The sequence below is a fragment of the Equus quagga genome, unplaced genomic scaffold (assembly GCF_021613505.1).
Source record: "Equus quagga isolate Etosha38 unplaced genomic scaffold, UCLA_HA_Equagga_1.0 153_RagTag, whole genome shotgun sequence".
NCBI classification, from domain to species: Eukaryota; Metazoa; Chordata; class Mammalia; order Perissodactyla; family Equidae; genus Equus; species Equus quagga.
The window spans coordinates 2,296,563-2,417,237 of record NW_025796915.1 but is presented as its reverse complement, the minus strand read 5'-3'; the positions used below and the strand labels follow the sequence as shown (position 1 = coordinate 2,417,237).

The window sequence follows — 120,675 nt, the reverse complement described above, 5'->3', positions numbered from 1 at the left end:
GCAGGTGCAGGGCCCAGGGATCACCTCCATTTAGTAAGTCCTTTTTGAGATGCTGCTGAGTACATGTGGTCCCCATGCTTGTGGAGCTCACAGTCTGTCTGTGAGGCATGCACAATCATCTTTACAAAATCCGGTTCTTTAGAATACAACATGACTGAGACAGTAGGCTGTTGGTGGGCAGACAGATGCTGGAGCAGCTCACTAGGGAATCTCTGGAAGGCTTCCCAGAGGTGGTGAAATTTTAGCTGGAAGAATGAGACTGCCAACCGGAGACGAGAGAAAGCATTCTCAGCAGGGGAACTGATAGATATATGGAAACTCAGTGGCATCAAAGGACCTGGCACTGGGGAACTGTGGCCATTGCCTAGGGTTGGTGGGACGGAGAGGAGGGGAATTAGGAAGAAGTGTGTCTGGGGCTAGGATGGATCCCAGGCTATGGGTTTTGTGTGCCATTCTCTGAGCATCAGGGCACTGCCAACATATTTTAACCAGGACATAGAAGCTTTTCTGGAAGGGTGGTCTGGAGCCAGGAGACATTCTGGCCATGGGCACCCTGGGACACTGCCACTGGAACTGGGGCCTAGACCCTGGGCGCTCAGCCTTTTTCTCTTGCCGTGATACACATCCTATGGGCACAGCCTGGTTTTGGCAAAACCAAAAGAAATGGGCAGAGAGGTAAAGCACTGGATGGATTTGTGACTTCCTCCTCTATCCACAACAACACCCACCTCACCTGTCTGCAACCCTCTGAGGTAGGCAAGCGGGGACCCCTCTCTGCCATTTTGAAGTGCTAGAAAATGAAGGTGACATTGGGACAGTCTTGAGCCTCTCTCACTGATTTCGTAAAATCTTTTGAAAGAAATGACCAACCCTTTAGGACTTTAATTACTGGTAACCGGTAGTTGGTATCACACTTCAACTTGCTGTGACACACCAGGGGCTGCCACGTGGATATTCAGTCGGCCTAGTCTAGGAGGGCGCTGAGAGAGGAGGAGAAGCAGCGTCCAGAGATGTTTAGATGGAAATGGTATGTAGTGACTGGATGGGCTGCCGAGGGAGAAGAGGCAGCTGACTAAGGCTCCTGATAGAGATGGGGAATCTAGGAAGAGCAAGGCACCTGGCCACTGCAATTCCATCCCATTTCAAATTCACAGAAGAAAATATAAAAGAATATCTCAAAGACATTGAAAAAAGGGAGAATTTCTCCAACTTGACCCTCCAAAAAAGTTCATCAAAAGATACCGTGAAGTAAAAAGACAAAGTGGGAGGAGATACTTGGACCACACAAATAGCAAAGGAAAAGTCAGAATGTATTCTTTTAATCCTTATTGTTAAGATAAAGGCAAAAAGGATTGGGGAGAGGGGGCAAAGTTAGGAAGAGGTGTTTTGCAGAAGAGGAAATACAAATGGCTGGACCTCATTAGTGATCAAGGAAATGCACAAAAAGCCATTCACACCAGCATCATCGGAATGGCACAAACTCTAGTCTTACAATACCAGGACGTGGTGAGGATGGGGACCAGTGGGAACTCTCACAGACTGCTGGGGGAGTGTAAATTAGTCTGACCACTTGGGAAAACACTTCAGCACTATCCAGGAGAGTGGAACGTGCACATGCCGTAGGGCCCAGCAATTCTGCTCCTAGGTTTGTACCCCAGACCAGCTCTGAACATGTGCCCCACGAGATGGGACAGCACTGATGCTAATAACTTGGCTGTGAAACTGGCATGTGCCAGGTGCCTTTTAAGGTCTTTGCATGAATTAAGTCATTTGATCCTCTGCAGATTTATGAGATGGACTATCACTATCCCCATTTTACAGACGAGGAAACTGAGGCACAGAGAGGTGGAGTAACTAGCCTGAGGTCCCATTGCTAGTGAGAAGAGCAGCAGGGGTTCTAATTCCATGGCTGCAGAGCCGCGAGTCTGTGCCCTAACCCCGTGCTAAGCACTCCATACACAATATCTCATTTAACACTCCACCCACAGACCTATGAGGCAGTGACTTTGTTCATTAGTCAGATGGAGAAACTGAAGAGCAGAAACGTGCTGGAGGTCACAGATCTAGTGGATGGCAGGGCTGGGAATGGACTCCAACGGAGCTGCCCTACCCTCTCCTGCATGTGCCCGCATGTGCCTCCCGTCAGTGAGAGGCAGGGGCGACTCTGCACGGTGACGAGAGGGTGGAGGGGGTATTGGCAGTCCCCTCTCTTTGCTCCGCCTCGCTGCGCACAGCCGGGGGTCTCCTGAGGCCCTCAGGGGCTGCAAGCACCCGCAAGAGCAGCTTTCCCGGCTACGCCGCAACTCCCCCACCTCATTGGTCAAGGCGGGTCACGTGCCCTCCGCATAGCCAATGGGGGCGAGGGGGCGGGACGACTAGGAAGGACCTCGGACTGCGCGGCGCGACGAGGGTAAGTTGTGGGCAGACTGCGCCGCCGCTCGCGGGCGCGCGGCCGCGGTCCCTGTGACACGGAGTGCAGGTCGTTGCCCGGAAGGAAAGGGGAGCTGTGGCTTGGGCTTATGAAAGAGAAGGTCCGGAATCACCATTGGAGGGAAGGGGAAAAGGAACCGACCAGAATAGCAGGACTGGGAAGAGTGGGGCCCTGCTGCGCTTGTTACACACCTCGCAGCAGCTGGGACGCAGGGACAGATGAGAAGGCCGGGGACGGGGGGGACGCGCTCTGTGCCAGGGAAACAAACAGGAGCCGGGTCCGAGAGGGTACGTGGCGGGCAGACGCCCGGCCTAAGGGAGAGCCTTGCATCAGGGCAGCGGTCTGGTTTTGGAGGCACTGGGGATGTTTCCCGGGCAAGGGACCCAAACCACTCGGGCCACGTAAGCAGAAAGGAGAGGGATTTATTCTCGGACCCCAGGGTGTATGGAGGAGCCCAAGGGCAGCGGGACCTGGGGCTGGCCTCAGGAAGTGTCTGGAACCCCAAAGCGCTGCCCGTGGAAGTTATTCCTCTCCTGAAGACCAGCTCACCCTGCTGCCCAGGCCACAAAGCAAGGTGAGATGACCATCCCAAAGGCCAAGTTTATGTCTTCTCCATGCAAGAGATCCCCCCGGGCTGAACCACACTCTCTCCATCCCATTTCCACTCTCTGGGACTGGTTGGCTCCGTTGGTTCTCACTGAACTCCAGGTTTTTCCACAGTGAAAAACAGGGCAGTTGACAGTTCCCATGTTCTGTGTGTCCAGTCGTCAACTGTGGAGAAACTACTCTTTTGTCCCAAGTCCAGTGATCCTAGGAAGGGGCCCATGGGTCCCGCTGGGCTCAGTCCCCAGTGCTGGATCAATCAGTTGAGAAGGCAGCAGCCCCCACAGCAGCCATGTGGCTGGCAGGAAGGGCAGAGAACACTCTGCAGAAGGCGATGCTGGGGCAACAATCCCAGAGATGGTCTGACCCTCCACCCTGCCACAGAGTCCCCCTCCCCAAAACTCTGCTGCAGTTAAAGCAGTAGATGGAGAGAGTGTTCACTGACAGAGTTGAGGAGGATTCTGGGGACCCGAGGCCCAGCTGACAGAGCTCTGTAGAGGAAAGGTGGGGACAGAAGTGCAGAAAAAGAAAAATGGCCAGTTGACCTCCAGGGGGATGTCAACCCTAAAACAGTCTTGCCTCTGGCCACTGAAGATGGTCATGCTGTCAAGCTCAGAAAAGGTAGTGTGAAATGAGAAACCACCTTTTTGGGACAGGTTAGAGGACCAGGGGACTTAGCTGCTGTGTGGCCCAGGGCAAGTTACTGCCCTTCCCTGGGCAGTTTCCCTGTCTGGGACATGGGGACTGTACAGAGGTCTGAGGCACAAGTGAATGAGAACTCACTTTGAAAAGTCTAAAGCCCAATGCCCAAGGCCTTCACCAGTAAGACAGAGGGTCCCTGGTTGTCACTCTGCTGGCACTGCAGCATGAATGGGCCAACCAAACCCCACAAGGACCCCAGCACTTCCACTGGCCACTCCCTGCCCAGCTCTACTCCTAGCTACAGGGTCCCCCTGGGAAAGAGACAGGTGGCCTCGTCTACTGAGAGTCAGGACATGGTATTCAGGCCAGGGACAAGGGAGGCCTCTCTGCAGCCACCTTCAACGGGCCCCATTCCTCAGGCCTGACTGAGACCCTGGCCTTGGGGGCTAATGGCATAGCAGAGGAGCCTCCCTTCTCCCCAAGGAGTCCTTGCTCACCCTTGATTCCCTGAGGCCTGTCAGTCCAGACCTTCTGTGCCAGGACCACCCAGGTCACTGGGGGTGGGCAAGGGGCTGACCTCAATCTCTTGTGCTGCAGGGGGCACTGTGAATCTTCCCTGCTGGCTCTGGGCCTCAGTCTCCATGCCACCTTTCTCCCCCAGCCTGGGCACTGCCCCTGGCCACGGACTTTTCTCAGATGCTCCTCTTCTTTGTGGTTCCAGGGCTGTGGCTGAGGTCCGGGGGTCGATGAGGCAAAGGCTGACCCCATGGAGGGTAGAGAGGCAGGTCAGTTACCAGGTATGGGGTAGCTACAGCTTTGTCCAGGGAAGGGGGGCCCGGCTGAGGAGTCCACTCAGAACCAGCAAAGGCCCAAGCTGGAAGGACCCTTCAAACCTCTGTTTCCCCTCCAATTGCAGGCGGAGAGATGAAGGCAGCGAGAGGAACTGAGCAGAGATGGACTGGGCCTGGGTCCCACAGGGAGGCAGGGTCACTCCTCCCGCCCTTCTAAAGAGTCCCTAACTGCTGCCTTCAGGGGTTGAGAGGTGGCTGGAGACTCCTGTCCTCCCGATGCCAGCACTGGAGCCCTTGATGCTTGGAGCTGCCCCAGCTCCTGCTGCCTGAGGACACAGTTCTCAGCCTGAAGGTCAGCAGTCTTGGAGTCTCCCCAGCATATCTGACCCCCTTCCCTAGGGGTCCCCAGAGAACAGGTGAGGCAAAAGACAGGAGCCCCACCCCATCAAGCTCCTGCATGCAGGGTCATAAAGATGAGGATCTCTGTCAGAGTGGAACAGTATGCAAGCCTAGACCAGGAGCGCTCCAGGCAGTGGAGCGTGCTACATCGTCTGTCACTGGAGGCTGCATATCACATCACAGTGTTTCCTGAATTTAGTAAGAAGTGCAAATAATGCCTTGTTTTGTTTTTTTAAAGATTGGCCCTGAGCTAGCATCTGTTGCCAATCTTTTTTCTTGTTCTTGTTCTTGTTCTTCTTCTCCCCAAAGCCCCCCAGTACACAGTTGTAAGTCCTTCTAGTTGTGGCATGTGGGACGCTGCCTCAGCGTGGCATGACAAGTGGTGCCATGTCCGCGCCCAGGATCTGAACCAGCGAAACCTTGGGCTGCTGAAGCAGAGCGTGCAAACTTAACCACTCGGCCATGGGACCAGCCCCTCAAATAACGCCTTGTTGATGGAACACTGGATAGCTTTGTGACTAGAGCCCTCTCTGCAGATGGTCTTGGGCACACCTCCATGGTTTTATGACTTTAGCACTGACTCACACTATCTGGACCCCAGGTACAGGGAGACTCAGGAGGACAGGAAACAAGCATTGTGCCACGTGTGCTGTCTCATGGAATCCTCACTTCATCCTGTGAGGTAGTACTGTTAGTGTCCCCACTTTCCAGATGAAGAAACTGAGGCTTAGAGATGGCAGACTTACGCTCACTGGGCTGGTCGGGGTGGAGCTGACTTGAGCACAAGACTTCTTGGCTCTGAAGGCCACTCTCCTTCCGTCCATGATCCTGGCCAAGGAGCCCAGATGTCCTGACTCCCTGGGCCCCCCAGAGCCCACCTAGCCACGTCCCTTCCTGCTTCTTCCCCTCTTCAGAGGGGAGAGGGCAAACCAGGAGATAATCAGCCTCCAGGACCAGCAGTCCCTCCCCAGAGAGTGAGAGGACTTTCTCCACAGCATGTCCCCAAATGCCCCCTCCCACAGGCCCCAGGTCCTCAGGGAAAGGGGAAGAGCTCTGGGGTCTGGTGAGCATCTCTGCGAGGGAACAGGGGTTTCTCCCTCAGAGCCCCTCAGACCTGGGTGCCCCCTTGCCCCACGTCCCTCGCTTTTCCACCAGCTCATGCTCCAGAGTCCTCAGCTGCTGCTCCAGGCTCAGCTTCTCAGCAAGGCTCTCTGCCACCTTGGAGGGAGGAGAGAGAGGCAGTGAGCATGCTCCAGGCCAAGCCCTCCCAGGGGTAGGAGTGAGGGCGGCTCAAGGGCTTGGGAGGGACTTGATTGCGTGAGTCTGGGGAAGGGAGGTCAATGGCCACAGTGGGCACCAAGGATTGGGCATGAGGAAGACTTGGGGTCCCTCCCTAAGCATGCAGTCCTGGCAGAGGCACGGAGCTGGGGCAGTGCTGAGCACCTGGTTCTGCGCACCCTCCAGGGCCAGCTGCTGAGCCTCCAGCTCTGAGTCCCAAGCTTTCAGCATATCCCAGACTTTCTTGAGCTCGGCCTGCATCTGGGCTAGCTCTGAGCCCACTTCCTCCAGGGAAGTCTGGGAATGGGGGCAGGGTGGGGGGCATTGGTTCCTGTCGTGATCTGGTGCTTCCCCACGGACATCAGCTCGCCCTGTCTCAGCGCTCCATTCTCACGGGGCCAGCCTGAGACCATGCCTTGACCCTTCAAAGAAAAGACATAATGGCTATCCTGTGTTGGCAGAGGCTGATGGAACAGCACTGAGGGGAGGGAGCACGACGGCCTCATTCTTCCCCTCCAAACTGTACAGGGGACTCCAAATTTCCCTGAATCTAAAAGTCTTGATGGGTGAGACTCCCTCAGTGCTCCCTGTGTAAGTAGTACCACTCAGCCTGAGGCTCCCTGAGGGCAGGCCCAAGTCTCCAGACACCCTCCCTCTCCAGACCCTTCCCTTTGTCCCTCTGCAATGGGTCCTTGTGCACCAGGCTGTGCCCTCAGTGCCTTGGCCCCCATGAACTTGCTTTGTGTTGATTGGTGAGCCCACCCTGCCAAGGAGTGAGTCACTGGTCCCCTCTCACGGCCACCCCGAGACAGTGCTAGGGCAGGGCAGCCTGGAGGTCCACCTGGGATGGGTCTAGGCTCAGGTCTTGGCCCTGGGTGAAGATGTCCCAACAAACCAGGTGCCATCCCCTCCCCCCCTCCCAGGTTCAGCTGCACCTTCACCTCTCCGGGTGGCCTCAGTCTCAGCTCCTCTGGTTCCTGGTCACAAGGGCCCAGTGTAGTCTGAGAGTGTCCAGTCCACACAGCAAAGGGAGACAGAACCCTCTGCCTGGAAGGCCCCACCTCCAGCCCTGTCCCCCACTTGATCTGAGGGAGGGCAGCCCGGACCACCCCAGCGCAGCTCTCACCTTCTGGGGGGTGCTGATTAGCTCTGCCCCCGCCTGCCCCTGAGATCTCCCCTCCACCCCTGGTGGGGCCCCCCCAGGACACTCCTCTGGCTCCACTGCAGGCCTTGACTCTGGCAGCTCCTGAGGCCTGGTGGGGACAGCAGGACTGTGTCCCCTTATCCTCATCCCATTCTGAGCATCAGCCCAACCAAGGCCAGTGGGCCAGTAGGCTGGGACACAGGCCCAGTTCTAAAGAGCTGGAGAGAGTGTGACCAAGGGACAGTGACCCAATGGGTAAACTGAACAGGGTCATAGGATCACTGAGGGTCAGAACCCCTCCCAGAGTACACCACTCCCAGAGTACAGATGGGGACCTGAGCCCAGAGACAGCAAAGGGCTTGCCCAAGGCCACCAGCCACAATCCCATCTCTGTGTTCTTGGAAACTGCTGCTTGAGAGGCCCGGGGAGGATTCCACGGCGGCCTCCCTGACAGGCTGTGGGGCTAGAGGCTGAGGGAAGCAGGCTTGGCTGATGCCCACTCAATAAATGCCAGTCTGGTCCCCAGAGAGAAGCCAAGCTGGGCCCAGAACTCCACAGGGGCTGGGGGCTGGGGGCGGAAGTGGAGCCCACCTTTCACGTGCAGACTCTGGGAGCTCGTGCCTGGGTGCTCTGCTGGGGGCTGCGCCTCTGGGAAGAGGGCAGGTGGTCAGGACTCAGAAGCACCTCGGCTGCTTGCCTTCCTTCTAGGTTGGCTTGATTGTCTAGTTGCTCATGTCCCAGTCCTGGGGTGTGGGCAGGCCTGGCCACACTTATCTGAGGGCACCTGACCCTCACCCCGAGCAGCTGATGCTGCAGCTTCCAGTGCCAGCTGCCCCCAAAGCCCTGCTCCTGCCCCCAGGGATCCAGTTCAACCTGGAGTACAGGCTCTTGTGCATTTGTGGACAGATGGGCAGCTCAGCCCAAGAGGCCCCACTCCTGGACCTGAGCCCCCAGGTATGGCAGGGGCTAGGGCAGAGTTGGGACCCATTATACACACAGGGAAGCTGAGGCCCCGTGAGGGGAAGGGGCTGGTGACTGTGACTGACTGAGCCCAGGCCTCCTGCTTTTTTGCACTAGGTCCTGACTTCAGGTTTGAGGAAGACTCTAGGGTCATTGGGAATTGGGGACCTTGACCCTAGGTAGGCCCCACCTCACCCCACCCCAGGCAGCCCCCAGCTCCTCCCCACCTCCCACCTCTGGATCCCAGCTGCCATCTGGTCGTCTTCCTTCTCCAGAGCCTGCATCTTGCTCCTGTTGCTGGCCAGGGAGAGGCAGTGAAGGAGCAGACTGCATCCCCATCTGAGGGGACCCCCACCTCATCCTCTGTGCCTGCAGACACCCTCACACAGGCTTGTGGGTTTGGGCAGGGCTTGGCCCACAGGGAGGAGCCCAATCTCCAGCCTGGACCCCAGCCTGCCTCTCACCCAGATGCAGACAAGGGGTCTGGGGGCTCACTGAGTGGCACACACCACTACTCACAGCGGCCCCTCTCTTGGACGCTGCAGCCTCTCTGCCGCTCTATCAGGGTCCTAAAAATGAGACAGGGAGGGGCCGGCCTGGTGGTGCAGCGGTTTAGTTCGCGTGTTCTGCTTGGGCAGCCTGAGGTTCGCCAGTTTGGATCCCAGGTGCAGACATGGCACCACTTGTCAAGCCATGCAGAGGCAGGCGTCCCACATTCACATATAAAGTAGAGGAAGATGGGCACAGATGTTAGCTCAGGGCCAGTCTTCCTCAGCAAAACAGAGGAGGATTGGCGGCAGATGTTAGCTCAGGGCTAATCTTCCTCAAAAAAACACAAAAACAAAAAAACGAGACAAGGAACAGCTGCGCCCCTGAGATCCCAAGTCACACCCAACCCCCCCAACAGGAAGGTAGAAGGAAGCAAATTAGGATGTTATGGGTTGAACTGTGCCACCCCCCCCCCCCCAAAAAAGACATGTTTCTGTTCTAACCACCAGTAACGCAGACTGTGACTTTATTTGGAGACAGAGGTAATCAGTAATCAGGTTCAAATGGGCTCATCAGAGTGGGCCCTAATCCAGTCTAACTGGTGTCTTAGAAAGGGAGATCTGGACACAGGAACCTGCAGAGAGGGAGAGTGCTGTGTGCACATGAAGGCAGAGATGGGGGTGACACATCCACAAGCCAAGGAATGTCAAAGACTGCCGACAACCACCAGAAGCCAAAGAGAGGTAGGAACAGAGTCTCCCCCACAACCCTCGGAAGGAACCAGCCCTGCCAACAGCTTCATCTCAGACTTCCAGCCTTCAGACTGTGAGACAGGAAGTTCCTGTCATTGAAGCCGCCCACCTTGTGGTGCTTCATTATGGCAGCCCTAGCAAACTACCACAGAGGGTGAATGGGATCCAAAGGAACCCTGACTTAGAAGGGGACTTTGGCCTCAAAGCGGCCATGCCTGCGGCAGCTAACATTTTATGCCTGCATGCCATGTGTTGAGCACTGCACTGAGCCTTTTACATGCTCGTTGAATTTAACCCTCACAGCCAGCTGATGGAGGAGAACTGTTATTGTTCTCACTTTTTGTTTCTTTTTACAGATGAGGCCCAGAGAGGTGGAGTGACCTGCGTAAGGTCACACAGCTAGTATAACGTGGAGCCAGGAGTATTTAGGCTCCTCAGCCCACAATCTTAACTACTAATGTGGGGACAGTAAAGACCACAGAATCCTAGGATTGAAGAGGAAGACAGACTGAGGGAGAGACCCAGAGGGGGTCCGGGTGGAAGGAGCTTGAGGTTGAGGATGGGACTGAAGATGAAGACTGCTGGGGGCCGTGGAAGCCCCTTCCACCCCCTGCCAGCCAGATGTAGATGCAGCGTCTGGCCCGCATCTAGCTGCTGCTGTGTCTCCTGAGAGCCTCTGCCCTGCTGTAAGTTTGGCCCATCAGCCACTCCCCGCAGGACCCTGCTCATGACCCAGAGCTGAATTCTAGGTCACCCTGGACAAGCCCAGGGCCTGGGGCACCCACTTGCTCACAGAAGGCAGGCCTCCCTGGGGACTGGAGAGAGAGGGGAAATGGCTTGACATCCCTGAGGGGCAAGGGCCCTTGAAAGAAGGCCCTGCAGTTGGGGCCCAAATTGGCACTAGTTTATGGGTCATTTGCATGTTCTTGCTTAGGGCTCACCTGGCGCCACCTCCTTCCCAGAGCCTGAGTCTGCTCTGAAGGCCCAGCACATAGTCCACTGCAGACCCCCAAACTGACTGGCGTGCACACCCCATAAAGAATAGAGTCCCTCCAGGCCCTGAGAAGACAACCTCCAAGCCCCAGGGGTCAGGGCTGAGAAAGAGAAAAAAACCCAAGATCTTTTTCCGTACAAATGTACAGTTGCAGACTATCATTGCAAATTTGCTTCCTTAAGGAACTGACAGCTCTCTCAGAGCACAGTTCTGGACCCCTGGTTCAGACCAACTCCACCTTTCATGAGGCCCGAGGCCAGCTAAGTGCGGCTGCTGAGGCCTCCTTTCCCGCTCCTTCCCTCCAGGTCCACAGAGCAGCTCCACAGGACCTCACAACTCCACATCCCTGGGGCTCCCAGCCACCTCCTTGGCGTCTGTATCTGTTTCTCTGTGTCTCCGGGTGTGCACATCTGGGAGCCCGTGCATGTGTCTCTGGGTGAGTGTCTGATGAGTATTTTGTGGGGGGGGGGGGGTATCCGTCTGTCTGTCTGTCTGCCTGCCTGTGCACACATACATTTGCTCAGGAGACTAAAGGAGGACACTGGCCAGGAGGAGGCAGTCACCAAGCTGGAGTTGGAGTTGGTGGACAGGACATGGGATACCAGAGCCCTTGCTCTGGCCCCTGTCCCGCATTTCAAGTAACCCCTCACCCCCTCCACTTCTTACTGGGTCAGGGACTATTTACAAGAGCCCCACCTCCACGTCTCTCCTCTCTGGGCCTTTGCACATGCTCCTCCCTTTTGCTGAGATGCCCTTCATTCCTTCACTCCTGGAAGATGCCTGTTCCTCCTTCGGTGAGGGTTCAGAAGCTCAGAAACACCCTTTCTGGGGAGAACTTTCCTCTCTGCTGCCCCTGCTCTCAGCTCCCATGTGTCTCTACCCTCATCAGGCATGTTAAATTGTAATTGCCTGCTCAATGACCGTGTGACCCAAACCATAAGCTTTTGGGGATGAAGAGCAGTCTGATACGACTTTGGTTGTCCTGTGCACAGGCCAGACATGTAGCAGATGCTCAGTGACTGCATGCTGAATGAGTGAATGAGTGGCTGATGGAGGAGAATGAGGAAGAGGTAGAAGGGAAGAAAGGGTAGGATAAAGCTAGGGGGCATCCTAAGAAGGGGGAAGAGACTAATTGGCTTGCAGTAGGAAAGACAGGGCTGTGGGGAAGAGAATGGAGGAGATTGTGGGGATGGAGAGGAAAGGGGTGGACAGAGAGCACCCACCGGGGGAGGCCAGGCCTCATTCTGCCTCTGGAGTCCCTGCAGTTCCTCTTTAAATTGCAGCCAACTGCCACCTGGTGCCAGCGTGCCTTCCAGTACTCACCCACCTTCTCGTGAAGCCTGGGATGTGATTCTTCCTCCTGTAGCTCTTTCCTGAGGAACACTGGTACCTCCTAGACCAGGAGTGTGCTAGGAGAAATGGGGCAATCTGGATGTAGCATGGCCCCTAGATCGCCCCCACGCCATTTTCAATGATTTCTTTCCAAGTGGCATGGATGTCCTCACTATGTCGTCTTTTTTTTAAAAAAGATTTTATTTTTCCTTCTTCTCCCCAAAGCCCCCAGGTACATAGTTGTATATTTTTAGTTGTGGGTCCCTCCATTTGTGGCATGTGGGATGCCACCTCAGCATGGCCTGATGAGCGGTGCCATGTCTGCGCCCAGGATCTGAACTGGCGAAACCCTGGGCCACCGAAGCAGAGCGTGCGCACTTAACCACTTGGCCACGGGGCCGGCTCCCCTCACTATGTCTTGTTGACTGGGATGGGACTGGGGCAGAGACATCTCCTTCATGGCTCCCTGCACACATGAAACCCCCTGTCCTGGGCACTTCCACTCCCAAACATCTTGACTTGAGCCCAGCAGCTAAGGTTATCTCACCTCCCCCAAGCCTGGCCTTGGGCTTGCAGAGGGGCTCAGCCACGTGGAGGGGAGACAGGACTTGTTGCAGCTGAAAGATTTCCCACACGCGCCCATAAAAGAGCCAGAATGTGACAGCCAGGCGTGTTGATACCTGGGGAAGGGAGTGGAAGTGGCTTTGGCCATGTGATTCAGAGTTTGGGTCTCTGGGCTGTTCCAGCTGGTGGCAGAGGCTGGCCCACCTCCTGCCCACAGGGCCCTCTCACCCAGTGTGAGAGCAGGACCCCAGCCCAGCCTGGCTTGGACACTCTGGGGGGTGGGCTGGAGCAGCCACTTGCCAGGTGTCCCCGCCAGGGGCCACTCCCAGCACTGCAGCCGCACTGACTTCTCCCCCAGCAGCCTGGCCCACTCTGCCTCCAGGGTCTGCAAGTGGCCCTCCAGCACCGTCTGCTCTCCTTGCAGCTGCGGCGGCAGCTCCAAGCAGACCCCTAGTCGCTGGTGGTTCTGGCCCAGCTCTTCCGAGAGTCTTTTATTCACCTGTGAAGACCCTACTCCACACGGAGTCATGGCTTAGTCTCCTTCAGGCCTGTGGGCCTCATCTGGCTGGGATCTGTCTGCACAAGCTAGCTCCCAGGCCTTTACCGATGCAGTCTCCTCCTCCCAGAGCTTCTGATCTCCTCGTCCTCTGGGGCTCAACCCTTCCAGGAGGCCTTCTCCGATTACCCCAGCCCACAGAGGCTTCTCTAAACTCCAGGCTTCAATCTGGAGCAAACGATTTAAGGCTAGCCAGTACCTGGCTGCACACCACCAGAGGGTGCTGTTTTAGTGGACCACGGTGTGAATGTGCTCCCTGGAGTTGTGTGGAGGCCCTGCTCCAATCTGTCCCTCCTGGTCATTGTCTTTTCCATGGTACCCCTAGAGCCCCTCCCCCAAATTCAGAATCCCCCAAAGACAGAGCCCAGGCTCCCCTGCTTCTCTGTCCCCTGGCACATGTGGGCACAGCCTGGCTCAGTTGCAGCCCTGCGTTCCCTGCGGGGCTGACCCTGTCATCTGTGTTGACCTACCTGGGTGAGCATCAGCAACCGCTCCTGCAGGAAGGTTGTGTCCTGAGCCTAGGTAAGGGTCTCAGCTGCTCCCATTGAGACTCCATCTGGGCCCTGACGTACCTGGGCCCCATCCCCATCCGAGCTCTGCTCCTGGCCCTGCGTGCCTGGCGCCAGCATCTCCTGCAGATATACTCAGTCCAGGATCCTGGGCTCTCCTCTCAGCCTCCAGACCATGCTGTTATGACCCTGTAGAAGCTCTTCCCTACCCTCTGGGCTCTGTTTTCCCATCTGAACTAGGAGGAGAGTTAGCTAGATGATCTCAGGGTCTTCTCAAATGTGCATGTGTGGGTGGGGGTCCCTCTCTGGCTGAACAGAAGCCTCTGTACAGTACCTGACACAGTAGCCTCCTTCCCCAGCTACTGCTCCAAGAGTGAAGACCAGAGAATGCAGTATGGGACAGGGCCAAAGGTGCGGCAGGGTCAGTGGTCAGGGCCCTGCCATGCACCCGCTTAGAGGGGGCTCTGGGGTCATTCCTACCCCAGAGGGCCCCAGGCTGGGGTCTGGGCCAAGGGGCTGTCGGCTCATCTAGTCCAAACACCACTGGGCCTTTTCCACTTCTGTCTACAGTAGCAGGATCCTGGGGACAGAAGGGTCTATCTGCCTGTCCTCTGTCACTCTGCCCCTCCCCATCTCCCGGCACCCTCACTTGTCTTCTATGTCTTGGCCTCCTCCACTCCTGTCCCTGAGATCCCCGCAGCTGGTGCCTCTCCTGCTCCAGGTGGGCCAGGGAGCATTCCACCTGCTGTGGGTAGGGCTGAAGGCAGCATGGAGCCCCTGCAGAGGGCTGGCCCTGCCTACTCTCCACCCGCTTTAAGGCATGGCAGTGTCTGCGGCCTCTGATAAAGCAGGCTGACTCCACAGGGCCCTGCCTGCTCCACCAGCTGTGATAAACCCAGCCAGGGGCCCAGCTGACGGCCCAGCATGGACCTGTGCCCTGGCTTGTACACAAGGGACTGTGTCCCACGGCTCTGAGAGGCTGCCCAGCTATTATCACTCAGGCACCAGATGTGCAACCCTCCACCCCCAGCTGGACCTGAAACACTTCCCTTCTCCACCCCAGCTGCTGATGGCTTTGGAGCTCCAGCAACAAGACCTTGGACGCTGTCATGGAATGCCAGAAAGTGGGCAGGCATGAGGAGACAGGCTGTCAACTGGGTCCCCTGGGTCCCCTGAGGCCTGGTAGGGAGGAGTGGCTTTAGGAGGGTCAGCTGTGGGCTGAGATCCCCAGGTCACTAAAGGCTTAAGTATCTAGGCCATCACACTGTGAGAGTGGCGCTGTCCACACTCTCACATGGGGCAGGGATGCTCCCCTAGAAGTCTCAGTTTGCATAGCCCCCTCGTTCTCCCTGGGGAGTGCAACTTTCACCAGAGGCCACTGGGCTTCTGAGGAAACTCTTCTGTCCACTGAGCTAAAACCAGCCATCTCCCTCCAACTCTCTCTGGGGTGGGGGGCAGGGCCCCACAGGGCCCTTTGCCTTCATCCAGTGCCCCCAGTCACACGACGCAATGCCCTGCACGCCTCCAAGGGGTGCCATTCACAGAGAGGACACTGTTCAGCACAGCAGCCCTGTTGGGATCTCGATTACCCTCTGTTTCCTTTGGGTGTCCCAGACCCTGACAAGCCTTCTTTCTGAGAACATGACACCAGATGTGGTTCAGCCTGGTAAGGGGACTTTGCTAGCTCAAGGGACCTCCCAGGGGTTGCGGACAAGCAAGGAAGGTCAAGGAGAGAGGACGGGAGCCTCATTTTCTGCTTCAGAGCCAGTAGTTCACACTGGGCCCTGCCAAGTCCCAGCTCGCGTTCTCGCCTCTGCAGCACCTGTGCTTGCTCTGACAGGGTGTCCAGTGCCGCCGGAGGGTGGCCAGCCAGGTCGGCCCACTGCCATCTGCTGTCTGCCAGCCACACCCACAGGTCCTTCTCTCACTGCCTCCTGTCCTGCTCAGGGACCCTGTCTGAGCACCTACCAGGAAGACAGGAGCTGTGCTTCAGCCCGGCCCCAGGGGCTGCTGTGCCCACATTCCCCACGCTCACCTGGCAGGCCTTTCAGGGGGGCTCGGTGGGCAGGCACAGTCCAGTGGCCAGAAGTGACAGTGAGGACAACAGGCGGGGCCAGGCATCAGGTCCATGGGGCTCTGCCTCAGTAGGTCCTGAGAGCAGGGCAGATGGCAGCCCCTGGAGCTGGCACAGTCCTGCTCTCCCAGAGCACCAGCCTCTGAGGCCCCTCCTGAGATGTGGCAACCGAGGCCCTGGGGCTGCGCATGCACTTAAACCCTTCAACCCCAACTGCATGGCCCAGGATTTTCCCTGGTGGTTGAGATTTCAAACCAACACCAGCCTCAACCCCACTAAACAGTTCTCAGTTCCAGCAGGTTCCAGGAGCTGGGTGCTGACTATAGTCCGGCCACTTGCTGAACAACCAAGCTTCTCCCGTTTGGGGAGGTGGGACTGAAGCTCAGAAGGGGAGATCGATTGCCCCAGGTCATACAGGGAGTCCACCGTGAACTGGGCCCATGCTCCCCCACCCCTGCTGCTCCCCTTCCCAGTGTGGGAGTCTGGAAATGGCAGGGGTCAGGGGAACATTTGGGGGACACCGTAGTTCAGCTCTGATGTAGGAGTCAGAGCCCTCAAATCAAGTCACCGCTGGGTACTTCTCTGGCTTCCAGAACCTCAGCTGTAAGTTGGGAGCCCCGACCGCCATGCCCCACCAGCTTGGTAAGGGAACTCACGGTGTAGATAGGGGCTGCTCAGCTGGTGTTACCTCTTACCCCACTCCTCCTTACCCCCTCCCACTTCACCTCCCGGGTATAGGTGTCAGGATTCTACCATTGTCTCCCTACCCACAGCCTGGGACACCAGGCACCTGCCCGAGCAATGTGTGGACACAGGAAGAGGGCATCCCCTGAGGAGAAGGTGTACTGGGCTGAGCTCCCCCTGACCCTCTAACTGACTTGCCCACTGCTCACATTCTCAGACCTGCCCCCTGCTCCCCACTCAGGATGGCGGCCCCCCGCCGACAGGCCCTCTCCCCTCTAGACACCTTAACTCTCTCCTCTCCCCTGACTCCAGGCCAATTCCTGTAGTCCCCTCTTGAGCTGTCTTCCATTTCACCACCATACAAGGCCTCTCCGAAATGGACCATGAGAACTGGCCCCTACGCCAACCTCCCATGCCCTGGCGCAGCATGCACAACTCCTGGCTGGGTGCTCTGTCTTCCCATTTAGAAATGGGGCCTCTGCACGGCACTGCCAGCCCTCACTGAGAACTCGAGCTCTGCTGGCTTGGTTTTGGAGGGGCTCATGGCCTGCTGGAGTGGGGAGTGGCACAGGGCAGACTGTTGAGTTTGCGCAGCCACCACAGAGGAAAGCACAGCTACAGAGTGCTGTGTGAGGACAGGGAAGGGGAGTCTGACGCTCCCTTGGGGCCCCCAGGAAGGCTTTCTAGGGGTGACCCTGGGGCTTAGGCGGGAAGGTGAATTAACTGCCCCAGAGAAGGCACAATGGATGTAGCAGGAAGGAGAGAGCAAGGGCAGCAGGAAGAGGAGGGATCAGGGAAGCTGGGGCCTGGAGGGGGCAGTGAGCTGAGCCAGAGGGGTAGAGGGGAGATCAAGAAGGGCAAGTGGCTGGTGGCAGGGCACAGGGCAGGGGTGTGCCCTGGTGCCTGGGAATCACGCTGCAGTTCTCAGCCCACACAGAAGAGACTCGGTGGGCACAATGGTTGAGGCCTGGGAAATAGTTTGGGCCTGAGGGGCAGAGGATTGTGGAGCAGGCCTCCTCCAGAGCCCACCCCCTGCGCCCCCCAGGCTCCGGTGCCAAGGTGTCAGCCGTCCAGCACTGGAGAAATGAGGGGGTGAAGGGGGAGTTAGCCAAACTTCACCTCAGGGTAGATCTTTTTCCAAGGGCCTATCTGAATCTCTGCCTCTCTTTCTTCAAGGTGTGAGTTCTTTTAGGAATAAAGAGACAAAAGAATGAAGCTCTGATGGAAGAATCTCGGGCAGGACAGCTGCTGGGCTGCAGGTTTTGGAGAGGAGTTGGGAGAGGGCTCCTACACCACTTCAGAAAAAGAGAGTTGCTTCGTTTCTGGGAGGCAGGGACTCCTGGGTTCTCGATGGCGGGAGGGCTAGTGGGAAGCTGGGTCCAACGGAGCCCCTCAGAGCCCGGTCCCCAGCCCTGGGGACAGGAGCCTCTCTGAGCTCCTCTGCCCTCAGCTGCCGACACGGTCCTGGCTTCCAGGAGCCATGGAAACCGCAGGCAACACCAAACGGTGGGAGGAGGACACACGAGCGTCCTCCCGCCCCTCCGAGTGCATGAAACCCTGAGAGGGACCCCTGCTAGCGTGGCCGCGGCCGAGGACCAAGCACTGGAGCCGGGCAAGCAGGGCGACTCGGAAGCGCCGGCCCGAAGCGGGACCCGAGGGGGCGGAATCGGGGCAGCACAACCGGGCTTTCGGTCGCGCGCTGCGCCCTGGAAGCGGCTCCTGAATTTCTATATTGGGGGGCGGGTGCATCGGGTGGGAAGGGGACCAGGAGCCGGGCAGGAGTGGGCGTTAGCGGAGCAAGGATCCGTTTTTACTTAGCTTCGGTTGTTTCCTTCGGGCAGGGCTCACGGAGATTTGGGGGGTACTAGGCACCCGCTCAAGCCACGCCTTCGGATCCCAGTTTGAGGGGAGCCAGAAGCTAACGACTAGAAAGCCCGCCGGCCCTCGGGAGCGGGGGCTGCGCCCGGACCGCGCCGCCCGGGCGGGGAGACGCCGCCCCGCGTCGGGGTCGCGCCTGCCCTACGGGGGTAGGGCGGGGGCTGGCGGACGGCCCCCGCGGCGCAGGGGACAGCTGCCGGCCCGACGGAGTCGCCCCGGGGGCAGGGCCCCACCCTCCTGCTCCGGCCCCTGCGTGGCGTGGGGGCAATTAGGGGCAGCTCCCGCCCGCGTCGCTGAGGGGACGTCCGCGAGCCGTGAGGTCTCCCAAAGGACTCGGCCTCTGTTTCCTCATCCGGAAAACAGGGGCCTCGTTATCCCGCCCTCACCGACGCGGGACCGGAGGTGGGAGGGGCTTTGAGGACCCCACGCTCGCGGCCTCGGCAGAGGAGTCGTCGAGTGCCTCCGAGAGATGGCGAGGGGGGCCTGACGGCGGCAGGGCTCGGGCTTTATGAACTGAGAACCGACGCTGGCCCTTTTCCTGCTGTGCTCAAGGAGAGGGAGCCCCCTGTACCCCAGACCCCGTCCCTCGAGGCCCTGCCGACGGGGCTCTCGGGCGTCTTCCCAGACACTGCTCTGCGTGCATATGGAAGCTTGGGCGTGCCGCCATGGCTTTCCCCCCCCCCCCCCACACACACACACAAAGAGAATAAGGTCTCATTTGCTTCTTTCACGTAACCGAGTCGTGACCGCCTTCCCGAGCCTCGGGCACAGACCTCCATAGTCTTTAGCGCCCTCCGGGGCCCCGGCACCGGGCGAGCGTTCAAAGTCCTCCCGGTTCTCACCGAGGAGACAGCGAAAACAATGCCCTCCTCCCCGCGCGCAGCAAGGGTTGGCGGGCACAGGCGGGGTCGGGGCGGCAGAGCGGGCCAGCCCCCGGTCGGGCCGGGGCTCCACCTTCCGGCTCCTAGCGCCCGCCGGCGGAGGACAGCGCCCCTGTCGCGTCCTTGGGGCCTACGTGCGTCGCAACACGGCGCGGGGCGGGCCGCGGCCTGGGACGTCCCCTGGGCTCTCCCGGAACCAGTCTGCACAGCTGCCGCACCGACCGGGGCGGAGAAGACGGGTCCTCCAGAGCCTTCGAGTCGGGGGCTAGAGCGGCCAAGCCACTGAGCTGGGTCGAGCCCGCGCTGGCGACGGCTGCGTCATGTGGGGGGCGGGGCCGCCACGGGCGGAGGCCGGAGCCGGAAGCGGAAGAGGCTCTCGGAGCGGGGAGTGGGGCCTAGCTGCAGCCGGAGCCTGGGAGACGGTGAGTTCGGGCCCGGGCCCGCGAGGGCGGCGGTGGCGGGGGGTGAGTCGGCGGTGCGGGCGCGCTGGGTGCGGTTCCCTGGGCTCTCGGTTCGGTGTCGACCTGTTCTCGTTCTTTCTCCTTGTCGGCCTAGCTCAGACCGCGGCCCCGACCTCTCACCCCTGACCCGCCGCTTCTCCCCCGGAGCGCGGTCACCGCACACCCCGACCTCTCGATCCCGTGGTGTCGGAGTCCGAGCCTGAGCGGCCTCTGAGGTCCCTGCAGGGATCCAGTTTCAGCCCTGCACCTGCCCGCGGAATGGGGTCGGGGTCCTACCCGGGATAGCCTGGAGGAGCATTCAGGCCCCCCCAGCCTCCTTCGAGGCTTGTTCCGCAGACGACTCCTTTCCGCGCGGCCTGGAGTTTGATTCTGGCCCAGGCTAGCCTTCTCCCTGCCCCCCAGGTCTCCCCTTGCTGCCACTGGCGGCGGTTATGGGGGACGGGGCTCTGAGACCCGACGCTCCGGGAAAGGACGCGAGCGAGGGCCCCGGGCTCCCTGCGTGTTTTGCTGTGATTGTGGAGCCGCTCCAGCCCGGGGGAGGGGCCTGGCCAAGCTGACTGTACAAATGCCCTGGCTGCTCCCCGGCTCGGGAGTCTCTGTGCTTTAGTTCCGGGTGCGGGTGGCTTGGTGTGAAGCTGGGGTGGGAATTGCCTGAGCCAGGCCCCCGTCGAGGCGGAGTTGGCTGCCTTCCAGCTTCCCTCCTCCGTGCCCTTGAAAAGGAGGAGCGTTTCACCCGGTGGTGGCAGCATGCAAGGTGGCAGGTTTGAGGTTGCAGTGGTGGGGCAGCGTCAGCCAAAAATAACCGTGGGGCGCTGGGGTGGCTGGCATCCGGGAGGGCAGCCGCTGACCTGGCTGGCTACTCTTCTTGTCTGCCCAGTTCTCTGGCCAGGAACAGCAAATGAGAAGCCAGCTAGGCCTGTGCTCAGAGAAAAGCTGGCATTCTCGGCCTGGTTTCCTTGACATTATCTTTTTCTTCATTTTGCAGAGCAGAGCTCTCTGGAGCATAATTGTGGCTTTTAGCATTTTTAAATAACCCGTTTGCTGTGGTCTCAGAGAATCAGAGATAATTGAAGAGAAGTGAGCCTTAGAGCCCTGGCTGGGAAGATAATCAGGGGCATCTAGTATTTCCAGTATTTCACCTGTCTAGGATATGTTAAAGGAGAGGTTATCTCCTCTATGATTGCTTTATGTGTGGTACTTTATAGCTCTCATATTTGTCTTCTTTGCCAAGTTGGCTGGGAGGTGTTGTTATCTCCATTTTCCAGGTATGGTAACCAAGGCCTAGAGTGACTCGTATAAGGTCACGAGCTCAGGAAGTGGCATTACTGGGATTTAGTTAAGGATTTTCTACCTAGAGCTCTCCTTGCACACTTTGGAAGGGACTTTGGGACTTTTTTACTGTTCCTTCAGTATTTCTTGTGGGCCCAGACCTGTGCTAGGCATTTGACCTAAAGGCATGTGTGACACATGTACTTAAAGGAGTGACATAATTTAATCTTTGCAGAACCCTGTAAGAAATTACTATTCTCTTGTCGCAAGAGGAAGCTGGAGGTCAGAGTAGTTTAATAACTTGCCTGAAGGCACACAGCTAGGAAGTGGCAGTGCCAGGATTCAGATTGACATCTATCTGACTGAAGCTGTTTTCTTTCTACTAATGTGAACATGTGTGAACATAAGATCGTTTAGGTCCCAGAAGGGAGTCTTTGGCCTAGTGTGGACTAGACTGTGTTCTCCAGCTCTGGTGCTTTGTCTGCACAGTGAGGATGGGCAGGGCTTCTGCCTTGGCCACCAGAGCATTTTCCATGTCACTTAGTGAGATGTGAGATAGCGCCTTTGTTCCATAGCTTGGGCACCTGACCTAGGGTCATCACAGAAAAACAGTGAAACATTAGTCAGCTGAACATCAAAACAGAAGAGCAGTCTAAGCTCTTGAGGAGCTCTCGGTGATTCTACATAGTATTTATCTCCAGGGATCATGGGGGCTTGGACTTCCAAGTGGACGGGGAAGACACCTGCTGATGGGGAGATTGAGGGCATCTCAGGATCAGGATCTTGGAGAAGGAAGATCAAGGAGAAGTTTGATCAAGGAGATCAGGATCAAGGAAAAGCTCCCAGGGCTTTGGTCAGATAGGCCTCACTGTCCTGCTCATGCAAGGGGAGCCATTGTGCTCTGCCCCTGACAAACCCTTCTCATGAGATGGGGTAGCCTCTCTGGGTTTGTCCAAAATGTGCTTGGTCAGGCGAGCCCAGGACTGACTACCACTGGAGGTTGTCAGAGAGGCTGGCCACGATCTCTGGCTTAGCCTTCCCCTGGAGGCAATGTCAGGGTTTTCGGTGTGGGTGGAACAGGGAGCTGGCCTCACATAGCCATCTTTCTCAGCTGGTGGCCGATACACCCTGGCAATTTCCTGTGGCGGGTAGAAGTCCCTGTTGAATGGGGATAGTGAGGTGAAGCCCTTTCGGCCTGCCTCCCTAGCACACAAGCCTGCCAGACAGCCAGCCGTCTGGCTACTCCTGAGATGGGCGCAGGAGAGGGTACACTAGTGATACTGTTGGATAGAGGTAACGCACTGCCTGGCGTGGTGCTGCAGAGGTCTGAGGATGCTAAATAGGCATTGGGCAAGATACTTGGACGCTCTGAGGACTCTGGCATCTTTACTGGTGCTAAGACTGTATAGACCAGCAAAAGCTGGACAGACCCCCATGTCTGCTTGGACAGACCCTCAGGTGGGCTAGGGAAGGTTTGTGAGACCCTGTGTACGTCTTTCTCCAAGGGCTGATCATCTTGTTTCTGCCTGTGGCTCTTCACACTGAGTTGTGGTCCTTGTTCTATTATGTGGGGTCCAGTTCAGGGCCTCAGCCAGGCAACTTGGCTTCTCAGACTTGAGGGCTTCCCCTCTTGTTCCTGTGTTTTGGCTTCCTGCCAACAGCCCTTTGGCCTCTGGCTTGACACAGCAGTTACTTCATAGGCCCCTGCAGACAGGCAGGAGGGAATTGAGTGCAGGAGCCTCCCATTTCTCCTTGACCTTGGTCTCCTGTGATGGTGCTCAACAACTCCCCCCCCCCCCCCCCCCGCCGCCTGTTCCACCCCCGCACCTGTCTTGGCTCGCCCAGTTCCCTGAGTGCTCAGGCCACCAGGCCAATGATGCTGTGTTGGGGAGGCAGCTGTTTGTTTGTTCACTGGCAGAGAAGGGTGTTACCCATTGTCTGCTGTTTGACCAGTGTGACCTCCGAGTTCTTCCTCACTTCATAAACCCCTGGGAGGGGCTACCCCTAAACAGAACAATGGGCCTCTTCTTCAGGAGCGCCTAGGCTGCCTGAGCAGCCCTGTGGCTGGAGGTGGCTGGCTGTGTGTTTAGCAGGGCTTTCTATTTCTCGTGGCCTAGATGCATCACTGTAAGCGATACCGCTCCCCTGAGCCAGACCCGTACCTGAGCTACCGATGGAAGAGGAGGAGGTCTTACAGTCGGGAGCATGAAGGCAGACTGCGATACCCATCTCGAAGAGAGCCTCCACCCCGGAGATCTCGGTCCAGAAGGTGAGAGGGAACTAGGTCAGAAGGAAGGGCTCCTTCAGGTGACTGCCGCTTCTGTGGCTGCACCTCGATCACTGCCTTGTCCTCTTCGGGTTTCTTCCTGATCTCACCTGCAATCCCTGGCCTCAGCATTCACTGCTATCCTTGCTGCCCCTTCTTTCTCCATCCTTGAATTGTTTTTCTCCCAACACATTTCCCTGTTTTCTAGGCCAGCATCTCCCTTGCTAACCTCTGAGCCTTCCTCGGTGGGCATTTGGAACGTAACCTCAGCCCTTTCCAGGGGTTGGTCCATGGTTCTATCTCAGCCCCTGGACCAAAATTACAGTCTCAGCAGGCCACAGGGAGCTCCGGGGCGTTGGAACCCTCAGAGGCCCTCAGCCGTGCTTACCTTCCCTTCGTCTTCACTGTGCTCTGCCTTCTGTGGCACTAGAGGGATGCTGTCAGTAGCTGAAGTTCTTGACGTTGGACTTCCCACGTACACTCCCCCCTCCCCCACATCCCCCAGCCTGAGGGCCTCTGCTCCAGCAGGCTACCCTTGTGAGCCCCTTGCACAAGGGGCTCCACTGCACACCCCTTGCCTGGTAGCAGAAACCTGGCTAGTGGGAGGAAGGGCCCCATCTGACCAGTGTCCCCATCCCCCTCTTGGCAGCCATGACCGCCTACCCTACCAGCGGAGATACCGGGAGCGCCGTGACAGCGACACATACCGGTGTGAAGAGCGGAGCCCATCCTTTGGAGACGACTGCTATGGGTCTTCACGTTCCCATCATCGTCGGCGGTCACGGGAGAGGGAGCCATACCGGACCCGCAAGCATGCCCACCACTGCCACAAACGCCGCACCAGGTCTTGTAGCAGCGCCTCCTCGGTGAGTGGTGGCCAGAGTGCGCTGGCTGGGGCTTAAAGGCCTCATCTCTTTCTAGCCTTCTCTCAGGCTGGCTGGTCTGGGTGAGTACTGCCAGCCCTGCGCACGCGCATTTGGTGTGCGTGCATGTGTGTGTGTATGTGTTGTCTAGTCCAGGTGCAGGGCTGAACAGCGCGCCCGGCTCCTCTATCTTCTGGCCCATTGGCAGTGGCAGCGATAGGGGCTCTGGCTCCGTCCGGCGCTGACTGGCCCCTGGCCTCTCTGTGTCTCCGCACTGCTTCAGGCACAGGCCACATGGTGCAGGTGGCTGTGGACACTTCGTAAGGATCCTAATAGGGTTGCTGGTATGTGGTCTGGAGCTGTATGGCCTGGTCCTTCCCACCCACAGATTGCCTCCACATGGAGCTGAGTGCTCTGACTGGTGTGGATGGCACCCACCTACCTCTGCAGTCTCATCTCCACACCCCTCCCCAAAGGTCTGGAGGCTGGAGTGCCCACGGGTACGGGATGGTCTACTTGTCAGTGAGCTCTGACTGGGAGCTTCCCTTCTGACCTCCTGCCAGGCCCTCTTCAGCCTAGCTTCTTCACATGAGGGGCAATCAAGGCAAGGGGAACGAGCTGCCTGTGTGACGGGCATGTGAAGAAATGACAGAAAGGTCCACAGCCCCAGGCTTTATCCAGTTGCAGGCCACGTGCCAAGAGCAGGGCCTGGCAGTGTTCCTAGCCTGGAAGGTTGTGTAGATCTCTGCTGAGACCAGGAGCCCACACTGCACTCAGATCCCTGTGAAGGAAAGCCACTTGTGTATCCCTGAGGTTGTCTGTCTTCTCTTCTCCTCCCCATCCCTCTTTCCTCCTTCATTCCCTCCCGCCGGCCATGAGGAGTAGTGGCGGAACCAGTGGAGGAGGCCAGGCATCTTCTCTGCCCAGCTCTCCTGTGACTTCTTTGAGTGGCCATGGGTTGAGGGTTGACTGTGCAAGTGCCCAGCAGGGCCTGGTGGCCTCTCTGCACACTGCCACCCACTGCCACCAGATGGCAGTGCAGGTCTGTGGCTCTGTTTCTTCTCTTTTTGGTGCCTTCTCTTGTCATGAGGCTCGGGATGGGCCTGGCCTGTGAGTAGCATGGGTGCCAAGGCCAGGGCAGGAGCTGGCTCAGGGCCTGTGCGGGCCATCATGGTAGAGGGCCTGGAGGTCAGCTGGCCCAGAGGGACCCAGGCTCCTTCCCTGCTCGTGGCTGGTGGCACAAGGGCTGCTGATGGAAGGCTGTTTCGGATGGTGATATTAAGTCTGGCCAAGGATGCCGTCTGGGGGGCAGGTAGCAGCTTGGCTCTGAGTGGCAGCTGTCGGGCACGTTCAGGATTGTACATGCGAACAGAGGCAGGCAAGGACAGGCAGGGCATTCTGCAGCTGAAGCCAGAGTGTCCTCTGACCATTCTGGATGATCGGACCCAGTCTGGGCCAGCTACCTTCTTGCGCCGTTCATGAATCACTGCGTCTTCGCTCTGTTTGAAGCCGTCATGGGAGGGTCCGGGAGGGGAGATTCAGTGGAGGAGGGAGTCAGGGCTGTGGCTCTCCGCACGGCCCCGGCCCCTCAGCAGCAGAGGCTGGTCATCTTTCTGAGCGTTTGCCACGCCCTTCTCTTAGATAATGTCCGAGTTTTCTTTACATACCTGTAGCTGTTTTTACTTTTCTGTTTTTGAAGTCAGTTTGTGTCTTGACGTGTCCCTTGCAATATCCCTATCGTTATATATGCTGTGTGCCTTATGAAATGCTGGGATCTGGAAAATCCAACCAACCAACCCACCGGCTCCTCACCGTCTCCACCTCTGCCTTTGACTGACACCTCAATCTGTCAATCGGAACCGCCTACCATGCGATTGGTCGGATGGCGTTTCGGGGGGCGGTGCATGCAGAGAAGCCAACAGAGCAGTAAGCGCAGCAGCCGGAGTGTGGAAGATGACAAGGAGGGCCACCTGGTGTGCCGGATCGGCGATTGGCTCCAAGAGCGATGTACAGCCACCTTTCGTAAAACTTTACCTCTCTACTTTCTACCCCCCTTGTTAGATGAGACCTCTCCTGCCCGGAGGGGCCTCTAGTGCGCGTGGCGCCTTAGCGGGGCCACCAGTAATTGCCTGAATGACACAGACGCTAGCAACTTCTGTTTTTAAGAGTGTAGCAGTGAGAGAGCAACCTTTTTTGTTTTTGAGAATTTGAATGCTGTGAACTTGCAGGAGCTGCCGACCCTCTGCCCTCCAGACCCTCACGCCCTGCTTCTTTTCTCTCCTAGATGAGATCGTGGGGAACCTGGGTGAAGGCACCTTTGGCAAGGTGGTAGAATGCTTGGACCATGCTAGGTGAGCCATCTTCTTGGGAAGAGCTAGCGAGAGCTTCTTGAATGTGGTGGCAATTAGAGCTTAACTTTTTTCTTTTTGATGGGTAGCACCAAAGGAGGGTTCTGATCTGCACATGTTGGGGTTTTCCTGATCCCCTGAGATAGGAGGGAGTTCCAGGGGTTCCATAGGCACGTGGCATCCCTGCCCACAAATTGCTCATCAGTGAATGGTGGTACCCCAGGTTCCGTGCGTCCCCAGGGCTGTGTTGGTGGATATCAGAACAGGGCCAAGGCCCTGGCTCCTCTGTGGTCTGGCTCTGCTTCCTGTGATCTCTTTTAGGGTCTGGACTTCGGAGGGGGTTGAGAGTACTGCTGAGCCCAGCCCAAGCATGAGCCCCCACCCTCTTGGAGGTCTGCCTGAGAGGCTGTGCAGGTCCCAGTTGAAAGAAACAGGACCCTGAGCTTTCTCACCAAGCAGGCCGCTGCCTTCTGCAGTTTGGCTAGGGTTTAGTGTGGGCCCTTTTGAGTGTGCTCAAGTAGAGCAAGGTAGACCTATGCATGTTAGGGTGCTGCTGGGGGCACCTTGGTCCCTTGCAGGCTGAACAGTGAAATGCTTTTGTCCCCTTGCCATTCTTCAAGCCTGGAATCATTGCCTCTTCCACCTTAGGCTGGGAGACTACCTTCTTGGAGCCCATTGCCTCCTTGTCTTAATGGCCTTCTCATTGGTTCAGTGCTTTAGCTATAAAGTGTTTGTGTCCTTCCTGTTTCATTTGAGCCATGTGCCGCCCATACGTGACCCTTTCACTATTTTAGAGATGGAAGAAACATGCTCAGAGTTTGGCCATATGCCCAAGCTGTTGAATGGCAGAGCTGGGTACTGCAGTACTGCCGTGTTCCCACTGTCAGAGGGCTGCTCAGAAGGGACACTTAAACCCAGCAGTCCAGCCAGCCCTGCAGCCCCAAGTTAAGGTGGTGATGGTGATTGAGAGGAAGCCTCCCTGGGCTTTCAGTTCCCATTTAAACACCTCTCAGACCCAGTGTAGCCCAAGAGGTTAGGGTTGGGACCAGTAGGCATAGGGACACGTAGACTGTACTGTGACCAGAGAGATGTGGCAGATCTGAGAGCTGTGACACATGGGGGCATCTAAGCTCTCTGAGCTGTGCCCCTGGAGGGAAAGTGAGCCTCTGAAGTCACTAAGGGACAGGCACAGGGCTCAGGAGACTTTTAGGGGGTCCAAAGGGAGTTGACCAGCGGGGTTATTGTGAGGAGGCAGAATTTAGCTCAGCAAAAGGAAGGGCCTTATCCTCAGAGCTACCCAACCCTGCCGTGGAAGTGATGAGCTCCCTGTGTTGAGGGTCAGAGTGCCATTGAGGGATGCTGTTCTGGGAGGAGGCTAGAGTGGGTAGCCTTTCCTCTGAGGTCCTTTCCTGCCCTGAAAACATGGGAAAATGGGATAGGGAGAGAAAAGCAGGACATTCTCTAGAAGATGCTTCTGCTCAGGGGCCTGTGAGCCTTGCCTTAGGCACCCAGGCCAGCCTCAGAGGCCACACCCTTGCAGGCCAGGACTGTGTCATTCCAATTTCCCACCAGGCATCTGAACTCTGGCTGCCCCTTCCTGACAGCCACTGGGCCTGGTATCCAAACCTCAGCAGGTTTCCTTCTTGGCTGTCATCCTGCAAGTGGCCTCAGGGGTGGGAAGTGCAGAGCAGGAATTGTTAAAATTCTCTTTGGACACTGAACAAGGGTTCCTGGCACTCAGTGGTCTCTGATATATGCCATGGCTGGTAGGTACGTGGGGCTGGAGGGGGTGTGGTAAAGGGAGTGGCTGTGAGCCTCCCAGTGAGAGGACCCTCCTGCTGGCACCCTTACCCTCTTGCCAGGCCTTCACTCCATCCTGGAACGCCCACCCCAGGGGGAGCCCTTTCCCCAGACTGCACCTGTGCTTGGGAAGGTCAAGAGGGGCCACAAGAGGGTTCTGGGTGGGATGGCCTGGCCAGGGACAGGGCTGACTGGCCTACAGGTTGGATTACTGAGTGAGCTCTAGGGCTGGTGCTGGTCAGCAGGATAGCCCTCTATTTCTCTGCCCACTCTCCCCTGGGAGCTGGCAGTGGCTGAGATCATAAAAGCCTAAGGATGGCATGGATGCCAAGACTGTTAACTCACAGATGCCAGGGGAGCTTGCTGTGAGGAGTTTGGAGGTCTGGTGTTGCATGGAACAGGCTAGGCATTAAGCATCTGCTCTCTTCAGGGCAGGCCCTGTTCCTGGAGTCCTGAGTGGTAGTTGCAGGGAGTTGCTGAGTTGGGGTGGAGGGTGGGGGAAGGGCTGGGCAGCTTCTCATGAGAACCTTTGCTTCCTTCCCTGGTCCCAGAGGGAAGTCTCAGGTTGCCCTGAAGATCATCCGCAACGTGGGCAAGTACCGGGAGGCCGCCCGGCTAGAAATCAATGTTCTCAAAAAAATCAAGGAGAAAGACAAAGAAAACAAGTTGTGAGTTTTGGCAAGGAATGGGAGGGGAATTTTCAGTGGAGACAGTGTCCACTCCAGTCCCAACTGCCTGGACCCCCCAGGCTGAGCAGTGTCCTCTCACCTGGTTGGCACCATGCCTCCTCCTTACACCCCGATCCAGGGGTTTGGCGAGTGAGTCTTGGTGGAAGGAGCCTTTGGACTTCAAGCCAGGCTCTACTTCACCTGCTCTGTGTTCTGAGGCAGGCCTCCCTGGGTTATGGGGGGCACTAGCCAAGATATAAACTTGAAGCTGTTTGGGGCTCTTGCGTGGTCAGAGACATCCAAAGGAGAGCCGCCTTTGGCACACAGACACTGAGCGTTTCCTCTCCTGTAAGCACTGTGCTGAGCCCCGCAGACCCTCAGGAAGCTCAGCTGAGGGAGTTGGAAAAAGCAAGACTAGTCCTGTGGAGTGTACTGGCATTATTCCATCTGTTCTGAGGTGCCAGGACCATGACATATCATAAATAGGTGAGGCAGCAGACCTCAGACCAGAATGACCTCCGTCTCCCCACAGCAGGAAGTTCAGTTGCTCTGGGTAACAGCTGGTGGGGAGATGTGCTCTTCTTCTCTTAACTGATTCTCTTTCTTCACATATACCTGCATTCTGGTGTGTGACCCAGTGGCCTGGGAGGGAGTGGGGACTGGCTTCATCTGAGGGAGGGGGTGGGGTAGCCAGCCCCCACAGCATGGAGCCTGAGTCCCACCCATCCTTCTCCCCCAGCCTGTGCGTCTTGATGTCTGACTGGTTCAACTTCCATGGTCACATGTGCATCGCCTTTGAGCTCCTGGGCAAGAACACCTTTGAATTCCTGAAGGAGAATAACTTCCAGCCTTACCCCCTACCACACGTCCGGCATATGGCCTACCAGCTCTGCCACGCCCTTAGATGTAAGTGTCCACCCTTATCTGGAGCATGGGGCGGCCACATACCTGCAGCAAAGACACCTGGTAGTCTCACTCTCCCCCATTCACTCTAGCACATTGCCTAACATTCTCCTGGGCCTGAGAGACACAAGGGCCCCTTTGGCTGAAAGGCCTTCAGGTAGGAATCTGTAATAGAGAGGCTACAGTGCCCTTCAGTGGCCTCCTGAGCCACCCTCTGCCCCCAGGCACTCAGGAAGAAAAAAAAGGAAAGAGCTGCTCTAGACTTAGCCCCGCTACCAACCGCATTCCCGCCTTCCTGCATAGGAGGAAAAGGTTGAAGGTCCTGCCCACACGGACACCCTCTGTCTAATCATCACTTCGCATCTGTCTGCCAGCCTTTAAGAGCATATTTGATGGTGCCTGTGCTCAGTACTGCAGGATCTGCAGTGGTTGGAGCAGGACAGAAGGGTTCGTTGGAGAGGACGTAGATATACCTAGAGCTGGACTGTGCAGGGTGTGCATAGATGGTCTGGGAAGAGCATTCAAGCAAGGTGGGCAGCTGAGTGACAGCCCCAGAGCCTGGCATGTGCTGAACCTCACTGGTGAAGAGAAGGCCCATGTTGGGGAGAGGTGGGCTACACTGTTGTGAAGGTCTTGAGTGCAAGATGGGAGCCTGGGGCCTGAAAGTGATAAATGGCAAGGCACCACCATCAGTGGGACAGGGGCTGGAGGGGAAAACTTCCTGCTCAGGGCTAAGGACGAGGAAAGGCAGGGCCAGCTTCACAGGTTGTGCTTCACAGGTGGCCCTGTGCTTGGTTTAATGCTCTGTTGCCACTATCTTGACATTCTTAATCATTTTTCAATAAGGAGCCCTGCAGATTATGTAGCTGGTGCTGGGGAGAGGGAACCACCCCAGAGCTGATGCTGCAGCTTTGGTGAGAGACCAGTTCAGGCGGCCTGGGCCCTGCAGAGGAGAGGCGGAGGGTTTTTGGAATGGAGAAAGTCTCCTCCACCCTCTCTTCTAAAGTATCAGAATTGTCCAAGGCCGCAAGCACAGGCAGAGTACAGTCTGCTCCCTTGGCCCCCTGCTGAGGTTAGGGGTGTGAGGGGCTCTGGTAGGCTGTCTTTGGAGGAGGGATCTGGCCTACAGCTGGAAAGAGGGCCAGCGAGGAAGCCCAGGTGCTCAGTGTCTGCTTCCCTCCTCTCTCCCACTTCCCCAGTTCTACACGAGAACCAACTGACCCACACAGACTTGAAGCCAGAGAACATCCTCTTTGTGAATTCTGAGTTTGAAACCCTCTACAATGAGCACAAGGTATTGGTGGGGGAGAGGGTGAGGCCCTCTCCAGGGGTGGGTTACCCTCTGGGACAGACTCCTGACCTGGCTGACTTGCATTTCAGAGCTGTGAGGAAAAGTCAGTGAAGAACACCAGCATCCGAGTGGCTGACTTTGGCAGTGCCACCTTTGACCATGAGCATCACACGACCATTGTGGCTACCCGTCACTATCGCCCGCCTGAGGTGATCCTTGGTGAGTGACTGTATAGCCCTTAGCCCCCATAAAGTGTGCAATTGGGAGGGTATGAATAGAAGCAGTGACGAGCCTGTGTGCCACCCAGGGTCAGTGTCATGAGTCACTGTGGTGGTTGACTTGGCCTTACTGAGAAAGGGACTTCTACTAGGATTTGGGCAAGAGTCCTACCAGCCAGTATGGCAGCTGCTCTGTGACCTCTAGGCTGGGAGCACAGGACTGGATCTCATAGCCTCTCCCAATCTTGGCTTTCAGAGCTTGGCTGGGCACAGCCCTGTGACGTCTGGAGCATTGGCTGCATTCTCTTCGAGTACTACCGGGGCTTCACACTCTTCCAGGTAAGGTCTGCCACGTGGCTCCACTACTCTGAGCACTGCTACTCTGACAGGCTGCAGGGGCCTCGTGCGGGAAACCCTTCCACCCTTACCAGTTGTGAGATTTAGACTCCTGAGGGTTGCAGATGCTCTGGGGAAGGAAGAGGTGAGGGTAGCTGGAGCACTCAGGGAGTCTTGCGCTGGGTCATCAAGGATGGAAGATTGGGGTGGGAGGAGTGCGCATCGTCGGCATGGAGATGGGCTGAGGCGGGGCATGTTCTAGGGAGAGTGAGGGGAGCTATGCAGTCATGGATGAGTCTACCTGAAGGGCCAGGGAGTGTGACCCGGACCTGAGAGAACAGGCTGGCCGACTGCCACCAGGTCAGAGAGGCTGGCACTGCTGTTCCATTGGTGGGTTTGCATCTCCTGGGGTCAGGAGGGCACTTGCCCATCTGTTTTGCCCCTCACTCTCCCTAAGGCGGCTGAGACTGGTACTGACCCCCACTTGCTCTATCCCTGACCTTCCATAGACGCACGAAAACCGAGAGCATTTGGTGATGATGGAGAAGATCCTAGGGCCCATCCCATCACACATGATTCACCGTACCAGGTAAGGAGCCCTGGTAGCTCCCTCAGGGCTGGCCTAGGGAACTTTCCCCTCTTGGCTGTAGGTTAACAAGCTACTTGATAGTCTTTGCAGGACATCCCAGGGATCCTGCCAGCTCACAGCAGCCTTCCCTGTACATGCCTGTGGGGGATCTGGCAAACCAGTTGCCCAGAATTTCCTGCCCTGCTAGGTCAGGCCAGGACCCCCTGCCTGGCTTTGCTGCCATTCCCTAGGCTGCCGCTGTCTTCTCCACCCCAACCCAAGACTTGTCCCTCTCCCTTCATTTTCAGGAAGCAGAAGTATTTCTACAAAGGGGGCCTGGTTTGGGATGAGAACAGCTCTGACGGCCGGTATGTGAAGGAGAACTGCAAACCTCTGAAGGTCAGTTTCTGGCTTCCCCCAGCTCAACTCATGCTCAGGCATTGGGCAGACATACAGCAGAGAGACAGGCTAGGCAGCTAAAGGCTGCCTCCTTGCTCTGGCTATATGGGCGGCTGCTGGGTGCTGGCAACGCGGCTTGCAGACTGCCCCAGAGGGGCCCTTAGCCCTACCCCTTCCCCACAGGGTGGCTATGAATATAATTAGGGAACACCAGAAGAGCCAGATGTCAGCCACCCTGCTGCTTCGGCACCCTCCCCACCCCTCAATTTTGGGAAGAACTAGGCAGGACTGAGGTGAGGGGGAGGGAAGACCTAGACATGGCCAGGAAACCTCTGTCAACTGCATTTGATGCTCAGACAAATGAATTTCGCAGAGGTGATTTCTGTCTGCCTATCAGGACTTTGCATGTGGGGGCAGAGGCACCAAGTCAGGAAGACATCTAGGAGCCTGACCAGTTCAGAGCAAAATGCTTATATACACAGGCATGAAAGGAAAGGAGCTGCTCGTTGTCCAGGAGGGCAGAAGCAGTCCTTCAGGGAGGCATCACTGCCTCCTAAACCCAGTAAGGCTTCCTAGAGGCAAGGGGACCTGCTATGCCTTCCCATGGCCCTGCCATCACACTGAGGCACCTTGTGTCCCTGAGCAGAGTTACATGCTCCAAGACTCCCTGGAGCACGTGCAGCTGTTTGACCTGATGAGGAGGATGTTAGAATTTGACCCTGCCCAGCGCATCACACTGGCGGAGGCCCTGCTGCATCCCTTCTTTGCTGGCCTGACCCCTGAGGAGCGGTCCTTCCACACCAGCCGAAACCCAAGCAGATGACAGGTGCAGTCTGCTGCATGAGGAGATGGGGAGCGGGACTGGGCTGCCCAGCCCCATTTTCTCCAACCTCTACCGCCAGGCCCCAGGGCCAGAGCCACCCAATGAACAGTGCAATGTGAAGGAAGGCGGGAGCCTGCAGGGGAGGAGACGTGATGCCCGGCAGCCAGAAAGCACAGATTTGACCCAAGCTATTTATATGTTGTAAAGTTATAATAAAGTGTTTCTTACTGTTTGTAACCCCTGGTACCAGTGTGTCCATCTCCAGGCTCCTTGCCTTCTCCCTTCCCTACCTTATGAATAAAGTCTTTCTTAGCAGTTCAGCTTGTGGAGAGCTAAGTGTGAACTGGGCCAGGCACAGAAGGGCTAGCCAGTGAAGACCAGAAGCTGGGGTGTCCTTCTGGGCCCAGGAGAAGAGCAGTTTATAGCCCTGAGACAGGGCCGCCCTGAGGCAGCAGGCCTGCTGGACAGTCCTAGAAAGTACCTGAGCCTTGACCTGCACCTGCTCCCCAGCTGGCCTCTGTACCTCTCTACTCCAAGGAATTTAAGGGAAATGACCCACTGTAGTTAGCCAAGCAACAGCTAGTTTTACCTATCTTTCCAGCCCTGTCACTGGCTGGGACTTCAGGCTGTACATGCACAACCACCATGGTTTACTGAAGGCTGTCAAGCATGAGACAATCAAAGTGGGCTCCTAGGGCTGGGGTGGCAGTACCTCACTGCAGCCTGCAGAACAATTCACCACAGAGCAAAGGACTCCATCATTCAGCTTTATTTTAGTGCTGGTTTTTGGTTCCCCAAGAGCTGCATGAGTGATAGGCTTGACCACCTGATTGGGGCCCCTTGGGGACGGGGCACTGTGCGCAGGATGCCTCTGAAAAAGAGTTGGAGAGAGAGGAATCATGCTTATCTTTGATACCACTGGGGAAGGCCCAGGCCAAGAGCAAGGAGAGGCTCCAGTGCCACCTGGGGAGAGGAGTGAGAGGCTTGGGCACAAACTCCCAGTGGCCTCTCAACAAGGCCTTTACCCTCAGGGCCACTGTGACTTACTGGGGCAAGCAGAGTCTTCTGAGCCAGGGTTCTTCTAGCTCATTTTCCATTGTACCCAATCAGGGGACCCAACTGCATTAACAGGAAGCCAGAACCTTTTTAATGGTTGCTTACTCAAATGCCTGTAATCCAGCACTGCTCCTCAGATTATGGCCCTGCCTCTAAAGTGGGGGCCCCATCTTGAGAGCTGCTTGGCCCTGAGAGTGAGCAGAGGCTCAGGGAGGATACACAACACAGGGTCACAGTCTCTGGCCTCCTCCCACTGCTGGAGACAATTTAACATTTGAGGGAGGATGAGAGGAAAGGAGGGACCAGCCCTCTCTGCCCTGCCTCATCTGCTCCTGGCTATGCTCCTATAAGAAAAGTGTTAACTAGCCTGAAACTCACGGGACTAGGGCCTACCCTGTGTCCACAATCCTTGGTGAGCCCTCCCACTCACCCCCTTAACCACAGTAGGTGGGCACAGAGCAGAAGCCTGAAGTCCTGAAAAAGGCTTCAAAGCACAAGCCTTTTGCAAAGGCCCCTGCTAGGGACTCCAGGGCATGGCTCCTGTTCCACCAGCCTCCAGGGCCTAGGCCTCTGAAGGTCTGGGGGCTTAGTTGCCTTAGGATCCGAGCAGCAGTGTGTTCCTATGGCTGAGCCCCAACCAGCTAGCTCATCTACAACTAGCCTCATTTTGGCATCTTTGAGATAGGGAGTGGACAGCCACAAAGGGTTCAAAGCCCAGACACTGTCAGAGCTGGGGTGGAGCCCAAACAGGGGAGGGACATGCACCCTGCTCTGGGATGACAGCTGCAGAGGACCGTTTCAGGGGCAAGGCAGAGGGGGCAGAAGAGAGTAGGGATATGTACGTGCAGGCAAGAAGGTGGAGGGAGTGATGGCCTAGGACAGAAGCACCAGGGAGCCTCTTCTGGCTCAGCACCAGGCTCCCCCAGGGGCCTCCCCAATACTGAACATTAAAGCTGTACCCGGAGGGGTCTGGCCCCAGACTAGGCAAAGGCTCAGCCCCCAACTAGAGAGGGTACGGTGTGGGGGGGCACTGCTGGCAAGATGGGCACTGTGGTTCTACAGTAATGTAACCTTACACCTGTGCTGAAGACAACAGAAAGAAGAGTATAAAATCCCAATACAGTAAAACCATCCTCATGGCACCCCCTTCCCTGCCTCTCAGAGCGATGGAATGGAAAGGAGGAAGGACCCTTGAAAAAAATCCCAGCATAAAACTTGCATTAGCTCAGGAGAAAAGGTCAAAAGCCCCCCAGTCAACCTGTGGGGCTCAGGGAAGGCCGCCTCACAGTCCTCAAAATGAATGGAGCGGGCAAGTCTCCCCTCTAGTGGACAGCTGCGGTGCAGCCGGTTCTACGTGCTCAGAGGAAGGGCTGCCAGCTGGGGGAGCAGGGGAGACAAAGACACAAGCTCTGAAAAGAGCAAGTACAGGGCCCTAGACAGGATCTGCCCCACCCCACAAGGTGCTTGCCCAGGCCCAGCTGCTGTAAACCTCAAACAGTCTGAGAGCTGCCTATATCTGTAAACAAAGCCCCACCTGGCCACAGAGGGGGCCGAGCATAAGAGATGCCTGGAGCCACTGCACACTCAGCCTGCCACCTACCTGCACACCCAGTGAGAAAGCCTTCCCTGGCTAAGGGCAGGTGACAGGTCAGTTTTAAATATGATCTGTCCTCTCACAGAAGAAACAAATCCAAAAGAAAAAATTTAACATCAAAGTCCATGAAGCTTCACATCCTTAAGGCGTTTGTTGTCAAGTTCAGTGTCAGGAGCAGCAGGGGACTGCAGTGTCCAGCCTGCCCAGAGCCCCTCTAGGCAGAGTGCAGTGGGATGACAAACTTGCAGCCAAAGGGCGAGTGGTAGTTGATGCCCACCTCCTGGAATACCTGCTGGGGAATGCCAATGTCGCACAAATAGATGCGGCCTGCATGCTCTCCCAGCGGCAGAGGCAGGCCCAGAGCCAGTGACCACTTGGCATCGATGCCCTGTTCGACTTCATGCACAGGAGGGTCTATGCTGAGCACTGGTGCCCGGTTCTGGTTGGCCCAGGCCACGGCTGCCTTGTACCAGGGCTGATCCCGCAGGAAGGCATTCTCGGGGCAATCCATGCAGTTGATCACCAGGTCCACAGGGCTAGTGGGCAGATCTGCAGGTGGAAAGAGTGCCATCTGAAAATCCCTATGAGCAGAGAGCAGCCCAGGCTAGAACTAGAGCCCAGGTAGCCCCAAGTGTGTCTTGTTCAGACACGAACCCAATGCTTCTCCACATGCCAGCCTTCTGAAGGCTGGGCCAGGACTCAAGCCCCGGGATTTCCAAAGCCTGGCTGGGCTGGGTGCTAGAGACCAAGGGCATGTCAGCCCAAGGGACCACTGTCCTCATGGAGCTCCCAGGCTGAAGCATTGTCCTGCTGAGTGTGCAGAGCTTCTCAGGGCACAAGGCCCTCACATCCTCTACATATCCAGTTAACTTCCTGGGTACATTATGAGCTCTGAGAAGGCAGGGTCCACTGCCAAGTCAGCCCTCAGAGGGAGGCCCTGCCCAGGGCCCAGCAGAAATGGGTTGCCATTTGCTGACTGGCCCAAGAAGTGTGAGCAAGCAAGAACATGCTCACTCACTCTACTCTGGGCTGGCCTACTCACTCTGCTTGAGCCAGCCTGGCCTCGCTGGCCCCTCTACCATCTCATGGGAATGGATCCTCCTTACAGCCCAACCTTAGGAATGGGGAGGGAACCTATCACTTTTCCCAGGCATTTAAAAATGCTTCTCTGCTCTAACCAGGCCTCTGGGTCAGTTTAAGAATAGATGTTTCAACAAGTGCATAAATCTTGACCAGCCTAAGAGAACTGAGAAGAACAGAAATCAGACCAAACTTAAGGGCTGGCATCCTCAGACTTGCCTCCTAGAGCAGATGGGATAAGCAGCCTTTTGGGCAGCCAGAGGAAGAACTGCCTGGAATAGGGCATCATGTTGGATTTCAACAGGAGGAACCCATACCAGGCCCCCTTCCCAGCTCTCAGCCTAAAGTAATATTTCTCAGTTACAGACTCATGGCTTCCTTAGTTAACAGGCCACCATGTGGGGGTCCCTGCAGGCCACGAGGCTCTCAAGAGTGAGAGTGGCGTCTTATCTTCTGTGTGCCTACAGGACCCTAGCTTGAGAGGAGACTGAGGCTCTGGCCCCAGCTCTAGCCCCAACTTGCCATCTGACCTCTGGCAAGGCCCTTTCTTTAGGCCATATTTGCTCTCTCTACTTCTTCTCCCCCATTTTCACTTAAACTCACTCCAACCAGACTTTGCCCCATCACTCCACTTGAAACTGTTCTTGGCAAGATCATCAGCAGCTTCCACACTGCTAAATCCAGTGGTCAATTATCAGTCTTCATTTGAACTTAACCTAGACTGGCTTGCTTACAAGGCTGATCACATCTTCCTCTTTTTACTTGTCTTTCAAGTACAAGACTCTCCTAGTTTTCCTTCTCCTTCACTGACCACTCCTTCCCTGTCTCCTTAGCTGGTCTCTCAACTCCCTGACTTCTAAACAAAGAACTCAGTCTAACAACTTCTCCATCTACTTTCTCTTTCATTGTTTTTGTTTTGTTTTGAGGAAGATTAGCCCTGAGCTAACTGCTGCCAATCCTCCTCTCTTTTCCGAGGAAGACTGGCCCCTGAGCTCACATCCGTGCCCATCTTCCTCTACTTTATACGTGGGACGCCTACCACAGCATGGCTTGCCAAGCGGTGCCACGTCCCACCCGGGATCTGAACTGGTGAACTCCATGCCGCCAAGAAGCAGAACGTGCGCACTTAACTGCTGCGCCACCGGGCCGGCCCTACTCTCTCTTTCTAGGAGATATCTTATCCAGGCCGATTACGGCTTTAAATACCACCCACACACTTGTAACTCCAGACTGGATTCCTTCACTGAACTCCAGACTCATCTGTATCAACCAACACTGCCACCTGCATATCCAACAGGCATCTGTAACTGAGCTTCTGCTCTTCCTCCCTCAAGGCTTCCCCGCTCAGTGATGGCACCTCCATCCTTCCAGTTATTTAGGCCAAAACCTTGGAGTCATTCTTAATCCTTCTCTTTCTCTCATCCCCTACATCCAATCGGTAGACTCTATCTTTAAAACTGATTCAGAAACTAACCACCTTTCACTACCCCCACCACTACCACTCTGCCTTAGCCACCATCATCTCCCCAATTTGTCACAATAGCCTCTGAACACTTCTCTTTATAAGCTCATAGTCTACTCTCAAACAGGAGCCAGAACGATCATTTGGAACCTGAGTTAGAGTCTATCTTTCTTCTGCTCACTCCTCCAGTGACTCTCCATCTCACCCAGAGTAACTGTTCAAACCCATCCAGTGACCCACAGGCCCTTTACAACCTCACCCTGAAATGTCTAAGTCTGCTACTCCCTGCCAACCCTCCAACATTCTGTATCTCCCTTCCTGCTTTTTATTTGTCTCCATAACACTTACTATTATCTGACCTAACAGAAATGTTACTTATTTGTCACTTCGTCTGTGCTAACCAGAACGTAATCTCCATGGAAGACTGGATTAAAAAAAAAAATCTATTGCTATATCCCAGTGTCAGGAAGAGTGCCTGTTCTGTAAATATCTGTGAAATGAATAAATGGGTCCCCAGCCCTCCATCTGAGTAGTGGGAGAGGGGAGAGGGTGAAGGAATGGGAAGTAGGCAAGACAACACCAAACGTGTTTCCCTTATGTGCCAATGCTCCTTACAGGCAGAGCACTTTTTAATTCATGGTACCTGCCACTGGGCGGCGCCACTGAACCATCAAACTACCAAGGATGAAGGCGGCCTCAGCTTAGCCCTGCACAAGTGCTCACCTTTGAGGCTAGATACTTGTTGGCCTTGGGTCTTGCTGAAGAGAGACAGCTCGTTGGTGATGGACTCCAGCATCTTCACAAAGTTTGGCAGGAAGAGGATGACCTGGACATCATGGTTGGCTAGGTGCCTTCCACAGCTGATACCTTGAGCCCCCTTCACATGGGGCCCACATAGCAGGGCCACCGTAGGCCTCTGGTGAACATTTTTGGGATTCAACCTGCAACAGAAGGTAAAGAAGCATTATCAGCTACAGACTTGCCAATCCCTTTTACCTTATACCAGATGGGTGCCTCTTGGTACCTGTTACTCCCAGAGTTCTTGATAGTCCCAGCTTCCAGAGGGGGCCAAAATCCACTGCAGTCTAATCTACAGGGTGGCATTCCCATCGTCTCACACCCCAGTGTCACTTCATCTGCTGGGTCCTCTCACTAGGTAATTCACCCAGATCTTGTTCCATATAACACTGGTGCCACAACACTGCTTTCTGACCAACAACACTTACTGTTCTCACTGTGTCACCCATTAGGTCCAAACTCTGCTTGGCAAAGAGGCTTTTCCTTCTCTGCAGCCTTCTCTGCTCTCCTTCCCCATCATACCTGCTCCACTGCAGCAAGGCTGGTCTCATCATTCTCTCCTGCACTTGGAAGACTCTTTCTTATTTCTGCTCAAACTATGTCCCCTGCCCAGAGAGCCCTTCACTTTTCAAACTCTGACCCACCTTTTCTTTGAGATCCAGCTAAAGGCTCACCTCTTCTAGGATTAGTCTGGCTCAACTCCTAAGAAACTCACAGCAAGTACCAAACAGGACAGTTCTAAATCATCCTCAGTCGGTTGCCAGTCTAAGTTCTCTTCACGGAGCTGCCAGTAAGCTAATAAGGGCAATGCTGTAGCTTCTAATAGTACCTATTTCATAGGATGCTGTGTGGATTAATGGACATACCACACTTAGAACAGGGCCCGACACACAGAAAGTGCTCAATCGATGGTGGCATCATTACTGTACTGGTCATGGGGGAAGCAGCAGGCTAGGGGCTTCCCAGTCTCCTAAGCTGGCAGCTGCCTTAGACACCCACTTTATGATGAAGTAGTCATTTCCAGTTTCCTGCCATTTGAAGTTGAGATCCCTCTGAGCTCAGAGAAGCCACAAGTATGGAGGTTTAGAGGATTAGCCCTGGAGCTGTGCCCAACTCACAGGCAGTACAGTCTGCCCCCAGGACAGGAAGGTACGGGCAGATGAGAGCAAGAAACAGGCTTAGGTCTCTGCTTAGGGGCAGAGCAGGGACAGTCACTTACTGGTCTCCCAAAGGAAGGAAAATGACAGATGCCGTTGAGCCAAAGAGGAAATCCCCACCCTCAAAGTAAATTTTGGGGAATTTAGCAATGTTGTCTACAAATACAGTAAACTATTCATTTCCCCCAATATATCTGCATCATAAAGAAATATGACGAGTACTTTTCCCTTCTGACAGATACTGCAGAGTTCTGGCATCTGACTCACCCGTGTCTGTTCCCTCAATGGATTCTCCCCCTCACAGAGGCACCTCCTGTCAGAGGACTCAAAGCAGACCATGGCACCCACATACCCAAGAGCAGGGGGCAAAATACAGGCACTGGAGACAGACCTATATGGATAGGAGACCTGGCTCCACCACACACCAGCAGCGTGACATGGTGCAAGCTTTTCAGCTCTCTGAGCCTTAGCTTGCTCATCTTAAAACACCGGGCTACTATTTACCTTTGAGGTGAAGTTATGAGGATCAAATTAAATGCTGCTGCAAACGCACAGCAAAAAACTGCTTGGTACTTGACATACATGAAACTGACTACTAACTGTGGCAATCTTTCTCAAAGGAAAACCGCAGCTGCTGCAAAGGACAGAAGACGGCCCTTCTGAGAGTTCAGACACTGAGAGAAAAGACAGGTGTGAGGACAGCCAGCCCCCAAGAAGCTGGCTAAAGAGGACTGTGACTTGGTGAGGACATTCAGTCCCTGCCCCCAAACTGTTGTTTCTGGGAAGCCACTTTTATGGCCTCAAATACTCCCGGGAAGACCTTATTCCCGGAGCTGCCCCAATGGCTGCTCTGGGAGGAAGCGCAGCAGCCACCAGACCCGAAGGCCCGATGCTCCTTCAGAGGGCAGCCTGCACTATTCCTTCCTTTGGGGGTCTCTATTGGCTCTTCCCTGGCACAGGAAAGGCCAGGGATCCAGCCTGATTAGCAAGTACGCTTAAAGAAGGGACAAGGAGGAATGAACACCCCCAAACTCTGTAGGGCGAGGGCGGTGGAGGTACAGGGGAGGGAATCTCACAGCCAGCTTGGATCACTTTAGACAGCACTCTCCCACAAGGTTGCCAACATCCTCCTCTACACTGACAAATCCAGCAGACACTCGTCAACTCTAATTTTGCCTGATCTCTCAGCAGTACGACTGGGGACCATTCCTGTATTCTTCAAACACTATTCCTTTGGTTCTTAAACACTACCCCTCTTAGTTTTCTTACCTCTCTGGCTTTCTTTCTCAGCCATTCTGAAAGGCTCTTCATCTCTAACTATGCCTTTAATGCTGACATTCCCCGGAATTTCACCCTCGGCCCTTTCTTCCCTTTACACCCTCTCCTAAGAGGATTTCATCTATTCTTACACCATCTACGAGCTGATGACTTCTAGGTCTCTATCTTCTGCTCAGACCTTTTCCTAAACTTCAGATCCAGACTGCTAATGGTCTATCAGGATATTTCACAGGGCTCCCAAACTCAACACATCCAAAACAAAATCCACCATCTCCCCCAAACCTGCTCCTCTTCCCATATTCCCTATGCCAGTGAATGTTCTCACTACCCACCAGGTGTCCAGGCTAGAAGGCCTGAAGTCAGTGATCACCGACACTCCACTTTCTACCACCTCTCACACCCATTCAGTTACCCTGCCCTGTTGATTTTACTTTAAAAAAAAAAATCCCTCATCTATCTACTTCTCTGATCCCTACTTCCTTGGTTGGAACCACCATCATCTAGCCCCTGGCTCAGTTTTCTAACTGGTCTCTCTGCCCTCAGTCTTGCTTCCATTCAATCTATTCAGCCAAAGTCATATCTTTAAAACACAGGACTAATCATGTCACTGCCCTAATGAAATCCCTTCAGCGGCTCCCTACTGCTCAGCTGTACTAAGGCCCTACTTCCCAGCCACACAGAATGACTTATGATCCCCACAACTTCCACGGTCTCTCAATTCTCTGTGCCCTTGGCACATGCTACTCTTGAGACCTAAGACTACTTTTCCTCCTTTCTGCTTGCCACAGTTAATTCTCCCTTGTTCTGCAGGACTCAGCTTGGGTGCCACTGTTCTAGGAAGGTTGACTGGCTTCTCCAGCCTGGAGCAGCAATGTGGCTTCCTGGAGAACATTCTGTTTCCTCTACCCCAGCACTGTACTTTCTGGAGACCTCACTAGGCTACTGGAGGGCAAGAGCAGTATTTTATTCTTCTTTGTATCTTTAGTGCTAGCACAAGGTCTGGTACATGGCATCAGTAAATGTCCACAACTAAAATTAAGTATTGCTCCTGACAGATGAGCCCAAGGGGCAAGTGAAAAGGTGCCAAACTCTAGCTCTCCCACCCAGTTGTCAGGGTGGCTCTACAAGTTTTCAAGTACGGAACTCAGGCTGATTTGTATTCCAGCCCCTCTGAGTGAATGACGAGTAGCACAGCCTGGGGCTCTGAAAAGCTTCTTCAAAGGCAGGCCTCCTGTAGTAAGCAGGAATCTCAAAGTCTTTCCTGTTACCAGGATAGAAAGGGTCCAAGGATGGCTTGCTGGAAGAAGAATGAGGTCTGCCAGGAGATGAGTAAGAGGGGCAAATGAAAACCTCGTAGCATCCAGGAAAGTGACTTCATAGAGATACGCACACTAGACAAGCAGGAACTATCTGATGAACTCTCTGTGAGGCCCTGTGGTGATGACTTGGCAGAGTAGCATCACCCCACACTCAGCCCCCACCAGTCTATAGGCATTTACCTGTTGGGTCCTCCAAGCAGGGTCAGTGCCATCTGACTGGCACATACTCCTGTCATCTCCAGTCTCCGCTCCAAAGTCAACCCATGCTTCTCAGCCACAGACAACAGCTTTTTATGCAGCTCATAGGAAACACTTGGGACAACCAGGCCAGAGTCTGTAGTTCAAAAGGAGATGAGAAGAGAAAGGGAAGGTGATTACAGGAAACCAGGTCCACAAATGGGTATACTTGATCCAGGATTCTGTGAAAGCCAGATTTTAAGACTGACCCTTCCCTGGCCCATCCACGTAATCTGGGACCTAGCCATGCTCTGCAGCCCTCCAGAGCTCGAGCAGCGGATGGGGAACTGAGGAACAACCTGTTTAGGTTACCAGAGAGCAGGGATGAACTTAAGCTCTCTTAGCAAGTTTAGCTTTAGACCTCGAAGGCCAAATCCACCTAGATGTATTTGGTAGTACCAAGAAAAGGCTGGCACAGAGTGTGTAACAGCAACTTATCGATCGCATTAGAAGAGAACATGCTTTGCTTAAGGTGGGGGAAATGCCATCCTGGCAACGGGGTCTTCCTTACCAGTAGACCCCTTATTCTTCCCCAGAAGTAGAATACACACTAGCTGACCCTCCTGACCTCGCGGTTCAATTTCAAGGCAGGATGACTTATTCATCTACCTGTTCCCCACTTCTTCTTCCTCTTCCTTTCTTCTATTTAGCCCTTCCTCTTTGCTTAAGAAATTCAATCAGAAACTTGTTTTCTCAAATAATTTGTCATTTTCTCCTCACGCAGGGTGAGTGTAACCCAGTACTCACATCACAGGGAAAGAGTACCTGGAAAGTAACCCAGAGCTTGCTGTAAGCTACTCAGAAGAATCTTGGACATTTTATTCACCACAAATAAAGAGAACTGTATAAAGGGAGGATCACAGTCGTGGAAAGTACACCACGGAAAGTACTTAGTTTTAACAAGGCCAAAGTCTGCAGCACCTGGTACACTTGAAGGAGTCTATGATATCGTACGCCTCAGTATCAACATACCAGCTACTGTTTCAGGGCCCAGAAAACCAGGACAGGATAGAAACAGCAAAAGTCAAAAATTGTGATCTGTAATGGGTAGCTCTTGCCTTGAGAAGCAATGCCATCTTACAAACAGGGCCACAGGCTGGCCCCAAGGGAGCAGACCCTTTGCCAAATAGCCCCATTTGGACTCACTGGCTGACAGACCAATAAACATGATTCCAATTAGCAAGTCATCGTGGGACTGCATGTAACCAGTTTTGTCTGGCTGAATTAGATGCCTTTTTAGATCCTGTGTCCTCATCTATACTGAATTGTAAACTCCTCAAAGTAGGGAAATAAGCCTTTTTAATTTGGCCCCAACTCCTCAAGCTGTCTCAGCTATATATATTCACTAGGCCAGATTTCTCATCAGGTACTCACACACATAAATGATGCAAACCTAGTGCTATTTCTGGTCTGGCCTAACTCTAAGATAGAAGTTCTCAGCAAGTTCATCATCATCATTCTATTAGTTCCCGTGCTCTCTATAGAAAAACCTGTCTTCCTAACTGACCAATTCAGGAGAAATTTCTTGAGGTTTTATCGGGTGTCCAGTTCTGCCTACACAGATTCTTAAAACCACACAGAATGATTCTATGGCTGTACATTTTAACAACGGGAAACCAAACACAAACACTGAACCTTAAGCACCCAGGTCTGTATCTCTCAAGGGAAGGCGAAATAATAATTTCATGTAATGATGATAATAAAAAAGTGTCTACATATCAAAATTAACACTATCCTTTTGGTTAACTGAGCCCCTCTACCTGCCTGAGTCCTACTTCTACCTTGGGCAGAGATAACAAACAGTGCCATGAGGAGCGCTGTCTCTCCTCCCACCTTTTCTGATTTGTCAATTATTGACATCCCAGGTGCCAATGCTGGAGGCTGCAGCCTGACCTTGCATGTAAACAGCTGATTAAAACAGCCATTTTTATGGCCTGCTCCAGACACGCACATATTATCAAAACTAATTAGGAACCACTGATAGCAGTGTGGAAAAGCTGAAGGAATTCTCACGAGTCCTAAGCCACTAACAACCCTAAACCTGTCAGACAAGTCATGCACCTGCCTACTTCAAACACCCGCTTTACCTGCAAAGTCACGCAAGGGAGAACTTCCCCTCAAGTCTGCATTTCTTTACCTATTTATCAGATGAATGTGAAACAGGTCAGGGGAGTGAATCTTGGGCCTGCCACACTACAAATCAGGCTTTCCCTCTGGGTCTAGGTCTTGTGCTGTGTATACAGGCACCCCCCTCTCCTGTTGAGAGCTCTCTGGAGGCAGGCTGAAGCATTCTCTGTCACCTTTCTCCTCAAGTCCTTAAGGGTACAAAACTCATGGTGCAGGGAGAAGAGAACTTATCCCACTGTAGTGCCAGCCCTGACAGTTTTATTATATTTTTCTTTTTTGGAATGTAAGTTACTGACCTCAGCTTTGATTACTGAGGCATCCTTTCAAAGAGGCATCCACTTCAAAGATGGCTATCTCAAATAAACGCATTGCCAGTCACATGACTAGATAAAGAGTCAGGCTGCCTCCCCTGACTGAGGCTCCTTTGTTTCAGAGATCTTGGTTGATTTCAATAACTGACCATTTGGGCTATCTTTTTCTCTTCCTGCTTAAATTCCCACTCATGTTTTAAACTCGCCAATAAAAAGTGACCCCACAAAACCCTAGGTCCCCACCCTCGATCCCAGTAAAAGCAGAACCCTAGGCCCTTTCTCTCTTTCTCTCTCTCTCCCTGTGACCTCTTGTGTGGCCCTAGATGTGCTAATGTAATTCCAGGTCTTGTAAGTAATATACCTTCATTTTTTAAAAGTTTCCTGACGGTTATTGCTGAAAGGTGTCTTGCAATCATAATAAGAACCATAAGGGCTGGTCCAGCCACAATACTGGTAATCGATAGGTTGAGACTAGCACAAAACACCCACTGTGGCTGGCTGGATGCTGCAGATGGAAACTGCGTGCCTATCGCCGTCTCCCCACTGATCTGTGCTGGGGGGAAGGGGCACTGTTGATGAACTGGCTAGCGTAGGGAAAGCCAAGGCCAAGAATCTTTTCTACTCAGTCTGCCAGCTGCAGACTAGGACTCCAGTGTACTCTTTTCTGATTGCTTCTCTGAAAGGAATATGCAAGCACACAAAATGTTCCTTTTCAGCATTTACATACAAAGTCCAACCAGTCAGACTGGCTTATCAGAAACAGTCAGAGAATAAAATTCCAAAGGAAGGGAACCAAGAACATAGCATGTAACTGCAAACAATAACACTGCCAAAGCCTGAACATGGGCCAAGCCTAATTATGTTTGAGTTGGAAGGTGGATCTTTATTGTTTGAGAACCAAGGCAGTAAAATCAGTTGGTAGAGTTTCTCTTAATATTAATATGTATTTTACAGCTGTTGGTGAAACAAGAAAGGGAAATAAAGTTATACTGAGTTCGGGACAAGAAGAGCCTTTCTTAGGCTTAACCTTAGGGTATCAAGGAAAATGACTTCAGCACACTCAGTACAGGCCAGGGGAGAAAAGTCCTCCTCGCTGCACAACTCATTCCACAGCATGAGGCTAGGGCTACGGAACCCAGTGGCCCAAACACTGCCCATGCCTGCTGCAGTCTGCCCCTTCTTCATGGCTTCATCACTTCCACTGCTTGTTCCAGTATATACTATTTCAGGCCTTTCCCTCCCTTAGACACATATGCAAGTTCTCACACCTTCTATCGCACCACTCCACCAGCACCACGTACAACCCTTTTCCCAGAAAGGGTCAGCTGTAAACAAAGGCAAGTATGGGTGAGATGTTTCTGACTCTTTCCCCACCTTTTCCTTCCCGCTTTTACGACAACTAGACCAACACCCTGTCCACACTGGACCTCATTCCTTCAGGTTAAAGCTCCAGTGGAACAAGCTTTGGACTCAAGACATAAAGGACTTCTCAAGATTACTTATTAATTACAAAGGGGAAAGTATCCTTACAAAGAAGAAATCTGGTGGACACCACCTTACCAAGTGATCAAACTTAGCCCCAGTGATGGGACAAACTGACATCACATGCCCTGAGAGAGAAAGAGCCCCACCAAAATCCTGGAAAAAATGTTTAACATGAATCATATCAAAAGGAAACAATCAGTAAAGTCAAAACTAAGGGGTATTCTGCAAATCAACTGGCCTAGATTCTTCACAAATCTGTATCACAGAAGACAACAGAAGCTGTGAGAACTGTCCCAGTTAAAGGAAAAGAAACAAAAGAGATATGACAACTAAATGTAATATGCAATGGCTGATTAAAAATATGACTTTATAAAGGACATGACTGGGACAACTGGAAAGTTTTGCATATGGAGCATATATTAGATAATACTTTTGTGTTAATTTTAAATTTCCTAAGGGCAATCTTGCAGCATGGTTGTATGGAGCAATATCCCACTGAATACTCACAGAAGTATTTAGGGGTGGAATGTAATGAGGGCAACTAAATCTCAAATGGCTCCAAGATCTGTGTGCGTATGTTTATATATTTATTAAGTAAATGTGGTAAAATGTTAGTGAATCTAAATGAAGGGTGTATGGCTATTCATTATACTATTCCAGCAACTTTTCTGAAAGTTTGAAATTTTTTTCAATATAAAAAGTTGTGGAGAGAAAGGAAAGAGAGAGAGTTAAGAGTCTCCAAATATGATTGACAAATGTTTATAGAGTAATAATACAGCAATCAGTGGTGGAGTGGGGATGGCAAGAGACAGAGAAAATAAAGAGTATGAAAACAGACCCTGTTCTCACAATCTTACAATCCAGCTGGAAACAAAAAATATACATGTGTAAATATTAGAGAATACACCACAGTCCTAAAGTGTGTCATTCTGGGCACAACATGAACAAAATTCCAGAGGTGATGTGAGGCTAGCTTAGAGTCATGGGCAGGGCCAGATTTCAGATGGCTGTAAAAGCTGAGTTGTTTTATGCAGGATGAAGTAGACAGGGATAGAAGAGGAGGGTGGAAAAATCCTGTAGAATTGATTTCAAGGGATGTGGGGAGCCTACGGGGCAGCACACAAAACTAAATGGTCATGATAATTTCAAAGGAGATTTTGAAGGAAGAAGAGAATCTAGAGCCAGAATGAATACTGAGGATAAAGGAAAATTCCCTGACAGGGCTACTACAGAAGGAATCACCTGCTATTAAATTAGAAAAAATGGCCTCCAGGGTCCTTTCTAGTCGTGAATTTCTATGAGAAGGAAGAGGCAAAGATGGCCCCAAAGTTTCATGCTGGACACTTAAAGAATGGTGATTCCACTGAAAGGAATGGGCATGCCAAGGAGTCAAAAGATATGAGTGGGGGTGAATTACTGACTTAGCTTTGATATGTTGAATTTAAGGAGGATGGTAGGTGCATTGAAATCAAACTATTTCCTCACTCTGGCTAATACTTGTGGCTCTGAAATGGCAAGGGGACACATATTGGCAGAGGAGTCACATTTGAAGAGATCAACTCATTTTCTAGAATGACCAATTGGCAGCTTTATCAAAAACCCAGGTACCAGGCCATAATGTGCTAGGCTCCAGATCTTCCAGCCCTTAGTCTGAACTTAAACTCTTAAATTAAAACTCTGGCAACAAGTTGCCATGAGACCTTTTCCAGGCGACAGACTGCAGGAAGCACAAGTGTTCACTACTGGGGGAAGAGTCTAGCCAAGACATCTGTCTTACGAGTATGGCTCTAAAACCTCATGAGAACACCAATGACTACAACCAAGCCCTTCAGCCCTATGACAACTGTCCACCTGATTAGCCAGGTCTCCATGTTAAAGGGACCGACTACTTCCCTCTACTCCTGGACTGGAGGATCGGCTAGAACCTGAGGTTCCCCAAATCAACCAAGTTGCTGTCAAACAAGTCTGCCTACCGAGACACAATTTTAGAAACTAGGCTCATTAGCTCTGCTCAATGAAAGGTGTGACACTTGGTGCAGGAGCACAGGTGTATTAGTGTTGGTATCCTGGTCCAGAATACCTCCTAGAATTTACCTCCTGATATCTCCCTTAAAATAAGCAATGTAGAAGAGGTGCCTTCCTGGGAATGGCATCCCTGTAGCACCTGGTCTAACCTGTAAAAACAGGACAGGGAATGGAGTAGGGGTGGGGATCGAGAGGAGACCACGGCAGGAACCCATGTGGGTTGGGTCTCTGGTTTGAGAAGGCAATGAGATCATGACCAGTTCCACTGCAACCAACAGTGGATTCTCTGAATGAGAAGGATCCTCAGCAGGAACACAACAGCTGCTGAAGGGGCCTCACTACCCTCAGGGTAAAATTCTTAAATGGCCACTTCTAACTCAAAGATTTATTTCTTCCTGGATTCCTTTTGAACACATAACAAAACCAAAGCAGGTTTCCTGATTATTTATCCTTTCAGAGATAAAAACACTGCTGGTCTTGAAAGCATTAGAATGCTTCTTGAAGGACTCTTGGTGACAAGAAGCAGAGAAAGGCAACCAGGGCTCAGAGGCAGAAATGGAATGCCAGCTGTGGAAGACAACTGCCAGCATGGAATGGTGAAAGCCAAGCTTGTCATGAGAGCAAGATACATCCCCACTGAATCTAAAAGACTTAGCTCGCAAAGGTGGGAAGAGTAAAGAGGCAAGCCACAGGAACAAACCCACTGTGGCTTTACCAGCTGTTCCCCTTCAGAGTAGGAGCTAGAAGTGCTTTCACCAAGAGAAATGAGTATGGATAAGTCGTGTTGGACCCAAAGGGAGCTCAGACCGGAGTGCCTCACGCAAACTCTGACTGGATCCTTTTGCAAGACAGTAAAGAACAGTAACCCTACTTCAGGTCACCCTCACATACTTGCTGCTCCCTAAATCTCAGCAGACACATAGTGTGGAGGTAGAAGAAGGTCTTTCAGACAAAGCAGATGGGACAACTGCGGAGACTTGGTGCCTGCACCGACAGCACCCCACTGCCTCCCATCTGGGCTTCTACATACTTGAGGACAGAAAAAGGCCCCACAGTGGAAAACAAATGACATAAGTTAAATAAGAATTCTACCCAAATGGAAGCGCTCTTGAATAAATATACCTAAGAAGAATTTATTAGAACCCAGGAAATGAAGAATTTGAGACACTTTAAAGTTATTCTTGATGAAAGTTTTACTGGAACACTTAACTCCAGCAAACGGGGATAATAACAAAATGGGGCTAACAGTTCAACCTCATAGAAATGCCATGAAAATTTACTGAGATAAGCACATGAAGTGCTTAGAATGGGGCCTGAGACATAGTAAATACCCAAAGAACATTTCATATTATGATGTTGGCTATAATCATGTTGCTTCTCTTGAATCAGGCCCCTATCCTCCCCTTTCTGCCACCTCTAAACCTTGTACACACATCTATTATTTGTTTGTTTATACATCTGGTTATCCTATACTCTAAGGCCCCTGAGGTGACGGACCATGACTTACCCAGAGTATCTAGAATGGTGCCTGACACAGAAATTCTGTAAAGGTTGATGTTTTAAAATAACCTTACTGAGGCAGCCTTTCCAATTCACATTTAGAGTCAAATACTGATTGAATAACAATTACATGCCAAGCATTTTGCCAGCTGCTTTTCCACATGATCTCCTTTAATTGACATGTATTACGCCACTTTACAGATAAGGAAACAGGCTCCGTAGCCTTCATTTGGCTACATACCTCATTTCCCTGCCATTTTTCCTGCCCCACAGGTCCAGTGCCTCTGAACCCTTTTACTCACTCAACCCTTTCCCACCTATTTTCAATCACCAAATCTTATCAAATTCCCTTTTGTCATTTCTCTCACACCTTCGTCTTCCTTTCCATTCAGAGACCCAAATCCCTGGTACGTTAGTCATGACATGAGCCTAACTTAACTGGTCTTCTGCTCTGGTCTCTCTCTCCTCTCATTCTATCCTGAATCCTCCCATGAGACCAGTCTTCCTAAAGACTAAAAGTCTTCCTAAAAGAGATTTTGGATCATGTCATTTTCGGAATCCTTCAGTTGTTCCCCATGGCCACAGGACAAGGATAACATTGGCACACAAGGTTCTCTGTGCTCTGGTCCAAAGCTTTTTTTTTTTTTTGAAAGATTGGCACCTGAGCTAACATCTGTTACCAATCTTCTTTTTTCTTCTTTCTTTCTTTTCTTCTTCTCCCCAAAGCCCCCCCGCACATTGTTGTACATTGTAGTTGTGGGTCCTTCTGGTTGTGCTATGTGGAATGCCGCCTCAGCATGGCCTGATGAGGGATGCCATGTCCACACCAAGGATCCAAACCAGTGAAACCCTGGGCCACCAAGGCAGAGTGTGCGAACTTAACCACTCGGCCACGGGGCCAGCCCCCAAAGCTATTTTTAATTCCTCCTACCCCCAACACAAACTCTGTCCTGGCCAAACCAGACAATGGCTAATTTCCCACACAGCCCTTTACTCACACTATTCACCAGCACCTGCCCAGCCTACCCACAAACATCTTCCTCTTCCTCTCTGCCTGATAAAATCCTGCCCATGCTTCAAGGCTTCTGTCCTGCTCCCTTTGTGAAGACTTCCCTGATCAGCCCAGCCTTTAGGACCCCTCCCCGCCTCTCAACACCCAGTGCTCTTAATGTCCACACTCTCACTGGACTCTGGGCATATATAGTATCTTTCCATCTCCAAGTACATTTTAACAACATGAAGGTAAGGACCATCTTAGGGTGACTTACACATAATAAGCACAGTGTTCTGACTGACCCAAAATGTCTTAAACATCTCTTTTTAGAACATTATGAGTGTCGAGCAAAGATTCTTCACTGAAGCCTTACCACTCTCCTAACCATTGCTCTTTGGGGACCTCTCACCACTGAACACAGAGGGCTCACACACATCTAGCATTTTACAGCCAAATGTAACACACATGTAGCTGATCACTGGACACCATTACTTAGCGAGGTATGTCCAAGCTGGAGGAATGTCTCACAATCTGTGAATGTTGGAGATAGCAGCACTGTCAAAAGACCCAAAAGAGCTTTCCAGAGAGAAAAGATTTGGGTTAAACAAAGAGATAAATTTAATTGCTTCCTGAACATGTTTTTCCAATCACCAGCCTTTTTATAACACTGCCCCCCCCCAAAACACCCACATCCACACCCACAGTTGGCAGAGCATTGCCAAGAGGAGTATGAGCAACTAGAGAATAATGGTTTAGAAACTGTTGACAGCACTTAGCATGCAGTCCATGTGTAGGACACTAGTAGCAAGCTGTCAGAATCCTAAAACCCAAGCCACCATCCAACGGGGAGTAAACATGTTGTTCTTCCTTTGCGACTCTGAGGATTAGCAGAAGATAAGGTATTGGGGGCGGAGGGGCCGGCCTGGTGGCACAGCGGTTAAGTTCGCATGTTCCACTTCTCGGCAGCCTGGGGTTCGCCGGATCGGATCCCAGGTGCGGACATGGCACCGCTTGGCACACCATGCTGTGCTAGGAGTCCCACATATAAAGTAGAGGAAGATGGACACGATGTTAGCCCAGGGCCAGGCTTCCTCAGCAAAAAGAGGACTGGTAGTAGTTAGCTCAGGGCTAATCTTCCTGGAAAAAAAAAAAGGTATTGGGGGTTCTAGGACACGAATGCTGCAAGGCTACACTGGGGAGCTGTCCAGGCCGCTCTCCACAAGTGCTGATGTAAGTTGGTTCATTTCTGAGGGAATACTAAAAAGAAAAGACTATAGTCTATTTTGCCATTAAACTGCCCTTCTCTTCTTATATATACTCTTCTTCCTCTCTAACTTATCCACATTCAGAAGAAGAGAGGAAATGTGATGGATATGGTTTGCAAGAGCCTCTACCTCTCTGGGCCTCAAGGGCCTCATCTATATAAAGGAGCAAATTATACTAGGTGATCAAGTAACCTAACACTAACATTTTACGGTTCTAAGTTGTTTCCCCACATATTCCAGATGGTTTGCCTTATTCTGATCCTAACATTTGGATAGTAGATCCAATTGGAAGAGTGTCTCCAGCTCTGCACTACCTGAATACCACTCAGTAAAAACCTGCTTTGAGGCTTGTGCCTGGGAGCTGGCAGAGATAAAAATCACCTGTAGGAGAAGCTGCTCAGCAAGGCAACTGCTTGCTAGCTCTATTTCCAGCAAACACCCTGCTTGGCAAAAGGACTTTATTTCCACTCCTTCTCACTGTTGAGAACACAGAGAAAAACCAGATGATATGAGGCTGCGAGACCTCTCGTCCCCTCACTATCATCACCAGCAAAGTGCAGCCAGTCGCTGCACACCACAAGCCACCAGAGTGACTTACTGGATAAGGACTAGCACGTGTGGTTTGTAGTATGTTTGTTAACGGCAATTCTGGAAAAATAATTTCACAAGAGAGGAGGCAACTTTTTACTTCTGTCATTAAATTAAATAAGGTGCAAGGATCAAGGTGTGGAGGTAAAGTGTGTAGATGGAAAAATTTCCCACCTCTCCTTGTGTCTACTTTAGCAAATGTTTTCTCGGCCTCTTTTGGATCTGAGAATCTTCCCTGATCTTCACTGTTATTCTCTCCATTTTGGGAACTTTACTCCAAGGCAGGCTATAATCTCCCCAAGCTCAGGAATTTCAGGGAAATCACCACTGCATGACCCATCCACCACAGCTCAGAGAGCTACCAGGAGAGGCAGCTTATTTTGCAACTGAGGGCAGTAAAAAGGGGAGCAGCCAGAGGTGGATGGATGGCAGGATCTGAGTATACTACCAGACCTGCTTGATGATAGCAGTCTTCGAAAAGCTTAAACCCTGGAAACTTAAGCGTGATTGTGAGCTAGGGCTGTTTGACTTTACACAGGTGGTAAAAATCAAGAGTTCAGCAAGTCACACTGTCAGTGCCACTCAAGGAAACTACCTTAGTATAGAGGCATGCCTGCCAGTCTGCCAATGAAAGATAGAAACAATTTAGTAGTCTTTCTTAGCCTGACAGTCTGCTTTTTTTGTTTTTAACATATAAAGCACATTCAAGCTTCTGTACTCAGCAAAACCAAACACAATACAGCCATACTGTTGTCTGCAAAAAAGCCATGCCATTGTCTCTGATTTTCCTCTAAATGTAATTAAACTGTCTCCAAAATTCTCCCTACAAATGCTACTAGCATTCAGGATTTATATTCCCTATATTCAAAACTTCAAACCAAAATGAATATTATATTACTAAAATGATGATTCCCCCTTTAGCTCTTAAAATCATTCAACAACAATCGTATTCAAACTGTATTCCAAGAAGCACAGTTAATAATGTGGTTTTGGTGGAAAGGATAGGGACAGGGATGAGGCAGACCACCTCTCCCACAGCTGCTTTTATCTGCTTCAAATGCCATATGTTTGAGGAAAGATTCTAATGCTAAAAAAAAGAAACCTAAAAATCACTGAGGTAATAGACTAGACTACTATATACAGTGACCTATATAACTAAACAGGCACTACTACCTTGCTACGAGAATTATGACTAGCCAACTCTCAATGACCAGGGCTAGCAGGAGATGAGGACAGTGGAGTAAACAAATGTAATTTACTGAAACCCTATTTACAACCAATGGATTCAACCATTCATCTCCAACTGTGTTTTACCCCAGCAAACAATCAGTAAAACAGAGCTGAACTTCTGGTAAAATGTACAGGCAGTAACAGGGAAGCTAAAGTGAAAACAGATCTGATCATGTGAATCTAGACATTCTCATCTGGCTACCCTCAAAGGGTGGACCAAATGACTGGTATGCCAAATGAACCTCAAACATAGTCTAACTAAACATAATGTACTTCCTTTTGAGAGACTGAGCTCCTCAATTTTACAGAAAATATTCTGTCTTTAGTTGTTACTCATAAGCAGTAGACCAAATCCTGCCAGCTGCAGGATATAAATGGACGTGTAGAAAAATTAGCCCCTCCACAGTGGCAGGCAGGATGCTGTACTGGTCACAATCCCCAAGAGATAATAATAACCACGAAGCCACTTTACTTAATTCCTAGTGCAAGACTCTGACTCAGAATCTGGGTCATTCTGTTACAAGCATAGTAGAAAAGGAAGAAGGGCCAGTGGAATGTGGGACCTGGTGCAACTCACCTGTGCAGAATTCCTTGCTCACATTGTGGGGCACTGTGATCCGTCGGTAGACGATGGGCTCTGACTCTAGGATGTTCTCATCATGGCGGTAACGAGCAGGCTTTTCATTCGGGATGCCCCGGGAACGGGTACCACTTCTCCTCTCATAGGTATCAATCTCCTCAAACACAGCTGCCTTGTCAAAAAGTGCCAAGTTCCCTTCAAAATCAAAATCTGTGTCTGGGATCTCCTCAATATCATCCCCGAAGCACTCGTCATCTTTACTCTTCATTTGGCCATTCTTTAAACCACTTTTCTTTGGAGTTGCCTGATTTGGGTGCCTGCTACTAGATGACCCTGGAGAAAAAAAGAGGGACTAAAGTCAGAGTGCCCACAGAAAGTGCTCAATGGAAATGGAAAACACAATACATTAGTCCTTTATGGAGTATGTTACAAGAATCAAAGTGAAGATGGTAAAGATAAGCTATTCTTAAATCATATTAGGTTTACTAACACTTTTTTTTTTAAGATTTTATTTTTCCTTTTTCTCCCCAAAGCCCCCCGGTACATAGTTAACATTTCTTTTAGTTTAGAATTTTTTTCTTTAGAAGTGGGTCCTTCTAGTTGTGGCATATGGGATGCCGCCTCAGCATGGCTTGATGAGCAGTGCCATGTCCGCACCCAGGATCCGAACCGGCAAAATCCTGGGCCGCCGCAGCAGAGCGCGCGAACTTAACCACTCGGCCACAGGGCTGGCCCACTACCACATATCATCATATTAGGACAAACTACCAGAAATCTCAAGGAATAACTGACGTTGTATATTACCCAAGTAATAGTGAATATGAAACAAGCAGTACTGGAAATCGCAACCAGTTCTGCCCTTCATAAGGAAGTTGGTAATGAGGCTTTTTTGACAACTGAATATCAAAAAAGCAGCAGAAGGGCAGGAATACAGCAATCTCCTCCCACAGGTCAGGGTGGTTTGATTCTGAATGTGTGGCAGTTGTTTAAGAGAGAATTACTTCCAGCGTAAAAAGTGGCCAAGCACTCATAATCTGAAGTTCACAGGAAGATACCATTCAACTGGTTCTTAATTCTATGCTTACAAAGTAAGCAACCTTCTGATTTTTAATTTGTTCTCTAGACCCCAGCAAGAGGGAATCCCTGATTTAGACAGATTTCAGATCTTGAGCCAGATATACATTTACCACTAGAAGTTGGTACTTTGACTTATAAACTTGTTTTTAGATCTTTTGGTTAATGTGATCTCTTTTCTCAGAATTTTATTACTTCTGGGTAAGTAATTTCTAAACCATTAAATAAGGACAAAGACTATATTGACCTGATCCTGTAGAGGTCACACCAAGACGCACATCAACACCAGAGCAGCCAGGTATCCTCTGTCTCTGAGTCTCTATTTGGCCACCACATATCAGTCAACTCCTCCTGTAGCAGCCAAGCCGGAAGACCCCACAGAATTCTCCAAACCATTCATTCCCAGAGAATCCTGAATTGAGTTTATACTCTGATCCCCACCTGGCTACCCCAAAGGGTGGACCAAATGACTGGTATGCCAAATGAACCTCAAACACAGTCTAACTAAACATAATGTACTTCCTTTTGAGAGACTGAGCTCCTCAATTTTACAGAAAATATTCAAGTAGAGGTTAGAATGATCACAAGCAAACCCCTTCACACATTGCATCCCAACTATACTGCTCTAACTCTTCTCACAGCAACTCCCTTCTACCCAATGCACCATGAGTCAGGAGACCTAGGGTCCAGTTGCAGTTCCGTCATTAACATGATCTAAAAGATCTAAGAAGGTGGCCTCCTGACCATTTTAACCATTTTTAAGTGTTACACAACATGCTATATAATCTTATACCTGCTACCCAACTTCTCAATTTCCTTGTATGTAAAATGCTCACTGTGGTATCCCCAGCAGGGTTTCTAGCACATAGCAAGCAGTCAATAAATATTGGTTTAACAAATTAATCAATATCAGCAAGATTAGTTATAATAATTATTCTGAAAGATGTGTACTACGCAAATGTAACTCATGTCTAAGTCTTCCTAATGCCAAATATTGGTATGGAAAAGGGCTGTGCTAGCAGTAACCATGAGATTTATGCCTCTGAAAAAAAAACTAAGGCTGACCAAAATTATGAAGAGGAGGAAGAGTTGGCTGAGCCACCATAAATAGTTCAGATTATAAACCACTGAGAAGCTCGTCAAAGTATGGGTTAAGTTCTAGCTCCAATAATTTGATAAAAACATTAAGCAAGAGCATGCTGTGTGCCACAGCTAGGTGCTTGGAATATAGTATATAACCCAGACATGCTACTCAAAAAAGGAGGAGGAGAGATATATAATAACTAAAACATAATGTAATGAGAGTTATAATAGAAGTTTATATAAAGGGCCACTGAAACATGGATGAGAAAGCAGAGCTGGATTAGGAATGGGAGAGCAGGCATGAAAATACAAGGTCAGGATAACACCATTAGCAATACATATTGGTAGGGGAAGAACTAGAGAAAAAGTCTAGTTTGCAAGATTACCAACGTACTCTCTCAATATTAATTCAAACTATCCTATTACCAAACAGGTCTCTAGCCTAGCAGTGTCTCTCCAGTGGGTATGTGCATACCCAGGAGTGTACAGGATGACCCACTTGGATGCAGAAAGAAGATACTGAATATTCTATTTACTTTTCCTTTTAACTAAAAACAGTAAGAAATTAAGCTTTATGATTTTTTTTTAAGATTTTATTTTTCTTTTTTCTCCCAAAGCCCCCCGGTACATAGTTGTGTATTTTTAGTTGTGGGTCCTTCTAGTTGTGGCATGTGGGATGCCGCCTCAGCATGGCTTGATGAGCAGTGCCACGTCTGGCAAAACCCTGGGCTGCCAAAGCGGAGCGCACAAACTTAACCACTAGGCCACGGGGCTGGCCCTAGCTTTATGAATTTAATGTATAGATGGAAATTGGCACTCTTATAAGGTTTCATGCCAGTCAATCACTGCCAGTATTTGAGACATCTGAAGAAAGAGTGACGTTCCATAACAAGAAGTATATCCATGCAAGTAGACTTACATCAATTTTTTTTATTGTAGTTAAATATACATAACATAAAATTTACCATTTTAACTATTTTTAAGTGTATAGTTCAGTGGTAGTAAGTACATTCACATTGTTGTGCAACTATACAAATTTTTAACTAAAGCATACAAAAATGAGTAAGTAGCTTAAGAAGATTCCTACATAGAAACTATGTATTAAAGATAGTACTGATAACGCAATCCTAAGTGAGCGAGAGTGCAGAGTTAACACTTACCCTGTTCTTCTCATAGGCCTTCTTCAGCTAGAATGAGGTTTTTAAATCCATCTACTCAGTTCTAAGAAGGTGGCCTCCCAAATTAAAAAGGATCAAGGTTATTCCAAACATGAATCCATATGGACCATCACTGATTAACTTCACCCTAAGTGTATACTCCACATCAGAAGTCTGCAAACTATAGGGGCTGGCCCCGTGGCCGAGTGGTTAAGTTCGCGCGCTCCGCTGCAGGTGGCCCAGTGTTTCGTTGGTTCGAATCCTGGGCGCGGACATGGCACTGCTCATCAAACCACGCTGAGGCAGCGTCCCACATGCCACAACTAGAAGAACCCACAACGAAGAATATACAACTATGTACTGGGGGGCTTTGGGGAGAAAAAGGAAAAAATAAAAAAAAAAATCTTTAAAAAAAAAAAAAAAAAGAAGTCTGCAAACTATAGCCCTGGGGCCACACCTAACCCACTGCCTGTTTCTGTAAAGTTTTATTGAAACACAGTCACACTCATTTGTTTACATATTGGCTAAGGCTGCTTTTGTGTTACAAAGGCGAAGTTAAGTATTTGAGACAGAGACCTTATGGCCTGCAAAGCCTGAAATATTTAACACTTGACCCTTTACAGAAAGTCTGCTCACTCTGCTATACATCATGCCTCTCAGAGGTATTCTTTCTATTACGACAAAGAAAAATTAAAAAATTAACTGAACCTGGGATCAGTTCTTTGAATCTCTGTCTCATTCAAAGTATTAAGTGTGTCACTTATTAAACTACGGTCTTTCAACTCCACAGTCACTCTTGTGATGCAGGGCTGGAACCCTACAAACTACATTTTTCCTTCTTTACCTAGCTTCCTGATAGGTTCCACCAGTGGTAGCAGATACTTGAAGAGACTAGGAGGAAGGAGAAGGGCCTTCTCCTTTTTGTCTGCTTGCTATTGGCACCAGCACTGCCCTGGCAGTTGGTTCCAGTCTCCAGCTTTTCCTTCTGGCATGCACAGACAGAACCAGCCTCATTGCACCCCCTCAGAAGTACTGGCATCAACTCTGTGAAGCCTCTTCTCTGAACTTCAAGGTTCTAATAACCCCAACCTCTTCCCGTTGTTTCTTTTCTCTCAACATCTCCTTTAGCCTTTTTAGTCTTCCAACACCTACTTAACCAATTCTCTACACTAAATGTTTTCTGAAATAAGTAGTGCGATTACTATTTTCCTTAGTGATATACCAAGATTTTAAAAGTTAATGACTCAAAGTTAATCACTCTGTTTGAGCCAAATATTAGTATTTAATAAGTAAAAAATGTTTTGAACCATCATTAAATATTACTGTAAAAACAGTTCATTTCAGTTTATCTAATCCTTTTTAATTTGTAAAGGTAAAGACCTTTCTGAATTACTGACACATACACATACAGAGAAAGAGAGATTATAGATTCATTTCTAAAATCACAGACATGGGTCAAGAGTAAACACAGAAATATAAACACTCAGCAGTCTAGATATCAAAGAGCTGATCTTCTCCCAGTGGGCATGAAAATCTTAAACGATTTGAAGCTCAAAGTAGATGAACAGAAAAGACTAAAAACAGGCTAATCAACCAGATTCTCTGTTGTCTCCCACCCAACAGAGATTAGATATCTAGCAACATTAATCCCTTCACAGAGATCACCAAGTGTTCAAACCATAAAGCCAAACACTTTCAATCACTGCTGCTCCCAATAGGGACAGCTTAGCTGTAAACCAACCAAAAACAAAGTAAAACCACAAAATTAGCAGAAGGAGAAAATACTAAAGAAACAAAGTCAGCCAAGTTCTATTATTGCTTTGGATTCACCCCCGGGAGCCAAGAAAAGATGCGCCTGGGCATCATCTGCTCATGAGGTGTATCACTATTTTTGTTTGTTTTACAGCTTTACTGAGGTATAACTGGTACACAGAAACCTGCATATATTTAATGTATACAATTTGATGAGTTTGGAAATATGCATACACCTATGATACCATCACCACAATCAAGGTAATACATATATCCACCACTTTCCCCCAGACCCCCAAAAAGTCAATGATCCACAATCACTCTGTTCTAACCAAATATTAATTTTTAATAAGCAAAAATTATTTTGAACCATTGAACCATATTTTGAACCAGTAAAATATTACTGTAAAATAATTTACTTCATGTTTATCTAATTATTTTTAATTTGTACTCATGTCTCATATCTAACATATATAATATGTAGGTATGGTAGAAGTCAATAAATAGGTAAGCCAATCAAGAGTTCTTATCAATGTCACAGAAATGTTTAGGAGGAAGTACAAGAAACCTAATGAAATAATATCAATATTATGACTCACCTACTTCAGGTTTTTTTTTTTCATTAAGATTATGATAGTTAACAACCTTGTAAAATTACAGTTGTACATCATTATTAGTCATGTTGTAGGTACACCACTTCACCCTTAGTGCCCTCCCCCCACCCCCCTTTCCCCTGGTAACCACCGATCAGTTCTCTTTGTCTCTATGTTAACTACCACCTATGAGTGGAGTCATACAGAGTTCGTCTTTCTCTGTCTGGCTTATTTCACTCAACATAATACCCTCAAGGTCTATCCATGTTGTTGTGAATGGGATGACTTTGTCCTTTTTTATGGCTGAGTAGAATTCTATTGTGTATATATATATATATCTTCTTTATCCAATCATCAGTTGCTGGGCACTTAGGTTGCTTCCATGTCTTGGCTATTGTGAATAATGCTGCGATGAACATAGGGGTGCATGGGACTTTTGGAATTGCTGATTTCAGGTTCTTAGGATAGATGCCCAGCAGTGGGATGGCTGGGTCATAAGGTATTTCTATTTTTAACTTTTTGAGAAATCTCCATACTGTTTTCCATAGTGGCTGCACCAGTTTGCATTCCCACCAACAGTGTACGAGGGTTCCTTTTTCTCCACAGCCTCTCCAACATTTGTCACTCTTGGTTTTGGATATTTTTGCCATTCTAACAGGTGTAAGGTGATATCTTAGTGTAGCTTTTTTTTTTTAATTGAGTTAATGATAGGTTACAATCTTGTGAAATTTCAGTTGTACATTAATGTTTGTCATTCGTGTTGTAGGCGCACCACTTCACCCTTTGTGCCCACCCCCCACCCCACCTTTCCCCTGGTAGCCACCAATCTGTTCTCTTAGTCCACATTTTTAAATTCCTCATATGAGTGGAGTCATACAAAGATTATCCTTCTCTAGCTGGCTTATTTCATTTAGCATAATTCCCTCAAGGTCCATCCATATTATTGCAAATGGAATGATTTTGTTCTGTTTTGCAGCTGAGTAGTATTCCATTGTATATATATATACCACATCTTCTTTATCCAATCATCTGTTGATGGGCACTTAGGTTGCTTCCATGTCTTGGCTATTGTAAATAATGCTGCAAGGAACATTGGGGTACATAGGACTTTTGGAATTGCTGACTTCAAGCTCTTTGGATAGATACCCAGCAGTGGAATGGCTGGATCGTATGGTAGTTCTATTTTTAAATTTTTGAGGACTCTCCATACTGTTTTCCATAGTGGCTGCACCAGTTTGCATTCCCACCAGCAGTGTATGAGGGTTCCTTTTTCTCCACAACCTCTCCAACATTTGTTACTATTAGTTTTAGATATTTTTGTCATTCTAATGGGTGTAAGATGATATCTTAGTGTAGTTTTGATTTGCATTTCCCTGATGTTTAGTGATGATGAGCATCTTTTCATGTGTCTATTGGCCATCTGCATATCTTCTTTGGAGAAATGTCTGTTCATGTCCCTTGCCCATTTTATGATTGGGTTGTTTGATGTTTTGTTGTTGAGCTGTGTGAGTTCTTTATATATTATGGAGATTAACCCTTTGTCGGATAAATAACTTGTAAATATTTTTTCCCAATTAGTGGGGGTTTTTTTTTTGTTTCAATCCTGTTTTCCCCTGCCTTGAAGAAGCTCTTTAGTCTGATGAAGTCCCATTTGTTTATTCTTTCTATTGTTTCCCTCGTCTGAGGGGTTATGGTGTCTGAAAAGATTCTTTTGAAGCTGATGTCAAAGAGTGTACTGCCTATATTCTCTTCTAGAAGACTTATTGTTTCAGGCCTAATCTTTAGGTCTTTGATCCATTTTGAGTTTATTTTTGTGAATGGTGAAAAAGAACGGTCGATTTTCATTCTTTTAGATGTGGCTTTCCAGTTTTCCCAACACCATTTGTTGAAGAGACTTTCTTTTCTCCACTGTAGGCCCTCAGCTCCTTTGTTGAAGATTAGCTGTCCATAGATGTGTGGTTTTATTTCTGGGCTTTCAATTCTGTTCCATTGATCTGTGCACCTGTTTTTGTACCAGTACCATGCTGTTTGGATTACTGTAGCTTTGTAGTATGTTTTAAGTCAGGGATTGTGATGCCTCCAGCTTTGTTGTTCTTTCTCAGGACTGCTTTAGCAATTTGGGGTCTTTTCTTGCCCCATATGAATTTTAGGATTCTTTGGTCAATTTCTGTAAAGAATGTCACTGGGATTCTGATTGGGATAGCGTTGAATCTGTAGATTGCTTTAGGTAGTATGGACATTTTAACTATGTTTATTCTTCCAATCCATGTGCATGGAATGTCTTTCCGTCTCTTTATGTCATCATCGATTTCTTTCAAGAAAGTCTTGTAGTTTTCGTTGTATGGATCTTTCACTTCCTTGGTTAAATTTATCCCAAGGTATTTTATTCTTTTTGTTGCGATCGTGAATAGCATGTAGAAATGCTACGGATTTATGTATGCTGATTTTATACCCTGCAACTTTGCTGTAGCTGTTGATTGTTTCTTATAGTTTTCCTATGGATTCTTTGGGGTTTTCTATATATAAGATCATGTCGTCTGCAAACAGTGACAATTTTACTTCTTCATTGCCTATTTGGATTCCTTTTATTTCTTTTTCCTGCCAAATTGCTCTGGCCAACACCTCCAGTACTATGTTGAATAAGAGTGGTGAAAGTGGGCACCCTTGCCTTGTTCCTGTTCTCAGAGGGATGGGTTTCAGTTTTTGTCTGTTGAGTATGATGTTGGCAGTGGGTTTGTCATATACGGCCTTTATTATGTTGAGGTACTTTCCTTCTATACCTATTTTATTGAAGGTTTTTATCATAAATGAATGTTGGATCTTGTTGAATGCTTTCTCTGCATCTATTGAGATGATCATGTGGTTTTTGTTTCTTATTTTGTTAATGTAGTGAATCACGTTGATTGACTTGCAGATGTTGAACCATCCCTGTGTCCCTGGTATAAATCCCACTTGATCATGGTGTATAATCTTTTTGATGTATTGCTGTATTCGGTTTGCCAAAATTTTGTTGAGGATTTTTGCATCTATGTTCATCAGTGATATTGGCCTGTAGTTTTCCTCTTCAGGCTTATTTTAAGGCACTGTTTAGGCCAAAGCATAATTCTTTTGAAGCTGATCATAGTGTATTTGGAAGAAAGGAATGGGATTGTCTACCCAAGTCTCTTCATTTCAGCCAACTGCATTTATAATCACAAGACTGCTGACTGAATCTAAAATACCATTTCACTCACGAGAGAATGCTGATCAGCATTTCTCTATATTCATTTATTCAAAAAACTTTCATTAAGCATCTGCTATCTACTAGGATTTGTGCTAGGTGCAGAGTCAACAGTGAACAATACCAGTATAACCCCAGTCCTCACCTAATGTTATACTTATCCCTTTACTATTATTCCAAATCACTCCTGCAGACTCAATAGTCAAATTGACTGCATTTTCCAACATGGCACTTGCAATAGGCCCTTGCCACAGGTAAGCAATTTTAGAGTGAATGTTTTTTTTCCCTGTTAACAGACTCTGTTATTGCCTGTCCAACATCCAGACCCCTCAACCCTCAGAATAAAACCCATTTTTATTCAGATAGCTACCCCCCTCTCAGGTGAGGGAGCTGATTAATTTCTAAATTGATCAAGGGGTGCTAATAACTGATTTAAACATGGGCATGTGAAGCAACATTGGCCCAGAAGACATGAAGGGGCAGGGGCTGGGGAGAAGGAGATCTTGGAGCAGGGTTTTTTTTTTTGAAGGTTAGCCCTGAGCTAACATCTGCCGCCAATTCTCCTCTTTTTGCTGAGGAAGACTGATCCTGAGCTAACATCCGTGCCCATCCTCCTCTACTTTATATGTGGGACACCTAGCATGGCGTGCTAAGCAGTGCCATGTCCGCACCCAAGATCTGAACTGGCGAAGCCCGGGCCGCCAAAGCGGAACATGCACACTTAACCGCTGTGCCACGGGGCCCGCCCCTCACTTAACATCTTGATGTATTTCCTTTTGGTCAAAATAGATTATACCATATTGATATATAACATGTCTATTACGAATTTTTAAGCTATTTCTCATTTTTATTGTTACAGACTCAGCCCAAACATGCTGCCTTTGATCACTCCAGCTAAAAATCACTTCCTTCTGATCACTTGCAGTAGTGTGGGTACAATTCATCCAGCACCTACCCTGTACTACTTACTTTGTTCTGTAGTTATCTGTGTTCTTACACTAACTCTCCAAGGACCTTGTAAGCCAAGAGAGGGCAGAACTATGTCACTCAGACCTGTCACCCAACACTACGCCTGATCCACCATAAGCACAAAAAATCAGTGCTGAATTAAGAAATAAAAACAGTCATATCAAAAAACCAACCAGGGGCCAGCCTGGCAGCGTGGTAGTTAAGTTCACGTGCTCCGCTTCAACAGCCCAAAGTTCGCCAGTTCAGATCCTGGGCACAGACCTACATACCACTCATCAAGCCACGCTGTGGTGGCATCCCACATAGAAGAACTACAAGGACTTACAACTAGAATATACAACTATGTTCCGGGGATTTGGGGAGGAAAAAAAAAGAGGAAGATTGGCAACAGATGTTAGCTCAGAGCCAATCTTCCTCACAAAAACCAAACAAACAAAAAAACAAACAAATAGTAAAAGTTAAGAGTTTTAAGAGGTTATAAAGAAAAGGCAACTCAAAATTAACTATGAAAAAAAAGGGAGTCATCGAAAACTAGGCCAAATGTGTTGTGTGACTGAAAAGGACAGGAAGATGAAGTTGTCAACAATAATACAAGAGAAAATATAAGGCAAGGGCTTCAGAGGAAAGGAGTTCAGTCATGTCCAGTATTAACTGACAATGAACTATCCTGGACCTATCACAGCAAGAGATGAAGACAAGCAATTGATCAATGTGAGAGAAGACAGGGTAAAAGCAGCAAAATATGAAACCAGTGCTGGCGTGGCCATAGGACTCTACAAACATAACTCACAACCAAATTCAGAGCTGTGTCTTTAGAGGGTACCAGGCACTTCCTCATGCTCCCTCTGAATACAGATCTCCCGCTCATTCATGTGACAAATATACACTGACTAGCTACGTTCCAGGAAAGTAGAGAATGAAAAAGATTTCTGAGAGGTCAGCAAGGAAAAGATAGGAGAATATAAAATAAATGAAAGGCAAGCTAACATGCTTAGTTGTCTCTTATTCTTCCCTTTCCTCATACTTTAATACAATATTGAGAAATCCTGGGTGAATAAGCTGTCTCAACACTTGGCTTACTCAGCTCAAATGGCCTGGCTCTGTATTAAACTGGCCTTTGACCACTGGGAGAGAAAAACATTTCCCTTGGAAAAGATAAACAGTGTTTCCCAGATTTCTTTTCCTTCCAATTACAAAGGCCAAGTATGCGTTAAGACTGGAGGATGGCCCTCTTCCTGTGCCACTTTGCTGCCAGCCTTTGGCACAGATGCCCTTTGGCCAGGATAACTTATAACAAACACATTGTTGTGTAACTCTCAGTACCACTTATTTATTGGTTTCTGTCACACACACGTATTGTAAAACGGAACTTTGTCCTGCACTTAGCACGCTAAAGGGCACCTGAAGGTCAAATTGCAAATATTTCAATGCCAGACTCAATAGGCTTCGTGAGGAGGTGCCTGAGAATATCTGGGGACTTCTTTTCAACTTCCAAATTCTAGGCCCTGATAATCAGTCAACTTCTTGGGCTCCAGCAGTAGCACCAGGGTTTGCAAGTCTGTTGGCTATATGAAGCACATTCAAGGAAGTTAAGAAGTTACATTAAGACCTTAGTAAGACCATGAAAACTTTGTAAAAAATAACTTTCTGACCTCAGATGGTGGGATCACTGTTAAAATGAATAGACCATACACAGACCTGTATCCCTTTTTTTTTTCCCCCACAGACCTGTATCCTTAACTGGCGTCAAGTGGTTTCCCTCTGCTCCTGAGACTGATGTTCTATTCATCCATTTGACAAACATTCCCAGTTGGTCAGTTCAATGATCAAGGTCATATAAAATATTCTTTATAATCATGTCGTCAATCTAAAGTAAGAGATTAAAATCTGCTTGTGCTAAAATTTCTCATCGATGTTGGACTAGGTAACGACCCAACAATTCCCTCAACAGCTCATTACTAACCTTGAAAGAACACTTAAAAATCAGAATTGAAGAGAGATTATGTTCCTATAGCTTTATCAAGCTACTAGCCTCAAAATCCATGTAAATATACCAGAGAAAATTCTATTTATAGATTTCTAATAAGAAAAATATTTAATCTCCATTTCTTCATCCAGCATTGAGAAAAACATTGATAATCTACATTACAACTGTAGCAGGAAGAAAGCCATCTAGTTCCTTGGAATCCTTAAAATGCTACATAAATGCTAAGTAAAACTCTGGCAGACCTATCTACTTACCTTACAGGGCTCACTGTAAATATACCTTCTACCACAAACCACTTCTGAGCCACAGCTCGACATCAAATTCCCAGGCCACAGACATTTTCCACACTAACCTGGATTCAAAAGAAGTTCTCTCAAAGAGAATAACATTTTATTGCCTATGACCTCTTTATTTACACACAGTTGACAATCTACGAAAAGGGAATGGACTAAACAGCAAAAGCAGAAGCAGCATCAACCAGGGTATACTTTTAAAAGTGACCCCTACTTTTTAATATATCAGAGTGACCTGTTAAAGATCAAATAAATTATTTGTTTTGACGTTAACTGCACTCCTTCAAGAGAGTTGCTATAATTGTTAGTAATGGAAAAAAAAAAAGAAACACATAGTCTTACCATAACATCCAGCAATCACATTCCTAGTTATTTATGCAACTTATCTGAAAACTTATGCCCACATAAAACCTGCACACAAATGTTTGTAGGAGCTTTATTCATAATCACCAAAAGCTGGAAGCAATCAAGATGTCCTTCAATAGATAAATGGATAAACAAACTTTGATAAATCCGTACAATGTAATGTTATTCAGCAATAAAAGGAAATGAGCTATTAAGCCACAAAAAGACATGGATGAATCTTAAATGCATATTAAGTGAAAGAAGCTAGTCTGAAAAGGCTTCATACTGTGTGATTTAATTTCCAGAAAAGGGAAAACTAAAGAGATGGTAAAAAGATCAGTAGTAATCACTGGGGTGAGGAGGAGATGTCATGGAGGGAAAAGAGGAAGGACTGAATAGGTGAAACACAATGGATTCTGTATAATATTATAGTGATGGATACAAGACACAATGTATTTGTTAAAATCTACAGAACTTTAGAGCACAGAGTGAGCTTTAATGTATGCAAACCTTAAAAAATTCATTGAGGAGGCTGGAGGATCCCAGAATGGAATGCAGCATGTGACAAAACAATGCAGAATGTTACAACGAGGGTACAGGTTACATATATAAATAATTATAGATGTGTATATATACTGGTTAAGTGTACACATATATATTCCCTTGCTCTGTTGGCTGAAAGGGTGACACCCAGTAGCAATGAGCACATCTAGTGCCCAGATTGTGGTTTGTAATATCTAATTCTCCAATAAAAGGAAACAGGGCTCCTTGGAGACATGGCTGAAATATAGAAAATAAACCTGGAGCATCTTGTAGTGCCAGAAAGTAAGGAAGTACTGGGAAAAAAACCACCCACAATGATGAAGCCATGTCAAAGGGACTGAAAGAGTTCCCAGTGGCCAAAGCTGAAACGATTTGAGCATCAAAATAAAGCAGTACTCAATTATAACCTGAAGTATAAATTAAATATTTATGAATCCACACTGATAAAAATGAACGACTGAATAAAGAAAGAAACGGGGGAGAAGAGACAAATCTCTGGTGCAGAAGAATTCCAAATAATTTATGTAGTTACTCTGCATAACTCCCCACTCCTTACATGTGGGCTGCACATAGTGACTTCCCTCCAAAGAGTATAGTATGGAAAGGGGGGAAAAAGAACTTTACAAAGGAGAAACCTGACACACACTACCTCAGCCAGGCAATCAAGGTCAACATCAAGTCATAAACCATGTCAACAGTACGCACCCCTGATATGATGTGATGAAAATGACACTTTATCCCTGTGCTCTTCCTCCCCAAAACATATAACCTCAGACATGAGAAAAACACCAAATACCAACCATGGAATATTCTACAAACACCTAACCAGTACTCATCAGAACTGTGTAGGTCATCAGAAACAACGCAAGTCTGAGAAACTGTAAGAGCCAAGAGGAGACATGACTACTAAATGTAATGTGGTATGCTGGAACACGGCCTGTAACAAAGACATTATGTAAAAACTAAGGCAATGTGAATAAAATACACACTTAAGTTAATAATTATGTATCATCATTGGCCCATTAATTCTAACAAATGCACCATAATAATGTAAGATGTTAATAACGGGGAAAAATAATATATAAATTGCTAATGAAGTCTATCTCCAAGTGCACGATAGATTATAAACTGCTTGAATATTTGAACTTTTAACAAACAAGTCAATAGTTTTGGTAAAGAAAAAACTTTTTTTTTAAAGAGAGAATAAAGCAAAGTAGTGAGGGTTAAAGTCTAAATGGAAAGAGCCATTTCTAGCCAAGCATTCTACAGTTTTTCAAAGGATACAGAAGTAATAACTCAATTTCAGTCTCAAGTTTTCAATCGTTGTCAATTCAGATAGTTACTTAAGAAGCACTGAAAGAGGGGCTGGCCCCGTGGCCAAGTGGTTAAAGTTCCACACACTCCAGTTCAGCAGCCTGGGTTCGCAGGTTCAGATCAGCCACGCTCTGGAGGCATCCCACATACAAAATAGAGGACGATTGGCCCAGATATTAGCTCAGGGTGAATCTTCCTCACCAAAAAAAAAAAAAAGCACTCAAAGAAAGTGCCTTGAAATACATTTTTTGAGGGTGGGCTCCACGGCCAAGTCGTTAAGTTTGCGCGCTCCACTTCAGTGGCCTAGGGTTTCACCACTTGAGATCCTGGGCGCGGACATGGCACCGCTCATCAGGACCATGCTGAGGTGGCATCCCACAGAGCACAGCCAGAGGCACTCACACTAGAATATACAAGTATGTACTGGGGGGCTGTGGGGAGAAGAAGAAGGGAAAAAAAAGAAGATTGGCAACAGATGTTAGCTCAGGTGCCAATCTTAAAAAAAAAAACCCTTTTTTTTAAATTTTCAAAATTGCAACCATTTATTCATGGAATCAGGCATTTTCAAAACTTAGAAACGTTGGCCCCTGACACAGGTGCCACACAGATTATAGTGAATCTGTTATAATTCACTATTTTAACATTATTCTAATGAATATGTTAAAGAGCATACCAGATTCTAGTGAATTAACTATGATTCTATAATGAGTAAATACTATTCAATAATTTGTTAGTACCAAACAAAACTAGGCATCAACACCCACCAGTGCATGCTCTCCCTGATGTGCCAGTAGGGACAGTGAATATAGAAAATTTTAAATTGTCAGTCTGTCAGAAACTGTAAGATCACAGAGATGTCTAGACTAGTCCTTTCCTCTCTTCTGAGGATGGTAGCCAAATTGCAAGAAGAAAAGTTATTGAAGAATCCTCCGGAAGAGCCCAAGTGCAGGTTTAACTCAGACATCACTACCATCATCGTTACCAAATTAAAAACAACATCCCTTTGTCTATGTGAACTCTAGCAGATCGCTGACTTTTCTTGAAGGAACGGAAGTGGTGGGAGAGGGCAGGGACTAGTTTTAGTCTCCAACAGCTTATTCCTTTTCCCTTAATATCTTGAGGGAATAGCCCTGGAATAATAGAACCATGCTACATTTTTGTGAAGCTCTGCCAGCATCCTTTTTTATTAGGGTAATAAAGGACTAGTTTAAAGAAAAGCAGTGGATAAGAATTCATAGCCCTGAAACATCAGGTTAAGAAGAAATATCAAGTTGATCCAACTTACAAGAGTTGTGCCGACGACGGAAACTTCTGGACTGACTCAAGGATTCCATGTGCCTGTCCACATAGCTCTTTGAACACTGCTGCTGCTGGGGGGAAACGGCAACATCTTGGCTCTTCACATCTGTCCTCTTAGGGATGTTCTGAGGGGCACTGCTGGAAGACGCTGGCTTCTTGACCAACTTGCCCATGCCATTCTGATTGATACCTACTTGGTACCCAACACCAGAGGGGCCTAATTCTGTCTGATGGAGGTCTCCAAAGTGTTGGTTTTCTCCAGGACCTGGTATCTCCAGAATTTTTAATTCTGTAATGTCACCTGCCCTGAAACACACAAAAGAGTCCAAGTTTCAAAACTATAACAATGATAACAGTGATAAAACTAGCATCAATAGCAACCAGCCACACCTTTGCAGGGCTGCATTTCAATGAGTTAGCAGAGACAGAAACTAGAAAAGGTGGTAGAGCACTCACAGACAAGGCTTAGCCACCAACATTCAACTGACACAGCACTGGCCTTTAAAGAGACCTACTGTTAATCACACAACTACCATTAGCATCTTAGATTTCTAAAATGCTTAATGGTTTTTTTTCATTCATTCACTCAATTACTCATTCAACAGGGATATGTAGAGTACTTACAATGTGGTAAACACTGTGCTACGAATGGGTATATACAGATGAAAAGCAATACATGCCCACAAGGAACTTACACTCTGGTGAGCATAAAAGACAAGCAATCAGAAGTGTTAAGTACTATAACAGAGGTGTGCAAAGAGGACTAGAGATCCCAAAAGCAAAATATATAAGTTAGTCTGGCAGAGACACATAAAACACTTAAGCTAAGTCTGGGTGGGGAGGGAAAATAAGAGTTGGCCAAGGACAGTATGGTAGGGAGACGGGCATTTCAGGCCAAGGCTCAGAGACTGAGAAAATGTGGCCCATTTGAGGCACTGCAAACGTTATGGCGCTACTAAGGGAAGGATGCTTGTGGAGGGCCATCAGGTGGTAAGGCTGTCGAGGTAATCAGGGACCAGATCATCATCACACTGGATTTTTCTGGTGGCTGCAGGGAAGGTGGAGAAACTAAAGGCAGGAGCACCAGTCAGGAGGCCAGACAAGAAATAAGAGATGAACAGGGCAAGTGACGATACAAAGGGAGAAGGGAGGATGGAACCAAGAGACATTTGGAATCCACAGGATTTGGTGACTAACCGAACATGAGGATCACAGAGAAAGAAGAATTTATTATGATTCCTAAGTTTCTAACTTGGGTGAAAGGTGTCAGTCACAAATTAAGGGTAGTCGATTGGAAGAAATCTGCAGGTAACATAATGAGTTCAGCTTTGAAAATCTTAAATTTAAGATATCTTGTGGGATATCCACTTGGAAACAACAATTAAAATAGTGTCTGGAGTTAAGATAATGGGTTTAAATTAAAGATTTGGGGTCTCATTAATGTATTAGAAGGCACACATGAGATTGTCTAGAGAGAATACAGAGAACAGAAGCAAAGATAGAACTTTGAGTAAACCAATCTTAAAAAGTGAGTAGAAGAAAAAGAACCTGGGCAGAAAAAAAGATGTAAAGGAAGAATACATGGAAGGAAAACCCAAAGCAGTGACAGAGAAACTAAAAGAAGAGAGCACTTCAACAGTTAGGAAGTACTTGAGTAAGATTAGAACTGAGATACTGCAACTGAATTTGGCAATTAGGTCATTTGTAACCTTGGCAAGAGCTAGTTCGGCAAGACGGTAAAGTTAGAAAAAAGATAATGGTGTGGTAAGGAAGGACTAGAGAATGAGGCCACAAAGGGAATGAAGGCAGATTGTTTTGCTCTGAAAAGAACTGTGGGTATAAAGAGAAGGGAAATGACAGGGCTATACTCAGTGGCAAATGCAACGTGTGGGCCAGGGGAGTATTTTTACTATGGGGGAGGCCTAGGAATGTTAGAATGCCAAGAGGAAAGAGACAGTATAAACGTTGGAACTGAAGACACAAAAGAGAGGGAGTAGAGTCTCAAAGGAGACAGAAAAGGATAGCATATAAAGCATAAATGATAAAGTTAGCCCTGAACATAAAGGGTATTTCTTCTATTGAGACTTCAGAGGAAGTAACAGATAACGAAACCTACAGAAAAGGTTATGTGTCGGTATTGTTCAGAAAGTCAAGGAAGTTCGTGCTGGACAGTCTTTTTTTTTCTTAAGAAAGCTCTCACAAACTGGTGAAAAGAGGGATGTGAAAACAACTGAACTTGAGATCTGCTGCCAAACACAAAGAAAAATACATTTCTGTAACTAAGTGCTTTAGCTACCACCTACAGTGTGCTTCTGGAGATAAATTATAATACAAATCTACAAAGAGAGACAGATTTATGCAGGGGGAAAAAAATCAATAAAGACCTTAGCTGTAAGAAAGGGCAAATAATACAAAACTGAGAAAGAAAATTTGAAATTCTAAAGGAAAACAGAAAGGTTATTCTGAATTTGACCCATTTAAATAATGTAATATCGCGTGCTTGAAATAGATTAGAAAAATGTTTACAAACCCTGAATCATTCGTTGAAAGGTAATTATGACACAAAGTCTCTGCTGAAATAGCAGCGGGACTATAAGATCTAAAACTGCAAAATCTTGCCCCGACAAGACTCTACTCAAAAGCAGCCCTGTGCAAGAGAATACTGGCAATCAGATCTAGGTTCAAGCTCCATAGACCACCAGGCTGGATTTAGAAGAATCAGTCAAGACACTCACCTGAAGGTGACCTCTGGCACGAGGCACTTCACTCCATTGTGGAAAGGCCGGGTGAGAGAAATGGTCTGGCTGACCTGATCCACTGCTGACACTCTTCCCTGATAGACACCCAAGCTATCTCCACAGTTGATGGACACAATACTGCCCAGCCAATCCGTAGCCATGTTTCAGATGTGGGACCACCGTGGTGAGAAGGAACCATTCAGTGTGCCTTGAGAAACAAAGCTTTAATTAAATTCAGCAAATAGTATGTCAAGCTCTGTACCAGGTGTTGCTCAATACACATTCTGTCACATCTGTAATTGAAGTAATAAAGCATAAAAAATAAACATTTTTTTCAGTACAAGTAGGCATATTAATGAATAAGCAATATCAGTTAATATATATAAAGATCTTATCATTTCTTTAAAGCACATGTACTAGATGAAGATAATATATACCTAGACATTAAATCACACAAACTACAACCTGTTTATAATCTATTACATTTTATTACATCTGCCATCAGAATCTTCCTAAGAGAATATATTATGAACAAATAATACATAAAAAAAATAATACTGGTAATGTCAGAGTAGCTCATATCAGACTAACCCTCTTGTTGATGATAATGATAAATTCTGGACAAAAATTTTTTTTAAAAGCTGACTGAAAGCATTATAGAGCACTATACCTAACAACTACAGAACATACATTCTTTTCAAATCCACATAAAATGTTCGCCAAAATATGCTGGGCCTTAAAACTAGTATCAGTTCTGAAATCAGAGTATATTCTTTGTCCACAATAGAATTAAACTTGAAATTGATATTTCAAATATTCCCAAATATCTGGAAATTAAGAAAGACATTTCTAAATAACATATGGGTTGAAGAAGAAATCAAAAGGGAGATTAAAAAATAGTTCAAACTCAATGATAATGTTAATACAATAAGCCAATATTTGTGGGATGCACTTAAAACCATGCTTAAAGGGAAATTTATAGCTTCAAATGCTTATATTAGAAAAGAAGAAAGATTTAAAACCAATGATTGAAGCTTCCAGCTTAAGAAGCTAGGAAAAAAAGAGCAAATTAACCCAAAGTTATTATAAAAGAAATAAAGAATAGAAATCAATAAAACAGGGAACAAGAAAAATAAATAAAACCAAAATAGTTCTTTGAAAATATTAATAGTTGACAAATCCCTAACTAATGAAGAAAAAGAGAGAAAACATTGTCAATATCAGGAATGAACAAGGGGACTTCACAGGCATTAAAAAGTTAACTTTATGCTAGTAAATTTGACAACTTAGATGAAACAAATTTTTTGAAGACAAAAGTTACCAAAACTGATACAAGAATAAAAAGAAAATCTGAAAAAGTTTATATCTATTTAAAAAACTGAATCTGTCAAGAGAGTGAGAAGACAAGTGACACTGGAAGAAAATATTTGCAAAAGACAGATCTCGATAAGAGACTGTTATCCAAACTATATAAAGAAGTCTTAAACACAAAAATAAGAAAATGAACCATCTGATTAAAAACCGGGCAAAATATCTGGACATCTCACCAAAGAAGATATACAGATGGCAAAAAAAGCCTATGAAAAGTTGCTCTACATCACATGTTATCAGAGAAATGAAAATTAAAACGACAAGATACTACTACACACCTATTAGAATGATCAAAATCCAAAACACCGACAACATCAAATGCTGGAGAAGACATGGACCAAGAGGAATTCTCATTCATTGCTGGTAAGAACACAAAATAGTACAGCTCCTTTAGAAGACAATTTGGCAGTTTCTTACAACACTAAATTTACTCTTACCATATGGTCCAGCAATCAACTCCTTGGTATTTACCCAAACGAGTTGAAAATTTATGTGCACACAAAAACCTGAACATGGATCCTTATAACAGCTTTATCCAAACTACCAAAACTTGGAAGCAACCAAGATGTCCTTCAGTAGGTGAATGGATAAATAAACTGTGGTATATCTGGACAATGGAATATTATTCAGTGCTAAAAAGAAATGAACTATCAAGCCATGCAAAAACATGGAGGAAACTTAAAAGGATACTACTAAGTGAAAGAAGTCACTCAAAAGGCTACATACTGTATTGATTCCAACTATATGACATTCTGGAGAAGGCAAAACTATGGAGACAGTAAAAGGATCAGTAACTGCCAGGGGTTTGGGGGAGGGAAGGATGAAAAGGCAGAGCACCATTCTGTATGATACTATAAAAGCGAATACATGTCATTATACACATTTGCCAAAACCCATAGAATGTACAACATAAAGAATGAACCCTAATGTAACCTATGGACTCTGGATGACAATGATCTGTCAATGTATATTCACCAATTGTATCAAATGTACCACCGTGGTGCAGGATGTTGATAGTGGGGGAGGCTATATGTGTGTGTGTGGGGTGGGGGGGGGGGTAGAAGGTATATGGGAACTCTCTGTACTACCTGCTCAATTCTGCTGAGACCCTAAAATGGCTCTAAAAAATGAAGTTTATTTACAAGAAAAATAATTGAATCTTTAATTTAAAACTTTCCCACAAAGAAAACTCCAGGCCTAGATGGCTTTATCAGTAAATTATCAAACATGTAAATAAGAAATAATGCCGATCTTATACAAACTTTCAGAAAATACAGGAGAATGAAACACTTCCCAATTCATTTAACAAGACCTACATAATCCTGATATGAAAGCTTGACAAAGGCATTACCAGAAAAAAGAAAAGATCAATATCCTGTACAAATATAAGCCAAAAATCGTCAAGAAAACATTAACAAATCAAATCCAGCAATTTTTTTTTTTTTGAGGAAGACTAGCCCTGAGCTAACATCCATCACCAATCCACCTCTTTTTGCTAAGGAAGATTGGCCCTGAGCTCACATCCGTGCCCATCTTCCTCTACTTTATATGTGGGACGCCTGCCTCAGCATGGCTTGACAAGTGGTGCCATTTCCGCACCAGGGATCTAAACTGACAAACCCTGGGCCACTGAAGCAGAACGTGTGCACTTAACTGCTGTGCCACCAGGCCGGCTCCCAGCAATATATTTTAAAAGGATAATATATCATGATTATTTAGGTGTTTACTCCTGGAATGCAAGGTTGGTTTGACATTTTAGAAATCTATCAATGCATTTCACCACGTTAACAAAACAAATGAGAAAGTCATATGATTTTTCCCACACCAATAAATGCAGAAAACTATCATGATATCAAAACTAGACAAAGACAGTACCAAAGCAACAATAAAAACCAAAAAATAGCTACAGAACATCCCTAGTGAATACAGAAATAAAACTCCTTATCAAAATAGTGAATAGAATTCAGCAACATATAAAAAGAATTATACACCATAACTAAGTGGGGTTTAGTCCAAAGTGCAATGCTGGTTCAATGTTAGAAAACCAATGTAATCTACCATATTCACAGGCTAAAGAAGAAAAATCACATGATCATAGCAATTGATGCAGAAAAAGCATTTGACAAAATTCAACACCTACTAATGATAAAAACTGTCAGAAAAACAATTTTACCAATTTGATAAAGAATATCTACAAAAAAACCTTACAACTAACATTATCCTTAATGGTGAAAGACTGAATACTTCCCCCTAAGATCAAGAACAAGGCAAAAATGTCCAATCTCACCAATCATATTCAACATAGCACTGGAGTTCTTGCAATTAGGCAAGAAAAGGAAATAAAAAGCACACAGATTGGAAAGGAAAAATAAACTGTCCCTATTTGCAGATGACATGATTGTCTACGTAGAAAATCCCAAAAATCTATAAAACAAACTCTTAGAACTAACAAATTAGATTAACAAGGTCCCAAATACAAGATAAACATACAAAAGTCCATCTTACTTTAATATACTAGTAATGAACACATGGGCACTGAAATTTAAAATGCAATGCCATTTAAAATTGCTCAAAAAAAAAGAAATGCTAGGTCTAAATCTAACAAAACATGTACAGTATTTATATGCTGAAAGCTATACAATGCTAAGGAAAAAAATGAAAAATATAAATGGAGAGACATTCCACGTTCATGGATTGAAAGACTCAACACAGTAAATATGTTGATTCTTCCCAAATTAGTATACAGGATTAATGCAATTCCTATCAAAATCCTAGCAAGATTTTTTGTTAATATAGACAAGATTATTCTAAAATTTACATGGAAAAGCAAAGGAATAAAATAGCTAAGTCAATTTTGACAAGAAAATGGGAGGAAGCAGTCTACCCAATTTCAAGACTTAATATATAGGTATAGCAATAAAGATTATGTGGTCTTGGTGGAAGGACAGACACACAGATCAATAGAACAGAATAGAAAACCCAGAAATAGACCCACACAAATATGCTGCACTGATTTTTGACAAAGTGCAAAAGTAATTCAATGGAGATAACACAGCTTTTACAACAAATGGTGCTGGAGCAAATGGATATCCATCAGTAAAAAATTAACCTCAACCTAAGTCTCATAACTTAAATATTTACTCAAAACAGATCATGGACTTAAATGTAAAATGTCAAACTATAAAACTTTTAGGAGAAACATAAGAGAAGTCTTTGGGATCTAGAGCAGGGGAAAGAGTTCTCAGACTTGATGCCAACAGCACAATCCATAAAAAGAGAAACTGATCAATTGGACTTCTTGAAAATTAAAAATTTTTGTTCTGCAAAAGCACTTATTAGAAGGATAAAAAAGACAAATTACACACTGGGAGAAAACATTTACAAAACCACATATCTGACAAAGACAAAGGACTAGTATCTAAAACATATAAAGAACTTTCAAAACTCAATAGCAAAAAGTGAATCCAATCAAAAATGGTCAAAAGACATTTCAACAAAGAAGATATGCAGATGGCAAATGAGCACATCAAAAGTTGTTCAATATCATTAACCATTTGGGAAATGCAAATTAAAACCACAATGAGCCATCATGACACACCCACCAGAATGGCTGAAATGAAAAACAGTGACAACACCAAGTGCTCACAAGGATGCAGAAAAACTAAATTACTCATATATTGCTGATGGGAATATTAAATGGTGCAACCATTCTGGGAAACAATTTGGCAATTTACTAAAAACCTAAACTAAACATGAAACTACTACGTGACCCAGTAATTGCACTACTGGTCATTTATCTCAGAGAATGGAAGACAAGCTCACACAAAAACCTACACATGAATGTTTATATCAGGTTTACTCCTAACAGCCCCAAACTGGAAACAACTCAGATATCTTCAATGGGTGACTGGTTAAACAAACTGTGGCACATTCATATCACGGAGAAAAAGTGAAAAAAGCCAATCCCAAAAGGTTACATTCTGGATGATTCCATTTGTGTAACATTCTTGAAATCACAAAATATAAACATAGAGAAGAGATTAGTGGTTCCCAGGGGTTAAGAAAGGGGTGGAGGCAGGAGGGAAATGGGTATGGCTATAAAAGGGTGACAAGAGGGATCCTTGTGGTAATGGAAATGGTTCTGTATCTTGACCATATCAATGTCAATATCCTGGCAGTGATATTGTACCATAGTTTTGCAAGATGTTACCAATGGGGAAAATCAGGTAGGGTATATGGAATCTCTCTCTGTATTATTTCTTACAAGTGCATATAAATCTACAGTTATCTCAAAAAGTTTAATTTTTAAAAAATTAATGTCTTCTACCACATTAACAAAATAAATGAAGAAATCATGTACAATCATATGGATAAATGCAGAAAAATAATTTGACAACATTCAACATCCATTCATGATATCAAAAGGAGGGGGGTTGGTATCTACAAAACAATTACACCTAACATCATATTAATGATGAAATAATGAATCCTTTCCCCTTAAGACTGGGACAAGGCAAGGATGTCCATTCTCACCACTTCTTTATTTATTTTTTTTTTTAAAGATTTTTGATTTTATTCCTTTTTCTCCCCAAAGCCCCCCGGTACATAGCTGTATATTCTTCGTTGTGGATCCTTCTAGTTGTGGCATGTGGGACGCTGCCTCAGCGTGGTTTGATGAGCAGTGCCATGTCCGCGCCCAGGATTCGAACCAACGAAACACTGGGCCACCTGCAGCGGAGCGCGCGAACTTAACCACTCGGCCACAGGGGCAGCCCCCCATTCTCACCACTTCTACCTCTATTCAACACTATACTGTAGGTCCTAGCCAGTTCAATAAAAGAAAAGAAATAAAAAGCATAAATAGGAGCCGGCCCCGTGGCCAAGTGGTTAAGTTTGCACGCTCCGTTTTGGCAGCCCAGGGTTTCACTGGTTTGGATCCTGGGTGTGGACACGGCACTGCTCATCAGGCCATGCTGAGGAGGCGTCCCACATGCCACAACTAGAAGGACCTACAACTAAAATATACAACTATGTACTGGGGGGATTTGGGGAGAAATAGTAGGGGGAAAAAAGCATAAATATTGGAAAGGAAGAAGTAAAACTGTCTTTTTTGGTAAACTGTATGATTGACTATGTATGTAGAAGACTCTAAGGAATGTACCAAAAAAAAAAATAAACTACTAGAATAAGTGAACTTAGCAAAGTTACAGGATACATGCTCAATATAAAATAAACGTATTCTATATAATAGCAACAAACAAATGAAAATGAAATTTTAAGGTACTATTTATAATAGCACAGTCACATGCCTCATAACAATGTTTCAGTCAACGACAGACCCTAGATACAACAGTGGTCCCATAAAATTAGTACTATATAGCTTAGGTGTGCCAGTAGGCTACACCATCTAGGTTTGTGTAAGTACACTCTATGATGTTTGCACAACAATGAAATTACCTGAAGGTAACCCTGTTGTTAAGTGACATATGACTGTGTTAAAAACCATCAAATACTTAGGAATGAATCTAATGGAAAATGTGCAGGACCTCACAATGAAAACTAGAAAAATTAAAAGAAGATTTACATAAATGGAGTTACATACCACATTCATGGATTGAAGAGCTTAATGTTGTCAAGTCTCCAAAATGATCTACAGATCAAATACAAGTATCAATAAAAATCCCAGCTGGCCTTTTTGGAGAAACTGAAAAAGTGGTTCTAAAATGTATATGGAAAGGAAAAAACAGAATAGCCAAAACAATCATGAAAAATAAAGTTAGGTGTTCTACATTACCTTATTACATTACCTGGTTTCAAGATTTACTACAAAGCGACAGAAATCAGTGTGCTGTTGGTGCAAGGACACAGATCAATGGGACAGAACAGAGTCCAGAAATAGACCCACACACATGTGGTCAACTGATTTCGGATCAAGGTAACAAGATAAATCAATAGAGAAATCAAAATATTTTTTCAATAAATGGTGCTACAACTAGAAATATATGAGAAAAAATAACAGTCTATTTCTATCCCACACCAGATACAAAAAAATTAATTTGAAATAAACAAACATAAAAGTTAAAGCTACTAGGGAAACAAAAAATTGAATAGCTTAGTGACTAGGGTACAGAAACATTTCTTAGGTCAAACACAAATAAGTACTAATCATAAAAGAAAAATCTGATGAATTAAATTTCATCAAAATTTTAAAGTTCTGCTCATCAAAAGTCACCATTAATGAATACAAATTGGAAGAGGTGCAAAAAAGATGCAGTGAAGCCAGCTAGGAGGTGATTAGAGCAGTCCATTTGAGAGATGATGGTAAGCTGGAATAGGGAGAATCAATGGAGATAGAAAAAGTTGATGGATTTAAGACCTATGTACAGGTGGTGGTTTGAATTTGGTGATGGTTTAATATGGTAGGTAATGGAAAGGGGGAAAAAAATCACCATTGAAATGATAAAAGGTGAGTAGAACACACATAATCCCATAGCCTTTACATACATGCCATCGTATCGTGTAATGACAGCGGCAGCAGTAGCATTTCTTACACACTTACTATATCCTCAGGCAGGAGCTAATACTTTAAGGGCAGTCTTTCCTTCATCCTCCATGATAATCCTATGAGGTAGCTACTTTACTACCCCATCTTACAGATGGGGAATTTGTAACAAAGAAATTACAATGGACATTTTACACACTTGTAACCACAGCATAAAGTCAGCTTCTTAGTACAATGGCATATTTTCTATGTTGTACATACTATTTCACTGCATTCATATATCATGGTTTTCTTGTCATTGGACATTTAGATAATTCCACTTTTCATAATTACAGTTAATGCAGCAACGATCAATTTCATTTAGTGCTTAAATTATTTTCTTAGGATAGAGCCTCAATCAGTCAAATCATCATTCTATCATGTTACAACATACTAGAGCAGAAAACTTCTTTTTCTCATAGGTAATTTTTTTTTCTCCCTAAAGCCCCCCGATACATAGTTGTATATATTTCAGTTGTGGGTCCTTCTAGTTGTGGAATGTGGGATGCTGCCTCAGCGTGGCCTGACGAGCAGTGCCATGCCTGCGCCCAGTATCCGAACCAGGAAACCCTGGGCCGCTGAAGTGGAGTGCACGAACTTAACCACTTGGCCACGGGGCCAGACCCCAGAAAACTATTTTTTAAGCCATTTTTTTTGGAAACCAAATCATTCTCTGGACGAGTTTAGATAGTTATACATTTAAAATAATGGTATTGTAACAAAATATTTAGGAAGATATTCCATAGAGTTTTGCCCCATTTCATAACCACTCCAGTGAAGGCTACATGCCGGGGAGCCAAGCACTTCAAGAAATCTCCAGACTTATGATGGCAAAAAGATGTTTCTCCCCTCTTCTATTATAATCACTCCAAAATGAGAGGAAAAATAAGAAAAGCTAAGCCATAATCAAGGAGAAAATATTTACAATAGCTTTATCTGATAAAGGACTTGTATCTGGCTAGGGGGTTGTCAATTTTGTTTGTCTTCTCAAAGAACCAGCTCTTTGTGTCATGGATCCTTTCTACTGCCTTTTTTGTTTCAATAGCATTTATTTCTGCTCTGATTTTTATTATTTCTCTCCTTCTGCTGAATTTGGGCTTTGTTTGTTCTTTTTCTAATTCAGTTAGGTGTAGTTTGAGACTGCTTATTTGGGATTTTTCTTGTTTGTTAAGGTGAGCCTGTATTGTGATGAATTTCCCTCTTAATACGGCTTTTGCTGCATCCCGTATGAGTTGGTATGGCATGTTTTCATTTTCATTTGTCTCCAGGTATTTTCTGATTTCTCCTTTAATTTCTTCAATGATCCATTACTTATTCAATAGCATGTTGTTTAGTCTCCACATCTTTGTCCCTTTCTCAGCTATTTTCTTGTAATTAATTTTAGCTTTATAGCATTGTGACCGGAAAAGATGCTTGTTATTACTTCAATCTTAAAGTTATTAAGGCTTGCCTTGCTTCCCAACATATGGTCTATCCTTGAGAATGTTCCATGCACACTTGAGAAGAATGTGTATTCTGCTGTTTGGGGATGAAGTGTTCTATATATGTCTATTAAGTCCAACTGGTCTAGCTTTTCATTTAATTCCAGTTTCCTTGTTGATTATCTGTCTGGATGATCTATCCATTGATGTGAGTGGAGTGTTGAGGTCCCCTACTATTATTGTATTATTAATATCTTACTTTAGGTTTGTTAATAGTTGCTTTATGTACTTTGGTGCTCCTGTGTTGGGTGCATAGATATTTATAAGTGTTATGTCTTCTTGGTGGAGTGTCCCTTTAATCATTATATACTGCCCCTCTTTGTCTCTCTTTACCTGTCTTATCTTAAAGTTTACTTTGTGTCATATAAGTATTGTGACACCTGCTTTCTTTTGTTTGCCATTAGCTTAGAGTACTGTCTTCCAACCCTTCACTCTGAGCCTATGTTTGTCTTTGGAGCTGAGATGTGTTCCCTGGAGGCAGCATATTGTTGGCTCTTATTCTTTACTCCATCTTGCCACTCTGTCTTTTCATTGGAGAATTCAATCCATTTACATTTAGGGTGACTGCCAACATATGAGGGCTTAATGCTGCCATTTTATCACTCATTTTCCAGTTCTCTTGCATTTCCTTTGTTTCTCGTCCTGTGTATTTTGGTCTACCAATTGAGTTATGTAGTTTTTTATGTTGTGTTTCTTTCCTCCTTATTTATTGTGTCTCTGTTCTTTTTGTTTACTGGTTACCATGAGGTTTGTATTCAAAATCTCATAGATAAGATAGTGCATTTTCTGATGGCCTCTTATTTCCTTAGACTAAACCAGTTCACTCCCTTTCCTCTGCCCCTCCTAAGGTGTTTTTTTCACATCTTATTCCATCTTGTGTTGTGAGTTTGTGGCTAAAATGACAAGATTATCTTTGTTTTTGGTGTTTTCCTTTCCTTTATCTTTAATGCTGTACTTGAGCATTTGCTAACTTGTTCTGATGTATAGCTACAATTTTCTGATTTTGTCTACCTATTTATCTCCTTACTCTGTGCTTTGTAACCCTTCTCCCTTTTTTCCCCCCAACCAGATATGAGGGCCATCTTGAGGATTTCTTGTAAGGGGGGGATCTCATGGCTATGAACTCCCTTAGTTTTTGTTTATCTGGGAAAGTTTTTACTTCTCCATCACATCTGAAGGATATTTTTTCTGGATAGAGTATTCTTGGCTGAAAGTTTCTGTCTTTCAAAGATTTGAATATGTCATTCTAGTCTCTCCCAGCCTGTAAGGTTTCTGCAGAGAAATCCGCTGAAAGCCTGATAGGGGTTCCTTTGAAGGTTATTTTCTTCTGCCTTGCTGCCCTTGGTATTTTTCCTTTTGCATTCACTTTTGCCAGTTTCATTGCTATATGCCTTGTGCTAAGTCTTTTTTCTTTCAAGATTTTTTTTTAATTTTAATTTTTTTTGAGGAAGATTAGCCCTGAGCTAACTACTGCCAATCTTCCTCTTTTTGCTGAGGAAGACTGGCCCTGAGCTAACATCCATGCCCATTTTCCTCTATTTTATACGTGGGATGCCTACCACAGCATGGCTTTTGCCAAGCAGTGCCACGTGCACACCTGGGATCCAAACCGGCGAACCCTACGCCACCAAGAAGTGGAACATGCGAACTTAACAGCTGTGCCACCGGGCCAGCCCCTTGTTAGGTCTTTTTACATCAACATATTTAGGAGATCTGGTAGCCTCTTCCACATGGATTTCCATCTCCTTCCCTAGGTTTGGGAAGTTCTCTGCTATTATCTCTTTGAACAAGCTTTCTGCTCCATTCTCTTTCTCTTCTCCCTCTGGAATACCTATAACTCTTATGTTGCATTTCCTAATTGAGTCAGCTATGTCTCAGGGACTTTCTTCGTTTCTTTTTAGTCTTAGTTCTCTCTCCTCCTCTATCTGGAGCATTTCAACATGTCTATCCTCAATTATGCTGATTCACTCCTCTATGATGTCCACTCATTCAGGGAATCCATATTTTGTTTTATCTCTTCCATTGTGTCTTTCATCTCTAATATTTCTTATTGATTCTTCTTTATAGTTCAACCTCTTTTGTAAAGTAGCTCCTGAACTCATTGAATTGTTTCTCTAATTCTCTTTTAACTTGTGGAGTTTTTTGATGATCGCTATTTTAAATTCTCTGTCATTTAGGTAACACATTTCTGTGTTCTCAGGACTGATTTCTGGGTACTTGTCATCTTCTCTCTGGTCTGGAGATTTAATATAATTTGATACTGCTAGAGGGCATGGCTCTATTTTTACATATCATGGTATTATTTAGTCACAGTTGCCACCTATCACCACTGAGTGGGGGTCAAGAGCAACGTATTCTGAGCCCTCTGCATTCTGCCAAGATCCCAGGCACTGGAGCTGGCGCTGGGCGGGTTGGGTGGAGGGGCACTTTCTTCTGCAAGCTCTTGGGGTTTTCCTCACTCTGCTCTATCTGTTCTCCTGGGGTGCTGGCTTGATGAGGTCACCCCCCACAACAGCTCTCACTCTGATAGAGAGCTTCCCTCTAGGCTGTAAGAGCCCTCAGGGATCTTCGACATTCCCACGAATGAACGTCCCCTCCCCTGTTCCTTCTTTCTTAGAGGCTGCCTGCAGTCTCGGATCGCAGTCTTTTGGGGAGGGAGCGAAAACTTCTCTTACCCCATTCCACCTACTCCAAGTAGGGGCTCCAGCCTCTCTGCCCTCTGTCATACGGCTGTGTGGGTCTCTCAGACGTCTTTTGTGTTGTTTGGATGTCCTCTGTTGGAGTATGAATGTCTTTTCCATTGTATGGTGGAGGGGAGAGATTACTGGGAAGCTCACTCCACCATTATGCTCGCAAAACTATTTTATAGTGAGAAAAATCATACGTGATTGCCACTAGAGTGGAGAATTTATTAAAAAGGGCACAGGGGCCTTCTGGTGTAATAGAAATGTTCTATATTTTTACTGATGCGGTAGTTACAAGGATGTACACATTTATCAAAACTCACTGAACTGGGTACTTAACATCTGTGCATTTTATTGTACATAAACTATATCCCAATAAAAAAGGAGAAAAGTATATGTAGCCAACATAATCACCATATGCCACAAAATATTTAGCCATTCCTCCAATATAAGAGAAGATTAATTTCCTAGAAAGATTTTCTACAAAACATAAAATGAAAATTCACATATACAGCAGTTTCTAGCAAGATGTCTATTAGGCGTCTCAAAAGTGTCCAAAAGAGAATTTCTCCAGCCCCACACTCACATCTCCCAATTTGTTCTTTCCCAAGCTGTTCCCATCTCAATAAATGGCACCAACATCCACCAAGTTGCTTAGGTCAAGGAAAAAAAAAAAGTTACCCTTAATTCTTTCCTGTCTTTCATCCTATACATTCAATCCAACAGCAAATCCTATTGTCACCACCTTAAAAATATGTCCATTTCTCTCCATCTCCACTATTGCCTTTCTAGTCCAAGACACCTCATGATTACAAGAATTCCCTAACTGGTCTCTGCTCCCACTCCTGCCCCCTTCCTTCAATTCTTTCTCTACACCACAGCCAGAGCAAATTTTAAAATGTAAATCAGTTGTCATGATCCTGCTTAACAACTGTACTTATAATCAAGTCCAACTCCCTTTCCATGGACTATAGGCCCTACATGATCTGATTTCCGCTAACCTTTACAGCTTTACCTCTCATCACTCCCTTCCCACTATTGTAAAGAAACAGTGACCTTCTTATTCTTCCTCAAATATATAAGCTTGTTGCCTCCAGAACTCTAAACCAGGCATTCTCAAAACATTCTTTCCCCAGCCCTGTGAAGGGCTAGTTCCATCTCGTGTTTCTGGTATCTGCTAAAATGTCACCATCCCAAAGAGGCCTTTCCTGCCTACCCAATCTGATGTAGCTACTCCCCAACACTCTCCAACACCTCATCTCCTGTTATGATCTCAAAATGAATCACCACATGAATTATCTTGTCTGTTTATGTTACATGTGTAACCCCACCAGAATGTAAGCTCCATGAGAGCAAGGGACCCTGTTTTGTTTAGCCAACAAGAGTGCCTAGAATGGAAGAGGAGCTCAATAAATATTTATTCAATCAATGAATGAATTAGATGTAATAAATCTGACAGAAGTTAATCACTCAAAATCTAGAGTATCTAAATATTTATATCTAAATGCTTTGGCTCTTCTTGGAAATGGCTGTAAAACTAAAATATCCTTTAAGCATACTCTATGCAAAATCATATCTATTTTAGATCTGAAATCTAACACTGCCCTACACACAGAAGGAAGTCAGGAAATAGCAGATGAGTATAAACATAACACACAATATTAAGTTCGAAATGAAATACCGGCTTAGTGTTTTCCATGAAAAACAGAAAAGAAATAGAACAGCATTTCAAGTTGTTTTCAAATATTAATTTCAGAAATATACTTAGATAAAATATAGAGTCTAAAAAAGGAAAAACAGCAAAACAACATATAAAGGAGAAAAAAGCACTCCTGTGGTGAAGAGTACGCCCCATCAGAAACACAAAAACCTAAAGATAAACTCAGGTAGTTCTCTAGTGATCTGAGCAAGTATCACAAAACTAGGCTGACAGAACAGAAAATAAAAGAAACAATGTATTAGCAGGCTCATCCTTAAGATTTTTTTGTACATTTTATTATAGAAAATTTCAAACATACAAAAATGTCGACAGAACAGCATAATGAACACCCACATATCCATCACTGAGTTGCAACAATTATCAATATATCTACAAGAATTTAAGAGATCAGGTGAATTTCCAATGCAACAGAATTTCTACAACACTGATGATGGTAAAAGGCACAAAATACACATACTTTAGGCTTATTTCCACCTTCCTAATCAGCCACGTCTACCTAACATCACAAAAGTACGAAATTCCTTTCCTATCATTTACACCCCCTCGTAATCCTACTCTGATGCTTATTTTAGATAGATTCAGAATGAAAAGCTGTAATAAGAATTCTAAAAATACCAGAAATTAATCAGATGTGAAGACTTTTTACTTCTTCAACACATCTGTATGACGCTGATGTTGTACATTCAAGTTTATATTAATAACTGAGTAGAATGTTTAATAATTCTAAAGTGGATTGCTAGTTTACAAGTATGTGTGTTTCTATTTAGTTCTATATGAATAGAAACTTTTTAAAAAGTAACCAATAACTGTGTAACAAACTGTCCTTTCATTATCTGAAACTTTCCTCTATGTAAACTACAACATTAATGCATTATTCAAAACTCATCACATAAGTTTATTCCATAAAGAAAACTCCTTTATTAACTGAAAACAGTAAATCTAAAACAAGTGGAGTGCCATCACCTGGGTTCCTAATCAGATGAATACACTAAGGATGGGGGCTTCATGAATTACAGGGCTAACACCATGGCAAAAGAAGAGCCACAGCTGAAGCGAGAGATCTAGGAGGATCTTCGATGCCTTTTATTTTCTACTTTTCTATCAAGGTATAAACTGTATAGTAAGTCTACATATTTTAAGTGTACAGCTCAATGAATTTTTACACATTAATAGCCCCACATAACCACCACCCATATCAAGACACAGGATATTGCACACACCCCACAAGGTTCCACTGTGTCCTCACAATGGTAGTCATTATTCTGATATCTATCACAAAAGATCAGTTTAGCCTGTTTTTGAACTTCATATAAATTGAATCGTAAAGGTTCTCTTTTAAAGTGTTTGGCTTCTTTTGCTCAAGATTACCGCTGTGAGATTCATCCTTGTTGTTGCATGTGGCAATAGCTCATTCTCTCTCATGGCTATGTAGTATTCTTTTATATAACTGTGCCTCAATGTATTTATCCATTCTACTATTGATAGACAGTTGGGTTATTTCCAGTTTGGGGGCTACTATGAATAAAGAACTAAACATTTTTGTATATGTGTTTGTGGTGGACAAATGTACCCATTTATGCTGGGTACATTCCATATTACATAGGAAGTCAGAGTAGATGAGAACTATTTTGCTCAAATGCTGAACTATCAGGACTTTCCGACTACCAAATTCCACACTAAGTATGAGACTTTACTGTTTCATTTCTTTTATAAGAAGTCTTTGTATAACAAAGTCAAGTAGCCTAAATAGTCTTCTACCCATTACACAACTGAGGTAGTTGCCAAAACGATCCACAAACTACAAATAAACAACTTGCCAATTGCAGACCTATCCACTTTCATCTCAACTGTCACATCAGACAGAACTCACAGCATTCAGATCCAAGGAGCAACTCTTTGATCTGCTAAGGACAATTACAATCAACAGCTGTGAGTGAGTGAGTGGTTAGTTATGCATTTCTGAAAAGCTAGGCATTTTTCCACGCATCTATCTGGAAAGGTGTCTGTAGAATCAAAATCTTGGGAATGGCAGAGATCTTAAAAGAAAACATCTAGTACAATCCTAATACTAACTCCCCATCTTCCATAAAAGGTGGCATAGTGAAAAGGGCATGGACTTCAGAAGTCAGACATCACAGGTCCTGGTTCACTTCTGGACTTCACCACTTACCAGCACTATGACCCGGACAAATTATCCTAATCTGAGTCTCAATTGCCTCAACTATAAAATGGGAATTATACCAACTTTACCACCACCTCACAGAACCACTGTGAAGATTAAGTGAGATAATCTATATAGTTTCTACCATATAATGAATTTTACTTCAAATGTCTCCTTTTAGCAGAAAGAATACTGGCTAGATAGGGGACTTGAGTTATGTCCCTAGAAAATCATACTGTGAGGGCCACCTCCCTCTTCACCCAAACAAAACTACAAAAAGGCCTGAATTACCTCTACAACATCTTGGAAATGTCCCAATCTTCAAAGTGGAATACACACATCCCCAGGGGTACACAAAGATAGGCAAGCAAGGGAATCAATTTCCATACTACTCTTCCATAAACCTGATCTGCCCAGATAACTGGATTATCAGTAAAAAACTTTCAACCATAGGGGGCTGGCCCAGTGGCCTAGTGGTTAAGTTCAGTGCACTCTGCTTTGGCAGCCCAGGTTCAGTTCCCAGGTGCAGAGCTACACCACTTGTTGGCAGCCATGCTGTGGTGGCAACCCACATACAACATAGAGGAAGCTTGGCACGGATGTTAGCTCAGGGCAAATCTTCCTCAGGGGGAAAAAAAAGTTCAACCATAAAATGTATTATTTTGGCACCGGGGTCAGAAAACTAGGCCCGTGGGCTAAATTTGGCCCACTACCAATAAACTTGCATTGAAGCACAACCATGCTCAGCTGTTTGCTTATTGTCATGGCTGTTTTCACACTACAATGAGATAGTTGAGTAGTTATGACAGAGACCACATGGCCCACAAAGACTACTAGCTGGCCCTTTACAGAAAAACTTTGCTGACTCCTGCTTTAGGATAAAATTCCGTGGGAAAAGAATGGGTACATTCAAATAGGAAAAATATGAAATGGACAAAATCCCAGACCAAAAAAATTACCAAAACTGACTCAAGGGCTAAAAGAAAATCTGACTAGACTTATATCAAGTAAACAAATAAAGAAATTGAATTAGTAGTTAAAAATCTTTCCACAAAGAAAAGCCCAGGCCCAGAAGCCTTCACAAATTCTATCAAACATATGAAAAGAAACAATTAACAATCCTACAAAAACTCTTTCAGAAAACAGAAGAGGAACATTTCCCAACTCATTTTATGAGGATAGTATTACTCTGATACTATGGCCAAAGACATCAAAAGGAAAACCTCAGACCGATATCTCTTATGAACAGTCACACAAAAATTCTTAACAAAATATTAGCAAATTCAGCAACACATAAAAAGTATTATACACCATAACTAAGTGGGGTTCAGTCCATGAACACAAGATTAACTTAACATCTAAAATCAAGCAATAAAACACACCATTTATACATATACACATCTTAGCGTTATTTTAATATAAAAAAGGTTATTTGTATATTTTAAAAATATCACATTGCTACTGTATTTAGATAACTTTGTATTTTTAAAAAGTCAATGTTTACAACATGTCAGAAATTACATGCTAAACTACTTAAAATTAGTCTTTTTTTTCTTTTTGAGGAAGATTAGCACTGAGCTAACATCTGCTGCCAAATCTCCTCTCTTTGATGAGGAAGACTGGCCCTGAGCTAACATCCATGCCCATCTTCCTCTACTTTATATGTGGGACGCCTGCCACAACATGTAGGGGGATGCTTGCCAAGCGGTGCCATGTCAGCATCCGGGATTCTAACCAGCGAACCCCGGGCCACCGAAGCGGAACAAGCACACTTAACCGCTGCGCTATGGGGCTGGCCCCTAAACCACTTAAAATTAAATACTTAAACTACTTAAATTTCTGATGAAAAATTTCAGACGCCAACTTAAAAACATGTAAGAGATACACAGATTTCCCAATGTTTTGGACACTCTCAAGCAAAAATATTTTACCATCACTGACCCTGAATATACCCGAAATGACAAAGGGAAAAGGAATCACTCATGCCAAAGCAAGTCCACTGTATCTTCAGCCAGCCAATAAAAAACAACTTTTTAAAATTTAACAAATCTGACTCCTTTTAACTTTTACCCCAAAACTAATTTACTCTTGAAGAGTACCCAGACCTAAACCTAATATTCCCAGTGTGAGCCAACCAGTGCTGAGTCAAGTAATGCAAACTTACCTTCCCATTCTAGATTTTATATTTTCCTAATGCAATCTACTACTGCAGGTCACATCCATTCTTCTCATAGTCTAACCACACCACTGATTCAGATGACTGAGACTCCACATATTTTTATTACATGAACCTCCCCTAAGTCACATCTCTACCTTCATTAACTGGTATAATTGAATTTTTTTGACCCAAGTGAAATTCCTCATGTTTATATGACCCTTCCATTTCATTAAACTGTACTGTGCAAATCTTGAGATTAACCAGATGATACTTTCTCTCGTCACTCCATAAACACAAGTTTGTTAAGCTCACCTTCCAGATAAGGCTTCAAATACATATTGTGTATAAAGAAAGTGATAGAGTCTCAACTCAGATTACCAGAATCCCAGCTGTAAATTGTGTCCATAAATCAAACCCCTCCAGACACAGATGCTTGTGACTCCATCTAATTTTACCACAAACTGGCAAATTCCCCCACGTCACCCACCAGGTCATCCTAAAAGACTTAACAAACGCCTTACTAAAATTCTCACACACTGTCACTATGGATACTATACTTTTTTGAGATACAAATTTGGATGTCCTGCCCTGTTCTGGCTAAATTTAGAACTCTAGTAACCCTGCTCCTCTGCCTGATAAGAACAGAAAAATGACACTTTCCACTTTGCATTAATTACAGAATCTCAGGAATTGCAAGGATCTTAAACATTTTCTTGTCCAATGTCTGTCAAACTAAAGGTCTTTAGCTGTCAGACCCATTAGCAGTCAGAGTCAATTCAATAAGTTGCAATCAACTTTTTTTTTCTTTTAATGAAACAGAAGATGTCAAAGGGCATCATACGTAGAAAGGGTAAACTTCTGTTTCCTGCACGTGTGTGTGTACACACAGTCTGTGCATGCAGGGGGCACACTTAAGTCATGATGTAAAATGTATCTAACTGTGGGTCACAGGTCAAAAAAGTTTAAGAAACACCTTGCTAGTCCCACCACCTTACCCCCACAAGGAAGCTCCACAAAAAAATTCTTAGTAATCAAAAAGTTATTTGTAATGATCTTCACTTTATACGGAGAAACCAACAAATAGCAATTTTGTGCTAATTACACCTAATCTACCATTCAACAAAAAACAAGACTAAATCCATTTGAGGTTTCCAGTTGAAACACTCATCTGCTCAGAGACAGTCACTTGTTTTAATGGGATTTAGACATATTTGACAGCAGGCTGAAATCAGGTTATTCTGTGGTTAGGGAAGAAAACAAAAACCATTCTGAGCCTCGAGTTCCTCATCTGTAACCACAGGAGAGGATTGTTAGGACTCCTAGCTCCGAAATTACGAGATTTTATTGAAAACCAACCGGCCAAGCAGAGGAAGACTATGCTTCCCACACACCAAAACACTTTAACCACTCAACAAGTCAATTATTGGTAAATTCAATCACTATCACACAAAGAGTGCAAATAAGAATCAGCTCCGACTTAAATCAATAGCCGGAAAGAAATCAAGGGGAAATCCCCAGGATTCAGCATTAGCTGCGCCCGAGTAGGTATCGTTAATTTCTCAGCCACTCTCCCCTCTCACACCCCAGTTCACCTCTGTCCTCAAACTATCAGTCATGCATGTGGTACTCGCGCTCTTCCCTGCCACCCTACTCCACTGTGCAAAAGGAAACTGAGGCATGGAGCAATGAGTGGGCGAGCTGCAGCAGCCATCAACAAGGCTAAACCAAGAGCCTAGGCCGCAAAAGCCTCATGCCTCACACAATTCCCAGGCTACTCAGAATCCTGCTGTTCTCGGCCTCGCATCTCAAACCACAGCCCTGACGCAACCCCCAGTACCTGGCCGCCTGGGCACCCGACGCGGTCACCAGCTCGCGCCCGCCTCCGTAAGGGTCTACAAGGCCTGGAACCCCGAAGCCTAAACGCAAACCCGCCTGGCAACCCCGGAAGCCCCCTCCCACGAGCGCCCACAGACCAGCCGCCTCCCCTCACTCCCACCTCCACGCCGTCTGGCCTACGCCTCCTCCGCACACCACACCAAGGCGAGCCCGCAACTCCAGAACACCCAGAGACTGAGGGGCTTCTCCACACCCACCCCCACAGCTGCGCCCCCGCCGCCGGAAACTCCTCGCGTCTTCACGCCACCGTCGTGAGGTCACTTCCGGCGCGACGCCTTGGACACCCGAGGGCAGGCCGTTGAGGGGCGGGGTGCCCGGGAAATTTGAAAGCTTGCGAGAACGCGGCCAGGGCCAGCCCGGCGGCCTTCCAGAACCCCGCCTGGGCGGCTATTTTGCGTGCTCCGCCTACTTGTTTTGGGTGGAGTCCTGGTTAGAGTTGAGGCCCTGCCAGATTCTTGGGGGCCTCTGCTTTCTCTTGCAGTCTTGATGAAATGCTCCCCCTTTGCCTCAGTCCCCCTTGCGCTAGTCGCCGAACAAGAGCGGAGGCGTTTGTGGGGGAGGGCTGGTGACGTGGACCCCATGCTTGATCATTTGCAGCTGTGGGACGCAATAAGCGGGCTCCCGCGACGGATTAAAGGAAACGACATTCTCTCCGTGGTTGATCTTCAAAGTTTCTCAGCTTCAGCTCATTTTGGGGTTAGTGTCAGCCATTCTGTGCTTGACTGCTCTCCTCCCAGGACTCGGTACAAGGGAAAGCGCCATTCTCCTCCCCATGGCATTTTAGAGTCTTGATTTTGAAAAAAAAAAAAAAAAAAGTAGGCGTTTACAGCCAAGACGGAGTGTAATGAGGAATTTTAGAGCTTAAAGTTTGCCTCTTGAAGCCTGACACTTGGTTTGGGAACCACTGCTTGGGCAGGCAGCACAGAGTAAGGCAGTGGTTCCAAACTTGGCCTTACAAAATCAGTTGAGGAACTTTATAAAATTTCCTCTTTCCAGGGACTCTCCCCTCACTTCCACCGTCATCAGAAATTCAGTTTTAGTAGGACTGTAGGGGTCCTGGCATCTATTATTTTAAAGGTTCCTTCCAGTCAATTCTTTGCACACCACAGGTTTGGGAGCCGTTGGTGTATCAGACTCAGGGTTGAATCCTATCTCTACCCGTTTGTTTTTTGGTTTTTGTTTACCAATGAGCTGTGCAACTCTGGAGATAATAGCTAACAAAGTTGCTGTGAAATTAAATGAGATACTGTGCACCTGACCATGGTTGATATTCCTAAAAGTGTGGATAATTCTCTTGTGCCTTCCTTTGATTAGGGTTTTATAGTCTACACCAAACGATTTTTTAAACTCACAGGAGACTCGATCTTCCATCACATGGTTGTTTGCTGCAAGCACTTATGTAGCCCCAGAGGTCAGTTGATGTTGTGCCTACCCTTACATTGCCATCACCTTGCACAGTGCCTGCCAAATAGTCGGTGCTAAAATAAATATCTGTTGAATGAATGGAAGGATTGTCCTGAGACCCCCCTACATAAACTTTCCCCAGAGTCCAAACTGAGAAGCTCTAGTTAGATCAGAAGTCATGGTTGGTCAGCCATTAAACTTTAGAAAAGAGATCAACAACTGCCTTAATTCCACTAATGAATTGCTCTACTTGGAGAATTACTCTGTATTGGTTATGAATTTTCACCTCATGGAAGGATCAATCACCCAGTCTTTTAACTCTCTTAGTGCTTTTAAGCATTATTGAGTTTCTCATTCTGTCTACAAGGAGTGGCAGATACATTCAGAATTGGAAAGGGGAACACTGTTTTCTCTAAACTGTGTCTCCATTCTCCTTTCTTTAGGGCTGGTCGTCTTGAGAATCTCAAAGATTCTTTCCAAGAAGGAGATTGTTTCCTAACCTGAGCACAGAAAAGTTGCTCTCATTAAGTTCTTTCAGAAACCACAAGCCAGTGGCATCCTGCAAAAGTTGATAAAAATGCGCATTCTAGGCCTCACTCTCAGAGAGTCCAATTCAGTAAGTCTAGGGTAAGAACCAGGAACCTGTACTGTGTAACAAGCGCCTCAGGGTGTTCTGATGCTGATAGCTAGAAGACCATACTTTTGGAGCCACATCAAGCTCTTTGCTTAACATTAGATGGAAAAGCCTGCTAGCATCACCATTCCCTCCCCAAGCCTCTCACCACCACCCTGTGCCCAAGTCACACGCTCAAACTGACAAGGTACACTCCTCCAAAGCCTAATTTAGTTCTTTCCTTTCTTGCCTTTTGCCCTGGGCTCTGATGGCTTCTACACTAATGCATATCCAGTTTTACACAAGAGGTATGTTGTCTCAGCAAAATCTAGAATTTGAGGTGTTCATTAATTACACAACAAATTCGAATTAAAGATCAACATCTTACAGAATTAGAGGAGAGGAGTCATGCTGTAACTTTGCTCCAAAAACTTTGTCTTTGCTACAACCACCCACTATACAGATTGACTCTCTCTGTGTTAAAATTAAATACTAGTTGGGACAAGAAATAGACACCATATGCCTGGAACATCTTGTGGTACAAGAAAGCAAAGAAGCTGTCAAAGACTACTAGGTTTTTGTTAAAAGAACTCAGAAGCCAACTTGAAGAGGTTCCCACTGGTCAAAAGTGGGGCAATTTGAGCATCGATAAGAACAATAGAAATTCATCAAATATATTAAAATCTATGTATCACTAATGATAATTTTAAAAAACTTAATTGGAAACATACTTAACCATACTCCTGGCACTCCCACTCCTGCTTATTTTACTCAAGTGAAATTAAAACCTATATTCATGTAAAAACTGGTACACGAATAGATATGTCAGCTTTATTCATAATCACCAAAAATTGAAAACAAATGTTCCTCAACTGGGGAATCAATAAACAACCTGTAGTAGGTTCCATTTGTAGGACATTCTGGAAAAGGCAAAACTATAGGGACAGAAAACATCAGGATTTTCCTGGGTTTGACTAAACTTTCTGTCCCTCAAAAGGGGTAACACAAGGGAATTTGGGCGGGGAGGGTGATAGAACTGAATCTTGAATGTATGTGTTTGTGAAACTCAGAGAAATGTACACCATGAAGAGTGAATTTTACTGTATATAAATTAAAAATAAATTTTAAAACTAGATTGCAACATTTATCCATCAGAGAATGCATGGAATTTCATTTTCCCAGCTGTTTAGTTGGGAATAATGTTTTAGTTAGTCAATTAGTTGTACTTGTTGCAGTATAGGAAAAATAAAACAATATAAAAACCAAAAAAACCACGATAAGTCATTGCTGGAGGATGCTACAAACCAACACATTATTTTGAAAACTGGTAAGTGAAGGGAAAGAATCAGCATACAGCCTGCCTTTCTTATGCCATCTGTACTACTGAGTAACCAAAAAATAGAGGAGGGGAAGTTTCTCTTTGAAAAAGTATTCCAGCTAATAAATGAAGAAGAAATGGTAGAATATCGTTTTGCTTCCTGTAATGAACTAAAGGATCTAGGCATTGAAGATCAATGGTTTCTAACACCATGAAAAGAGAGACAACCAGACGAAGTGCTTCCTGATGGAAGAACACAACACTATTTATGGAGTAAACTTGCCCCCCCTAAATCAAATCTGAAGCTGAACAAACCTCTGATTCAACCACCAATTTACAGGAAATACACTGGACAAATAAACATATTAAATGATCCTACAGAGTTACAGTCAGCTAAATCCAGACTGTGAGAAATTCTACAAGACAAACAACCTGTTTTTTTCAACAAATTTCAAGAGAGAACAAAGACAAGGGTAAACCTTTATAGTTTCCATGAGCCTTAAAAGACAACCAATCACAATATGTGGCTCTTGTTTGAACCCAGATTTTAAAAAACTACTGTGAGAAACGTGTTTGACATTTATTAGACAATTAGAAGTTCGAATACTCTGGATATTTAATGATATTAAGGAATTATTAATTTTTTTACAACTATTCTTAAGATCGGCACCTGAGCTAAAAACTGTTGCCAATCTTTTTTTTTCTTATTCTCCCCAAAGCCCCCCAGTACATAGTTGTATACTTTAGCTGTAGGCCTTCTTGTCATGGCATGTGGGACGTGCCTCAGCATGACCTGACGAGCGGTGCCGTGTCCACATCTGGGATCTAAACCTGCGAAACCGCTGGTCATCGGAGCGGAGCTGGCGAACTTAACCGCTCTGCCACAGGGCCAGCCCAAGGAATTATTAATTTTTAAGCATGGTCTTATTTCTTAAAAGTCCTTTCAGAAATACATACTGAAATAATTACTGATGAAATCATATATTGTCTGTTTGAAAATAATCTGAGGGTATCAGTGGGATGTTGATGGAACATGACTGGCCATGGATTGATGGTTGTTGTGACTGGATGATGGTGTATAGGGATTTATTATGCTATTATCCTGTCTACTTTCGTGTATGTTCAAAAGTCACCATAATAAAAAGTTTTTTTTTAAAGTAACAGATTTTTTTTTTAAAGGTTGGCACCTGAGCTAACAACTGTTGCCAATCTTTTTTTTTTTTTCTGCTTTATCTTCCCAAGCCACCCCCCCGTACATAGTTGTATATCTTAGTTGCAGGTCCTTCTAGTTGTGGGATGCGGAACGCCGCCTCAATGTAGCCTGACGAGCAGTGCCGTGTCCGCGCCCAGGATCCGAACCCTGGGCCGCCACAGTGGAGTGCGCGAACTTAACCACTCGGCCACGGAGCTGGCCCCAAAAGTAACAGATATTTAAACATGAGTAACTGACGAATGTCCAGCTTTATCAAAGCCAGTGCAGCCTTATTTGGTGTGTTAGTATAGCTAAAAAAATATTAGGTATGAAGTTGTTAAAATAGGAACACCCCAAGCCACATAGCAACCAGGGATAAGTTTAACAACATTACACTGAAAGGGTATTTGTGTTCCTTTATGGCACATATGTGAAGCAGTATGGGATAAAATTTAACAATGACTATTGTAATAGTAAACTGTAAGAAATTTGTAACTCCAAATAACTATTGTGGAAATAAAGCATGATTAGTAAGGAAAGTGAGTAGAAGAAAAGGATTCATAGATTTCAAACTGTTCTTGGAGAGAAAAAAAAACCCAGCCAACTAGCTAAGACCTCATCTCAACAAAACCAAAAGTAACCTTCCTAGTTTGTTAAAATTAACTCACTTTGCGAGACTTAAGCATAGTAATCAACAATGGAATGTTATGCAAGTGCTGAAAGTTGGCAAATAGCTGCTGACTTGGAAGGAGCTCCAAGAAAAGTGTAAAAAAGTAGGTCACGGAACAATATATGTATTACAATCTCATTTGTGTGAAAACAAGCTATATATGTGATATATACAAAACTACCTGTGTATAAACAAACAAAAAAAACCTACCTGTGTGAGTGCAAAGAGAAAGGTCTAGAAAGTAGACCCTCTAAACTGTGTACTATCGATATCTCAGGGAAGAGGTGTGGCATGGGAGTATGAGAATAGGCGAAGATTTTCACTTTTTACTCTATATATTTCTGCATTTTTTTAATTTTTATGAAGATTATGTATAATTAAAAAATTTTAAACACTTTTTAAAGTTTTTCAAAGAGTCTCTTGAAATAGAGCTTATTAGGGACATTCTATCCACCCCCCTACCCACATACCCTCAGGAAAGTTAGCTCCCACTACACCAAAACCAGAGCTAGCCATTCAGAATGGTTGTTTACACAGAAAAAATGTGAGTTCAAGCTGTTGGGAAATTAAAATTTCATGCACACCAGCTATAAGTGGAGAAATTCATTTTTACAATTCCAAGTTGGATCGGATCCAATCCCAATCAGAGAGTTACTTCTGGCTTATACTCACAAAACAAGGAGTTTGGGGCAATTCTGCATTTGCCTGAGTGTGGTGAAGAATACAAAAGGGCAGAATTCAGGATTTAGAAACACAAGTCAGGACACTGAGAACCCAGATGCCATCCATAAGCTCAAGTACCCCACAAAGTGAGAAAATTCCCAGTTTAATAAATTAAGCAGGATGCCAGCAATTTACAGGGAGGAAATTAAAGGAAAACAAGGCCTCCTAACGGCAATACAAGCAGCAATTGTTTAAAAATTAAAGTGAAGGCTGAGGAAGGACATAAGTAGCCCAAGACCGGCAATAAGCTATGACAATCCCAGTGCACAGCATCTTGGCATCCAGAAAAGGCTCCACAGAGCTTGGAAAAGGAGGAATCTGGGCTAACCATAACAGAGGCACTTTTCATGGTCTCGCCCGTTTAATGATTGTCATCAGCAAAAACTAGAAATTGATTTCAGAACTCCTCTACCTTATAGTAATTGCAGCATATAAAATTGCTTATTAATTGCATAGACAAATAGTATCTTTAAAAAGTATTTCTAAATAGACTCTTTAGTCCATAGTTCTTTGATTCATTTGGTAAACATTTGTAAAGAGCCTGCCTACTAGGTGCCCTGTACTGCGCTAGATACTGGGACAGGGATAAATACAGAGCTTCTGCCTTCAAGGTGCTTACAGTCCAGAGGGGAAAACAGAAAATTACAGACTAGCATGATACAAAAGCATGGAGTACCAAGAAAGCACTAAGAGGAGATCTAACTGAGACAAGGAAGTGGGGGAAAGGGGCACTGAGGGGGGCATGAGGTTTTCTAGATGTGACATCTGGGCTGAGGTACAAAGGATGAAAAGTGATTAATTAGCTGAAATAGGGAGAAAGGTCATTCCAGTAGAGGGAGAAGTGCATAGAACCCAAGGAAATGTAAGTATGGCCCATCCAGTGAAATACAAGTGCAGTGGTTCAACTCGGATGGAGCATATATGGAAAGGGAAGAAGTGATGATAGATTGATCTGGAAAAGTAAGCTGCCGGATCCCAAAGGGTTTCCTATGCCCTAGGAGCTTGGATTTATCCTAAGGACAATGGGAAACAAATGAAGAATTTTAAGCAAGAAAGTGTCCCAGTCAGACTAGTATTACGGAGAATGGACTTGAGAGAAACAAAACTGGTGGGAGTAAAACCAGATGAGAAATGATGATAATTTATACTAAGGCATTAGCAAGTGGGGTTGACGAGATGAAGACAGACAAATTATAAAGATGTTTAGGTGAGGGGATCAACTCGTAGTTTTATGGCTAAGGCAAAAGATTGTTTGCTGGTGCTATTTGTTCAGATATGGAACAGAAGAGGATGAAGAGGTTGTGGGCAGGCTGTAATAGAAGAGGAAAAGGAGATAGATGGTAAATTCACATCTGCATATGTCGAGTTTAAGGTACTGTGGGTGCAGTTAAAATCCCTAGACTTGGGAAATTGGGGGCCTTTCCCTAAACTCCACACTGTAGATGGTCTCCACTCTGGTTCTCCTCTAGCCAAGCCATTCTCTGTGGGGCTAAGGGGACATGACTACCCAGAGCTCACATCCCTACTTTCAGACCTGCTCTATTTCACATTCCTAGGATTTCCAAATTCCCTCCCAAACAGCCTGAGTCCACTTTCAGCCCATAGACAAGCCTCTTGCCCAGGTCTTCCAGATGCTGGACCTCACTGTCATTATGCAACATCCCTAGAGCCAGGGAATGGCCAAAAAGGTGGCTGTTTGGGAGGAGTGTGGAAGGAGCATGGAAATTCAGCCTGGGGTATTCACACATGGGGACCTCAGAAGCCCCTCACAGTATGAGGGAGAATAGGGGTGGGAAGACGTGGGGAACAGGTCAGGGATCTCTGTGTGTACTCCTGTCTGGCTGTGCACGTGTTAGGTGCGGGCCTACTATAGGGTATCTGGTGGGAAATTCGATATGTGGATCTGGAGCACAGGAGAGAGATATGAGATTTAGAAGTCATCAATAACCAGGCAGTAATTAAAGTCCCAATATTGGGCAATATGGTCCAGGCATTGCATATAGCATGAGAAGAGTCAAAGGCCAAGGACAGAACTCTGAGGAACCAACATTTAAGGTTGAGAACAATTAGGAAGAGAACAACTCAAAAGAAATTGAGACGCGTCAGCTAGGAATACAGAAGAAAACTCAGCAGTGGGTGATGGCAAAAAGGCCCAAAAAAATGGAAAATTTTAAGAGAATAGTCAACAGTGCTAAATACTGCAAAGAGTTTGAATCAGAGGAAGACTGAATATGTCCGTTAGATTTAGCAACTAGGAGGTCCCTGGTGATCTTGACAGGTGTTTTATAGCAAAGTAAAGGGGCCAGAAACCAAATTTCGTTAGGTGAGGAGAAAATGGGAGATGAGCAAGTGGGAGCATTCAGTGTGGACAACTTCAAGAAGTTTGACTATAGAGGTAAGAAGTGAGATACAGCAACAGCCACAGAGGCGGGTGGAATGACAACAGTTCAGTGATAGAATTTACTACTTGCCAAATCCTATTGCAGCCTTCCTAGACTCCCAAGTTACAGAACTCCACCAGGTAGGGCAGGTTATAGACAACTATCTGAACTGGGCTGACCCTACCCAACCACTGGAGCCAAGTTTCTGGGAACTATTGTAGATAAAACCAGTGGGCAGCACCCACTTACCTCTCCTGACTTAAGGAAGGGGGCATTTGTTTTAACAAGACTTGTTTCTGCCTTAAGGTACTGCAGGCCACACTAACTGTTTATCTTATTGAGTTATGAGGCTTCTTTATTCTGGATAGTAGACGCTTATCAGATATTTGATTTGCAAATATTTTCTCCCATTCTGTGGGTTGTCTTCGCTTTCTTGATATATCCTTTGAAGCACAAAAGTTTTCAGTTTTGATGAAGTCTAATTTATCTATTTGTTTCTTTTTTTGGTGTCATAGAAACTCTTCCCTAATCCAAGCTTATTATTCTTTTTAATCCTGACCTTTGCTTAGCATTTTATAGTCTGGGACTTGCTTTCATGTACATGACCTCACTTATAAAATGACATGTAAGAGTCTAAGACACTTAAACCTTTGAGATCATATAAAAGAAAAATAATTTTATGTTAAGTAAGTGGTAATACTTCCTTAGCCCCAAAACCTGTGCTATATAAGTAGGGTGACTATAGAATTTATTGTCTAAGCCAGAATACTTTTGAGAATAAAAAGGGATGATATTAATCATTATGACAGGGTAACAGGCATGAACAGGGACTGTTCCAGGCAAAGTGGGACTTATGTTCCCCCTACATATAAGTAATGGAGACCCAAGCCCCAGTGTTGGATCCACCATTAATTTGCTAAGCCTTCACCTATACAATGAGGGGTGAATTAGATCATTTCTAGGGTTCCTTTCAGCTCTACCATTCTAGAACTCCACAACATGTACTGTCAAGTCAAGAACTGTAGATTAGTGCTGTGCTGTTCTCAACCAGAGAATTCATTTAATTCTCTGATGGCGGATGTCCTTTTTAGAGACTTCATACACTAAGATGGCTATAATTTTTTTTTAAAAACCTGAAAATAAGTGTTTGTGAGGATGTGGAGAAATTGGAACCCTCGTGCATTGCTGGTGGGAATGTAAAATGGTGCAGCCACTGTGGAAAACAATTTGTCAGTTCCTCAAAAAGTTAAACATAGAATTACCATATAACCCAGCATTGCCACGTCTAGGTATATACCAAAGAGAATTAAAAACATATGTTCAAACAAAATTTTGTATACAAATGTTCATAGCAGCACTATACACAATAGCCAAAGGTAGGAAAAACCTAAATGTTCATCAACAAACAAATAAACATAGAGACAGAAAGTAAATTAGAGGTTGCCCAGGGCTTGGGAGAGGGAGAAATGGGAAATGACTGTTTAATGGGTACAGGATCTCTATAGATTTGCCTATTCTGGACATTTCATCTAAATAGAATCATACAATATGTGGTCTTTTGTGACTGGCTTCTTTCACTTAGCATAAGTTTTTCAAGGTTCATGCACATTGTAGCATATATCAGTACTTCATCCCTTTTTATAGCCCAATAACATCCCATCTCCACATGGTCACCGACATTGATTTTCCATTTTTTATTATAGCCATCCCAATGGGCATGAAGCAGTATCTCACTGTAGTTTTGATTTGCATTCCCCTAATGACTAATGATGTTAAGCATCTTTTCATGTGTTTTCTGGCCATTTATATATCTTTTTTGGAAAAATGTCTATCGAGTCTTTGCTCATTTTTAAATTGAGTTGTTTATCTTTTTGTTGTTGAGCTAGGGTTTCCTTTTGGGGTGATGAAAATGTTCTAGAATTAAATAGTGGTGATGGTTGCACAACATTGTTAACATGTTAAAAATCACTGTTATATGTTAAAAAATCACTGAATTGTATACTTTAAAACAATTAAAAGGGTAGATTTTATGTTATGTGAATTTTATCTCAAAAAAATTGTGTGCATGTTTGAGGAAAACTGGCCCTGAGCTAACGTCTGCTGCCAATCTTCCTCTCTTTTTTTCGCTTGAGGAAGACTGTCCCTGAGCTAACATCTGCACCAATCCTCCTCTACTTTGTATGTGGGACACTGCCACAGCATGGCTTGATGAGTAGCATATCAGTCCGCACTGGTGATGCAAATCCGCCAACACTGGGCTGTCGAAGTGGAGCCCGTGAACTTAACCACTATACCACCAGGCTGGCCCCTCAAAAGACTTTTTAGAGAATAACATACATTATGCACAGTGAAGATCCAGTTCTTTAAAAAAAATTAGTTCTCTCACTGTTAGCATTATTATCACAATTATTTTTGCTTGCAAGAACAGAAACTCTCTCCATCAGTGGACTCCATCAGTTTTATCATGGAAGTCAATGGGATTTATCTCATAGAAACTTGCCTCACCATCAACTTGTTGCAATTTCTCCATCCAATTATACAAGAACTCCACAAATAAATGAATCCAGATTTGTCAAGAGATAGCTTTGCATTTCGGCTGAAATCATCTGAGAATTCCCTTTCTTTCTACCTTATTCTGGTGAAATCAGCATAGGCATGACACAGGGATCCTGCATCATAGCAGATGAGGCCAAAGGGGTCACCATAAGGAGTCCATGGCCCACCGCCACAGCAACTATACCTCTGTCCCCCAGTGCAATGCCCTCTCTCCTGCTACACCCCTCCCACCACACCATGTAACCTTTACCTTTTCCTTGGCCTTCTCTCTCACTCTCCTTTCCTTATGTCCAAACTAGAGAGAATTGTTTTATTTATTTATTTATTTATTTATTTATTTATTTATTTATTTATTTATTTTTGAGGAACATTAGCCCTGAGCTAACATATGCCGCCAATCCTCCTCTTTTTGCTGAGGAAGATTGGCTCTGAGCTAACATCCATGCCCATCTTCCTCTACTTTCTATGTGGGATGCTGCCCCAGCATGGCTTGCTAAGCAGTAAGTAGATCTGCACACGGCATCCAAACGAGGGAACCGGGTAGCCAAAGCAGAGCACAGGAAGTTAACCACTTTGCCACCAGCAGCCCCCTAATTTTTTAAATGAGGCAGGGATAGATATTGAGCATAAAGAACAAGAGGAAGCTCAGACTGTGCTGGGTAACACAGGAGGGTGTGTGTTGCCTGTTTAAAAACATGTCCAAGAAGAGAACTGGCAACAACTGTCACCGGTGTGGCAGCAGCCTTGCCTCAGGCGTGAGGCCCCTCCCAGCACCAGCCATTCAGCCTCTGTATCCCCCCTCTTCTTCCCCTCCTGGGATACTCCCAGAGAAACTGGCTCAGCAACAGTTGGCTTTTTCAGATGCTGCCGCTAAGTTGCCACTTCTTACTCCTGGGACTTTAAACAATTTCAGGAATGCCAGCTTCACATCTCTCAGGTTCCCAGGCAAGCCAAGGGGGTTACGCGCAGACACAGAGGCTCCCGATTTTCCTCCCTGGGACCTGCAAACCAGCTGTTAAAATATTCAGGAGAGGCAATCTTACCGTGCAGGCACAGAGCTGAACCAAAGAGAAGCCTGGATGTTGGCAGGTAGGGGGTTGCTTGGGGAAACCTCCTAGGTTTTCTTGGCAGACAGCCCAGAGGATGGGCTCCCTTCCAGGTTCAGTGTGCTCCTGGGGACCTAGAAGCCACTATCGTCCCCAAGCATACCTCAAGGGTCAGACCACTGTGCAGAATGTTTAGGAGTTCAGGACACTTCTGCATGTTCTCCACAGCCCAACTGGGTGAAGACTGCAAGTTGTATATCTCTTTGCACCCTTGTTCTCTTCCTCCATTACCACTCACCGCAGCGCTACATTCTGAGATATCTGACATTTCCCCTTCAAGAGAGGTGCAAGGAAAAGTGGGCAGTAGAGGAATAATTTTTCATGCAGAGTAAAAGCATTTAAATAAACTTTGTGATAAACTCAAGGATGCTTTGGCCTGTTTCACAAGTCTGCATTTTTTAAAAATAGATTGGCTATTCTTGTGGAAGACCCACCAAGAGATGCTCAGGAAAAGCGCCAACAGAGAAACTTACATCTTTATTTACTCATGATCCAATCCTTTGGAAAGAGCAGGCAGAGGTGTCGACAGGAGAGAAGTAAGCCCAGACAGGCAAAAGGAGATGCTCCAAGGCACCCACCCAACCAATAAAGTTATTAGGGAAGAACCGATCAATCAAGAAGTATGTATGATGTGCCAACCATGTGCTCTGCCCCAATGCTAAAAGCTGGGAGGAGACAACAAAGAAATAGGCCTGCCCTGAAGAAGCTTAGTGTTCAAGTAAGGAAATCAAATTAACACAGTGTATCAGTTATTTATTGCTGTGTAACAAACTACCACAAAATTTAGTAGCTTAAAACAGCAACCATTTATTTAGCTCATTAGTCTGTGGATTAGTTGGATAGTTCTGCTCATTGGTATAGGCCTGGCCGATCTTGGCTGGATTCAGTCAAGGAAGGTTGGCCAGGGTCTGGCTGATGTAAGGTAGCCTTGACTGGGGCAACTGCTCTCTGTTTCATATGGTCTTTTATCATCCAGCAGGTTAGGCCAGATTTGTCTCATGGTAGTAGCAGGATTCCAAGAGAAAACAGAATTTTGAAAGGTCTCTTGAGGCCTGGGCTCAGAACTAGCACACCATCAGTTCTGATGCATTCTATTGACCAAAGCAAAGCACAAGGCTCCTGTCTTCTGCCACCTGACCAAAACCTGGCACTTTGCCTGTGGCCCTGCACGGCATGCAGTGATACTCTCGCTGGGACCTGTGAATATGAACTTCTTCCTCCAAGCCTTGTTCCTGTTTCCTCCTGTAGCCTCACCAACTTTATCATACGATATCCAACATGTACATTCTTCCAACAGGTAGGAAGTATTACCCCATTTTATAGTTGAGAAAATGTGGACCCAAGGAGCTTAAGTCACTTGCTGAGGATCATACAGTAAGTGGAGGAACTGAGATCTGAACTATTGATAAAATAACAAGACCCGTGGAAAGACAAAACTGAATGTGTAAAACTTGCCCGGCAAGGGGGCCCTGTGTTCCTTTGGAAACAGTCTCTCCCAGCAATGGTTGAGCAGGTCTAATAGAATTTACACTGAGTAAATGGAGAAGATTTTGATTGGCTCTAACAGAAGCAGGAAAAGATTCTGAAAGGCCCTGACAGATATGCGGAAAGACTCTGATTGACTCTTAGACTAAAGCTGAACAACTTCAAAATTCTATAAGGTTGGTTTATTCTGACCTCTTACTCCCTGCTATGAGTTTTTTCTTTAATTAAAAAAAATAAATTTTACAGGCCAGCCCGGTGGCACAGTGGTTAAGTTCGTACACTCTGCTTCAGCAGCCCAGGGTTCACAGGTTCAGATCCCAGGCGCGACCTATGCACCACTCATCAAGCCATGCTGGGCAGGCGTCCCACGTATATAATAGAGGAAGATGGGCACAGATGTTAGCTCAGGACAAATCTTCCTCAGCAAAAAGAGAAGAATTGGCAGTGGCTGTTAGCTCAGGGCTAATCTTCCTCAAAAATAAATAAATAAATAAATTTTATTGTGGTAAAATATACATAGCATAAAATTTGCCACTGACATTTAGTACATTCACAATATTGTGTAACCATCACCACTATCTAATTCCAGAGCATTTCATCATCCCAAAAGGAAACCCTCATACCCATCAAGCAGTCACTCCCCACCCCTTCCTCCCGACCAGCCCCTGTCAATCACTAATCTGCTTTTTGTCTCTATGGATTTGCTGACTCTGAATGTTTCATATGCATGGAATCATATAATATGTGACCTTTTGTGTCTGGCTTTTCACTTAGAATAATGTTTTCAAGGTTCATCCATGTTGTAGCAAATATCAGCACTTATTCCTTTTTATGGTTGAATAATATTACATCGTGTAGATATAACACCTTTTGTTTACCCATCCACTAGATGATGGACATTTGGTCTGTTTCCATCTTTTGGCTATTGTGAATAATGCTGCTACAAACTTTCACATACAAGCTTTTGTTTGAGAACCTGTCTTCAATTCTTTGGGGTATATATCTAGGAGTGTAATTGTTGGGTCATATGGTAATTCTATGTTTAACCTATTGAGGAACCAATGAACTGTTTTTCACAGTGGCACACATTTAATATTCCCATCAGCAATGTACAAGGGTTCCAATTTCTCCACATCCTCTCAATTCTTGTTACTTTCCTTTTTGAAATAATTGTTATTATTGCCCTCCTAGTGAGTGTGAAGTGATCTTATTGTGGTTTTGATTTGCGTTTCCCGAGTGACTAATGATGTTGAGCATCTTTTTACGATCTTGTTGGTCATTTGTATATCTTCTTTGGAGAAATGTCTATTCAAGTCATTTGTTAATTTATTAATCGTGCTTGTCTTTTTGTTGTTGAGTTATAAGAGTTCTTTATATATTCTGGATACTAGTCTCTTATCGGATATGTGATTTGCAAATATTTTTCTCCTATAGAAAATATTGTCTTTTCACTTCCTTGATAGTGTCCTTTGATAGATGAAAGTTTTTAATTTTGACGAAGTCCAAATTATCTCTTTTTTTCTGTTGTTGCTGTGCTCTTGGTGTCATTTCTAAGAAACCGCTGTCAAAGGCTTGCATCTGTGTTTTTTTATAAAAGTTTTATGGTTTTAGCTCTTATATTTAGGTCTTTGATCCATTTTGAGTTAATTTTTGTATACGATGTGATGTAAGGGTCCAACTTCCTTCTTTTGCGTTGGGTACCAAGCACCATTTGTTGAAGAGACTATTCTCTCCGCATTGAGTAGTCTTGGCATCCTTGCTGAAAATCAATTGACCGTAGATATATAAATTTATTTCTGGACTCTCAATGATATTCCACTGACCTACGTGTCTGTCCTTATAGGTCACACTGTTTTGATTAGCTTTGTAGTTAAGTGTTGAAATTAGAAGTATGATTCCTCCAACTTTATTATTCTTCTTCTGCTATGATTTTAATTAGCAAAGTTTCTCCTAGTCTTATGGTTTAAAAGAACAATATTTCAGGGGGCCGGCCCCATGGGCGAGTGATTAAGTTCGCGCGCTCTGCTTCGGCAGCCCAGGGTTTCGCCAGTTCGAATCCTGGGTGCAGACATGGCACTGTTCATCAAGCCATGCTGAGGAGGCATCCCACATGCCACAACTAGAAGGACCCACAACTAAAAATACACAACTATGTACCGGGGGGCTTTGGGGAGAAAAAGGAAAAATAAAATCTAAAAAAAAAAAAAAGAACAATATTTCTCAGCACTTCTTACTGTTGATGTGATTTCAACGAACATGCCCTAATTTTATGCCCTTGATATTCATTATCAGGAGCAGCACCCTATTTGTCTTTTTAAAAATCTTCCTTTTGAGAGTCTGGCCCCGTGGCCGAGTGGTTAAGTTCACGCGCTCCGCTGCAGGCGGCCCAGTGTTTCATTGGTTCGAATCCTGGGCGCGGACATGGCACTGCTCATCAAACCACGCTGAGGCAGCGTCCCACATGCCACCACTAGAAGGACGCACAACAAAGAATATACAACTATGTACTGGGGGGCTTTGGCGAGAAAAAGGAAAAAAAAAAATCTTCCTTTTGATCCTTTTTTATCTAAGATAAGAAGAGACTACAAAATTCTGATTCATGTCTCCAGATCTTCACAGCTTTGTTTATTCCTTCTCTGTATCCAGTTGATCATCAGTTGTTTAAGCTGAGGTGATAGCATAATCGAGCCATTTTCTTTTTCTGCAATGTTATTTGATGAATCAGTTTTCAAAATAACAGCTGCACAGTAGCTTTTAAGATTCTGAAGTTTAAGCATCATATGACTCTGATGTAAAGTTGCCAAGTAAAACTATAAGGAGGGTTTAAAAAGCACTTCTAAACCATAATTCAAGGCTTCCCAGAACTAGCCATGAGAATTGATTCCAAAAGGGTACCTTTAAAAGCCAAGTAGCTTACTTTTGATTTTGTGTGAAGATTTTTCTACTTGAACAGAAGTAGAACAAATATACAAGAGGAGGTATTTGCTAGTAGACAGACAATACCTTATTCAGCCAACAAGTAGCTCAGTCTAATTCTATGATTTAATGCCATAGTGGCAAATGAATCATGGCCCTCTCACTGGGCATCAGCAGTGACTACCACAGGAAGAAAAAGATTTTGTACATAACGTTCAAATGCAGGTATACCAAATCAAGGAGCAAATACATTCCCAAAGGGTTGGAAAGTAATTCTTTGAACTCCTTCTAGATGCTCTGTACTTTAACAGGCATACCAGTGAGAGCAGATTAAGTAATTTGTGATACTATCAGGGAGTGAAAAAGTATTACAATCCAAGAATGACGTAAAACACATTCCCGTGTGGTGGGCTCCTCACCTCCCAAGAAAGAAAAGCCCAGAACTAGATGGTTTCACTGGCCAATTCTACCAAACATTTAAAGAAGAATTAATGTCAATCCTTCTCAAACTCTTCCAAAAATTGAAGAGAAGGAAACACTCCCAAACTCATTTTACCAGGCCAGCATTACGCTGATACCTAAGCCACACAACGACACTACAAGAAAAGAAAATTACAGACTAATATCCCTAATGAATATAGATGTAAAAATTCTCAACAAAATATTAGCAAACAGAAGTCAACAGCACATTAAAAGTATATACACCATGGTCAAGTGGGATTTATCCCTGGGATGTAAGGATGGTTCAACATATGCAAATCAATAAATGTGATACACCACATTAACAGAATGAAAGAAAAGAATCATACGATCACCTCAATAGATGCAGAAAAAGCATATGACAAAATACAACACCCTGTCATAATAAAAACACTCAACAAATTTGGTGTAGAAGGAATATACCTCAACATAATAAAGACTATATATGGCAAGCGCACAGCGAACATCATACTCAATATTGAAAGGTTGAAAGCTTTTCCTCTAAGATTAGGAACAAGATAAGGGCACCTACTCTCACCACTCCTATTCAACATAGTTCTGAAAGTCCTAGCAAGAGCAATCAGGCAAGAAAAAGAGACAAATGCATCCAAATCAGAAAGGAAGAAGTAAAATTGTCTTTGTTTGCAGATGATATGGCCTTATATATAGAAAATCCTGAAGATAACATCAAAAACTGTAAGAACTTATAAACGAATTCAGTAAAGTTGCAGGATACAAAATCAATATACAAAAATCTGTTGCATTTCTATACACTAACACTGAACAATCTGAGAAGGAAATAAAGAAAACAATCCTATTCATGATAGCATCGAAAACAACAAAATACTTAGGGATAAATTTAACCAAGGAAATGACAGTTCTGAACACTGAAAACTCTAAAACTTTGGTGAAAAACTGAAGAAGACGCAAACAAGTGCAAAGGTATCCCATGTACATCGGATCACAAAAAATCATTTTTAAATGTCCATACTACCCAAAGCCATCTATTGATTTGGTGCAATCCTTATCAAAATTCCAAAGACATTTTTCACAGAAAGAGAACAAACAATTCTAAAATTTGTATGGAACCACAAAAGACTCCAGAAAGCTGAAGCAATCCTGAGAAAGAGGAGCAAAGCTGGAGGCATCACACTTCTTGATTTCAAACTATACTACAAAGCTATAATAAGCAAAACAGTATGGTACTGGCATAAAGATAGATACACAAACCAATGTAACAGAATTGAGAACCCCGAAATAAATCCTCACATATATGGTCAACTAATATTTGACAAGGGAGCCAAGGATACTCAGTGGGGAAAGGATAATCTTTTCAATAAATAGTCTTGGGAAAACTGGACAACTACATGAAGAAGAACAAAATTGGACCCTTATCTTACAGCACTCACAAAAATTAACTCAAAATGGCTTAAAGACTTAAACATAAGAACTAAAACCATAAAACTCCTAGAAGAAAACATAGGGGAAACCCTCTTTGGTCTTGGCAATGATTTTTTGGATATGATACCAAAAGCAAAAATAAACAGTGGGACCACAGAAAACTAAAAAGCTTCTACACAGCAAAAGAAACAATCAACAAATGAAAAGACAACCTACAGAATGACAGAAAATATTGGCAAATCATATATCTGATAAGGGTTAATATTCAAAATATGTAAAGAACTCATACAACTCAGTAGCATAAAAACAAACAACCCATTTCAAAAGTGGGCAGAGCAGCTGAATAGACACTTTTTCCAAAGAAGACATATAAACGGCTAATGAGTCATGAAAAGGTGCTTGACATCACTAATAATCATGAAAATGTAAATCAAAACCATAATGAGATATCACCTCACACCTGTTAGAATGCCTATCATCAAAAAAAGAAGACATAACAAGTGTTGGCTAAGATGTGGAGAAAAGGGAACCCTTGTGCACTGTTGATGAGAATGTAAATTGGTGCAGCCACTGTGGAAAACAGTATAGAAGTTCCTCAGAAAATTAAAAATAGAACTACTGTAAGATCCAGCAAAACCACTTCAGAGTATATATCCAAAGGAAATGTAAGCAGCATCTCAAAGAGATATCTGCACTCCCATGTTCACTGTGGCATTATTCACAATATCCAAGATATCTAAACAACTTAAGTGTCTGTCAACAGATGAATGGATAAAGACGTGAGAGATATATTTGTAGACACACGCTCAATGGAATATCATTTAGCCATGGAAAAGAAGGAAATCCTGCCATTTGTGACAACATGGATATGCCTTGAGGGCATTATGTTAAATGAAATAAGTCAGACATGGAAAGACAAATACTGTATGATCTCACTCATAGGTGGAATCTAAAAAAGCTGAACTCAGAAACAGAGAGTAGAGTGGGGGTTACCAGGGATTTGGGGGTGGAGGAAATGGGGAGATGCTGGTCAAAGGGCACAAACTTCCAGTTATAAGATGAATAAGCTCTAGGGATCTAATGTACAGCATGGTGCCTATAGTTAATAATACTGGGTTGTGTACTTGAAAGTTGCTAGGAGAGTAGAAGTGTTCTCACCACAAAAAACAAATGGTAATTGCATGACGCAATGGAGGCTAGCTAAGGCTATGGGGGAATCATTTTGCAATATATAACTGTATCAGATCAACACATTGACTCATACATCTTAAACTTATACTACGTTGTATGTCAGTTATATCTCAATAAAGCTGGAGGGGAAAAGAAAAGAAAGCGGGAAGAAAAAAGGTTAAGCTTTATAAAGGATAATTGTGTTTGTATGTAGGCAAAAGAATAAGAAAAAGCTATTATCCTACTCTGTACATTTGTTCTCACTATCCTATAAATTCTAATTTCCTTAGGTTATTTTATCATTAAAAATTAATAATTAATGAATTTCAAGACTTCAAAGTCAGTTAGGGATCTTAAAAACTAAATTTAAGTCACTTAAATACAATCAATATTAACAAGAAAAATCACCAGAAAAATACACGACATTTTTAGAATTTACATAGATACCTCAAGTTTAGATTCAATTTGCAGTACTGTCTGAAGTTACAAAAATCTTGTTTATGAAAACGTTAGTTATCATTTAATTTAGTCGAACACATAGGTTTACGTATTTATAAATAATAATGAAAGCAACTTTAGCTTGTCTAGTACAGGAAACTTAGAATGTTCAAACTAATTAGGCTTTCTTTAAGAAAGTGAAGGCTTTGCATCGCCTAGAATAGTGCTACAATTGCTAAAATTGTGATAAAATCTGGGATAAGTCATATTATCAAACCAGACTAATTTCCAAAGATTCATCTTAACTAGAAATAGCTTTATTTTTTCCTTCGATAGATATATTCTGATTATTAAATTACTTAAGCTGATTAAAAGCTCTGAGTGGACTGCATTTCTTTTTACCTTCTAACTTAGTAAGCAAGGCCATTAATTTAATTCAGTTAATTCCTTTTTTCCCTGCAGAGTTCAGCTTCAGCTGGAGAGACAAAAAAAATCTTTAAAAAATCGGCTTATTTTAAACATTATAAGTTAAAATTTTCTCTATTTTAAAGAAATTCTTGTTTCCTTGTTTTAAATTCACATAAGTGCTTAGTCTCCAAAATCAATTAGCACAGAGCTCTGATAGATTCTAAGGGACCTTATAATCTAATTTAGTGGTTTGCTCTTTTTTTGTTGTGAGATTTGTCTGAATGGATTAGATACTCCTGAGGTGTACATAAAATGAAAGGCTTTATCACCAACAAAAAGATGGACTCTTACAGAACTGGGTTTTTGTTTTCCTTTTTGTTCTAAAACATTGAGGCAATATAAGACTTAATTAAATCAAAAAATTTCCAAAAAAGTTCCCTGAAATGGCCACTGTATTTCTAAACTGTTTTTAATGAAAAACTGCTTTTTTACCAAATGGGCTCAGAAATTAGGGTTACAAAGAGGTTACAATATGAAGCAAGAATTCAGCCAGGAGGAGTTTGAGGTCAGATGTTAACAAACCCAAATGGATAAGGGAAGAAAATATCATGATTAGAACAAAGTATGGGAGTTTGAACCAAGCATACAAATAATGCTTGAGCCCGTCTTATATGTATTTTACATTAAATATATTACACTTGAGTATGCACAGAGGATTCTGATTGGCTGTAACAGAAGGGAGAAAATTCTGATTGGCTCTTAGACCCATTATGAGTAGCTTCAACATTCTACAAGGCTAGTTTATTCTGGCTTCCTGGTCCCTGAAGTGATTTTCTAAATTAAGATATAATACATATACCATAATATTCACCCTTTTAAAGTGTGTAATTCAGTGGGGTTTACTATATTCACAAAGTTGTGCAACCATCACCACTAATTCCAGGGCATTTTCCTCACCCCAATAAGAAACCCTATACCCATTAGCTGTCACTCCCCATTCCTCCCTCCCCTCAACCCTTGAGAACCATTAATCTGATTTCTGTCCCCATGGATTTGCCTATTCTGGATATTTCATGTAAATGGAATCATATAATATGTGACCCGCATATAATCTGTGACCTGGTTTCTTTCACTTAGCATAATATTTTCAAGGCTCATCCATGTTACAGCATGTGTCAGTCCTTCATTCCTTTTTATGGAAGAATAATATTCCATTCTATGGATATACCACATTTAATTTATCCATTCATCAGGTGATGAACATTTGGATTATTTCCACTTTTTTGTCTATTATGAATTACACTGTTAAGAACATTCATGTGCAAGTTTTTGTGTGGGCATGTTTCAGTTCTCTTGGTTATACACCCAAGAGTGGAATTTCTGAGTCATATGGTGACTCTATGTTTAATCTTTTGAGGAACTGTTTTCCAAAGCAGCAATGTCATTCTACATTTCCGCAGCAATGCATGAGTGTTTCTTTTTACAGACACTGCAGTACATCATGTTTTCTTAAAAAGACACTCAGAAGCCTCCAAAATGAGGTAAGCACAAGTTATCCAGGAGAGCTTCCAGGAGGGATAACTGATTCCCTCTTCATGTGTACTCTACCAGCTACAATTCCCACAATGGGGATAGTATAACTAGAAGAGGTTCAAATCTGGTCTCTGACCTACCAGAAGTGACGTATGAGCCCACTTCTGCTCTGAAAGCCCAACAAACTAGTCTAAATTCATTAACTAGAGTTGCCACAGACATTTGTATAGCCCGTGATTTTCTCTTAGTCAACCAAGGGAAAATTTGGGTTATAGCACAAACTACTTGCTGCGCCTATGTAAATACAACAGGGTAAATAGAAAAAGCCACCTGATTCTCTAAAATAGGCCCAACTAAATTCTAAGACATGTTTTGATTGCCTGGATTCAATAATCTAGGTCCTTGGCTTCCAAACCTATCAGAAGACTAATAGTCATTTTGATTCTGATGATTGTCTCTGTTACAGTTGGCCGATATAACCTGTCCAGAATCTCAAGTTCTACTAGGGCATTGCTAACAGGGCAGCCGCTGTCACATCAGATGGTTCATAACTCATCCTGCAATAGAAGAAGGAAAGATTAGCCCTGGTTCAATTATAGACTATGTTCAGTGGATGCTCTTCTTAATCAGCAAAACCTTGGCAATGATGAAAATCTGGGTATAATGGGTGAATGTACTTTGTTTGTATTTGACAAAAAAGGAGCGCTGAGAAAGAACGTCCCTGATAGCTGGAACCGATCTGATGCTCTCATCTAGAACTCAATATTACTACAAGCTGGTCTGATGCTCCTAGGCCACTTTGTGTTCCTCTTCTCCAGTTCTTTCCACACAGAACACCAACTTCAGACAAGATTATTCTGAGAACATGATAAGGTCACTTTTCATGGAGACAGAAGAAGAATGGCTGCAGAGAGTGGGGAGCAGGCAGTTACTGTTTAATGGGAATAGAGTTTCAGCGTTACAAGATGAAAAGAGCTATGGAGATGGATGGCGGTGATGACTGCATAACATTACGATTGTATAATGCCACTGAACTATACACTTAAAGATGATTAAGATGGCAAATTTTACGTTATGTGTATTTTACCAAAATAAAAGAAAAAGACAAGGCCGCTTCATAATTTTATCTAACCAAGGTCATGATGTTACCTATCAAACATCCAATCATAAAATCGCCCCACTTTCTGACAGCACCTATTCTAGAGCCAACCCTCCCCTAAATCATTCAACCAAAGCCAAAATGGTATAACGAGCTCTTTCTAACATCTTCATATAGAGACATCCTACGGTTTCCGGTGGTGTGCATTCTTGCTCACTGCAGTGAGTCATAAACCCGATTTGTTTAACGACAGCTGCTGTCTCTGGCTGAAGAGCATGACAACATATATTAATTATATTTCTAAAAAGCGAAGAGCAATACAAGTTATTTATATTTTTTCTTCATTTTTATAAAGCAAGCCTCCTTGAACCATGCCAGTTTAAGAAACGGAACTTTATAAACCATCCTAGAAGCCTTCCCTTGTTCCATTTCAATTATAACTCACTCCCTCCCCCAAAAGTGACCACTCTCCAGACTCCTATAGTAATCATTTCCTTGTTCTTACAAGATTTATCACAAAGTGTGTGTTCTGAGATGCCATAATTTAGTATTGTTCATTTCTTAAAATTTGATATGTCTTTTAAGTCTCTTTCAATCTATAACTTTCCCCTCCATCCCTTCCTTTTCCTTACAGTTTTTCTGTCAAAGACCCCAAGACTTTTCGCCTTTAGAGTTTCCCAAAGCCTGAATTTCACTGACTTCACCCTTATGTTTCGATTCAGCGTGTTTCTTCATCCTCTGTGTTTACTGCAAACTGCAGCTGATCCAGAGGCTTGATCAGACACCGGTTTAATCCTTTGGGCAGTACTGTAGGCAGTGTTGGGTCTTTCATCAGGAGGCACTGATCTGGTTTTCTAACTTTTTATGATGCTAGCAATTGTCAAACACAATGCCCAGATCCATTTATTTATTGGTGGATGCAAAATAGTGACATTCTAATTCTATTATTTCTTTTCCATTTGTTAATGGGATTCTTTTATTAAGAAGTGTTGCTTCTCTACTCTTAGGTAATCTGTAGGTATAGTTCGTATAGGAAAGGCAAGATAAATACTTGATTCTTTGTCTTTGTTTTCACTTTTCAATATAGTGAATCACTTCTTCTGAAGGTGATCAGCTAACCAAAAAAAAATCTTTATGAACTCATGGATTCAAGGCTCATTAATGGGTTTTAATCAACAGCAACTGTTATTATTGACACTCAAATTGTCCTATCTTTGCCCTGTTGGAGCCTCTTCAGTTGGTTCCTGAATGGCTTGATCCACTTCTGGTAGTCTTTGTGGCTTCTTTGCTATCTGGTATGAGCAACTCTTCCAAGTTCATCTTTTACATTTCCTGCCCTAGATCTGTAATAAGCCAAGAAGCCATAGATGGTAATCTAGGCATTAGGGATGCTCATTGCTATGAGTTGGTTATTGTTTCTAACACTTAGAAATAGATATACATAATATATATACAACATAGATTTTTTAACTTGTTTTTCTGTATTACATCTGTATCTCCTTTTTTCCATACCTAAAATCCTGGTACTCGAGGCTACAGGGGATGATGAATTAGAATATACTCATTATTAATTGCTCATCTGTTTTATTCCACATTACACTACAGTCTCAATATAGAAATACTAATATTACCATTACCAGTATGATTACTGAGAACAGTTATATAAATTGTTTTGCATATGCCATTCCCTTTCCGCCCTCACTTTTTTTTCTTAGAACAAAGGCTGGCAAACTTCTTTTTACTGCTTTAACCATTTTAAACTACATAATTCAGTGGGTTTTAGTATATTCACAAAGTTATACAACTGTCACCACTAATTCCAGAATATTTCCGTCACCCCTAAAAGCAATCCTGTGCCTTCTGTTCCCCCCACCCCCAACCCCTGGCAACCACTAATCTACTTTCTGTCTCTATGGATTTGCACGTTCTAAAGATTTCATGTAAATAGAATCACACAATATGTGACCTTTTGTGTCTGGCTTCTTTCACTTAGCATGATGTTTTCAAGGTTCATCTATGTTATAGCATATAATACAAGTTATTTTTTAAGTAAAAAATAAATCAATACACGAATGATTGGGCAACACATTCCCCATCCCCCTGCGTAAACAGGGTTGCTTGAGCTCACCTTGGCTCCTTACTTGCAGTAGCCTGAAACCCCTGGTGAATAGGAACTAGCTACCCCTGCCAAAAAGCACAGCACATGAATGTCATCTGCTGGCCCCTGCACAATGCCTCAGGAAGAAAGCTGGGCTGGGTGTCACATCCCAAGATGCATCTCCCCTCAGTCCCTTAGTTAGAACGGCTTCTGGCTACGTGGGCCCAGCCTCTGCCCCTACTTGGCACTACTTCTCTGCCATCCCAGATGGACAGGGCTTTCAGTGTTGAAATCTGTGCCACAGTCTGCTTATGGGGCCCGACAATCCAAGGCCTTGTTCTCCATCCATGACCAGGCTTGGGTTCTAATAGGGCTGCAGGACCTGAACCAGGCATGACTAGTAAGGAGCAGACCACAACTTCTGAGCTGAGAACTTCTCTCCTCCCCCAACACCATGACCAGAATCTACCCTGTTGGACTTGAGCATATAATGCTGTGAGAACCAAGTGAGACTGCCTCTCATCCCTCAAGAAGGGCTCTGTGAAGATATCCCCAAGACCTGGTAACCTTTCCCAGCACCCACTCCCCCCAACTCAGCCCTGCCCCGGCTCTGGGCGTCGCCCTCTTGTATGCATCTGTCTATTCTAGTGAGACCTGATCACAATGAATTGGATGATGTGTTTATGAGTTGGTTCCTCCAACCAGCTTGGGAGGCTCTTGAAGACAGGGACTGTGTTTTATTCACTTTATACCCCTGTGCCTGGTCCAGAGAATGCTCTTCATCAATGTGTGATCACTTACAGAAGGAAGAAAGCAGTGAAGTGATAGAGTCCCATGCCCCAAGCAGACTGTGTGCTGCCTGCTTTCATCTCTCTACTGCCTCCTCATCCTCTCCCTCCTCCCCCAGTAAAAACCAACAAGAGATGGGGCTCAGAGTGGGCATGTGGATGAGTGATGGTTTCATGTAAGATTCAAAAAAATCTCCACTTGTGGGACTTCTGGATAATTCTTTATTTAGCTCAGGTAGATGTTTCCTACACATTTCTGGATACTTGGGTTAGAATTTTCTCCATTGCTCTAAATAAATTGTTCTTAAGCTCTTATATATGATAAATGCAAACATGCAAGTACAATGCAGGCTAAAATAAAAAGCTCCTTGCATACAAACATTTTTTAAAAAACATTTTAATACAGGGTGTAGAGAAAGGAGACCAGTAAAAGGTGACTGAATTACTACAGCCTCACTCCTGACCTGTCCTGGTGCCTGGATTTGCGCACTCCCTCTGCTCTCTGCTCCTCTTTGACACAAGTCCCCAGTGCTCCCTAGAAAGGAACAGGGGCCCTGTAAGGCCAAGAGGCTGCCCTGTTCCTGCCTACACAGAGGGCAGAGGGAGGCAATCCCCCCAGGCACTGTATCCCACACCCATGTGGTCAGATTGCTCAGCCTTGTTCAAGTGGGCAGATCACCTGTGCACCAGTATTCTGGGATGCCTCTTCCCTTCACTCTTTACTGCTCTCAATTGTCAAAGAGATTACACAGGCCGTGGTGTGGCCTGCTTTAAATGTTTCTCAAGCCAGTCAGCTCCCACAGAGAGTCAGTCAGCTGCTGTGCTTAGGGGCTTTCAGAGGCCTGAGGATCTCCTAACCCTACCAGGCCTCCTAGCTCAAGCATAATTCAGAAGGGTCTATCAGCTCCTGTGTGGCCCCTGCTGTGTCCACTGTCTGTGGTCAGTATGCAGAGGGGCAAGCCTAGGGTGGGGGGGCAGGCATAATCCCTCAGACTTGCCTGCAGCCTAGACAGCAAAAATCAGCCAGACCAATATCTGTGGGTTTCAGGCCAAAGACTAGACCCCCCGGGCCAGCACCCTGGCCTGGCTGCCCAAGCAGGTCAGGTAGACAGAGTCTAGGCTGCAGGGCTTTCAGTCCCCTGAGGGCGCACCTGCACCTGGAAGTGCTCGCAGCGGGCATGCTTCATGCTCAGCCCGTAGATGGGGGTCATGTCCACCTTCACACCTGGCGGCACGCTGAATTCCACCTGCTGCAGC

The 120,675-nt window shown here is 45.5% G+C and overlaps 3 protein-coding genes across 9 annotated transcripts in view; 1 reads left to right on the top strand and 2 right to left on the bottom strand.

Moving 5' to 3' along the window:
* Window positions 1-19,233: 19,233 nt before the first annotated feature.
* On the top strand, window positions 19,234-33,411 carry LOC124233064 (dual specificity protein kinase CLK3). Of its 3 annotated transcripts, none has more exons than XM_046650125.1 (13): window positions 19,234-19,383; window positions 22,809-22,960; window positions 23,607-23,823; window positions 25,731-25,827; window positions 26,105-26,171; window positions 28,520-28,636; window positions 29,376-29,542; window positions 30,739-30,833; window positions 30,920-31,049; window positions 31,305-31,387; window positions 31,894-31,973; window positions 32,261-32,351; window positions 32,998-33,411. In XM_046650125.1, exons 1-13 carry the CDS (start codon window positions 19,282-19,284, stop codon window positions 33,172-33,174), a joined length of 1,575 nt encoding a protein of 524 aa, XP_046506081.1. In that variant the 5' UTR covers window positions 19,234-19,281; the 3' UTR covers window positions 33,175-33,411. The 3 variants fall into 3 exon arrangements, with proteins under 3 accessions (XP_046506081.1, XP_046506082.1, XP_046506083.1); XM_046650126.1 differs by lacking the exon at window positions 19,234-19,383 and adding an exon at window positions 19,396-19,425; XM_046650127.1 differs by lacking the exon at window positions 19,234-19,383 and adding an exon at window positions 19,445-19,685.
* Window positions 33,412-33,927: 516 nt separating this feature from the next.
* On the bottom strand, window positions 33,928-93,881 carry LOC124233065 (enhancer of mRNA-decapping protein 3). 4 transcript variants are annotated; one of them, XM_046650129.1, is made up of 8 exons: window positions 93,740-93,849; window positions 75,277-75,358; window positions 73,625-73,835; window positions 70,876-71,195; window positions 55,258-55,593; window positions 43,099-43,252; window positions 39,090-39,307; window positions 33,928-36,373 (listed from the first exon to the last, which is right to left on the bottom strand). In XM_046650129.1, the coding sequence occupies exons 3-8, from the start codon at window positions 73,786-73,788 to the stop codon at window positions 36,039-36,041; spliced, it is 1,527 nt and encodes a 508-aa protein (XP_046506085.1). In that variant the 5' UTR covers window positions 73,789-73,835; window positions 75,277-75,358; window positions 93,740-93,849; the 3' UTR covers window positions 33,928-36,038. The 4 variants fall into 4 exon arrangements, with proteins under 4 accessions (XP_046506085.1, XP_046506086.1, XP_046506084.1 ...); XM_046650130.1 differs by lacking the exon at window positions 75,277-75,358 and having other exon boundaries at window positions 93,837-93,881; XM_046650128.1 differs by lacking the exon at window positions 75,277-75,358 and having other exon boundaries at window positions 93,740-93,855.
* A 25,746-nt stretch (window positions 93,882-119,627) lies between these two features.
* Window positions 119,628-120,675, bottom strand: part of LOC124233059 (cytochrome P450 1A1) — a 6,087-nt gene continuing 5,039 nt past the window's right edge. For both annotated transcript variants that reach the window (XM_046650110.1, XM_046650111.1), the window contains exon 7: window positions 119,628-120,675. This exon is cut by the window's right edge and continues 168 nt beyond it. In XM_046650110.1, the coding sequence (XP_046506066.1) occupies window positions 120,534-120,675 (142 nt within the window). In that variant the 3' untranslated portion in view covers window positions 119,628-120,533.

What these genes read in the sequence shown, in the direction of transcription:
- LOC124233064 (XM_046650125.1), top strand. Translation starts at nt 19,282, where the DNA reads ATGTGGGGGGCGGGGCCGCCACGGGCGGAGGCCGGAGCCGGAAGCGGA. An exon ending in CTTGTAGCAGCGCCTCCTCG is followed by an intron (nt 23,824 to 25,730) that starts GTGAGTGGTGGC and finishes CGGTGCATGCAG; the next exon opens with AGAAGCCAACAGAGCAGTAA. An exon ending in CACATGATTCACCGTACCAG is followed by an intron (nt 31,974 to 32,260) that starts GTAAGGAGCCCT and finishes CTTCATTTTCAG; the next exon opens with GAAGCAGAAGTATTTCTACA.
- LOC124233065 (XM_046650130.1), bottom strand. Translation starts at nt 73,788, where the DNA reads ATGGCTACGGATTGGCTGGGCAGTATTGTGTCCATCAACTGTGGAGAT. An exon ending in CCGTCGTCGGCACAACTCTT is followed by an intron (nt 55,594 to 70,875) that starts GTAAGTTGGATC and finishes TTTTTTCTCCAG; the next exon opens with GGTCATCTAGTAGCAGGCAC. An exon ending in CTGCTTGGAGGACCCAACAG is followed by an intron (nt 39,308 to 43,098) that starts GTAAATGCCTAT and finishes CTTCTGTTGCAG; the next exon opens with GTTGAATCCCAAAAATGTTC.